Source organism: Opisthocomus hoazin, chromosome 4 (genome assembly GCF_030867145.1).
Source record: "Opisthocomus hoazin isolate bOpiHoa1 chromosome 4, bOpiHoa1.hap1, whole genome shotgun sequence".
In the NCBI taxonomy this organism is placed as follows: domain Eukaryota; kingdom Metazoa; phylum Chordata; class Aves; order Opisthocomiformes; family Opisthocomidae; genus Opisthocomus; species Opisthocomus hoazin.
This window is the reverse complement of record NC_134417.1, coordinates 73,343,160-73,487,338: the sequence shown is the minus strand read 5'-3', so window position 1 is coordinate 73,487,338 and position 144,179 is coordinate 73,343,160. Positions and strand designations below refer to the sequence as shown.

Here is a 144,179-nt window from a genome sequence, read left to right as displayed (position 1 = left end):
GGGAATAAATGAGTCCAGGCTTAGGAGTCTTCAGCCTAGATAAAAGGTGTTTAAGAATTTGCAAAGGTGTTGTGCAAAGGTCTACAAAATAATCATAGAGAGTGTAGTCAGGGAGTGACTGGTCTCCTTGTCTTCTAGTGCAAGAACTAGGAACTAATAAATAAAGCCTGTCAGAAGCACAATCAAACCAAGCAAAAGGAGATGCTTCTGTGTGGAAAGTAGTAAATGATGGATTTTTGTACTAGAAGATGATGTGAGTGTAAAAAGTTTAGCTTAGTTCAAAGACAGGGCAAGCAATGAGAAGAAAAATGCGCTGTGGAATGAGACAAACCAGACTGGGCTCAGGAAATACACCAGACTGAAAACTGTTGGAGTTAGGGAGTGTGTAAGTGAGGGAAGTATCATACACATTTATGCTGTCCATACTGCTTGCTACTAATGCTTCTGGCTATGCTTGGACAAAGAACACTAGGCCAGATGGACCTTTGGTCTGAACCAGTACTACAGACTCTTAAATTCTTTCTTAACAGAGAAGTAGTGCTAAAATATTTTAATAAAAATATAAAATTTAAAACATTTATATAATAGATGGAAAGAAATTGATGCTGAATATAAGTTACTAGCTAAATATGAAGGATATAGAAAAGGAGAGAGTCCATTATAAATGGCTAACAGTTAAAAATAATAAAGCTTTTAAAATAAAGGGTCATTATAAGATGTAGTTTTTAGCTATAACCAAGACAACTTCTGCCAATGTAATCTTACTTCAAGTCAATGGAATGCGGTTTCTAATCTGATCCTTTCCAATTTGTCTTAGTGTTTTGCATGTTGAATTTGTATTTGAAATCAGTAAGCTCTTATTTTGCATTTGGGATTGAGGCTTAAAGCTACAACTAGGAGACATAAAAAGCTACAGTGTTCCTGGAATGAAGCAGAAGGATGTGTCCATCCTACTCTCTCAAGGTATCTGAAGCTGGACCACATGACTGTTTAAAGAGGGTTTGTTGTCTGTGATTAGCTGGGCATATGTTAGATGGCTAACTGGCAGATTTCAAGATGTAGTTGTTGTCAAAGGGGTATCTCAAATGGGATACTTTTAGTAGTTTCCCCAGGTGCTAGTCCTTGGTCAAAGACATGAAGTATTTTTATTGGTACTCTAGGGAGATGAGGTAAATTCTGCAGTTACAAAGTTAAATAATAGCAGAAGTAAAAGGAAACTTGGTGAACTTTCAACAAGTACCTTTATAGAGTGATTTCACGTTCTGGTTTAAATAGTCAAAGTCTGAAAATACTTATTTTTAAAAGTCAGATGTAAAATAATAGGTTTATGAATCTGAAAAGCAAATGATACTTATCACAGGTTGAGAGTTGGATCTGAAAACCAGGAGAATGTGGAATTCATTCTGGTTACTTGCTTCTCTCATTATAGCACTGGGCCAGATGCGCTAATTTCCTTGGAGGTACAGTGAGAACAATGCTGGGTAGAAGGAGGGGAATGTACTCAGCAGAGGTTGTATAGAATCAGGGCTGATACTAGAGTATTGTGTCCCCAGGTGAGGTAGTTTTGGGACCTCTGGGTAGAGTTCAAGGGAGGACAACAGAAATGATCCTAGGGACTGTAAAATCAATGTTAAGCTGTTGGAGTGCCAACTACTCATTCAACTGTAAGAAATGGTTTTAGTACTGCATATACATATTTACACAAGGAAGAGATATCAGAAAAGCTGGGACTTGACAGCAGTCCTGACAAGGATATGACAAGGTCTTGCAGCTGCAGATTTAAATAACCTGTAACTTCCTATAGATAGTTAAATGCAGTCTATGGTTTTATTCAGAGATGACATGGCCTGGATCAATGCTTTTAGATACTACAGAGAACACTGTCTTAAATGCAGTCCTGTTGTGTCTTGCTCAGTTCTTCTTAGCATTGGGCTGATTGGATTTGGGGCCTGGAGGTGTTTTCTCCCACACATATTTGAAAGGACTTTAGGCCTTCTCTCTTCTTCTGCAGCGTGGTTGTATCTTCTCATTCTGTGCCAAACTGCTTACCATCCTCAGACCAAAATTTTTTAATGTGACCCAACAGTTTGAATTCAGTGAAGGGTTTTTGAGTCCAAAATGCATTCTTGTGCTATGCGGAGAGATGGAAGCAAGCCACACACAAGTGTACATCTGTATGAGAAGGAGACACTCTCGACTGCTGAAGGCAAGAGTTTCATCATACTGGTATTCCATCCCATTTCTATGGCTATTTTGTTGATATTTTTGCTGTCTTTCAGGGGATTTGTGTATCATCTCCATGTGCTCACTGTGGCTTGCACTGCATGTAAAGTCAGACTTGCTCCTCTTCTCTTACTATCACTCCTTTTGGAATTAGGAAGGATTGTAATTGTTTTCTTAGAGCATCCCTAACATCCCTAGAGCATCTCATCTTTAAACTGTCTGACTTGCTCTTGCCAGTGCTTAGGCTTTACTTTCATTTGTTTATAATCTTTGATGACTGTAAGGCCAGAGAGAACTAGAGAAATATATGCTATTTATAAGGTCTTTCCTACTTACACTGTTGTTGGGTCTTTCAGCACATAAATAATTGACTTTCTCTTTTGAAATTCTGCTGACTGTGTGTTGTGGTTTTCCCTCAATTTGCAACAAAGAATCACGAAGTTACTCTCTCATTCCTTCCCCCTCCCTAGTGGGATGGGGAGGAGAATCAGAAGGAAAAGGCAAAACTCGTGGGTTGGGATGAGAACAGTTTAACAGAATGGCAAAGTGAGAAGAAAACAACAATCAATAACACTAATAAAAAGCATACACAACATGCAGTGTTCTCACCTCCCAATGCTCAGCTTGCTCCTGAGTAGCAAAAGGCCCCTCCTTCAGCCAGCTCCCCACTTAAATACTGAGCATGACATCACATGGTGTAGAATATCCCATCTGATTGGCTGATTTGGGTCAGCCCAATCAGCTTCTTGTGAAAATTAACCCTATCCCAGCTGAACTGAAGGACACTGTATAGAAGTTAAGCAAGGTATAATGCAGCATGAATGGCTTGCACAGAGATGAACAGCATCTGTGATAACCAGGAAGTACAGTTTCTTGGAGCATCTACAAGGAGCCCAGCAAACTTGGGGCACCCTTAGAGTCTGAAAAGGAACAAAAGTTAAGAAGGGCTGTTCGAAGTTATTGCTGTGCCCAGCCTTACTGTGATTGGTAAGCCTTTATTTTTGCCCTTAGGTCTCTTTCTCTTTTGACTTTGTGATTGACTTGTAACATATTCACAGGCATTGTAAGCGTCCTGACCACTGTAACAGCAGCTGAGCTAGAATTTGATTATGCTTTTTGTTGCAGATGGGGAAATTGTTATTTTATATTAAGCACTAGTTGTGAAATTCCAGTGGATGCATACTGATTATAATATGTTGCTTATGATTTATATTGTGCTGTAAGGAGTGGTAAATATTGCAGAACTTCTTTGACAATATACAAATACCTGAAGTTAATGATTATTTTCTTAGGTCCTGGATAATCTGCTTTTGTCCTGTGATTTGTTCCCTTATTATGTATGGGTAGGATTCCTTAGATCAATGGATATTGCATTCCTTATCATCTTGGCCAAGATAAATTAATCAATAAAGCAAAGAAATGGTGAATAAAGAGATTCCAATCAGCTTGTTATTTCTATGATGTATTTTTATATAGATGTCATTTTATCTTTCTTACATAAACAAAGCAGGCAGATTGTTATGAAATACCACCTTCTTTTCTCATTCACTGTTACCCCTACTTTTGAACACACTTTTTTAGTATTTCAGCATTTAAGTTATTAGAGCTATCCATTTCCCTCAGCAAAGTCAGTTCCTGGAACAAACAAACAAATAGAAAACCTAACAATATGGTGCTTGAATGTGAGTTGGGATGTGGCTACTTTAGTAGGGAAGATACTAAAATGATTTGCAAGATGGGCATCAGCTGCTTATGCAGGGACTGCAAGAGTCCTTTTAGGTATAAACCTGTAGAGGTCATTGTCTCTTTCTATATTAGTATTAATATTCCTCTGTAGAAGCACAGTTTCAGATCTGATGGATGCACTTGAAAAGCCCAGTAAGCTAGAGGAGGTTTAGAGAAATACTAAAGGGTTGATCTAAGACAAGAGTGTAGTCCTTAGAGAGGATAATCCTTTCATTGTTTTTGAATAAAATACTGAGAATATTTAATGATTTTGAAGGATCTCGTGAAGAAAGAGGATATTTGATTGTAGAAAGAAATTCTATGTGTAAAAGAAAATAAAACCAAGATCTAGCATCTGGAAGATGAATCTTAAGTTAGAAATGAAAGTACATGTTTTCAAGAATAAAGATTATTAACCATGGGGTTTGTCAGAAAAAGTTATCATTTGTTATTGCAAAGGCTAAGTCATGCTTATGTTTCTCTGAGCAAAAGCTCATCTTTTTCAGCAGTTTGGGGATTTATGGCAAGCAAACTGGTCAAAATGTTACAGAGCAGGTAGATTGAAGAAGAGTTTGCCTACATTTGCCAGAAGTTAAGGGTGGCAGAGAACAGATTTCACAGAAGTGAAACACTTACTATTCTGCAAGGGTCATTGTGCATGCAGGGCTGATGGTTGACCAGAAGGATGCATTTCAGTCTGTGATGTGACAGTCATCTTGAGCTGATCCAACATTATTTTGGTGTTTAAAGAGGTGCTACTGCTGCCTGCTGTGACAGTGGCAGATACGTTCCCATCCATCTGTGCTGGAAGTAAACACTTGTGACTTGTGTGGCAAGACTGGGAGAGGACAGGATTGCTCTGTTAAGTGATAAAGAAGTTCTGAATTGGTTTAAGAGAATCATGAAACTTCACTCTTATGTTTAATATTAGCTCCAGGAGCTAGGAAGCTAATGGAGGTGGGTAGCGAAAGTACTTCTCATACTGCTGAAAGTGGTTTAAGAGCCCCCATGCAAAAAGTTTAGCTGATTTAATTAAATTAGGTTTTAATTTGCTTTAATACAATTGCTGTGTACCTGAACGTAGTTTCAAGGAAGGCGAGGTTAAGATGATGATCTAGTCCTTGTCTGAAAGACACTGGGAGGCCTAAGAGCCATATCAGACAAATAATTAAAATTTTACAGCCTTTAGTGCTCCTCCACCCTTAATGTTCATTGTTGATTCTTGTGTTGTAAGAAATTGCGCTAGTGCCTTGAGAATTTTGGTTCAAGCTGTGCCAAAGTTGTGGTGCATTATTGTGGGCAGAATTAATGCTGAATGGAGGACATGTGTCTCCTCACGTAGGGTATTCAGCAAATTCTCCTGAAATATCATCTGGTCCTTTTTCATTGGTCTGTACGTAGGCTAAATGTGGATCCTGCTTATAAGGACTGTGAACGCCTAAGAGTTTTCTAGTGGCCTTTCTCCTGCCTTTGTCATGTGGCAAAATTCTGCCCCAGCCTGGAACTGGAGTTGTCTGATACACGTACCGAGAGCACCTTGAAGAAACAGAAAAGTTTCAGTTTTTGAGATTTCTGCAACTTCAAAGGGCTTTATGGCTTCTAAACACCTGCTGCGTAGTGGGGCTGCTCAGTACATCAGTGAAGCTGCTACTTGTGGCTACAGGGGATGTAGAGCTGTACAGCTGTTTGAGGCTGGAGTTCTTCAGGTAATGGAGACTGAGATACGGGAGATTAGGGGTAGGCCACTTAGCAGAAAATTGTCCTCTATAGCAACTTTGTTAATAATTTGAAAGGGCTTTAAAGGTGTGAGTACATTTTCAAAACAATTCCTAGTTTGTTATGTTCAGAAAAAAAATCTCAAATATTTGCTGATTACTCAATGTCCAAGATGACGCTTCAAGTAAAGTTAAGAAGGGTATTTAAATAGTACCTTCATTGTGTTATATCTGTCATTTGTGCCTTTATTTGCTTGTCGTTAATATTGGGTTCTTCCATTCTGTTTGTAGAAAACAATTCCATTTTTCTACCTGAGTTTTTAAAAGAAAAAGGTAAAATTTAGGCAAAAGTGTCCGTCTCCTTTTCCCCTTTTCATGAATGATGAAAATAGGGAGATAAAAGACAACAGAGATAGAGGGAGAGTTTTTTATCCCCCATATCTTTATGTGGTAAAAATGGAAATAAAAGAAAAATGTTTGCCAAAGACTATTTGCAGTTTTTTCTAGTACTTTTTTGGTGCTAGTTATAACAAAGAGTAAAAGTGAGAAGAATTTTAGTGTTTCATTGGTCAGTTCAAAGACAATATGTGAGATAATACTGGAATTATATTAAACTTCTTAAATATAAGTTATGCTGCACTTTCAGTGCATTTTGCTACAGAGAAAAATTGTCCTATTATAATCTGGTTTTATGTAGATAATAGATGAAATTCATTTTGCAGGGACTTCCTGATTTTGTTTTGGTATCCGAAATACCACTTTGTATATGCCTTTTGGCATTTTTCATGCAAATTACCTTTTCATCAAATGGGGTTTTTGTAGTATGAGCTCTGATTTTCAAAACATTAGCATCGGAATAAACGGCTGCATAAGTATTGAATTTATGCAATTAAAATGTTCTCCAAGAAGAGAGAGGAAGTGGTTTAAGAGTGTGCTGAGATGCTTATTGTGCTTGTAACTGTTGATAACAAGAGATACTTGTGTTGACCCTCTGTTACCAATTTAATTGCTCGTAGGGATATGAATTTTCCCTTAGAAAGCAATAAAGACAGTATTTTTATAGAATCAGTGGCGAACATGGAGACATACATTGCATTTTGACCATAATGAAAAACATTCTCTCATAGAGACAAATAAAAATCAATTAAATTCCATGGGGTAGTGGCTGGGGTTATTTGTTTCTTGTGAGCTGGAATCAGAAGTGGGCATCAGGCTTTTATTTTCTGCACAGTCAGAGGATTCCTCTGAAGTCCCTGCTGGTTGGCACTCTGGCTGTTTCATGCATAACTGTTGCAAAATGCAAGTCATTATTTTGTGAATCATGTATAACATACTAGTAGTTTGAGTAAGTAGAATATAGAATCATAGAATGCTTTGGGTTGGAAGGGACCTTTAAAGGTCATTTAGTCCAACCCCACTGCAGTGAGTAGGGTCATCTTCAGCTAGACCAGTTGCTCTGTCCAGCCTGACCCTGAATGTTTCCAGGGATGGAGCCTCCACTGCCACTCTGGGCAACACATTCCAGTGTTTCACCACCCTCGTGGTAAAAAATTTCTTCCTTATATCCAGTCTAAATCTACCCTCCCTTAGTTTAAAACCATTAGTCCTTGTCCTGTCACAACAGACACTACTAAAAAGATTTTCCCCATCTTTCCTATAGGCCCTTTTTAAGTACTGGAAGGTTGCTATAAGGTCTCCCCGCACCCTTCTCTTCTCCAGGCTGAACAACCCCAACTCTCTCAGCCTTTCCTCACAAGAGAGGTGTTCCATCCCTCCGATTGTTTTTGTGGCCCTTCTCTGGCCCTGCTCCAACAGCTCCATGTCTTTCTGTGCTGGGATCTCCGGAGCTGGATGCAGGACTCCAGGTGTGGTTTCACCAGAGCTGAGTAGAGGGGTAGAATCCCCTCCCTCGACCTGCTGGCCACACTTCTTTTGATGCAGCCTAGGATATGGTTGGCCTTCTGGGCTGTGAGCACACATTGTTGACTCATGTCAAGCTTGTAATCCACCAGTACCCCCAAGTCCTTCTTGGCAGGGCTGCTCTCAATCCCTTCATCCCCCAAGCCTGTATTGATATGAGTGTTTTGTTTTTAGAGAGGCTTAAACCAGGTCTGTTTCTATCCATGGAGCAATCTCTCTATTAGTGAAAATTACAGAGACAATTTCTAGTATATACCAATAATAGACATGTATTTTTTTCCTTCAAATTAGATAATTTGCCTTTATTGTTTCCTATTGCATACAGTTTTCATCATGGTGTTAAGAACTGCTGGTGTGAGGGAATTCATATGGGTGGACGATTTTGCCTGTACTGTCAAGTCTCTAGTACCTTGCGTAAAGGCAGATCTTTACCTGTGTGGAACTCATTGCAGGACTGTAGCTGTAAAGACTACGAAAACAGAAGTCTTGTATAATTCCTATGAGAAGAAAATATTTTGCCACCTTCTAAAGCTAAAACAAAGTAGTTACATGCTTTAAGTTACTCTAAAGATTCTTGGGCTGTATTCTGTTCCTGCATACTTGTTGATATGATTACGGTTAAGTAGAAATCCCTATAATTAAAGGTAATTTGATCTCTGCTGTTGCATACATTTCTATATATAAGAATATGTACTTATATTGTGCTCTACTGACAGTGGTGGAAATCCCTAGGCATGTGAAAAATTGTTACTCAGAATTCCAAGCAGAATTAGAGCCGTAAGTTCATTTTCCTCTTTATGAAATATTTTTTTTGCAAGGAAAATACTGGAAAATGAATGGAAATAGATTGAGATTGCTGGAAAATATGAGGTCCATGCCACAAGAAGTATATTTCTCTTGTTCTTCCCCCAAGCAAAAACTCTACTAATTGCAACCGACAGTATGAATATAAATTACTCAGCCCTAGTATTTTGTCTAGCAAAGCCATGGCCCTTGTCACTGTCAGGTCAAAATTTATTAAATGTTAACAAAATAAATGTAGATTAAGGCTTTTCATTTTTAGATGTAGTTACAGAAAAATGCATTTGTTTATTTATGGTATATACTGTGATGCGAGAATTACTGTATGAAATTTTATGAGTTTTCATAGGCCAAAAATTAAGAATAAGTATCACAGTGGTCTCTTGGCTGAAAATTTAAATTTACAGTTAAACAGTTTAACTGTAACTCTGAATATTCTATGTGTATATTTTATTTTGGGATAATTAGAACTACTATTGCTGGGTTTTTTAGCCTGGGGGGAATGTGGACCAGGCACAGCCCTGGCTGTTTGTTGCTTAAGTTGTGGATGGGATATGGGGAAGGCTGGGGTAGGTCCAGAGGTACAGGAATGGCGTGCAAGTCTTTGGAGAACTGACTTCACAGTTGGTACAGATTGCATGTCTGAAGAACAAAAGCCGGTGGGAAATCAGACCTTATCTTTTCTGAGACTGGTGAAAAGAATCAGTTAACTCCTGGGTCACTGAGTGAAACTTTCAGTCATAACTCCAGTTTAACACAGCTTTGCTTGGGAACCTGAGGTTTTTGGTACTATGTTTTCTTCACTTTTAAGGACTTCTAGTATTTTCCTCTCCAGTTAAGTACATTGACAGGGGTTGGAGAAAATGTAACAATGTTGTTTCCATTGCTGGCTGAAGTTTCAATAGTCAGTAGAATAGCCTCCACAGAAATATTTCTTTAGTTTTATTAATGCATGTTTACAATGTCCATTTACTATGCCTATCACCTGAGCCCAAGTTGAAGGCAGTTTCTTTTCTATTGCTCTTATAGAGGTTTTGAAAACTGTTGTGTTTAACAGCACAGTGAAGGAAAAGCAATTACTTTAAGGTGCATCTAACACAAAAAAGAGGAAAGTATGATTTATATTTGCCTTTTCAGTAGTGTTAGTGTTAATGATATTTTTCCAATCTGTTGAACTATGAATTAAGTGGAACACATCTTTTGTAGTATTTGCTCACTTCATTGATCTTTTAGTTGAGTTTGACAGTTTGTGGTCACTTATTCCATGTCATTTTGGCATCAGCTGGCATTTCTATAGACAACAGAATAGGAAATATAGTCATTACCAGTGACTCTCTTCCCTTATTGAGATGCCTAAAGGGGAAAGTAAGCCTGCATTGTAACTTTTAAAAGAAATTACAGTGATTGATATCGATGCAGAGTTCTTGTATCAGCGTGCAATAGTTAGTATTGTATATGGTCCAAATTTGTTTTTCTTGGAGAAAGCTTGAAAACAGGTCCCATTCCTAAGGGGAATGACTTGATTGCATTTTGGGCAATGTGTGTTACTTATGTGTAACCTATTCTGTGGAATATTAATAAAACTGCGTCTCCTACTTGGGTGTTCCAAGACTGCTGATATGATAGTTTCTAAAATTAAACAGCACTTTTGAGACCCACAATTTACAGATCTTCATTCTGAATTTAACTTCTTGACATTTCTCTGTTTGAGTTGGGAGATAGTGTTTTGTTTTTTTTTTTTTATATATATACTTCATGGGGGAAAAAATATGTAGTGTTATACAGAATTATGAAAGAAGGAATTAGTTTCATATGCCACTGCTTGTGTGGAAAAATGTTTCAAGAAATGGAACCCAGTCAGCAGAGACAAGAGATTTATTCTGACGTTAGTATGTTAAGATTATCGTCTTTTTGCCTTGTTTTTTCAAGGACACCAGTAAAATGCTGAGAAGGCAAGACAGTTCACAGTCATTTTGTTCCATCCTTTTTTTTTAAATTTTCTTTCCATAGACTTTATAGAAGTTTAGAAATACAGAAGGAGAGTAAGTGGGAGAAAATTTTTCAAATCCAAAGCAGAGTTAGGACAATAAATTAAAAAAAGATCCCAAACTGGTAGGTAATGGGAGGCATACAGATGGACTTTGTGCTCTTGGATGTTTTGAATACAGCTGTAGCTTTGAATTTCATATACTGTTGGCCAGAAAGAAAACACTGGGAAAGAGGAAGCGCAGTCCTGTGTTCAAAGACTCGGATAGGTTTCCTGGTCTTCCATGGACTTTTCTGTGATCTCGGACAACTCATAATCTTCCTAGGTGAGGAAAAAAATCCCCATCTGATGCAGAAGCTGCCATTCACATCAAAGAGGTGTTGGCATCGTATGATGAGGAATGCTATAGAAATGTAAATGAATTATTACGCTTTCATGTTTATGCTTAGGAGAACCCAAATTGTGCAGTACAATTGTAGAGCACTGAAGATAAACAATGGTGAAGTTCAGGATTTGATAAAGGCTGAAATGTTGTATTTAGAATATAAGCTGTTCATGGGGGAGGGATTTTTGGCAGCTCTTATGACCTAGCACCGTGGAGACATAATTGCAGATCAGGACTACTCAGCAATGTCTCAATAAAATCTGAAAGCATACTTTGCAATTCAGTCAGATAGTGTGATATCAATTAAGAAGAGTATAAACATAATTATAGAAATGGGGGTGCTCAAGTAGGAAAATTAACCGTATCCAGAGATACTGCGGTGATCCGGTGACATTGAAGCATTCTTGATTCATAGCTTTCAGACTTGATTTGTTTTTTAACGGACAGAAAGAAAAAAAGAGAGTAGTTAATGAGAGATTCAGAGAGGAAGCAGGGAGAGAGAGCTGGGGGAAGGCCAAAGCTATTGGGTTAAAGTTAGATTAATGTGGCTGTGGTCTCTTCCTGTCCTAGTGCTGCATTTGTGCATTGTAGTAGGATGTACCCAGGAAGCACTAAATGTGACCAGAAGTACAATCTTAATTTTCTTTGTTTAAATTGAGAACAAGCATGTTGTTAACAAGAGAAGGCACCTTCAGGGGTTCTTTTCGTTTAAAAGTACAGTATGATAAATGAAAAAATCACACTGTTGGTCTTACTTATTGTATTTTAATATACCCAGTGGTGACAGGGTTTACTCTCATCCTCTCCAAGATTTCATGTGATTTACTAAAGCACCTTGAATGAAGTCACAGTACTTGCCAAGATTTTATTTTCATTGGAAATAATAATGGTCAGCCAAAGCAACATATATTACTGTTAATATACTGATCTGGATAGGAATAGACTACAGTCATTGTGTTTGTAACACAGTGAGAATTGAAGACAAATACTAATTTTGTTTGTTTGTTTGTTTGACTGGATGTAAAGTAATAAAATTTGTTAAGTAGTATGTTTGTTCAAAACAATGGTAAACAAGTTCTCTTCTAAAACCAACAATACAGATAAAATCAGTATAGCTCTTCAGTAATGGTGGCTCCATACCTCATCCATGTCAAAAGTGATCGGTAGAAAGTTTGCAATTTCTCGTCTTCAGTCTAGTTTTGCTACAGCTATCTGTTTCCATTGCTGGTGACTATCCCTTCTTTCATTGTGTAGACAGTTTTGAGCTTGGCTTGGGGGCAAATGAGGAACGAGTTGAGAGCTTATGGGTTAGAATTAAGGGACAGGCTCATAAGGGTGACATTACGGTGGGTGTGTACTAGAGGCCACCTGACCAGGAGGAGGAAGTTGATGAGGCCTTCTACAGGCAGCTGCAAGCAGCCTCATAGTCACAGGCCCTGGTTCTCATGGGGGACTTCAACCACCCAGACATCAGCTGGGAGGACCATACAGCTAGGCAGGTGCAATCCAGGAGGTTCCTACAGAGCATTGATGATAACTTTCTAATGCAAGTGGTGGAGGAACCAACAAGGAAAGGCGCTCTGCTGGACCTTGTATTAACAAACAAGGAGGGACTGGTGGAGGATGTGAAGGTTGGAGGTAGACTTGGCTGCAGTGACCATGAAATGGTGGAGTTCAGGATCCTGCGTGGAGGAAGCAGGGCGATAAGCAGGATCAAAACCTTGGACTAACAGGAGGGCTAACTTTTCCCTCTTCAGGGAGCTACTGGGAGGAATCCCGTGGGCCAGGGCTCTCAAAGGCAGGGGGGTCCAAGAGAGCTGGTCGCTGTTTAAACGTCATTTCCTCCATGCTCAGGAGCGGTGCATCCCCCTGAGAAAGAAATTTAGCAAAGGAGGCAGGAGACCTGCATGGTTGAACAAGGAGCTTCTAGCAGAGCTCAGGCAGAAGAGAAGGGTCCATGGAATGTGGAAAGAGGGGCAGGCCACTTGGGAAGAATACAGGAATGTGGTCAGAGCATGCAGGGATGCGACGAGGAAGACCAAAGCCCACCTGGAATTGAAACTGGCAAGGGATGTCAAAAACAACAAGAAGGGCTTCTTCAACTACATCAGCAGCAAAAGGAAGGCTAGGGACAACGTGGGGCCGCTGCTGAATGAGGCGGGTGTCCTGGTGACGGAGGATGCAGAGAAGGCAGAGCTACTGAATGCCTTCTTTGCTTCAGTCTTCAGTGCCAAGGCAGGCCCTCAGGAATCCCAGGCCCCGGAGGTAAGAGAAGAAGCCTACAGAGAGGATGACTTTCCCTTGGTCGAGGAGGACTGTGTGAGGGATCGCTTAAGCGATCTGGATGCACACAAATCCATGGGCCCCAATGGAATGCACCCACGAGTGCTGAGGGAGCTGGCGGATGTCATTGCTGAGCCACTCTCCATCATCTTTGAGAGGTCCTGGAGGACAGGAGAGGTGCCCGAGGACTGGAGAAGGGACAACGTCACTCCAATCTTCAAAAAGGGCAAGAAGGAGGACCCAGGGAACTACAGGCCGGTCAGCCTCACCTCCATCCCGGGAAAGGTGATGGAGCAGCTTATCCTGGAGGCCATCATGAAGCAAGTGGAGGAAAAGAAGGTTATCAGGAGTAGTCAGCATGGATTCACCAAGGGGAAATCATGCCTGACCAATCTGATAGCTTTCTACGATGGCATGACTGGCTGGGTAGATGAGGGGAGAGCCATGGATGATGTCTGCCTCGAATTCATCAAGGCTTTTGACACTGTCTCCCATAACTTCCTCCTAGGGAAGCTGAGGAAGTGTGGGCTGGATGAGTGGTCGGTGAGGTGGATTAAGAACTGGCTGAATGGCACAACTCAGAGGGTTGTCATCAGCGGCGCTGAGTCTACTTGGAGGCCTGTAACTAGTGGTGTCCCCCAGGGCTCAGTATTGGGCCCAGTCTACTTTAACTTCTTTATCAACGATCTGGATGAAGAGTTAGAATGTACCCTCAGCAAGTTTGCTGATGACACCAAACTGGGAGGAGTGGTGGATACACCGGAAGGCTGTGCTGCCATTAAGCATGACCTGGATAGGCTGGAGAGTTGGGCAGAGAGGAACCTGATGAGGTTCAACAAGGGCAAGTGCGGGTCCTGCACCTGGGGAGGAGCAACCCCATGCATCAGTACAGGCTTGGGGCGGACCTGCTGGAGAGCAGCTCTGTGGAGAGGGACCTGGGTGTCCTGGTGGACGACAGGTTAACCATGAGCCAGCAGTGTGCCCTGGCTGCCAAGAAAGCTGACGGGATCCTGGGATGCATTCGGAGGAGTGTGGCCAGCAGGTCGAGGGAGGTTCTCCTTCCCCTCTGCACTGCCCTAGTGAGGCCCCATCTGGAGTACTGTGTCTGCAGCCTGCTGTAGGTGACCTGGCTTCGGCAGGAGGGTTGGACTAGATGACCCACAGAGGTCCCTTCCAACCCCTACCATTCTGTGATTCTGTCCAGTTCTGGGCTCCCCCACTTCAAGAAAGATGAGGAAATACTGGAGAGGGTCCAGCGGAGGGCTACGAGAATGGCGAGGGGACTGGAGCATCTCTCCTACGAGGAGAGGCTGAGGGAGCTGAGCTTGTTCAGCCTGAAGAAGAGAAGGCTGCGAGGGGACCTTATAAATGCTTACAAATATCTGAAGGGTGGTTGTCAGAAGGATGGGGCCTAACTCTTTTCAGTAGTGCCCAGTGACAGGACAAGGGGCAATAGGCACAAACTGAAGCACAGGAAGTTCCGTCTGAACATGAGGAAGAACTTCTTCCCTCTGAGGGTGACGGAGCACTGGAACAGGCTGCCCAGGGAGGTTGTGGAGTCTCCTTCTCTGGGGATATTGAAGACCCGCCTGGACAAGGTCCTGTGCAGCCTGCTGTAGGTGACCCTGGTTTGGCAGGGGGGTTGGACTAGATGACCCACAGAGGTCGCTTCCAACCTTTACTATTCTGTGATTCTGTGATTCTGTTTCTCCACCAAGTGCAGTAGCTTTTCAGCAGTACTGAGCAGGGAGTTCAAAGGTGAACTCTGAGGCACAGGTTTTGCTACTAGACCTTATGGAGCTGTCTGTTGCATTGTTTGTCCAATGCTTTCTGTTCTAAATGCCTACTTTTGTCTAACTTTGCTACTTGGAACTGAAAACCTCTATGTTGGCTGTCATCCTGGAGCAGCTTTTCCAAAGGCTAAGGAAAATATATATTACTTTGCTTTAGTTTTAAAAATTTTTCTGTTTTTTTTTCCTTTGAATAACTTCATTTTATTTTCTGCTGTATTTGTTAGTGTTGTCAAAAAACATGAAATGAGGCAGGAGATGAGGATGGTTTATATGATAGATGAGTGTTTGTCTATTGATCTCTGTCTAATTTCCTTTAGTATTATATCATGGCTAGAATTTGCTGTCTGATGACTATTCAGGATTGCCTCCGCATTTGCTGCTGGACATTGGGCTGCTGCATACTGGACCAAGCTGAAATACCTGAAATATGAATAGGGAATTTCTCCCTTCTGTACTATCAATGCAGTGGCAGTATACAGGCTGCTGGTGATTCCTGTGTGAAGGAGACAGAAAACAAACTTGCAGGAAGATGTAAAGAGGCAGTTGAAGACAGCTGAGAAGGAAAAGCATTGAAATTGGGACTAGCTATTGTTCAGCGGACATACAGGAAAGTAGGACATTCTGGAAATGGAAATTGGGACAAATCAGTTTAGAAAGAACTATTAGTGTTTGGGGAAAGATATAGCAGAAGTGTTAACTTTGCTGGAGAGCTATTTTGAGCCTGGCATGACTGGCAGGCTGAGATGTGTGGCAAAGGACATGACAGCCTGTTCTTAGTTTGTCAGCTCAGGGGACAGAGATCTGTGGGTTTAAATGCTCCACACCAGTAGAGAACACAGAGTGTCAGTACAGTGCTATCTAATGGAATTCCTGCTTTCTCAGTTTTTTTGAAAATAAACTATAAAACTACATACAAAATACTGTGGAAAAGATTACTGTGAATGTAATGTCAAACACTCGTCAGGTTAGGTAGCAAATGACAGATTTCCGTTTGTTTTGGTGTCCTCAGTAAAGACCATATGTATGGTAATGTAATTCTAAATTACTGAAAACAATATTTTTGTGTATAGTCTTTTAATGTTTTTAATAACCTAACTACTGTGTTTCCTGCATTTTCATTGTCAAACACTTGTCTTGCCACCCCATGATTATGTATCCAAGACTGTCTTTCACTTATAAATATGAAACATGAAGTTCATTCCAGCTTCTAACACATCTTGGCTCATCTTGGCACATCAAACTTACCAGTCATAAACTTCCTGCTCTTGGCCAGTAGTTGTCCCTGTGACTCACAGAATCACAGAGTCACAGAATGTTCGGGGTTGGAAGGGACCTCTGTGGGTCATCTAGTCCAACCCTCCTGCCAAAGCAGGGTCACCTACAGCAGGCTGCAGAGGACCTTGTCCTGGTGGGTCTTGAATATCTCCAGAGAAAGAGACTCCACAACCTCCCTGGGCAGCCTGTTCCAGTGCTCCGTCACCCTCAGAGAGAAGAAATTCTTCCTCATGTTCAGATGGAACTTCCTGTGCTTCAGTTTGTGCCCATTGCCCCGCTCCTTACCTGGAAGACTGTTTTTTCTTAAAGCTTATTACTAATTTTGTGTTCTTTCATACAAATTGATTTAAAAGTTGACCTAAACCTTTTAAAGTTCTTCACAATGTGTAAGTTTTCTGGTGAAGCTTGTTTTCTTTTCCCACTGCTTTTGTGAAGGGTTCTTTTTTGTGCTAAAAGTAGAGCTCTAATCTGAGGAGTGACAATGTAAAAGTGACATCCTGAGATTGAACACATCTGCTTTTTGTGTACTCACAATCATCTATTGATTTAATTTGAAAATGAATGTTCACTGCTTTCTTGGTGATGTTGACTGTATTGTATCAGGTAGAAAAATATGAACTCAGCTGAGCTCCATAGATTATGTTTTTCATAAGATAGCCTGCTCTGATTGTGGTGATACATTCTCTGTAGGAATAGTTGTCTTATTATATGCCAGCATCTGCTTGTTAGGGACAGCCTGCGAAAGGTTGTTGACCAGAAAACAGTGGAATTAAACTACCCTAGTCAACTTTGCACTGGAGTATAATTGGTATATAAAGAAATTTTAAAGACTGTAGTCTTTAAACTCTCATGTGCCCAGAGGGACCGTGCTCCTGCTCAGATGTAAGGAGGCTTGGACATGTGGCACGTGTGAAAGGAAGACAGCAGTTGGAGGGGAATGGGGATGATGCGGGAACAGATGAGAGGTTAGCTTGTGGGAGCATTGGAAAGCTAGTTTGCAGTTTTCACTGTGGCTGTCTTTACCTTGGCAGTTTTGTGAGAGCTGACCTTTCATCCCCTTCACCCTCCTCAGCTCCTTGTCACAGAAAACCTGCATTAGTGCAGACCGCATGCTCGCTCCTGACTTTACCAATCCGATGTGTTAGACTAGTTCTGATTGTCACAGCACCATGGGATACACAGTATATTTTCTCTGTAGGTGGTCTCACCAAAATTACCTCTGAAGTGGTGTTTGAAGCTGTGGTAATGTTTTCTGAGAATGGGCTAGTATGGCATAGCCTGTGAGTTATGTTCAGATTAAACGGACTTGGGCAAGGGAAGCATGAAGCTGGTGATTCTTGAGGTTCATTAAGTCTGTCCAGGAGGAACTTAGTGCCCTTTAGGGTATCCAGAGATTAGAGTCAGGATGAGAAGGCTGAGGCAGAGTAAGTGGAACAGTCGCTCTGACATCTTGGGTTGCTTTCATACCATGTCCTGTGCAAAGTTGAGTACGTGGCAGCAGTCTTCAGTGAATAAGATCTGGCTGTAGGATTTAAGTAAAAAACATTTTTAACTGCACCATACAATACAAGAACATGTTATTGAAAGTATCAAACAGTGTCGTATTTTCACAAATGTTCTCAGCTTTAGATTTTGGAAGAAGAATGGATGCTCTGTGCTGCAAGCTTTTCCTTCTGTTTGTTTCTTCCATAAATCCGAAATGATAGTGGGGACTTTGTAGAGCCAAGCACCGCTGGTGAATGGAGGTTGGAAAAAAGAATGAAAAGCCACAGTAGTATGGAGGAAATTGTGTGGCTACAGCTATCTGTAGGAAAAATAAACGTCCTTTTTACCACTTCCCCACAAAAATGTTTTTGTATCTGGAAAAAATATGGAGCTAAGGCAGATAGAATACTGAAAGGAATTAACATCTATACACAAAAGACATTGCCTCATGTAAATACAGCATTTAACAAACCGTTTTACTTGAAAGGAAAAATCTGTCATTAGATGAATTTGAGAATTAAAACAAGTCCATAGAAGGGAATATAACAATATGGCTGAAAATGAAATTTAATTTACATTTCGTCCAGTACTCTGCACAGTCTAAAAAATATTGAAAGTAAAGTGTGGAAGCTAAAAGGAAAAAGAATATGTGAACTTACTGAAACAAAATTGTAAACAGTGTATGGCTGACCTCAGGACTGTCCCTGGTTGTGAAATATTTTATTTTCTAGGTTTTTGTATCTGTGCATTCTTACTCTCTTTTTTTTTCCTTTTTGTGACATATTTTGTTTGTCATCCACACATATCCTTGTCTTAAATGGTCTCTTTTATATTTTTCCAACTGAATTTCAAGAGTAGAAGTGCAGAGACACTTTCAAAATCATGAGGTGGGGCATGGAAGGTGTGTTATTTAAGCTTACCATATGAAAGACTTAATCAGAAGACAAAGATGCGCTTTTAAAATGTGTATTGCTGTGGCTGTTGCCACCTTCTGATTCAGCAGTGACATGAGAGTATGTCTCTCCAAGTGGAGCATTTTTTCCACTAACATAGGATTCTGAATGAGTTTTTGATGAAAGATTGAGCAGGAGTCATTAATATTGACTTGGAACAAAGGAAGAGCTTTACTAATGTCAACTCTCACTCCATTTTTCTCTTTATTCCAAACACCGTCCATCATTCTGAACACTCATTCCACTGGACTGCCCAGGGTAAATGCAAAACAAATTCTTCATGCTGATAAGTTTTGAACAAACATTTAGTTATTTAAAAAGACAAAGCTTTTTATTTATTTATTTGTTTATTAAACGAAACATTAAGACACCTAGTTGTCCTGAAAGGAGATGATGGGAAACTGATAAACCATGTGGAAAACCACAGGGCTATCTAATTAAAACTTGGATATACGCTCTTTTTGGTTCTTCAAACAAGTGATATAGAGGAAGAGATTTCTGCATCTTGATGAGTCTTAAATACTGGCAGACAATATTTGGCATAATTTGACACAAAACCTATATATTCTCTTTCATAATGAGCAAAGACGTGAAAATGTTTTGTCTTTTTCTGCTTAGATTTGAATTAAGACAAATAATGCATATTTCAGCATATAACAAGTGATAGAGGAACATTGTTCCATTCCAAATTATTTTTTCCTGTGAATGGAGAATATATGAATAGACTTTTTCCATACCAATGAGTACATTTACTGTTTTTGGCAGGGTAGAATCTGCAGTTCAGAGTGCAATAAACTAAACCATACTATGGATAACACATCCTGTAAAAGAAGGAAACCTGGATTTTAGTTGTAAACTGAGGTTTACTTAATGATCTCATCTTCTATTTATACCTAATCTAAATTTAGCTAACTTTAGCCTTTCTTCCAAGCTCTCCTCAGCTCCAAGGAAAATGAAAACAAATCTATTTATTGACTCTGGAATACGTATATGGATTACATTGATAATCAATTCATATCAGCTATGTATCTCTCTTTATGACTTGGCTGAGAAGATCTCATGTTAAGGGCTTCTGAGAATAAGAGTTATATTGGTAATGATTTCAGCAGTTTCTTTTCTCAATGCCTTAGGCAAAATTACTAACTTGTGTTAAACAAGTTTCTGAACTCTCATGTTCTTCAGATTATTGTGATCTGAGTATGAGTTGTTTCAAAGCATGCGTGAAGTTAACCTGTTAATAATGAGAATAGTTTTTCATAGATAAGATTATTTTGTAATGAATTATTGAAATAAGTTATCTTCAATTCAGGATAGTCTGTAAAAGAGGTCAGGTAATGTTAAAGTTAGTATAGATATTGAAACGCAGAAAGCAACTAGGCTATTGTTTCTTCAAACTTAATAATGCAGATGCATAGCCAATTACGCTATTTTACATTGATTGGGAATAGTTAGTGAGTGCAGAGTGGCAGTAATATTTTCTACTATTTATGGATTCTGCCATTTTCATACATGAGAATTGTATATGACAGAGAATGCTGCATATATTTAGTCTTAAACATAATTCTGATTTGGCAGGACTGGACCGTTAAGGATGACTTGCATGGTCCTTATTGATGGAAAGACAGCAGCTGTCTATATGGGATGAAAACTGTTGTTGGGGGTTTTTTTTAGAACATAGAGTATATTTATTTTTAAACACTTCTTTATTTCTAGGTAAAATACATGGGATGAGTAGTGAATTAAAGCACATCACTAATCTGAGTTTCCAGCAGAATAAATTATTATTTGTAGTGGTCAGAAAGTCTGTGAGGAGTGTCCATATTCTTGCATTGCATGGAAGTCATTTTGCACCAGAAGAAACAAAGCACAACAGAAATTCTGTACTTTCAAATAAAAGCAAAGCTTTAAAGACTGATAAACTTGAGCAGAAAGTAGACGCAAACCGAATTTTATGTAACAATACTTGATTTTGATTAAATTGGACAAATTACAAATTCATCTAGATTTCTAAATATGGACAAAATTCTCTTATCTGCTTGCATAACTCGTATCTGTATGTCTATTAAGCCATAACTGGGATAAACATGACATTTTTCCAGTTAAAAAGGAGATGGAAGCATCTTTCAAAGAAAAATTTAAGTTTATGAAGTTAAATCTTAATATTTTGTTTCGCTCAAGATGAGACAGAGAATATATCATTCAGGGTCATTAAACCTGAGTGCAGACTTAAAATACTTAGTCATTTTCTCTGGTTTACTTATCTTTATTTTTTTTGTCTTATGTTTTTGTATTTAAGGATTGATTTTAAATTCTGTGAGATTCAGGAGTTCTGTCCTTGAAGTGACCCTATGCTTCTTAAAAGCTGAGTCCCGGAAAATGGCGTGTCACTTCTTTAGACTTGGTCTTGATGAAATGGTAATTATTTATTCTCCATTTTAAGACCGTTAACATTTTCATGTAGGGTGGTTTGTGTTGTCCATTTTGAAAGTGACTGACAACAATATAAAACTTTCATATGGCAAATGATCAGAGGGATGGAACACTTCCCCTATAAGGAAAGGCTGAGAGAGTTGGGGCTCTTCAGCCTGGAGAAGAGAAGGCTCCGGGGACACCTTGTTGCAGCCTTTCAGTACTTAAAGGGGGCTTATGAGAAAGCTGGAGAGGGACTTTTTACAAGGGCACGTAGTGAAAGCAGAAGGGGTAATGACTTTAAACTAAAAGAGGGTATATTTAGATTAGATATAAGAAAGAAATTGTTTACTCTGAGAGTGGTGAGGCACTGGCACAGGTTGCCCAGAGAAGCTGTGGCTGCCCCCTCTCTGGAAGTGTTCAAGCCCAGGTGGGATGGGGCTTTGAGCAATGTGGTCTAGTGAGAGGTGTCCCTGCCCATGGAAGGGGTTTTGGAACTGGATGATCTTTAAAGTCCCTTCCCACCCAAACCGTTCTATGATTCTGTGAGATAACAGTTTTTATTTCTAATTATTTTGTCTAGCAAAGTTCATGGGCACCTAATTTACACTTTTTAAATTTTAGTCTCGTAATTTGACTTTAAATGCTGCTAGTCTGATAAAATGATTCTCCTTCTGCCTCTACGTCTGTTATCCAAATACTGTTCAGAAAAGCCACTGGGGCTGGTCCACCAGTCCATCATTGTCAAAGTTCTGATATTAAAAAGATTATGTCTGCAGTTATGCTGTAAACTAATGCCCTGTAATCTGACTTCTTAATTTAAGAAGATGAAGATCGTGGCATCCACAAAAGGTTTGGATGGTGAGGTGAGACCTTTACAGAATGTCATTTTCAGATCTTTGTCTCACGATGTGTATGAGCAGAGAGCAGAGTCAGGAGATCTGTTACAGCATCGTGCAGGTATGCAGGATCCTCCCTCCAAATGGTCCCTTGTCTGCCCATTGCTCATATTCCATCAGTGGTCCCCCATCCAAAGCCTTTATGTCGAATTCAGAGCTGGGTGTGTAGAGAGGGGAAGGCTTATGACCATTTTTCAGTTAGTTCAGGTGTGATGGAATTCCTCTAGGATGTGATAGGTATTGCTTCCAGCCCAACAGGTGTTTGAGCCTGCAGCTGAGTGGCGTAATCCTGACTGTGATGGAGGTCCTGACAGGCATTTTGCTGAAGTTGCACCGTGGCGTAGACAAGAACAGAAGGTTCACAGGCCAGAGAAGGGTTGCGGGAAGGAGCAGGGCTCTCTGGCTGACTCCTGTGGTTATCACGCAGTAGGGACAGGGTGGCTGGGTTCTGGCTGCTGCTTCAAAGGCTGTTTGCATGTTTAATGATGGTGAAACAATAAGATTAAACTCATTATTTGCCTTACAGCCAACATGAGATTAACATGACTTGTGTTCTGATATTCATTTTTTACCTTAGTTTGATTTTTAGCTGTAGAAATTTCTAACATCTTAAGAAACCCCTGTGGGTAGCATTAGTCAAGTACTGCACTGTACTGGGTGTTAATATCCTAGGACTTATATATAAGCTTGGGGAAGCTGAGTCTGACATATTTTGGATGCCTGCACAGAGCATATTATAGCTACATCTTCATCCTGGGAAGAGAAGGTTTAAAATTGTTAAAAGGAAGTGAAATGTATAGTTACTTCTGGGGCTGTAGAATAGCATCCGTGTATGTAAGATTAGGCACTTCCTGCCCCCAGGGTTTGCAGTTTTGTATTACAGATTATCATTATTGCGTACACTTGCCTGACGAGATTGAGAAATTTCTTTAGCTGTAGTGTAAAGCTGCCAGAACACATTTACCACAGACCTGAAGGTGAATATAATTCTTCCACAGGCAGCCTACAGGCTTTGGAGGTTTTTTGCTGAAAGGCAGGCTCAGACTTCCCATGAGATCATCAGTGAGATAAAAAGACTAAAAGCTCTTCAAAGCTAGGCCTTAGGCCCTAACATAAATTAATTCTCTGGTGATGGTTTATGTATGTAAAAAATGAATAAATATTTACCAAAATGCAATTTAAATAGGACCTTACCCAACTAGACTTGAAGTTAACTTTTTAATATCATCTATTCTTTTTGGATTCAACATAAAAACATCTTAATATAACTTTAATTTAGACTTCAGAAGGCAAGGAAGGAACATGATATTTTCTCTCTCTTTCTATATGCCAGGTTTCAGAGAGGTTATCTTGCTTGTTTCTTGCCAAATAATTACTACCCATAACAGAATCACAGAATCACAGAATCACAGAATAGTAGGGTTTGGAAGGGACCTCTGTGGGTCATCTAGTCCAACCCCCCTGACAAAGCAGGGTCACCTACAGCAGGCTGCACAGGACCTCGTCCAGGCGGGTCTTGAATATCTCCAGAGAAGGAGACTCCACAACCTCCCTGGGCAGCCTGTTCCAGTGCTCCGTCACCCTCAGAGGGAAGAAGTTCTTCCTCATGTTCAGACGGAACTTCCTGTGCCTCAGTTTGTGCCCATTGCCCCTTGTCCTGTCACTGGGCACCACTGAAAAGAGCTTGGCCCCATCCTCCTGACACCCACCCTTCAGATATTTGTAGGCATTTATAAGGTCCCCTCGCAGCCTTCTCTTCTTTAGGCTGAACAAGCCCAGTTCCCTCAACCTCTCCTCGTAGGGGAGATGCTCCAGTCCCCTCACCATCCTTGTAGCCCTCCGCTGGACTCTCTCCAGTAGCTCTTCATCTTTCTTGAACTGGGGAGCCCAGAACTGGACACAGTACTCCAGATGAGGCCTCACCAGGGCAGTGTAGAGGGGAAGGAGAACCTCCCTCGTCCTGCTGGCCACACTCTTCTTGATGCACCCCAGGATGCCATTGGCTTTCTTGGCAGCCAGGGCACACTGCTGGCTCATGGTTAACCTGTCATCCACCAGGACACCCAGGTCCCTCTCCGCAGAGCTGCTCTCCAGCAGGTCCACCCCAAGCCTGTACTGGTGCATGAGGTTGTTCCTCCCCAGGTGCAGGACCCTGCAGTTGCCCTTGTTGAACCTCATCAGGTTCCTCTCTGCCCAGCTTTCCAGCCTATCCAGGTCATGCTGAATGGCAGCACAGCCTTCCGGTGTATCTACCACACCTCCCAGTTTGGTGTCATCAGCAAACTTGCTGAGGGTACATTCTAACTCTTCATCCAGGTCGTTGATGAAGAAGTTAAACAAGACTGGGCCCAGTACTGACCCCTGAGGGACACCACTTGTCACCAGCCTCCAACTAGACTCAGCGCCGCTGGTGACAACCCTCTGAGTTCTGCCATTCAACCAGTTCTCTATCCACTTCACCGACCACTCATCCAGCCCACACTTCCTCAGCTTCCCTAAGAGGACATCATGGGAGACTGTGTCGAAAGCCTTGCTGAAGTCAAGGTGGACAACATCCACGGCTCTCCCTTCGTCTACCCAGCCAGTCATGTCATCGTAGAAAGCTATCAGATTGGTCAGGCATGATTTCCCCTTGGTGAATCCATGCTGACTACTCCTGATAACCTTCTTTTCTTCCACTTGCTTCATGATGGCCTCCAGGATAAGCTGCTCCATCACCTTACCCGGGATGGAGGTGAGGCTGACCGGCCTGTAGTTCCCTGAGTCCTCCTTCTTGCCCTTTTTGAAGATTGGAGTGACATTGGCCTTTCTCCAGTCCTCGGGCACCTCTCCTGTCCTCCAGGACCTCTCAAAGATGATGGAGAGTGGCTCAGCAATGACATCCGCCAGCTCCCTCAGCACTCGTGGGTGCATTCCATCAGGGCCCATGGATTTGTGGACATCCAGATCACTTAAGCGATCCCTCACACAGTCCTCCTCGACCAAGGGACAGTCGTCCTCTTTGTAGGCTTCTTCTCTTACCTCCGGGGCCTGGGATTCCTGAGGGCCAGTCTTAGCACTGAAGACTGAAGCAAAGAAGGCATTCATTAGCTCTGCCTTCTCCGCATCCTCCGTCACCAGGACACCCGCCTCATTCAGCAGCGGCCCCACGTTGTCCCTAGCCTTCCTTTTGCTGCTGATGTAGTTGAAGAAGCCCTTCTTGTTGTTTTTGACATCCCTTGCCAGCTTCAATTCCAGGTGAGCCTTGGCCTTCCTCGTCGCATCCCTGCATGCTCTCACCACGTTTCTGTACTCTTCCCAAGTGGCCTGTCCCTCTTTCCACATTCCATGGACCTTTCTCTTCTGCCTGATGTCCACTAGAAGCTCCTTGTTTAACCATGCAGGTCTCCTGCCTCCTTTGCTAAATTTCTTTCTCAAGGGGATGCATTGCTCCTGTGCATGGAAGAAGTGTTGTTTAAAGAGCGACCAGTACTCATGGACCCCCCTGCCTTCGAGAGCCCTGGCCCACGGGATTCCTCCCAGTAGCTCCTTGAAGAGGGAAAAGTCAGCCCTCCTGAGGTCCAGGGTTTTGATCCTGCTTATCGCCCTGCTTCCTCCACGCAGGATCCTGAACTCGACCATTTCATGGTCACTGCAGCCGAGTCTACCTCCAACCTTCACATCCTCCACCAGTCCCTCCTTGTTTGTTAACACGAGGTCCAGCAGCGCGCCTTTCCTTGTTGGTTCCTCCACCACTTGCATCAGAAAGTTATCATCGATGCTCTGTAGGAACCTCCTGGATTGTGCCTGCCTAGCTGTATGGTCTTCCCAGCTGATGTCTGGGTGGTTGAAGTCCCCCATGAGAACCAGGGCCTGTGACTGTGAGGCTGCTTGCAGCTGCCTGTAGAAGGCCTCATCAACCTCCTCCTCCTGGTCAGGTGGCCTCTAGTATACACCCACCGTAATGTCACCCTTATGAGCCTGTCCCTTAATTCTAACCCACAAGCTCTCAACTCGTTCCTCATTTGCCCCCGGGCCAAGCTCAATGCATTCCAGTTGCTCCCTCACATATAGAGCAACTCCCCCACCTCTCCTTGTTGGTCTGTCTTTCCTAAAGAGTCTGTAGCCATCTATGACAGCATGCCAGTCATGCGAGTTGTCCCACCACATTTCTGTGATGGTGACCAAGTCGTAGCCGTCCTGCTGTATAATGGCTTCCAGCTCCTCCTGTTTATTGCCCATGCTACATGCATTGGTGTAAACACACTTGAGCTGGGCTGTCAATCTCACCCCTGGCCTTGGCACTCCAAGCCTAGGCTCATCCCTAGTGAGCTGGGCAATATCCCCTTCCCCCTTCGAACCTAGTTTAAAGCCCTCTCAATGAGCCCCGCCAGCTCATGGCCAAAAATTCTTTTTCCCCTTTGTGATAGCTGAGTTCCACTTGTTGCCAGCAGGCTCGGTGCTGTGTACACCTCCCCATGATCAAAGAAGCCAAAATTCGACTGATGGCACCAGTCCCTGAGCCACCTGTTAACCAGGTGAGTTTTCCTGCCCCTTTCAGTGCTGTCCCCTGCCACTGATGGGATGGAGGAAAACACCACCTGCGCCCCTGATCCCTCAACCAGTCACCCCAGTTCCCTGAAGTCCCTTTTGATGGCCTTGGGACTTCTTTCTGCTACCTCGTCTCCGCCAACCTGCATTACCAAGAGGGGGTAGTAATCAGAAGGCCGCACCAGACCAAGGAGTTTCTTCGCAACATCCCTAACTCGGGCCCCAGGGAGGCAGCAGACTTCCCTGTGGGATGGGTCCGGTCGGCAGATCGGGCCCTCTGTTCCCCTCAGAAGGGAATCACCTATGACAATGACCCTCCTTTTTTTCTTAGTTGAGGCAGTCGTAATTCTTGGGGCTGTCTGACTCGTTCTAGGCAACCCCCTGGATGGAGCCTCACCTTCACCCACATCCTCTGTGGCCGGTCCCTCACATTCCAGAGCCCCATACCTGTTGCTTAAGGGCAACTGGGCAGGTGAGGGAGGCCGGGGGGAGATTCGCTTGCCACCCCGAGCAGGGACCCGTTTCCATTCCCCCCCATCTCTTAGGCCCCCTCTTTCTGCTCGGTGGCAAGAGGGTTGGGGGTTCTCTGCTTTCTGTGGAGCCGCCTCCTGCTTCCTCTGCCTCAGGGAGGGCAGGGTGCTGCCCCACCAGTCGATCTCCCTCTCACACTCCCGGATGCTCCTCAGCCTCTCCACTTCCTCCTTCAGCTCAACAGACATTGAAATTAATTCAACAGACATTGAAATTAATTTGCATAACAAGTAACTACACTGTTATTCTAACTCTATTCTGCATGTTAACCCACTTGTTTATTAATAATTATTAATAATTTGGTATAGGGTCCTCAATGAAAGACTGCTCTGTGTTCAATTCAATTTTTTCCTTTCTTGTTTTTGAAGTTACATTAACACTAAAATTTGTTTAACAGATAGCAAAATGTTCTAAAAAAAGAATCTTCTTCAATGCTGTAAGTAGAGTATTTAAGTTAAAAGTTAGTTTATGCTGGAAATGACTAAACAGAAATATCGCTGAAAAAGAGCCAGGAAGAATCCTGCTGAGAAGCTCTGGTGATACCAGCATTAGAACTGTAGGGCTGGGAGTCAAGAAATCTTGATTCATCACAGGACTTTCTGACTGTGGAGAAACTGCTTTACTTCATGGCCCCTTGTTCTCCACCTTGTAAAACAGAATTATAGGATGATCGTATATCTTCAGGTATATAGCAGGAGGCAATTCTGTAGAGTAGTAATTTATCCTGGTCTGAATTCTCTTTATAAAATTCCAGATGTTCAAAGGAGACTTAAGACAGCTTGTTCCCCGAATCATGTCTGCCGCACCTCCCCAACCGCTGCCCGTACTGTGATTGTCAAGTAGCCATGAGTCAGCAGTATGAGCAGGTTTTTCTGGTGGGGCTAGAATAGACCCAACCCATGGCCGGTCTTACTTAAGCCTGACTCCAGCCTAGTCCTCAAATGCCTGAGGACAGGGAGAGGACTTGGCTTGCTCTCTGTCAGTATCCTCCATCAAAGACTCTAGCCCTGTATTTATAAAATTCTTTAAAATCTTATCTATGAGAAGCTTTATGAGTGTAAAGTAGTTATTGTGCTTAATTAACAGCAACAAGTGATCATGCCCAAAGGACATATTTCTGGATAATTTTTAGTGTACAAAACATTGCTATATTATTTCTTTTGCCTTCATCCTTTCAGAAGGTACTTACTGCATTATTTCTCGTGGTGCAGGCATTAGCCTTTTTTGATTTGAAGAACTGTAATTCAACGTGCTTTTAATGTGGTAATTTAGATGTACTATTTTATATGAAGAGCAATGTAGGGCTAAATTTGTATTATTAATTTGTGCAAACTATTTTTTCCTATAGTAATTTGTGAGAACTGACATTTTAATAAGTATTCTGATGGTACTTTAATAGATTAAGAAATATGCTCACCTAGAAGCACCATTATCAAGGTAACTACAAGTTTAAATTCCACTGATGTCATTGGAATTGCTTGTGTTTAGGTTTAACCAGGTCCCAGGAATGACTATAAAGTAGCTCGAGGAAGAAATGCCGTTTTGTGTCCACTGCTGTTTTGAGAAAACAATTCAGTCCAGAAGTGGGATGATGCTCTAATGTGAAAGCAAATTATGTAACTGATAAAGCAGAACTGGCTTATCATCATTTTCTCTGAATGATGAAGCAAAATTAATCCAATTTAGAAATAAGGTATTCTTCTGGTAGTATATGCACTGTTTCTTTGGGAAATGCTAGATCAGTTTTTATCTGATCTATGCAAAAGAGATTTCCATGGGGCGAAAAAATTTTTAAGCTGAAATTTGCAGCTAAACTATGGACAACGACTAAAGTAAAAGGTTAAGTTTTGTGTAACTTGATTTAAAAGACTAAAAAAATCAGATCGTGAATCATTTTAATCTGCTTCAAATACTCAAATCCTTTAAAAATGTGAGGTGCGTTTCTTGGAGTATAAGAATACGTCACTAATGCAAGTCGACATTTCTAAATTAGGTGCTTGCCACTTCACTGATATAAGCAGAAATGTATTCTTCAGTGGGAGATGGAAGAAGATGCTTTTATCATCTTGTCACTGTTGTCATGGAAACTTGTGTATATCATTGTTAAACAGAGCATACGTAAGGATCTAACATTCCTGTGACTTAGTATTGCTAGCTATTGTATCTTTAGTGTATTTTCTTCAACGCTGTAGTCAATGCTTAAGAACTTGAAAGTTGCTCTCCTGAATTACAACCGTGAACTCAATTACAGGATTAGGCTGTCCAGAGAGCCCTTCGTATAGGGTTCTTTGCTAGAAGATTCTCTTCAGTACAGGGTTATTAACAGTTTTATTTCCCAGTCCATTGTAGCCTATTATAAGCACTTCAGAAATAATGTTTACTCTATTAAAGCAGACTGTTTTGCCACAGGAGCTTTTTGGAAAGAATGAGCTATCCATCGGTCATTATAAACTCTCTGTCTTGAAAATTACAGATTTTTTCTGAATGTGCATTTTATATATTGAGTGCTTTGTCTTTTAATACATGGTTAAATTCATAGTAAAGCTCTTGTGTATAGTTGTCTTAACTTGTCATGCATGGAGTGGTAGGCTAAGAGGGAAGCTTGATGATGACAATCTAGATTTAAACCCTCCAGGACACAAAGTATGTGTAACTTGTATTCTTGTTTAAATCTTACGATGGGCACAATTCAAAACGTAGAAAAAAAGCTGAATTAGTTTCTCCAAATGAGAGCTATTTAAGAATCAGTAATTTTAAGCACAATAAAGGCGTTGTATGTTTTACATAATTACCGTTTTATTTTTGTCTTTCTGGGTCTGAAGATATTTCAAAATATACCTTCTCCATCAATTATTTATGACTTCAAATTATTTGTCTAGATCAAAAAATGAAGTTACTTGAATAAATTTTTCATCATTGAACAAGTCATTTTGGTTACTTCAGATGTGTTCATTAAATTTCCTTTTTTTTCCTGGCCTGTTTTGTTTGGTCTTTTCTGGGAGTTTTCTGAAGTCTATTCTGAAATTTAAAAGCTATGGTTTTAAATAAGTGTCAATGAAGAACTTATTTTTTGTTTTAGTGTTAGGTGTCTGTAGCAAGTTGATGCAAATTTGACTTACTTGAATCGTAGTAACATGAAATGTTCTAGAAGAGTAAAATTATAAAGTCCTTTTTAAAGGTGTGTTACTTACGGTATTGTTCCATCCAGAGAGAGTATGACTGAAGTTAAAGTATTAGGTCTATCAAAACACAAGAAGTGCAAAAATATGGAGAAGAAAAAAATACATTAAATACCAGTAAAGTAAACCACTGTGGTTTTAGTTTTTAGAAAAATGCATTCATTAAGTAAGTGAAGGTTATAGACTGGTGGATGTAATTACAACTGAAATTAAATTTATAGGAAAGGTTCAGTTTTCTGTTCTGGCTCTGGGAGATTCTGTCAGTTCAGGTAGTTGAATTCAAAGTAATGCCACAGGAAAAATTCCTGGTAAGTACACATGCCTAGTCTATATGTCTAAGAAGATGTATGCAAAAGGCTGTGTATAAGCCAAATATATCTTTCCATTATTTCAGATTACAGTAAGTTGTATATTAATATATAGTCACTGAAAGGAGAAAGGAAGTATCTTTAGCTTTTTAGGATTTATTGAGGCAAAAGAAAACTTGTTTATTACTGACTTCGTACCTTTTACCTACATTCATTGATAATTCTAGTTGTGATTTTATAGCAAGGTAAAATTTCAAAATTCTCATTATATAGTCCTGGCTCTTTCTTCCAAAGGATTTATGTTTGGATAAAATGAAAATTTTGTGAATGGAAAACTTTGTCTGTCATCTAAACTTTTCTCTATTTGAGGAGTTCTAAGAAAAAAGCCATAACTTCTGTCTTGAATCCCTCTTCTGCTGAATGTGGTTTTGTTTTTATGGATATCTCACACAGTAACCCAGGCAGTTGATAATTTAATTTTCTAGCCATCCTCTGTAGAATAGCTGTAGGAAATCTGAGCCGCAAGTTGCAGGGCAGAGGGATAGCTTGGATGTGTACTGCTCTCCACTGGCTACATGGGACTAGTGTACAGGACTAGCATCAGGGCTCAAGTTTGTAGGTAACAGGAGTAAATATCTTGAGTATTCATTGTTGTAATGGCACTAGTAAGAGGTGGGGAGTGCTGAAGAGCCTCAGCTGCTACGCCCTGGAGCTGTTATCTCTGATGGAGATAGTTGGACGCTTGAGTAAGGGGAGAGGGGTTTTATGACATTTAGCAAGAAAGGGAAATGCCACAGCTATGTCAGGAAGAGGAGATTAAACAGTTGCAATGCAGTCAAATGTGGATGATTCTGGTCTCAGCTCCTGGTGCATCAATTTGTGAAGAGAGTGGTGGATCTTTCAGGCTTCTGGTTAAACTGAAACTGTTGGGGGGAGTGGAAAGAGCAAACTCCCCCATTGTTGAAGATTTAATTTCTTGACAAATTAAAAGTTAGAAAGAAGAACAGGTGAAACTGTGCATCCCATTTAGGAAGTACCATCTTTGAGGGTTAAAAACTATTGTGCAAATGTAGTAGGCAATTACAAATATTGTCAGAAAAATGAAGCTGAGGTTTTGGGGTTTTTTAGAATACATTAGTATCTGAAAAAGTTTTATACTGGTTTATTTCAATGTATTGTTGCTGATTGCAGCTAAGGTTACATCTGCATGGCACAATCTTGTGCCTTGATAAATACTCCCATTTCTGAATGGGTTCATTTCTCAGGATAGTTAACTGTGTGGGAAAGAGTTTATTAACTCAGGCAGTGTCATGCTAGCATAGCCACACTGCTTCTGGTAACTAGATTAGATTGGCTATTATTATGTGAAACTAGTTGTACCATATTGACATCTGAAATGCTTTGTCATCAAGATCCAGTTGGGCTAGACAATGTGCCTTTGAGTATGTGTTTGCAAAAAATGGCTGTATTCATGTATTTATTAGGCATTGAAATTTCATTACGTTTTCTGAGATTCACAAATCAGTGTTCTAACATCTCATTAGTATTCATCCTTAAAAATACTATTGCCACACTCTGCTTTACCAAAACCTTAAATAAAACAACTTTCACTGAAGGAAAATCTTAGCTTAGAACCATGAGATGTTTGCAGGTCTTGAAGTGTTGTTGATAAACTCACTGTTAATGATCCGACAGATTCAAGCTTATGGGTAAGCTTTTTTACTAAATAGAACCATCTCTTGAATTTGTTTTGTTAATGTTGATTCAGGGGAGGTTAAAATTAGCAGGCTGGGATCCCTCTCTTTCTTTGTGTTTGTGATTGTGGTGCTGATAGCCTAACTATGAACTTGTGCCGGGCTGCTACTAACTTCCGGTCTGATAGATGAGTATTTCTAGAAATGAGAAGTAATTGAGTCTCAGCGCTTACAAATGCCTTGTGTGCTTTTTGAAAAGAGACCACCAGCTGTGTTGTGTTGAATTAATTGTACTTATTTCAGTGATGTGTGTGTCTTGTCCAGTGAGAACAGAAAATAACATTTTCATTTCAGGGTTTTCTGTGGGCTGATTTTTAACTCACTGGAAGCAGGATAGTTAAAGCACTAAAACTCTACCTCTATTCTTGCTGGGTTTTCAGTCCAGGATTGAAAGGAGTGTATCTGTAATGTGAATATATCTCTCACTATAATGCTGTGCAGATATTCCAGCTGAAATACCTCAGTCTTTAACTTGCAACCTATGTTCAAGTATCCCATGAGGAAGTCTGCTAAATAGGTTTGAGACTGTGACATTCCTGGTACCTTTTCTAGGACAAGCAGAGTTTCTGCTGTTCTATGAAATGGTAAAGAAGTTCTTTCAGCTCGTGTGGATATTGCAGATCTCAGAATGCTTTTGGGATTATGCCAAAATAGTCCGACAGTATTGTTTGTTCAGTGACAGAACTGAGTGCAACTGCTAAATTGTTATGTATATCAGGGCCAAAATGAGATGAAGTCTTTTAACTTTCTGGGCTAGCATCTCCCAAATGTATTCCTTAAAAGAGTGATAAAGGGACAAGGAGATGGCGGGGCTTTGGCCAGATGTGGATACAGCTGTGTGTGATAAAAGCAGGACAGCTGCACATCTGTGCTCCTGAACCGTTCGCATGCAGACCAACTTGTACTCATGGGGACCTGAACTCCTTTATACCCCATGCTTCTTCCCCTTCTGCCTGCTCAGCAGATACGCATTTAGACCAAGTACTACTTAAGTAATGTTCTGTGTCAAAAAATAGTACATTGACACAATCGAATGATGACTGTGTGGGGAGATTCAGCTGTCTCCTTTCATAAGACAAACCACATAGTTTGCTTCTAGAAGTCTTGTCTTCTCTATCAAAAGTTCGTACACAGTGAAGGTTGCATACTGCAAATATTGTGCTTCTATGAACAACCTAGACAACATACAGTTATTTTGATTTTATTGCAGCTTCTTTGACAAAATAGCCTTCTTAAGGCTAAATTTGAACAGAGGTGTGAAACATCCTTGTGGCATGGTGGAAGTGGCAATGTGGAGCTACGCAGCATTCCCTTACAAAATTTGAATGAGTTTATACTGGGTACTTCCCTGAAGAACCCATTTCTCCCCATTGTGTGCATTTTCAGATACCTATAATGCAATAATAAAATCTGTTATTTACCCTGTATGCATGCAAATATTATTGTGTATACATAGCTTAGCAGTCCATTTCAGGGTTTTCTTAAAATTATGTACAGTTGGATTTTGTTTAATGTGTGCTGTTCCATGCCAGAACAAATGACTACAGATTATTCCATTACATACAGTGGAAAATTGTTCAGAAGTGTCAGTTTGGAGGTTTTGGTAAAAATGTAGGTTTTGTAGGTGAGAAGTCATCTTTAATACAACATCCTGCATAATAGTATTGCGGATGTAAGGCTCAGCATTTTAACTAAGTCTTTGTTTAGATTAGATTTTAGTCTTTTTAGAGTACTTTTCAAAATACCTGTAAACATACACACATATTTGCTATGCCAAACATGCCTGCTGATCCTAGATTATTTATTGCCTCTTATCGAAATAACCTAAGCTTGTTCTTGACCTGCAGGCTGCTAATAGAATCGTAATGCACTTTTAAACTGTGCAGCCCTTAAATGGGCATAACTAATTCTTCTCTGAATTATATCTGAATACATTTAATTTTCAGGCTTTCTTTGTTGCACAGTGAATGTTACCTGACAGTATCCAATGTTTTGAGGAGAATGAAAAAATGGGAGGCAGGTTTCTGTGTCATATAGTCTCTTACTGCATCTGTTATGTGAAGAGTGCCATTTTGAATAACTTGTGTGTGGTTAGTTCATGCTGTGGTACTTTTTATTTTGCTCCCTTTGTGCAAAATATTATATTTTTCTTTAATATAATGAGTTATAGCAACTGTCTTGCAATCCCTGTATTATGGAAGTTACATTGGATTTAGCATATTTGGACACTCTGTTATGCCTGATCCAGATTATGCAAAAATGTGAAAAAGTGGTTTCTATCAAACCAGTTGAAGATCATGCTAAAGAGAAAGCAGATCTTTATTATGCAGAAACCATTATAGAAAAATCACAATTAATATATAAATTTTGTTATGTCCAGCTGCTGAAAAACCACCAGGTACAATGTAAGCATGTTAAAAAAGCTGAAGAGTCCCCTCTTCTCCCCCCAAACACGAACAGTTTTGACTTTGGCATTTTGACAATATTTACTTTCTGGTGCAAAAAAGAGCAAAAGATTTCCCCATATTCTGCAAGCTTTGCAGCTACTAATAGCTCATCTCTAGTATCTTAAATATTTTTCAATGTCTCCACTTAAAAAATTTATTGAATGTAGGAGGGAAAGGGAAATTAGCTGCACTGGAAGAATATAGTATTTGCAATATTAGCACAAAAATCCCCAAATGAAGCCTTGGTGCTGCATTTCTGTTTGGCACTTTTGTGAGTACTCTGTCTCCTTAACATGTGGTCCCTTGAAATTGTGCATGAACCTGTTGTTCAGGAATATATTTGCTGTGGCCATAATCTTAAAAAATGACCTGTTACTGTGAACACCTATGTTATAAGACTAAACCATTTGTTTCCACCAGGATGAAACATCCTTAGCTCCAAAAGTAGTCAGGATAAATTACAGGTAATCCTCACCTATACAAACCAGACTCCTAGATTTCAACCTGAAGTTCAGCAATGCCAATCCACATCTGAGGTTTAGGAGCTTATACTTGAAATCGCAGAATGGAAAATCTTGATGCTTTCGACACTATTAACATATGAAGAATTCCGTCTCTTGATAGGTTCAGAGTGAAAGCAGTTTGTGGCTTTGTTCTTAATATTTTTTCAAATTTTCGTACCTTAACTAAATCCAACATTATATTTCTTCTCCTCCTTGAAATGTTTCTGTTTCTAAGCGAATATGTGTTTTTAAATAAGTTCTAAAGACATTGTGTTTGGGCACAAGTACTTAAAATTCTTTGAAGAGTTTTTCTTAAGAGCACACATTCCTTATTATCTTTGCCTGATTGCAAAGCTGTGTAGTGGTGAATCACTTTGCTAGATGAAGTTCAAAATCATGACCTCTACAAACTAAGAAGTATACAAGCCACAGTTTGGAAATAAAAAGAATGTTCAAATGCTGGTTACTCCTACTGGTCCTGTAATACCTCCTTCTTGTTTTACAGACACAAATGCTGTGACACCCGATCCATCAGTGTAAGGATATCTTTCAGTTTTGTTGCAGCTGGAGTGAATGACTTCACGCTGAAAAAGGTTGGTTTTGAACCTACAGACCATGACAGTTTTTAACAGTAAAAGAACATTAATGTTTGTGTAAATACATAGCCATGTATACTTGTCAGTATAGAGATGTGTTTGTATGTATGTATGCACTGGTTTAACCTTCAGCTGACGTAATATGCAAAGCATTTAAGGAATTTTATATACTTTGTGGAAAAGGAATATTTCCTGAGAAATATATACTAGCAGTTACATCTACTGGAAGATGAGAATAGAGTGCTTTTTTAAATCGGAAAGCTCTGTTATTGGACCAACGAAATAAAGTTTCGTGATAACTGGTTTTGGAGTTGGTGATGCCTTGAATTTTAGAACTGGGCAGTCTTCCCATAACCCTAGAGTCAATGTTCCCCTTTTAAGCCTATTAGTTTTACTGAATTACTTATGTTATAAATTAACTGCATCACAGTATTTTAATTAAGTGTGCTCATAGTAATTTTAAAAATAGTTGACTGGAATAGGTCATTTAATTGTATTTTATCTGTAAGAAAGCATTAGCTCTGCTGCGACTGATAGCTAGCAAGGCCATCTGCACTGCCTTTCAGTTCACTCACAGTGAATTGTTCAGATAAAGACTGTCAAGTGCTGCCTAAATAAGGAAGGAGTCTTGGTAGAGTTAAGTGCAGTGGGGGACACAAATGAAGCATTGATTCCAGGCGTGCTGTAGGGTCTGAGCTGTTTCCTGCAGTGCTGAACCTTTTCTGAGTTTTCATTGTTGTTTTCTGCAAAGTATTAAGATGCGAGTATCTGTCATTCAGGATTTCAGGGAATATGAAAATGAGGATGAGGAGGAAGAAGAAAAGGTGAGTTAAACCCCAAGAGCTTTGAAAAGTACTTGTTTCCTGCTATCGTTACCCTCTCAGGACAATAAACCTGGAATGGTTGCCTTTCTCTTACAGGTCTTCCTCAAGCCTGTTATTGAGGACAGAAATATGGAACTGGCCCGGAAATGCAGTGAAATAATAAGTGATGTAAGTGACAGTGACTGTTTGCATCCTTACATTTGCATTTCTTGTTCCAGTAGCTTTATATTTGTGATACACATTTTTTCAGATATGTACAGTGCAGCATATGCCCATTCAAGGCTCAAATATAAAACCACACAAAATAATAGAAAAGCACAGCCTACTCTAATACATTAAATTATCAGCCACAAAAGGATGAGCTTTTCAGAGCACTTGGATGGTGTGAAGCGTAGAGCCTAGGAAAAAGAATGTTCCAAAAAGTGGTTCTCACACAGAGGGTGTCTCCCACGAGAACACCTTGGCTGATTTCATCAGGAAAATGCAGTGTTTTTTCTAGCTGTAGCCTAATCCTATGAAGTTTGATTGTTTAGAACAGAACTGGGTGCCAGCATACATAGCTGTAAGGAGGGAGGATAAAAATAAAACAGACAGACAAATTTTGAGTGTTTTCTGTTGGTCTGTGGTGATAGATGCTCAAAACTACTTAGCATATTATTATTGATTTACACTTACATTTTTAAAAATTATTCAGCTAGCAAATTCTTGACTTAGTTACTTTAGATTTTTAAAACAGTTGATCAGATACAGACATTATATAAACGTCATAGACTGGTTCCAAGACATTTTAAATTGGAGTACATCCAATTGCTTCAATGTAATAGCATCAGATTTACATTGATGGAAATTTATTTCTGTGTCCTTCTGGGAAAGTGTGTCTGAAAAGTAACTTTGTCCCTTCGTGTGAATGGGAGTTAAGAGTGGTATTTCTCCTGCGAGGATGATGGCTGGTGGCAGAGGAGACATTGCTGAGGAGAGAGTGACTTGCTTTAAGAAGTGTTCTGCTAAAGGAACCGAAAAATGACGTCTGACTTGTGTAATCTGGTATTTAGATTTGGGGTGTTACTGTTCAAGGTGAACGAGTATGTTGATTTTTATGAGAATAGAACATACAAAATCCACACTTAAGGGGTAAATTATTAGGGGTTATGTACAAGAAAATAATAGGCGATTCAGAAAAACAGTATCTGGGATGTGTAGATGTTACAGTGCTGGCTTGAAAGTGTAACTTGACAAGGTCAAAGTTACTTCCTTCTCCACACACCGTCTGGTAATACTTTAATTTTCACAGAAAGAGTGCTGAAAATTGGATAGATCTTTTAGGGAAGCTACCAAGATGGCTCCCTTGTAATCTTAAGCTACTTTAGGAAGTAGTAGAGATTATTAGTATTTTTACTGATGGTTATCTACATGCTTTTTTGGGAAAAGGGTGGCAGATGGTACAGTAAGTGCCTGTCAACTCATGTAAAGGCCAAAACGAAAATGGACCTGGAGCACTTATCTGACCAAAATATATTTATTGCTTCCATGCAACTTTTTTCTAAACATGGTTGCTATTCTTAAAGGCAAAAACTCCTTGAAAAATGATGAAGAAATATTTTCTTTAATTGAAAAGAATTTATTACTGTGCTGTGTACGCATTAGGAATAGTGCTGGCTGTGACTGTTAATTAACTGATAAATGGGGTGGCTGTATTTTCTCTGATTTTCTGCAGAGGCTTGGGGGCTAAGGTGAATAGCTAAGTCAAGCCAAGTTTCTGAAGCCTATAATGGTTTAGGGATGTGGGCTTTTGCTGAAAACCTGTGGTGCGTTTAACCTGCAAGTGTGTTAGATTTTCCTTGAGATACATAAAGTATTATGGCAAAGTGTCATTAATGCTTTCAAAGCAGTAGTAATATGTAATGGTCCAGACCAATTTAGTTTCAAAGAGGAGATTCTGCATTTGAAAATCGTGTCCAATTTTGGGGCCTTATTCAGCCTCTGCTGAAATCAGTGGATGTTTCTTCATTGGCTTGAATGGAATACATGTATGTATAGGGGGTGAATTTTGTTTCTCAGAATTTTTGCTGTAATTGGGATTTCTTAAGACCAGTGAAGTCCTTTGTGCTGGGGGGGTAAGTTCTTCACCCTGCACACTTCATTATGGAGGCCAATAAACTGCAAGGAGTTTGCATTCTTGCCTTTGATTTTTGACCTTGGGACAGCAGCCTGTGTCATTGCTGACCACGAGTCTGGGTGATTTTGTTTTTTTGCCGGTGGAGCTGTCAGCACAGCTCCTCCATCACAACGCAGCGCCAGGAGTGCTCATGACTGAGATACCGGCGTTGCCTTACGCTTTGTCCTGCATTCTTTGCAGGCTGACTTGAATTTAGCAATATGGTGTTTAAAAAGTGTTACGATGGCAGCCCTTAGTGCGTGCGGAACTGTCAGCCTTGAACTGTACATAGGAGAAGTTGTAAAGTGTTTACGTGCTCCAGTTCTTGAGGAAATCCCCATTTTCATTTGAGGTTGGCAGATGTTTATTCTGTGGCTGTGATACCCCCTGGATTGTTTCTCTCTAAAGCCATTTCATTTAATCTCCCTCAGTTATGCAGTTTTATTTCACAGATGTTTTCAAAACTGTCATATGTGTTTGATTTATATGAATTACCTTCCTTTCCAGGCCTTTTCCATACTGAAACTGAGCCTGTCCATTTGCTTATATTACTTATATTTTGGTATATTTTCATCTCTTCTTTGTTTTGATTGTCTGGAGTGACATTGTGAATACTGTTATTAAGCAGAGAGGGCAATTATTATACTAAAAATGATCATTGACCTAACTGTCATAATCCTTTTTGGTAGAGAGGCAGACACTCTGCTTCTAAAGATTCTGCTGAATTTTGGTAATGTATGGTACCAGGGCTGCTTTTCCCCTATAGCAAAAAGCGGTACTACTTGTCATTTGACTGTCCCTGTATGGAGTCCAACTTTGCTTTAGCGTGTCTCTTTGTTATAAAGCAAGGGCCAAAGAGACCTAGAGTCAAGGGCAGAAGCAGAGTGCCTTTCCACTCATACCGATAGGGTTGTGGCCACCTGATTCAGGGTGGATCTGTTCCTCTGGGCTCATCATTACTAGTCACAGCCTCTAACTCAGGAGGACTTGGAGCTCCAGATTACTGGAGGCTAGTGAAATACTGTGGGGCAATAATGCCGTACGCTTGCCCTATTCTCATGCTTTTCTCTAGGTTTCTGTGGCCACAGAGAGAGGATTTTGTATTAGATGAATCTGTGGTCTTGACACAGCTCTTAGATTAGAAATTAAGAAATGTAGGGTTGGAAAGCAGTTCCATTTCAGTCTAGCATAAGAACTAGATGAGAAAGTTCAGACCTTTTTGTGGCTTTTCTAAGCTTAAATTGGTCTTTGAGAGATGACAGTTCTATAGTAGATCTTGGCATGATGACTGTCAACATGGTTACATCATTGATGTTAAGACGTAAAGAACAGCTTTTTGAGTATGTTCATATTTAAGTTAGATTAATAGGTGCACCAGAATACAAAGGAATGGTGACTTCTTGGATTAAGGTGTCACTATTGGAGCCTTTCCTTTAGCCCACAGTCTGCTGTGTTTCCCCATGAAAAAGGCTGATGGAACAGGCCATGGGTGGGATGAATTTTCTTGGCAAGTCAGGAAGCTTCAGCCTGAAGGTTGGATGCCCTTGTTTTATAAAGTTCATCTTGCCATATAACATCTGTTAAGTGCAATTTGAAGCTTACTGTTTTGGTGGTTGTCTAGGAATTTTAACCCACTTTTACTGAATAGCTGTGCTGCTGGTCAGAGTAGTTTTATGATGAGTCAGGGAGAAGAAAGGGGTCAGGAGCGAGCTGTTAAAAACTGGGCCTTTTGTGAGCTATTTGACTTCAAAAATATATCAAAAGAGCAGTGGTGGCTCCAGGCCATTGTTTGCAATTTTTTCCTATTATTTGTTTTTTTCTCAAGGGTCACCAGATCTACTCAACCTAAACAGTGTATTTTGTGGTGAAGGGTAAGTCACTTGCAGGCAGAATTTCCTATTCAGTATTTTAGACATCTGAATTTGTAACCCCACACTTTGAAGAGAAGTATTAGCTTCTCTGCCTATTCCTTCCAGCCATTGGTTATGATCAGTCATAGCCAACCTCTTAAGCCTCTTGCTTATGTCATTTACAATAAATATGTTTTTTAAGTTGCAGATGTGATGACTTCATAATACTTGTCCCGTTTCATCTTTCTGATTCCAAGCAATCCAGACACTTCTATGACAGAATGGAGTGTGTTGGATCAGAGTTTGACCACACATTTTGTTATATGTCCTCTCTAAATTTGTCACTTGAGCCTGTGTGCATTTTGTGGCCTCTATGGGTTACTATAATGGATGTGAATAATCAAGGACTAAGGAGGTGGCGTTAGTCCTTTACTGCTTTCAGTTATTTTGAAAGCATTACTTCTACAGCAGAATGAATTTGATTGTTTCTTCTAGTCATGTCATGACACACCCCCACCCCCCACTTAAGAGATACCTTAGGAGGCTTTTATGTTTGATTTTTAAATGTAGTTATCACTCTGTAATTAAAATGGATGTAATTACAGCTGGCTCTCAGTTATCTGTGGGTGATTTATCTAAGCTGTGACCAGCAAGACTCTCCCATCTCCTCTACCAGAGTCTCAGCTTTACAGGAGTTGCTACTGGGAACTCCATCAAACCTCACCAGTAGACAGCTCTTTATACTTCTCACATCACTTCTCAGCTGTGTCACCATGAATGACCATATTTCTATGAAGCTTTTTCTTAAGCTGTTAATGTACACATTCTTCCCCCTCTGCCCCCTTGCAAGTACATGCATATGGGCCAGTATGTGTGTGCAGGTTGACAGTAAGTGCCTGCTCATGTTTATTACAAAACTTCCCTTTTTGTGTATTGCTCTGGGGCTACCTAGGAGTATGATCATACACAGGTTACATAAATCATTGGATTTGTGGGTCCCTAAGTAAAATGATGACACACAGTAATTTTACACCCATTGTTCACCAAACAGTTTTTATTTAGAATACACTGTAATCCATAAAGGCAGATGATATGATTTGGTAATGAGATGTAGATTCCTTCAGTAGTCCAAACGTGGATGAACTCAGTAGTAACAAATATTATTTCCTGTGCAAGTATTATGTAGCCCTCAGTTTGAGATGAATTTGCCATTATCTAACCCCTTTTGCAGTGGACAAAAAGTTTGCATCAGAAAGTACAGGAGCTGATTCTGTGTAAGCTGCCATCCTTCTCATGAATCTTCCAAGTCCCTGTAGAGGAGTATAGACTAGAACTTGTGATATCCATTAAGGAGTCAGAGAAAGAGGAAATTAAGACTGCATATTTCTGTAATGCTCAGATGCAGATCATATTGCTTCTGTCAGTACTTGTCAGCAAGTCTAGAGTGCATAAATGCAAGCTGCTGTTGTGCAGAATGTGAAAATGAGGTTAGAGAAATGGTAGAAGATAATAACCATGAAAGCTTAATACTAAATAATTCAATGTGCATTGAACTAAACTATGCTATGTACAAAGAAAGAAATGTCACTAAAGTCATTTAAGGCTATTCATGTGAAGTATCTATCCTTAAAACTTATTTAGTCCATCTCATCATAATTCACCATCTTTCTTCAGGCAGTTTTTGCACAATAAAGGACCCTACACGTTCAGCATATCCATAGATTGTATTCTCCTTGCAGTCTTGCTAATACAAACAGTAACTCTGACTTATCAACAATTGTTATTATTATGCCTGCCTGTATTGTTTGTCCCATGGTAAGAAAAAGGTTTGTTGTTTAAAAAAAACCCCAAAACAGACTTGTGTTTTGATTTTTTTTTTTTTGCAAAATGTGTCGTGGTGTTTTGCTTCAAAAGTGGTTTCCTTTGTGCATACACATGATTTAAAAAATGCCTCTATTTAAAATTTGTTTGCTCTTAAAGAAATTCTGTTATTGCTTGCATGTTGTGAGTGTTGGAGTGCTTTGTAGGCAGCAATTTGGCAGTGGCCTTCTGAATTTATTCATGTAACTCTTGGAATCATAAAGGGGCATTTGATTATATTATACAGATTCTGTGCTTGCTAGGTCTGTGTTAGAAGTTAGTTTAATAATTTTATCTTTGAGATCAAGGGTCAAGGAGATCAATTATTTGATTCTCCTTTCTTTAAAGATACTAGAACATCTATAACAGTGATGAAAATGTGCAGTAGATGTAGAGGAAGATCGTATATTTTTCATCTTTATTATTAGATAGTTCTGTGACTTACGTAGCCCTGGTACAAGCCATTGTGTGTGAGAACTGGGTGTTTCCCTTTATGGCTTAATTTGATCCAGCCTAAAGCTATTTGCAAGCTGCCCAGCATAGTATCCATAAATAATGATGATAATAATAATAATAATAACAGTAATAATAGTAAAAAGCCAGTTTAATTTTCCTGTTTATTTTTTTTAAGAAAATTAAAATTCTTTTTTCTCCTCTTTGTAGGTACACTATAAAGAAGAGTTTAAAAAATCTAAAGGCAAGTGCATATTTGTATCCGACACCCCGCAGCTAAAACATGTGAAAAGTCTTGGTGCCTTTATTTCTGAGGTAAGACCTAAAAGATTGAAGAATTCTCTTTGCTTCTTATTCTTCCTAAAAACTCTCTCAATTGAATATGGTGATTTTTATCAGGGGAAGGATGGCTGATTTCAATTAACAATTCTGTTTGAAGCTGAAGTGACTTCAAGCACTGCAATTAGTGTATACTGTGTCTGTGAGTAATAATAACTTGGAATTATGTAACACACTTATTTTGGGATTCCAAGATACTTTATCAATGGTTCTGAGGCAGTCCTAGCTATCCCATTTTATGGACGGATAAACTGAGGAATAGGAAAAGGATGTTTTGTTACGTATTATGCAGTGATGAAGTTTGCAAATTATGCCCATGCATAGTTTCCCTGCTGTGGAGAATTCGCAGCCTGATATCAGAAGCAGACGAGGAAATTGTTACCATGTTATCGCCCCTGTCTTCCTTCATCAAGGGGTCTGGGGCAGAGATCAGGTCAAGACCACCTTGTCATAACCTTGTCAGAGTTTTCAGGTCTTCACGTACACACAGACACACACACAACTGTATTGGCAAAGAAAGAATGGCAGCTTCCAAAATGCCAGAGCAGAGTTTACTGCTAGCTCTTCGTGTCCCAGGTAGGAGGTGCTGTAGGATTGCATCTCTGATTTTTTTCCACAGGTGAGAACAGCAGCAGGAGATTTATATGACAGAGAGCTGCTTTTAAGGAACTGCTGGTTCTGAGTGATTTTTCTGTCACTGTGACCCTTGGAAGACTTAAATTTTTGGTGCCTCATTTTTTGTGCTGCCTTTATGATTATGATGAACAACATTCCCATATCCTTGTCTGGACTTATCTAATTTATATACATTCTATGTTCTGTTTATGATATACTTCAGTTTACTGTGTGGCGAGATTCAATATAAATGCATCTGATGAATATTTTTGTTGTATTTATCTTCGTATTTTCTGAGAAAGACTGGCGTGTCCCAAGGGGCATAAAAGTGATCAAATTATACTTTCTAAGAGACAGACTATTGTAGTCTACAAAAGCACAACACAGAGAGAGTATTTGTTATATCCATCTGTCTGATTCCACAGAACAGCAGCTGATTATTAGTCAAAGATTTAGAGATATAAAGATATTTAAAAATTGTAAACCCCGTATATTATTTGCTATCCCACTGTTGAGCACTTTGATTATTGCAGCATTACCTGAAGCCAATGATGAGATGGATGGTTTATCCTGTAAATTACTGACCTCTAGTGTCCCACGACCTGTTTTTGCAAAACTTGAACACTAATGTTCTTAACAGCATGTCTACTGCAGTGAAAAAGAGCCCCCTGTTTTGGGAAACAGCAACAAATGTTACAGCAAATTATTGATATGTGTAATACATATGGGGAACTAGTTGCTGATGAACAGTTGTATACTGAAAGTATACAGACATTAGACAATATAATTTCAGATATCTTTGATATTTATGATTACTTTCACAGCAATACTTGACATTATTATTTTATGAACGACAGGTTGACCATGAGCCAGCAGTGTGCCCTGGCTGCCAAGAAGGCCAATGGCATCCTGGGATGCATTAAGAGGAGTGTGGCCAGCAGGTCGAGGGAGGTTCTCCTTCCCCTCTACACTGCTCTAGTGAGGCCTCATCTGGAGTACTCTGTCCAGTTCTGGGCTCCCCAGTTCAAGAAAGATGAGGAGCTACTGGAGAGAGTCCAGCGGAGGGCTACGAGAATGGTGAGGGGACTGGAGCATCTCTCCTACGAGGAGAGGCTGAGGGAGCTGAGCTTGTTCAGCCTGAAGAAGAGAAGGCTGCGAGGGGACCTAATATATGCTTATAAATATCTAAAGGGTGGGTGTCAGGAGGATGGGGCCAAACTCTTTTCAGTGGTGCCCAGTGACAGGACAAGGGGCAATGGGCACAAACTGAGGCACAGGAAGTTCCGTCTGAACATGAGGAAAAACTTCTTCCCTCTGAGGGTGACGGAGCACTGGAACAGGCTGCCCAAGGAGGTTGTGGAGTCTCCTTCTCTGGAGATATTGAAGACCCACCTGGACAAGGTCCTGTGCAGCCTGCTGTAGGTGACCCTGCTTTGTCAGGGGGGTTGGACTAGATGACCCACAGAGGTCCCTTCCAACCCCTACCATTCTGTGATTCTGTGGATCTGAAACAAAAGCCTCCCAGATTTTGAACTGTTATTCTGGCCTGTCTCATAAAACCCTTTTGTGAGGAATTGCTAGTATTGAACATGGGAGAAAGCACAGGATAAATAAAAAGTATATTAAAGATGAGTCTGTAATATGAAAAGATTAAGTAGAAATGATGACTTCATGCTGACTTCAGTGTCCTTTCAAATAATATTTAATTACTGGTACTCATTAATAGGTAAAATACTTTTTGTTGGCCTCTCGTTCCTGTAGTGCAAAACTCAGGAAAATGGAAAGAAAAAAGATAATTTTGGTTTTTGGAAATGATTTAAAAAAGGATAGAAAAACAACTGTCTTGCTTACCTTATTTTTTACTTCCCCCAAAATTATTGAATTTAATTAGGAGATACTTTGCTCTGTGAATTAGACACATCCACCTGAAGTATTTTAAAGTTACTATTTAAAGATCTGTTGTTCCTTGAAAGTTCATGACAGCATTAGATTTTTCCAGTTCTGATGGTCTATGCCATTTTATTTAATAGAAAAAAGCAGGTAGTACGATTACTGTATCTTAATTTTTGCATGATATATCTCGTTTTTCTCCCCACTAGGTGAAGTATAAAGGAGCTGCTAAGAAAGAACTTTCCAACTCTCTTTATCAGCAGATGCCAGCCACAGTTGACAGTGTGTTTGCAAAAGAATTAACACAACTTCAGAGCAAGGTACAATTTTAGAATCACAAAAATGATTTTAGATAAATTGTGTGACAGAATATGACCAATTTGAACAATATGTTTGAATGGATACTTGATTGCTTGATTTATTTGGGTGAGTTTATCATACAGAGTTTATCACCATAACTCTTAACTTCAAGAGTTACCCACTTTTAAAATGTTGACAAGCTTACTTGTTGTGTTTATTAAATACAAATTGTTCTGGTTTCGGCTGCCGCCGGCAACAAAAGCGCCACGCGGCCGCCCCTCCCCCCGCCGGGGTACGGCGGAGAATGGAAAGAAAACAGGCAGAAACTGGTGGGTCGGGATAAGGGCAGTTTAACAGAACAGCAAACAAAGGGAACAGCAACAACAACGATGCAGAAAAGGGGAATACACAGAACAAACCCGCAGAACAGAGCCCGCAGAACAGAACTGCTCCCTCGGACCGCACCGCTGCGGAGCCCTCCCGAGCCGCGAGTGAGTTCCCGCCGCGCCACCCCCCCCACTGGAACCCATCATGACGGCACATGGTATGGAATACCTGGCTTTGTTTGGCCAGGTTGGGGTTGGGTCAGCCCACCTGGCTGTGCCCCTTCCTGGATTCTGGTGAAAATTAACCCTGTCCTGGCTGAACCCAGGACATTATCCACCCCTTATTCCATATCATCTACGTCGTGCCCAGGTCCCCGATAGTCCAGTTGATCACCACCACTTCTCCTGTCTCCAGATATCATTCCCTTAGTCTATGGATCATCACTCTAAAGTGTCCGTTGAGTTCATTTAATCCATGACTTTGGGCTCCATCTGTCGTAATGGTCTTCTGTGGCAGGAGAGGTGATGTGTGGTGATGGGCAGTCACTTGCTGCATCCGGAGCTCACGGCTGATGTATCTGGTGCGGCCCATGCCCACAGTCTGCAGGTTGGAGACGTCGATCTTGATGAAGTTGCTGGGTGCCAGTTGTTGAAAACCAGGTCCAGTCCCATCATCGCTGTGCTCTGCTAGGTTTTCATCAAAAAGTCCATCCTTCTTTAATCTGGATGATTCTTACTACGATACTACTGGTACAACACATAACAATCATAACAGTGATAACAGAGAGTGACAGGGTTATTTAACAATTAACTTTATACAATTTATTTATGGACTATTCTCACCCAAAATCAAATCCCCATGAGGTACACATCGGACTTCCCCATCCTTCCGCATTACCCACCAGGTACATCCAGGTCCTTGAGCAAAAGCAATCCCACGGACGGGCTTGCCTTTGCCTGAGGCAGGACTAACCCAAACCGTCTTCCCTAACATGTTCCGCATGTGCACTACAGGGACTTTATCCCCTTCTACAGGGCGCTGAGGTTTTGACTGGGCAGGACCAGCCCGGTTGGTGGATCCTCTGGTGTTCACCAACCAGGTGGCCTTTGCTAAATGAGTATCCGATTTTTTGAGGGTCCCACCCCCCATTGCTCTCAGAGTGGTTTTTAGCAGCCCATTGTAATGTTCGATCTTTCCAGAGGCTGGTGCATGGAAGGGGATGTGATACACCCACTCCATACTGTGTTCTTTGGCCCAGGGGTCTATGAGGCTGTTGTGAAAGTGAGTCCCGTTGTCCGACTCAATTCTTTCAGGAGTGCCATGTCGCCACAGGACTTGTTTTTCCAGGCCCAGGATGGTATTCCGGGCGGTGGCATGGGGCACAGGGCAGGTTTCCAGCCATCCGGTGGTGGCCTCCACCATTGTTAGCACATAGCGCTTGCCTTGGAGGGTTTGTGGCAGTGTGATGTAGTCAATCTGCCAAGCCTTCCCATATTTATATTTTAGCCATCGTCCTCCATGCCACTGAGGCTTTACCTGCTTGGCTTGCTTGATTGCAGCGCATGTTTCACATTCATGGATAACCTGTGCGATGGTGCCCATGGTCAAGTCCACCCCTCGGTCACGAGCCCATCTGTATGTCGCGTGTCTTCCTTGGTGGCCCGAGGTGTCATGGGCCCACCAAGCTATAAAGAGTTCACACTTATGTTGCTAGTCCAGATACACCTAAGCCACTTCAATCTTGGCAGCCTGATCCACATCGTGGTGGTTTTGCTGTTCTTCAGTGGCCCGACTCTTAGGGACGTGGGCATCCACGTGACGGACTTTTACAACCAACTGCTCTAGCTGGGCAGCAATATCTTGCCACAATGGGGCAGCCCAGATAGGTTTGCCTCTGCGCTGCCAGTTGTTCTTCTTCCATTGCTGCAGCCACCCCCACAAGGCATTGGCCACCATCCAAGAGTCGGTGTAAAGATAAAGCACTGGCCACTTCTCTCGGCTGGCAATGTCTAAAGCCAGCTGGATAGCTTTCACCTCTGCAAACTGGCTTGACTCACCTTCTCCCTCGGCAGTTTCCGCGACTTGTCGTGTAGGGCTCCATACAGCAGCCTTCCATCTCCGCTGCTTCCCCACAATGCAACAGGACCCATCCGTGAACAGGGCATACTGTTTCTTATCTTCTGGCAGCTGGTTATACAGTGGGGCCTCTTCAGCACGTGTCACCTCCTCCTCTGCTGATGCCCCAAAATCTTTGCCTTCTGGCCAGTACATGATTACCTCCAGAATTCCTGGGCAACTGGGGTTTCCCATTCGGGCGCGCTGGGTGATCAGCGCGACCCACTTACTCCACGTAGCATCGGTGGCATGATGCGTAGAGGGGACCCTCTCTTTGAACATCCAGCCCAGGACTGGCAATCGTGGTGCTAGGAGGAGCTGTGCTTCAGTGCCAACCACTTCTGAAGCAGCTCGAACGCCTTCATATGCTGCCAGAATCTTTTTTTCAGTGGGAGTATAGCGGGCCTCGGATCCTATGTATCCCCGGCTCCAGAACCCCAGGGGTCGACCTCGAGTCTCCCCTGATGCTTTCTGCCAGAGACTCCAGGTTGGACCATTCTCCCCTGCTGCGATGTAGAGCACGTTTTTAACATCTTGCCCTGACCGGACTGGACCAAGGGCTACGGCATGAACTATCTCCCGTTTAATCTGTTCAAATGCCTGTCGTTGCTCAGGGCCCCATTCAAAATCATTCTTCTTCCGGGTCACGTGGTACAGAGGACTTACAATCTGGCTGTAATTTGGGATGTGCATCCTCCAAAAACCCACAACACCGAGGAAGGCATGTGCTTCCTTTTTGCTGGTTGGTGGAGACATAGCTGCTATTTTGTTGATGACATCCATTGGGATTTGACGGCGCCCATCCTGCCATTTTATCCCCAAAAACTGGATCTCTTGCGCAGGTCCCTTGACTTTACTTCGCTTAATGGCGAAACCGGCTTTCAGAAGGATCTGAACTATTTTCTCCCCTTTCTCAAAAACTTCCTCTGCTGTGTCACCCCATACAATGATGTCATTGATGTACTGCAGATGTTCTGGAGCTTCACTCTTTTCCAGTGCAGTCTGGATTAGTCCATGGCAGATGGTGGGATTGTGTTTCCACCCCTGGGGCAGTCGATTCCAGGTGTATTGGATGCCCCTCCAGGTGAAAGCAAACTGTGGCCTGCACTCTGCTGCCAAAGGGATGGAGAAGAATGCATTAGCGATGTCAATTGTAGTGTACCACTTGGCTGCCTTTGACTCCAGCTGATATTGAAGTTCTAGCATGTCTGGCACAGCAGCACTCAGTGGTGGTGTGACTTCATTCAGGCCACGGTAGTCTATTGTCAGTCTCCACTCTCCAGTAGTTTTTCTCACTGGCCATACGGGACTATTAAAGGGTGAGCGAGTTTTGCTGATCACTCCTTGACTCTCCAGCTAGTGGATCAGCTGATGAATGGGGAGAAGGGAGTCTTGGTTGGTACAGTATTGTCGCCGGTGCACCGTTGTGGTTGCGGTTGGCACCTGTTGTTCTTCAACCCTCAGCAGCCCTGCAACGGAGGGATCCTCAGAGAGACCAGGCAAAATGGACAGCTGTTTAATTTCTTCCGTCTCCAAAGCAGCTATGCCAAAAGCCCACCGATACCCCTTTGGGTCCTTGAAATAGCCTCTCCTAAGATAGTCTATATCAAGGATGCACGGCGCCTCGGGCCAGTTACAATGGGGTGCTTCTGCCACTCCTGACCAGTGAGGCTCACTTCAGCCTCCAGTACACTCAGCTCTTGGGACCCCCCTGTCACTCCTAAAATACAAATGGACTCTGACCCTTTGAAATCTGATGGCATTAACGTACACTGTGCACCAGTGTCCGCTAGGGCTTTATAGTCTTGTGGATCTGACGTGCCAGGCCACCGAATCCACACCGTCCAATAAACGTGGTTGTACCTTTCCTCCACCTGGCTGGAGGCAGGGCCCCTCTAATCCTGGTCAGAGAATTTGCTGCTCACTTGCTGTAAGAATGACTTGGAGGTCCCCTCCAGAGGATCGGAATCAAGATCAAACTGCCTACCTGGTCTGGAGGGCTGGCTGCTGGAAACTGGAGCTGCATTTTTCCTAACAGAAATTAGTGATTATTTTACCTCGCAACTCACGCACTCGTGCCTCTAGACTTGAGGTGGGTTTTCCATCCCACTTCCTCATGTCCTCTCCGTGGTCACGTAGGTAAAATCACAGGGTGCCCCGTGGTGTATAGCCTCTGTACTCTCTCTCCTGAGCAGAGGAACGCTTGTCCCTAATAGCTGAGATGCTGGCCCGTACAGGTGGGGAGTAGGAAATACTCTGTTCGAGTCGCTGGACCTTCTGGGACAATTTCTCCATGGCCAAAATGAGGGAGGAAGAGAGGCTTTCTTCATATTGCCGGAGTTGGACAGCCACCTCATCCACTGTTGGTGCCTCCTTATCTTTCCAGTTTACAACTGCCAGTGAGTTGGCGTATGAGGATGGTGCACTGTGCACTGGACTTCATCTGGGTCTGTGGGTAACTGCTCATCGTCTGGTTCACAGTAAACCAGCTCTCGCACAGCTAATTCCCTCAAGTACTGAATACCCCTCTCCATATTGGTCCACTTGCCAGGATAACACACAAAATCGTCACTGAAGGGGTACCTCTCCCTCACGCCTGACAGAAGTCTCCTCCAGAGGCTGAGGACTTGGTCCTTCTTCCCAATGGCCTTGTCAATGCCCCCATCCCTGGCCAGGGATCCCAGCTGCTTGGCTTCCTTGCCCTCTAACTCCAAGCTACTGGTCCCGTTATCCCAGCACCGCAGCAGCCAGGTGACAATGTGCTCGCCTGGGTGGCAGCTGATATCTTTCTGCATGTCTCGCAGCTCACTCAGGGACAGGGACCGGGTGATGATCTCTGTCTCTGTCTCCCGCGATGACCCTGGCTCATCGTCATCCCTCCCAGAGCGATCTGCTCTCTTTGCATCTTTCTTTAGTTTTACAGGGGCAACCGCTACCGGCACAGGTTGGTCATTGGGCTCAGCTGCGATGCCTGCTGCTGGAGCTGGGGCTGGAGCCACTGCAGTGCCTGCCGGGCAAACCGGGGCAGACCCTGCAGCTGTGGCTGCAGCAGCCGTGGTGCCGGATGGGTGGGCTGTGACCGCCTGCTGGGCTGGAGCGGCTGCAGGGCCGGCTGGGAGGGCAGCGCCAGCCGCAGTGCCTGCCGCTTCGCTTCCCCTCCCTTCCCCTTTAAGGCACTGAACAGTGTTGAACAGGGCAGCTCGGTAGGCGTGGGCCAGACCCCAGCACGTTGAGGTGATCTGTGTCTCTCTGGAGTGCCCAGGGTGGCAGCACACTCTTTGCAGATATTTTACTACTTTGTCCGGATTCTGTACTTGTTCAGGGGTGAGTTTAAAACACACTGGGGGTGCCCTCTGCTCTAGACACCTGCCCATGCTGTCCCACACACCCAGCCACTCACAGCTATCCAGCCCCGGGGCAGGTCTCTCCATGATGTTCTTAACTACTTGTTTAGCCCTAAACAAAAGCTGAAACCCATTCAGGAGGCATAACAAAAGGAGAGTGCTGGCCTGAGCATCCCACCGGTACTCGAAATTCTCAAAAGCTGTTAGGACCAGCCTCAAGGAGAGAGGGGGGGCGAAAGAGTGGGGGAAGGCATCCCCTCCGGTTTTCCCCACAGGCTGGATTCGATTATTAACAAATTCTAAGACATAGGATCCAAGGTATGGAAATGACTGCAGTGCTGCATGCAAATACAAGCCTAATTTCATGCACAGTGATGCTATCATGTCATAAGTTGACATCATACAGTACAGTAAAATCATAATCCTGATCCTTTTCCCTGAGGTAATGAACATCACCACAGGGAACAAGTACAGCAAGTACGGATTCAAAAACCACAACCATCTGATCAAAAACAGAAACATTTTTATCGGCGACTATTTAACTAACACAGTAAATGCATACAACAAATTATAACAAAATCTAAGAAAGCTGTTTTAACACCCTCCACAGTCCTGCCGTTATCCCCACCCCACATTGGGCGCCAAATTAATGTTCTGGTTTCGGCTGCAGCCGGCAACAAAAGCGCCACGCGGCCACCCCTCCCCCTGCTGGGGTATGGAGGAGAATGGAAAGAAAGAACCAGAAACTGGTGGGTCGGGATAAGGGCAGTTTAACAGAACAGCAAACAAAGGGAACAGTAACAACAACGGTACAGATAAAGGGATTACACAGAACAAACCCGCAGAACAGCACCGCTCCCTCGGACCGCACCGCTGCTGAGCCTTCCGGAGCCGTGAGTGAGTTCCCGCCGCGCCACCCCCCCCACTGGAACCCGTCATGATGGCACATGGTATGGAATACCTGGCTTTGTTTGGCCAGGTTGGGGTTGGGTCAGCCCACCCGGCTGTGCCCCTTCCTGGATTCTGGTGAAAATTAACCCTGTCCTGGCCGAACCCAGGACACAAATTTAACAACTGCTAGTGCATTCATTAATCCAATGAAATCCATTAGAATTCCATGAATGCAATAAGGAATTATTGAATTCAGTGACATTGCACTGAGTTTAGAGAATAGACAAATCTTATATAACAACCATTTCGATTTGGGTGTTGGGTTAGCTTTATAAAATGTTTGATGCTGAAGGGAAAAAAAATAAATACTTCAATGACTTGCAAGGCACTTACTGGTTGCAGTAAACGTATTTCTGATGGTCTACATTCTACCACTCATAACAAATTTTATAGAATTAAAAAATATGAAGTCAAGTATATTGAACATAGTGTAAAACATCCAAACAACCAGTGAAATAGTAAATTCCACTTCAGTTGCCTCTAGGTGCTTACAAAGGTAGTACCCTCGAGGTAGGCAGGTGACCCTTCACTTCCGTTGACCTCAGTGGAATTGTGAGTATAAAGTATGTGTAATATGAATGAAGTTATAATTTTCATTGTTACTTATGAGAATTACAACTGACAGATGCTCATGGCTTTCTGTCCACCGAAAAATTGCCCATTTTTCTTGTTTTGCCTTTCTCATCTCTTAAAAATGTTAACTACACATAATTTAATATAGCCGGTCTGTGAGGTGAACATGCTTCTAAATCCATACTATTCGTTGCATCTCGATACGCATTCTTCTAAGGCAGAGATATTTTTTTTTTTTTTCCAAAGGAAAATAGTCATAGCAAAAGAAAGCACAGAAATCTCAGAACAGCTTGTGGAGAAATGTTTTCATTTAAAACAATGTGTTAATCAAGGCTATATTAAGCAAATATAATAACATGAAATATATTTTAGATTTCATAGTTTGAAATGGAACATATATACACTCAAGTTAAAGTAGCACGGTAGCTGAAATGACATTAATGTGACGTTTTATTTTAAAGTGAATGATTAGAAGAATTACAGTAGAAATAAACTGGGAATTAAACTTGTATAACATTTTTAAACTGTTAACTTGATTTATAAAACGTTAGTTAACTAGTTTGCCACAGATTTACTCCTGGATTTGTTCCAAATGAGTACATTCTACATTAGTTTACGCAAATGAGGTTAGTTAACATTGGTGATATGGCAGAAAAGATAAATAACTGAGACTAAAAATGAAACCATTTGATTCATCAAAAAAACCCTTTTAAGGAAAAGACTGACATTTTCGTTTGATATTTTTTGAAAATTTTCTTCAATTATCCAACAGTCATAGAGAAACAAATATGCATATAGAATGAGTTATATTTAAGCAGAAGATTTTCCTGTAAAATTCATACCATCTCCTTAGGAATAGATGTGTTATAAATCGTAATCTACCATAAAGCTTAAAGATATGCTGACACATTTTTCCAACTTGTGGGTACTGTTGCAGTGGACCTGAATTTAATGCTACTTTGAGGGAGATTCTAGGGGATTTTCTAGTGGAAAATCTTCTCTACAGTGTTCAAATGTAATCCAAATTGTGCTTATCGCTGTGGTACCTAAGTAATAGCTAATACAAGCATTTCAGATTTCAGCTGGGTCAGGGTATGGCAGAAAGGATTTCTGCTGCATCTTTCTAGCTGGGATTGTGAATTTACACGTCATCGCTTCAGCAAGAGGAGACCATGGGTATGCCACAGGAAGGAGAGAGAAGAGCGCTGGCTGGCCGTTGTGCCAACTCTCCTGCAAAAAGGCTGTTGCAAGCACAGAACTACAGTCTGTTTCTCAGTTATAGTAAGCTGATTTTAAATAGGTGCTGATTTCCTGAGAGGTGGAAAATATGAGCACATGTCCTCCTCCCTATCCATATTACAACAAATTTATACCTTTGACTCCCTTTTTATGTTTCGTGGATGCAAGGCTGGGGCTGAACGCTTTTGTAGCCTGATCAAGCAGGTGCTTTCTCACTCTGTTATGCCATGTTCGTGGCAGGATCCATAGCCGCATCTGCCAAGCAGGTGTGTCGGGACTAGGGGATCATGGTGTGGAAGGAAAAGAGCCGCTGTCTCTCCCCGCTGCTGTCTGCTGGCACAGGACTGCCGAGGCTGGTGTGTCTCTGCTGAGGCTGGTCTCCTTACACAGGTGTGTCCTTGGCAAGTGCTTTCTCCTATGATTTGATGTTTGATCCTGAAAAGGTGCTGCAGCCGTGCTGCTGCCCAGCAGCTCTGTTTTCAGCCTACTACATCTAGTCCAATTTGTTATACGCTGGTTCAGATTACACTCATGAGTTAGAATCATGGAGGCAGCTGGGGGAAATTTCCTTTTTCTCACAAGAAATTATTCCCTGCATACAGCTGTCCTTTACTGTCCTCTTCGGAGCAAGGAGGCTGCCGTAGCCCCATCTATCACTTTTGCATGCTCTAACTGATATGGCAATAGTCATTGACTTCTACAGAGCCAGGGCTTTGTTCTGCAGAGTTCCAGCCATAAAATGTCAGCACTGACGGGTTCTTGCCACAGTGGAGAGTACAATGCCTTGGCCTTTGTGGTTCTCCTCCTGTGGAGCTTTTTCCTCATATTGGCTGTATTGATCCATGCTCAATTGCCTCTTCAAGATACACAGGAAAGACGAAACCAAGACCGCCTCTGCTGGCTTTTGCATAAAGCCCACATTTGCTCTTTTGTCTTTTATACAGAACTGACACCAAGATGGAAATAAACACCAGTAGAGAAGGAAATTCATCTGAAATTTTGACAAAAAATCATGACACTGTTTATGGAAAAGTTGTTTCAGGAGAATGAAAGAGAGGTTTCATAGCCCCTCATACTTGGTTGGCTTTTATAAATTTCAATTTTTTTCCTCTACAGAGAAAATTTGACTGTCACCCTCTAAACAGCTTTCTTGAGGGTAGGAAACCAGACTTTCCTCTCTCACTCTCTTTTGCCATAGCTGTCCCCAGATTAAGCTAGAGAGAGCAGGAGAAGTCCCCGTCCCACCATGTAACTTCACCCTCCTTGCCAGCCTACAAAGCTCCCCCCCGTTTCCCTGTTCTCTGCAATGAGAAAATAAGGTTGATGAAAGCAGCATAGGTGGAGAGACAACACTTGGATTCTCCTAAAAGGAAAAGGACATTTTCTGGAAAAAATGCAATTTTCCTTTGGAAAATATTTCTGAAGGAAGATTTCTGATCATTGCTGGCTTGTGCCAAGCCTTTTTCTTGTCTGAAAACCAGGATACTGAGTTCTTCCTTACGCAGAACGTTGTTTTTTTAATAAGGTGTCACAAACAATGATAAAGGTATTTAAAATTGCTTGAGGGGGAAAGAGTGTTGAAAAAAAAGTATGTTTCATCACTTTCTTCATCACTTTATTTCTGCCGTAAGAAGAGATTACACTGTTTTTCTTCCTATCTGAAAGGAATAATCTAAAGCAAACTGAAGGCAGCTTAGTTTTCTCCTTTGCACAGGGCAATATTTCAAATAGTAACTATATGTCAATGCTCAACAATATTTTCTGTTTATTTTTAAAGATGATGAGACAAGTGAATCTTAAGCAATATTTTCAACTTCCAGAGAAAGTTTCAGAGTTTTTCTTACTTGTGGGCAGAATCCTCCTTTTACTTTCACCTTTTTGTTTCTTTTCTATGATAAAGTTATTTTTATGGTTTACTGCATCATTTACAATCATATTACACATTATCAGACTGTTTTATTGAATTCTTTGTGGTTTCTTATGGTACCAAATCTCATGTTTGAGATTTCTTCTTTTTTATGGTAGCAGGTATTAGTCTCCTTGAGTTCTCTAGTTTTGTTTTACAATAATACATCAGATAATCTAATTCTCTATCTGGAGATTAGAATGGCATTTTCTGTGTTCTTGAACATTTCCTCCTACAAAATCCTACACTGTGGATTTTGAGTTCAGAGCTCAGTTTACTGACTATAAAGGGAAATACAAAATAATAATTTAATAGTGTTTAGGGTATTCCAAAACAGAAGGTCAGTCAGAGTTAAGTTAAAAGAGCACAAAGACTTCCTTAATGCAGCTTTCTATTGACACAGTGGTGGACACGAAACATAAGAAAAATAAAAAATGAGTACTTACAAATTAGTTCAATTTGAAGCCATACCTACTTAAATAATTGCCTTGTGTTTATGGAGTTAACAAATGGTGCCACTACAAAGTAGAGGTTGCATCAGTGACCTGTAATACTTGATCTCTCTGTAGAGTAGTTTTAATACGTAGATTTGATAGAGAAAATTTGGTTTAGCTAAAACTTGAAAATTAACATGACATGAGAGATAAATGTCCACATGCTAGCATGTAAAATAATGGTTCTAAGAACATTGGTGAAATAATAATTATTTTCATGCTTCCTTGGAACTCTTTTACAGATCTGGAAATAGTTCTCCACTAAACTGTCCAAAACTAAACTAGACAGCTATTGAACTCCTCCTAGCTTGTGATCGCTTGAAGGTTACTGAAGTCAGTTAATAAGAATAATGTGAAAAGATGGGAAGAACACAGCTGTCAAATAGCAAGTCAAATATTCCTGCATTAATCTAAAGAAGCAGTCATCTTTTCCCAAGATAGTGGACACTCAATTGTAATTTCTGTTAGTTTTCTCATGTTGGGAGTTGATGTACTTTTGGTTTTTGATGTCTGGGTTACATAGCCCATTTGCCAAGAGAAAAACATACATATTGAAACAGCAAAGTGGCAAAATAATAAAATACCTGTAAATTAATAGATTTTGGAAGTAACTCTACAGGACTGCTTCTTAGAGTGGTATGAAGCAGGGAACATCTTAAAACTGACAATGTGAAGCAGGAGAAGTAGCAAAAGAGTTTTTGTGGCATGTGTTTCTACAGCAATTGCACTTTTGCAGGGGATCATTTGTTAGTGATGCTTCGGTCTGGTTAGAGATTATTTGCTTTGCCAGTTGCAAGATGTAATCAGTATAGGGATCTTATAGATATTTTTTTGTTTCAAGTTGTGTCTTTTCCCCAGAGGCTTGATCATGTTCAATTTACGCTGTTTAAGGCGATGGCACATTTTAAATTTCCTAATTTGATACTTTATTTAATTCATATAGTAGCAGCACAACACCCCTTCCTCCCCGCCTTTTGTTGTAATCTCTCAGCCTATATATCATTTTGTAATCTGAGATAGTCAGGGCAGATACTAATATATTGCCTTGGGCACCCTGATCTGTGACTGAGATGCAATCTTGCTGCCTTAAACAGAGAGACAACATTTTCTCACAGTTCTAGTATCCTGTCCTAAAAGAGTTTGAATCACCATAGTCAATAGTTCCCATCTCAAAACTTCCACAGTATTCTTTTATTGCTATCGAGGGTTTTAGTTTCAAATCCTTCTCCTCCTGACCAGCTTTCAATCTTATTTAGTATTTGCTGTTTTCTTGGGGATTATTTTAATGCTTACTTGTGAAAGCTATTAGAAAATGACTTTTCTTGATGCTTGCTGCTTCTTCAGGCATCAAAACCTGGTGAATTTTTTAATGTAAGTCTAAAAGCTTCTGACAAGGATAAGTGCAAGATCAGCTTTTCAGGCAGTTTTAGTATGTAAGTGTGTGTATATGTGAGTATAACACAATACAGTGAAAGCTGGATGAATGCCGAACATTGAGCTCAGTTTCTATTATAAAAATAATTTTGTTTATAAATTCACAATCCAATTCCATTTTCCTTTACCATGATGACAACTGAAAGTAAATATTTTTATTTGTGAACCTCGGGGCTAGTAAAAAATGTGGATCGGGCTAGTAATTTTCTAACATTGGAAGAAATAAATGTTTGGACCATGAGTATTTCATGTACACCTGTTTATTTGGAGGAATTATGAGGAATGCACAAAATATTTTCTTTTTTTCTGAAGACAGGAAAAAACCCATGAAACCTAAGGAAATATTTACTTAGCTGATAGATTCAAGTGTGTTTTGAGCAAAAGAAGCTTTCCCTCATGCTTTTCCCTGAGCTGTGTTCTCACCTTGTTAAGGTTAATTTTCAGTTTCTATATATTTCTTTTTCTTCCTCTTGCTGCAGTAACAGACTCAGAGAAATCTCTCTGCTGACTGTGCCTCATATGTCTGTTTTGGATAGAGGCTGCTCTCATTTCAGGGTTCTGGTTCCATTAAGCAGCTTAATTATTTATTTATTACATTTCTTCTTGAATACAGACACACTAAGATGCTCACTTTAACCCAGCTTGTATTATTATACCTGATAAAGTCACAGAAATATACTGCTGTTTACAGGTTCTCTATAAACAAAAGCATGATGCTGAGAAAGGAACATCAGATTATGCACATATGAAGGACCCTCCAGATATTAAGCATGCCATGGAAGTCAATAAATACCAGAGTGATGTAAGTACTCCCCCATCTGAAATTAGTTCACTTGTTTTGGTTAGATACATCTATTATAGCTAACTGAAATGAATTGGGCATGGAATATTTTCATATTTCATTAGTTCGTATTTTTTTACATTATCTGCTCTGAAGTAATTTAGGACATGATGTGTGTTTAAAATATACTATGGGTAATGGTATATGAGTTTTATTCTAAACTGCTTTGGAAAGTGGTTGTTATTGTTTATTAGTAGTAATTCTTATGAAGTGCTATCAGTTTGAAATAAAATTAAAAGACAGGGTCTCTGAATTCATGTGTACCTACTTGTACTTTAAAAGTGTATAAAGCTCTTTGTTAACATGGCCTCCAACATGGTTTCAGTGTCTTACACTGTCAACATTTGGGTACTTCTTCAAGGGTTCTGTTTAGAGGAGAGAAGGGGGCTGTTTTTGCCCTGCTCTTGCATGCTTTTGTGTGTATAAATAACTTTGTTCCCATCTCGTAAGTATGTATCAAATGAGTTCCAAAGAACAATTTATGATTTGTTTTACAGAATCTGAGCAATAGAGTTCAATTTGGTGCCTGGCACTAGTTTATGCCGTTGACCAAAGTATTAGCTCTTGTACTTCTAGTTAAATAATTTGCAAAGAAATTAGAGTATTAGAAATATTTTTGAAGTTGGTTGTGGTTGCTGTTGTTGTTTTTTGTTTTTATTTTTTTACAGCTGCTTGTTACCTTCTTGAAGTTCTTCACGTTTTCACAGTACAAAAGCCTAATAATAGTATTTACATTTTTTTATTAGTTTCAAGTCGGGTTTGATTTCGTGGTTGAGCTAGCTTATACTAGCTCAGTGCACCATTGCTAGGGGAGGAAATGCTACCAGCATTAGTGTCTTGAATTATACAAATACAACTTTGAAATGTCTTAGGTTTTGTAAAAGCTTACTTACGAGAAAAGTAAATTTTAGGAGAAGATTGGCTAAAATAGTGAGGTCATTTTAAAGGGTACACAAAACCAGTAAGGGCACCTGACATGTAAATACCTTTAAAGTTATGATCCATTTCCACTCTTCTTAGGTAAGCAAGTCAAGTCAGGTAGGTCTATGATTTTGTAATGCTCGTTTCTCAGATAAATGCGATATTTGTTTGCTACTAAAAATACAGAAAATGAAGCTGGGGTGTTCATTTTGAATTAACTTAAATTTGCCCTGTCTTCACTACTGACAGTGTAACAAACACTTTTAGGTTATGTAGGCTGAAAGCTAAATGTCAATGTTAGATATATGCTTGTGTGTGCAGAATCTTGACAGCTGGCCGCTGATTAAAAGGCTGCTGGAAAACTTCAGGGAAGCATTATGTTTGAAGAATAACTTTTTCTTCTGCTGGGAGATACCTGCGCTGGAATTCCCAGCAGTAATTTGCAACCTGCCTTGATTACAGAATTCCAGCTTCTTGTCAAACTCAGTCCATCTCTGCTGTTGGAAGCATCAGGATGTCAGACTGATGGAGGGTAGGAGCTGGGAACATGAACTTCTCTCCCTATAAGCAAGAGGTTTTTTTACCTAGCAGTGGGAATGATGGCGAACTACTAGGGAAGGAAATAATGTTGGGAAGAGAGATGGGAATCCCTCTCAGAGAAGGTAGTGGGACCAGGAGGAATATGAGATGAGCTTTTGAATCAAATTCATCATGGCCTGAGGATTCGTATGCTAGCGCAAAACCCATTCCCCTTCTACAGCTCTACATCACCTGCTAACAGGATTAAGGAGAGCAGGATACAGATGTGAGAACAAATGAAATGCAGTTGTTTCATCTTTCACCCGTAAAACAAGCAAAAAAAAGGGAAATGAAGGTAAACACGGGAGGGAGGAATGTTTTGATAAATGATAACTTTTAACAGCATGTTAAAAATAATGAAAAAATATGAAGGAAATTATTTTCAGCCTGAGCAAACTTCAGAAATATCAGACAAACCCTCCGTATCCAACATAAAAATCTAACCAGTTAGTTTCATCTATTTAAGATCAGATTCTTTCAGGTTGCTCATGGGGAGCATGTTATCTTTATGACACATGAAGGACCAAGTTATGTAAGTCCAGTTATTGTTCAGCAGAGTTACACAGCTCCTGCGGGTAATTGTTTGGGCGCCATGGTGAATAGCTGTGGATTTCTCGTTTTGTAAGTCCAGGTTTAATTAAGACCCGCATGAGTTTTCATCTTTGAGTCAGACTGTGGAATACTGAGCATTCCAAACGTGAAGCATTTGTCTTCCCGAACTATTTCAGGCTATTTGTAGAATCACGGCTTTGAAAGTGCAGGGAAAAAAGGAGGGAAACTACTGGGGGAATAGAAGGACAAAGCTCTTTTATCCACCATTCAGTACAATATACCTATGGGAGCAGAGTGCGTGTTTACCTACAATGCTCTGCCAACTCTATTCAACCTTTACATACAGAGTTTGCATCTAATAGGATTAGGATGTGTTTAAGACTATTTACTCAGCCTTAAAATAAGGCTGACATTTATACTCAACTCTGTGAAATGTGCAATTTCCTTTAAAAATTAAGACTGTATTCAACTTACAATACATTTGTGCTGACATTTTGAAACTGTCATGTGCTGTAGGCCTTCACACCACTTTGAATATCATTAACACGCTATATGAGCGTGGGCTGAAGCTGCATAATAGGGAAACACTGTAAAATCTCCTGAACAATGTGATCATGTATAACAAACCTGTTTTTCTCTTCTTCATATGTAGACTGAAGAAAATTACTCTCAGAAGATCAAAAGTCACTTTTTTAATGACAGGGAATTTACTTGAAAAATAATTTAAATACTACATAATGCTTGAATGAATGTACGTTTATACAAACCAGAGTACTTTTCACTATAAATTGTGTTTGTGTTTTGTGAAGTGTGTGTTGATGATGCAAGTTTGTCATGCAAAGGCATTTGGAGAAAAGTGAAGTGGGGATCATCAGCCTACTTTATGCCTGTGCTTAGCTGATGTCCTTTAGCTCATTTGGAAGCTTCCAAACTTGGGACCAAAATTAGGTGGTGGCCGTTAGAAAACTGTCAGGTCACAAAATAGTGGTTCACCTTATGTGTAGCTGAGGGTCAAATGAATGGAAGAAAGTAACTGAACAGTGAGCTGACAAGTTTCTAAAGCAAAGAAAACACTTGCCGCATTCTTCCAGGGTAGAAGCTGTACATAGCATTTGATGAAGGTACTCAAAGCTGTGGATCACAGTTGTGTCTGTTCCATGACTCGTTACATCACTGAACATTATGAATAGCAAAGCAATGTTAAGTATTTGTACAGCAATTTATACATTCTGCTTGGTTGAGATTATTGATTCTCCTCACAGCGTTACAATGTAAGAAATAAGTGGGTTCTGATTTTATAAATAAGAAAACTGCCACAGACTCATCTGTGGACATTTAAAAGGCAGTTTGTAGATCTGAGGTTGGAGCCCTGTTATCTTTTCTCTTATGCTTATGTACGAAAGAGTGCTGCTTTTAAAGTATTAGTTGACAGTAGGGCAAACTGTTGATGTATATGTATTCTCTTTGCAGTCCATATGATGTCAGTAGAGGTAATTTATAATGTTTCACTGACCATCTAAATTCGAATATTTAAGAAGAAGTCTGTATTGTCTTAGGAGTAAGCTTTTTTTCATGTTCAGGATATTGTGCAGTCACAATCCACACACAGAAAAATTACATTCTTTCTGATAAGAGCAAATAAGCATATCTTAAACTTGATGTACTTAAACACCATCAATAACATACCAACATGTCAATGTTTGTTTTGATGCAGATCATGTTAAAGTCAAGCTCCTCCTGCCTCTCTGTTCAGCATCTGCGTTAGAAAAATCACCTTTCACTGACTAACTTTCTGCTGACAGTGGTTGTCAACAGCAGGTCCCCCTGGACCACTTCCAACTGGTGCTGAAAACGATGTGTTTACTCCTGATGTAATTGGGACCAATCAATTTTCAAGCCCATTACTGGAAGGGATGACTGCTTCAATCTGTAATGGGCCAGAAATGTATTTGTCTCTTCTACAAGAGCTGGGAAACAGTTTTCAACACCATCTGAGTGGGGATCGGAAGAGCTGTTGCCAGTGATGATTGTCACCAGCTAGTCATTTTCTTAGTGTTGATGGACCCCAAAGTGCAGACGAGAGAAAAGGGGGCAGAGACACAGCTGTCAGGGCGTTAGTTAGTGGACTTGCAGCTCTTAGAAAGTACTAAGCAGGGACAAACAGTAAAGAGCCAAATTCTCTTGCAGATAGGTGTGCCCTGCTCCATGCTGACTTCTGTGTGTGCATCTCAAGAGGGCAAAATGTATTCATAGCTGCTTGTGCATATTTTCATAATTTATTACCTATAGCTTGGAATAGTTTTGGAATTGGAATAGGGGAAAAGACAAAGACTGCAGGAAGTGTCTGAGTCCTTTAAACCTAGGTGTGCTTGGGTCACCATGTAGCAGAAGTTTCCGTTTGTTGATTGACAACCTGAGATGTTTCGAAACCTTGTTAGAAATCTGTTTACTTTGAAGCATTGGAGTGCAGTCCAGTGCACTGGCACCATCACGAAAGGTGAAGCACTTTCAGGACCCTCAGCTGGAGTAAATACACTGGCATGTTTATCCTACACTGGACCTTATAACTTTTTATAAGAGCTGGAGATTTGGTGCTATTACAATTAGTCTACTAATTATGAGCATGCCCTGAATATTTTCTATGCTTTGAAAAAACTACTGGTAATTCAGAGTATCTAATCACATTTGGGATTGAAGATGGGAAATGGCTTTTGTTCAGATTACCATTGTTTTTTAAAAATATGCAACAATGCAACCACTTTTTATTGTTATTTCAAACTGGGGTAGAGAAACACTTTAAATTTAGTTAGTATTTGTAATTTACTTGTTGTAATTTGTAATTTACTGTATGTTGTAATTTACTGTAATTTTGTAAATTGTAATTTACTACTTGCAACTTCAAAGCTAGAGATGGTACAATTTTTGTCCCAGCTTCTTTCTCACTTGTGTTTCCCACTGGTCTGCTGTAACTCTCCATTTAGATCTTTCACTGCTGCTCTTAAGTTGTCAGTATTTTGGTTACTTTTTCCTATGCAAAGGCCAGTTTGTGCAGATGGTTCGTAGAGACCTGTGGTCCTCATAAAAAGGAGTGTGATGATGTTTTTTGGTAAAGCCCAAGCAGTCCTTTGAAGTGAAGATTGAATAAGGGTGTCGTGTAATGCCTGAAGGTTCCAGGCAGGATTTGAGCCTCTTGGCAAGGGGCTGAACCAACTCAGGAGAAAAGATGTCTCCTTCCCTGGGTGCTTCTGCTGCTTCCTTTCTTTTGTTGCTGATTGACCAGGCTTCGTTTTTTCTTCTGCCCTCTCATAGGCATCTCCACTTTCCATCCCATGGGTGCACACACCAAACTGGTTGCTTTGCCCTGTCTACATCTGTTCCCCCGCTCTCTCGGAATAGCTCTGGTTTTACTGTTCTAACATAGTACTATTAAAAAAAAAAAATCACTAGATGGAACAGAATAGCAGCTGTGTAATAGAGGCCAGCACACTGTCCCAATGGGAAAGGGTCAGCATCCAGGGATTGAGGTTATTCAGGAAATGGGAAACATATTTTTTCTTTCTTTGGCCTACCTCTGACAAACTACTGTTCTGCTGCATAACATTTTTATTCTCACTGGAGTATGACAAGCTGCAGAATGGAGCAAATATATATTGCAGACATTTGTAAAATGCTAGATGACTTTCCCTCAGACGTAAGTAATAGGTATACTGGTTTAGGTGCAGGAAGAATAATAATTCACTCTGGGAAAGCTATAGCAATTGGCCTTGCATCTAATATAATTGAAAATGGTGAAATATAAAGGACTGTCACTGTCCTATTCCTCCCCCCTTCCCCCTGAAATTAACCACAATCCATTATTTCATGTACTGTATGATCATGTCATTTGGGAGCAATAAGTGACCACATTTCCTCAACTTTATCACCACTATTCTTGATTCTCTGTTGTTAAATTCACTCCATTCCTAATTTCTATTTTGAGCACATATGCTGGCCTTTAATTTGCAATTTACATGGATGATAGGGTGCTATTCAGAAACCTGTTTCTGCTGCCTTTGTGGTTTTCACCTCACCTCGTGTGGTCATTAGGATGAACAGCATATAATTAACTAAATTCATGTAAAGCCCCGAATTGCAGTTGCTTGTCTGTACATCTACTTTCTTAAAACAAGACAGGAAATCTAAACCTAACCAAAACAGAACTTCCAGTGGTTTTAACAAGCTGTAAGAAACAGTTTCTGTTTTCTCTGTAGGTGATACTTCGGGCTGTATTCATCCAACCTATTTATTTATTTTATCAATGATTACACTTGTGTGTCATGTGTAGGTTAAAAATTATAAGATCTATTTGTGGGCAAGTGGCCAACAGTGAAGCCTATTTGGCTTGTCTACTTAGCTGAAGCCATATGGATGCAAAATTACTTTCCTGTTGCCTGTAAAATATTTGCCAAAAAGTAAGATTTTTTTTCCTTTTCTATCTCTACATCCTTTTCTACATCTATAATTTCTACAAATTATATTTGTTGTTGAGTGGTGCAGTTTATGAGTTTGTTGCCTTGTACCCAGAGTAAAATTTACATTGGAAATAGGAGCTAGATGCAGAGGTTATAAATGAAACTTCAAGCTGAGGACTTTCTTAATGGTGAAATACAGTCCTGAGAGGTTGATTAACATTGTTAAACAACAGAAGAAAATCTAAAATACTGTCCAGTACAGCAGGAATTATTCTGATGTTTTCTATTTCCTGTAGACTTTGTTTTATATTTTCTAACTTTTGCCTGAAACTTAAATCTGTCAGACACTTTTGAATACTAGGGATGATTTTCTTAATCATTTAGAGTAATTCAGTAAGACAGCTCTTGGAAATTGGCTTAGATTGTCACATGTGCTACAGCAAGGGAGAGGAAAAAGTCTACAGACCCTGAAGAGGGAGAAGAATAACTTGTGGTCTTGGAGTTCTGTAACATCCCTGAGGTCTATGCTGTTCCTGTGATTGCTTTGCTAAATGGAGAATGTTTGGGCTCTTCTACCTGTGGTTTAGCTTTCTGGCCAAAGTTTTCTGAGCCCATTCATTATAGCTGTGGCTTTTGCACAAACGGGAAGATTCAGTCTTGTACTGCACATGCTGGAATACTCAGCCTCTTGTTTTCTCATGATTGTGTAAAGGAGAAGATAAGTGGAGTTGTGGGGAGTGGGGGATGCTGGGGCAGAGTTGTGTCATTGAATTACGTACCAGCTACATGGCTGCCCATTACTGAGAAAGACGTGGTAGAATTACAGTCTCTGTTCAGCGTAGCTGCAATCTGCTAGGCTGCAGTATCATAGGGGGTTTAGTTTATATTAAAAAAGGGTTCAGCATAGAAAAATTGCTGTAGTCTTTGAAGTCCTCTGAAATTTAATGATAAAACCTAATATTTGGATCTTTGCAGTGCTTTCATTTTTTACTATGCTTCTAAGCAAAACTATTTTTCATTTTAATATTGTATTTTATTCTCTGAATTTCTTCCTTATCCTGTTAACCTGTGTGTGGGTCTTACTAAATAATCCCTGTCAAACAGGACTGTGTTGGAATAAATTAGGCAGAATTCTATTGAATTTGATGGCTAAGCTGATAGGTTGTTCAAAGATTATTTATAAACTTTAAAAGTTTTTTTTTTTTTTTTTTTTTCCGTTTTAAACAAAACTGGTTTTTCTTTGACAGGTATCCTATAAGAAGGATGTGCAGGATACTCATAGATACACTGAAGTGCTGAACAGGCCAGACATAAAGATAGCAACTGAGATAACAAAGATAATAAGTGATGTATGTTCTCCTGTTACTCTATTTGTATTTTTAGACATGTTATTTTATTTATTCCAATTTTGGCCAGATTGTTTAGAATGCTGCTGAAATTCTCAGACGTCACGAGCAGAAAACCCAAATCTGATATGGAGGTTTGATTAAAAAAAAAAAAAATCCAACAAAAAAAAACCCCTTGCCCTGGTATCTTACAAAGTTATGGGTTTCTTCTGTTTTGAAGTGACAGTGTGACTTTTGCAATTATCGGTCAAAGATCTAAAGACAACGTTAAGCTTACTAAAGTTGGTTTTGTTTCAGCTTTATTCATGATAACCATTCTCAAAATAAGTCTTATGCTTGTATGCTATACTGCACTTCGGACAACTCACCAAGCTTTTTTTCACCTCAATACAAGAGAAGCTCACATGCCAGGACTCCCCTTCCTCCTCCCATCTTGGCCGGCAGCAACAGGGAGATACAATTCCCTGCTGTCCTTCTGAGAGCTGTGCAAACACGCCGCTGCTTGCATGGGGGTTCTCCTCCTCCAACTCCTCTCTCAAATTCTTTTCCCTCCCACTGTGACATCTGCTAATGGATAGGTCAAGGAGCAGTTTGAGAAGCAGCAACGTGTGATGCAGTTTTATTGTAAACAATTCAATATACATATTAGAAGCACTGAGCCAATATTTTAAGTAACTGCTAATAGTTTTATGTGAGACTGACTAGGCACCTGTGGAGAGACAATTTTAAGAGACTTGAGATTCACTTTTTGAATACTCAGGATTTTCTGAAAAACAAGAACTTCTACTGAGTCTTATGTTCAACACCCAAATTTACTAATTGCTGTTCAAGCCCTCTTTGAGTTAGAGTGGCTTTGGGACTTTTATTTCTCCGTCTGTTGTTATGACGTGTCCTTGCTGATTCACAGTGCCTGAGTAATGCAAAAAGCCTATTTTAGGCAACGGGTAATTTAGTTTGTGATATCATGAAGAACCTATTGTCAGTTCATCTGTGCTGTTTTCTAATCCATTGTGGAAAAAAATTGCAGCAATTTGCATGTGAGGCAGTTCAGCTGGAAAGATCAGTAACACCAGCCCTGCGGGACTAATTCTGCTCTGTTACACCAGTGCAGCCTCACTGACAGCCAGCAAGATTGCAGTGGTGAAACTGAGAGTGGAATTTGACCTTACATTTTAAAAAATCTGCCCTTCAGCCTAGTTTTGTTTCAAAACTATTTTCAGCTGCTACAATCTTGTGTAAACTGCAGATCCTGTTGTAAGAATTGCTGAGCCACTGTAAGTCATTCTGCCTTGATTGGGAGAACAGTATTCCTCAGGCTTAAGCTGTGCATTTCGTTAAAGCTGAATTTTGTGAATGCTGTACATTGTGTTTTACAATAAATAAATATTACATTGTTAAGGAGCTGAAACCTGAGAAGGGCTTTTCTTCAGAGCTGATTAGAATAGCTCTGAAAGTAGTGTCAATGCAGATCACCAAATGAGACTTTTTCTACTAGCTTTAATGCTTACAATTTCTTTGATAAAGCAAAAGCAAACATTTTAATAGTGATTCATATTCTTTTTTTTTTTAAGGCTGAGTACAGGAAAGCAAGGGGAGAGATGAATAAGGAGCCTACTGTACTTGGAAGACCAGATTTTGAACATGCTAAAGGAGTTTCAAAACTGTTAAGCCAAGTAAGTTTCTCTGTCATTTTACAATGACTTCATTCAGATGTCTTGTTCCTAGTAAAGCAAGAAAATATTTAGATTTTTAGATGATTATCTCTAATTGCATGAAGATTATGTTCTCAAACTCTTTTCATATAGTATTGCAAAGACTGGTAAATTCAAGGTTCTTAGAAGAAAGAATATATATATTTATGCAAAAATACAATGAACTTTGTTACAACTCATCTTTTGTGGAGATGGTGTATATTTATACACAGTATCTAAGATTTCTGAAATATTAACTGTATGTAATTTAGAGGCAAATTTTGCTACTCATTCAGTTTGAGAAGAACCTTATCCTGTGATGAATCCCACTGAAGTAACTAGGGTCTTTTGTGTAACTGCTTGCTAATGTGAGTAATGGGATCTGAATTTGGCCCGACATGTAAGCCATCCGCCTTCCCTCCTCCTGAAACTGAACCTTTTATGTACTACTTTCTGTTATATATTAGCCTCAATAATTAAAAAAGAAAAAAAGAAAAAAAAAAAGAAGAAAAATGGAAGGGTCACTTTAGTCCATAACTAAAAAGAAATCTGAAAACACAAATATTCCCTCTTTTCGTCTTGTGAGTCTTCTACTCAGAAGATCTACTCAGAAGAGTCTACTACAGATCAGCTTGACACCGTGAGAAGAGATTTTTGACTGCTGACCTGTTTCCCCCCCCCCTTTTTTTTTTCTTTTTTTCCAGAATAGTTCTTTAACAGTGCCTTACATAATCCTCGCTAGTAATCCTGTCAGGCTATGCTTAGAGCTTTTGTAAACCCAGGAACAAATTCTGCCCTCCTGTAGGAGGAGGATAACGCCCTTTGATTGGAGAAGGCAGCGTCAGTCTTCCCAGACCTAGGAAAAAACCCCAAGCGTAGTAGTGTATAAACTAGAACAGTCTGAAAATCAGTGTTGTGTAACGAACACGTGATTTGGCTAGATGGTAAACGCCTTCCGTAGAACTAGGATAAAATGAGAATAATGTTTCATAGCGAACAAGCTGCAAAACAGTGCAGTGTCTGCTTGCAAGAGGTTGAACGCCTTTTGCTGACACCAAACGTCCTTAGATATCTGCTACATGATTTCCTGTTTCACGCTGGACCATCACTAACTTTGAAGCATTAATACTGCACAAACAGAAAAAGATTAAATACATGAGTTTTTTTATTGCTTTGTTAGTGATGTGTTCAGAATCAAAATTGACTTGTGTTTTTCAAATAGAAAATGGGCAAGTCTGGCAAGAGATTCTTGGTCTTTTGCGTTTAGTGTCATGCAGGCTTGGAAGTCAACCTGTGCTTTCCCAGGAAGAGCCAGTGCTATGCTACTTAGACCTGGGTGTCACTTACAGGAAAGGGAGCTGTCTGTCGTTTAGCAAACACCATTAGTGGTTTTTAAAAGGGTTCAAATCTAAATCCAGTGTGTGGCACCCTTTATTTCTACTCAGTGGCTGTCTACATGCTCCTTTCCTTGCAGCTGCCTGTCGTCACAAATGGGGCCACAGCAGATCCCTATCCGATAGCCTTCTCCATCTCACTAAGCTTCGTACCCTTGAGGCTGTGGCCAACAATCACAACAGTCAAAAAATAGCAGCTGGATTACAGGGTCCTGCAGGCTGGTGCTGAGCCAGCTGCGTCATAGGCTTCATCAATGCATTTTTTATCTCATTTTTATTAGATGTGCTTTTCCTCTTGGACAATGCATGTGGCATCTGCAAAAGCTTTGTAATAGAGTCTCTTCACTGTCAGCGACTGGGATGGCAGCCGTTCCGGTTGAGATCCTTCCGCAGAAGAGAGCATTTGGTGTGCAATTTTAACTTCTTTAGAAAGCCCAAATAGTGCAGAAGGTGTGGCAGGAAGAGAGGAGCGGTTGACCAAATGTGGCTTGCTTACAGTTTATTTGTAAAGAAGATTCTTACTAAACCTTGGTGGTCCAAACTCTGCAGCCACTGGACCCGGACCCAAGTTTTGAGATCCTTTCTTCCCTTGTCCTCTACTCAGTCTACACTGTTGTGGCTGCTTGCAGCGTGTGTGATGGGCTTTTAGATCCCAGGACTTTTAGAAAGGGAGGCAGTGCTTTAGCCTGGCACTCCGCTGCCAGCCAGCTGCAAACAGCAGCGTGGAATCTGTAAGTACCAGCCTGCTTTCAGCAGTGGGGAGGTGCACTCAGCAGTTCCCCACCTCCTCTGAAGGAAAGGCAGTGGCTGTGAGTTGTCTAATGTTTTTATATATTATTTGAATCATTATAACATGCAGACACGCTGATCGTAAATCAAGAGCACAGAGAAATGAAGATGACCCCTGTGTCCAAAGAGCAGGGTGGTGGGGCAGGGTGAGGAATGCACCTGTGCTGTAGCAGAAGAAGAGCCCTAAATGTGGGTCAGTCGTGTCAGTCCTCTTCATGCAAGGATCATGAAGCAGGTGTGTAACAATTACAAGGTTTGAAAAATAGTAAAGTTAGTGATCTCTTTATTGTCTCCAGAATTTCTGGCTTTTTGAGTTTCCATTTGTTTCTCAGCAAATGGGAGCATTATAAACTTTTTGTGCTGAAAGTTGAGAATCTCCGTTAATAACATGAATCTATAAGCTGCGACAGGCAGAGAAATATTAGTTACTTGACCCTCACAGTAAATTTGCAAAGTTGACAAATCTGATGGATGTAATGGGAAGAGAAGATGATAACATGTTTTAATGTGGTGCATATGGGTAGGTAATTTAGGGAGTATAGAGAACAGGAGCAAGAAGAGGTCAGGCAGTGTGGGTGTAACGAAGGGAGAAAGCAATCAAAGCAAGCAGGAAGGCAAACAAAGTGAAGAAAATAGTGTTAATGTTTGACTGGCACTCAAGGCTCTACAAAATCAGTGTAGCCCCTCGCTCTTTTTCTTTTGTTTCTTTCTTTTTTTAAAAATTTTTATTTAACAAAGCTTTTGACAACAGCAGCAGCAAAAATAATAGCTGCCAGGACTAGTATATTTACCCACAGCACATGGTAACCCCTTTCTGTTGATTTTAAACCAAATTTAAAACAGAAACTGTATTAGCCCTTGTGAAAACATAAGCTTGTCAATTTGCTGAAGGTACATTGTATAATTCAGGTTATTTTTTGTATGTCTTATAAAAACAAGCTCTTGTTTATGTCTTCTTTATGTCTTCTAATGCAGTTTATTAGCTTTTCCAAAGAGCTGCTGTTATGAAGTATTCCCCTTATAGTATTCAGTAACTTTTTATGATGAATAATTTTGGACATTTGTATTTTTTGTTGGATCTGGTTCTTATTGTTTCAGGGATAAAACTGTTAGAATGTTTTTCAAAATGTACCTTCTCTGAAATTATCAGTAACAACACAAAGAGCCTAGGATTTTCTCGGTTTTTCTTTGCTTTAAACTCTGCTAGTGCTTTTAGCAACAAATATTTTAATTTAGCTCTTTGTTTATGTTACATTTCCTTCAATATCTATGTGCACTTACAGTTTTTTTTTTTTTTTAAATATATTTTCATATGGTCATGAGGAAATGCTTAAGCTGCAAGTGTCTGCTTCATCCTGGGATCCCAGTGGTTGAATGATTCAATTTTTGTAGTTTCTTTGTAAATCTGAACGGTGGGTGATGTCATCCACTTCTGAAACTGAACACTCCCTGTGTGAACGGCTTTGAACTACAGATTTGATTTAGGAATGTTGCTCCAAAGCTTCAAAAGACACTGCTCTGTTCCGCTGCAATTCTGACTTTTATAGGTTTTGTGCAAGGCCGATGAGAAGTTTGTTTACCCAGGCCTTATTTAATTCCAGTTTAGTTTTTCAGGGATGTTGTTGTGTTAAAAGCCTGCAAAGTCTGCTCTTTCTTCAGCAACAATTAGAGAGCAGCCTACGCTCATTTCTTTTGAATTAACCCCCAATACCTACTCTCTGAAAAAATAAACAAGCTTAAGACGTTAATTAAGATAGTAAATAAGTAGCCATCCTTTTAAAACCTCATTAAGGTAAAGCTTTTGGTTAAGAAGGTAATTTGTAGATAAGCTTCCACTAACAACTGTCATTTCAACTCCCACTTTTTCTTTGCTCTTCCATCATGTTATAGTGTTACTAAGACCTCCCCCCTTCAGATGTTTTAGAAAACACTGATGAAGTATTTTTCTTTCTTGTTTTTAATCAGAACCCTTTCTCTCAGGCGTATTTTTCCTCTTTAAACTGCATTCATAACTTTCTCCTGTTCAAAAGAAGGATAAATATCATGAGTGACTCATCCATGGGCTTGCTCTTCTCTCTTCTCCCTCTCCCACCCCACGCTTGCTTTCAAAAGGGAGGAGGAAACAGGCAAATACCGATAAAAGAGAAAGTGAATGCGTGTGTAGCTTTCAATGAGATGAATCCCCTGTGACAAGTCAGAGTTAAATTACTGCTGGAAGTGCTCTGGAGATATTGCCAGGGTCATCTGATATTATTGTGGGGCCTCCGTTTTGCCCCAGAGCGACATGTGTGTTGGCACTGGAAAGGAGAGCGGAGACAAGAAGCACAGCAGCCAGATGAGGCAGCAGGCCCTAGAGCTACCGAGACATCCCCCACTGAAACGGCAATGGCTACAGTTGCGTTGGTGGGCAGTCTCCTGAAATTTGGGCCTTAAATTTGGCACATCGGCATCAGGACACACAGCCCTGTGAAGACTGGGTGCACTGGGGCCCCCTTTTTCCTTCAGTAGCAGTGGTGCAATCTGAAGTGGCACTAAAGAGGATTTCTTACTGAAATCTCTAGATTGAAATGTATTGTTAAAAAAAATATTTTTAAAAATGGCATGAAATGGCTGCAGCTGGAAGATGGCAAGCTGATTATGAAGAGAGATCCCTTTGGCACTGACGTTTTCACACTTAAGAATATCAAGGACCATGTTGTGCCTTTGGTCCACGAGGCCACTTGTTGGCTGGGCAGAAGAAGCCTGCAGTAGTTGAATATTTAAACTTGTGTGCACGATGTTGTTATGATGTGAGCTGATGTCCAAGGAGTAAAAGGCAATTTTGCTCACCATGCTGACTTGATCGCTGGTTTCAGAGGCTTTTTAAATCACATAATCCCGCTCTGCCTGATTTTTATTAGAAGGCAGGTTTTGGATACACCTTTTAAAAGAGAAAAGCCCTATGATTTATTCCTTCACTGCTCAGACAGAATGTGGATTTGCCTTTGACAAAGGCAGTGTCTTTGTATTCAGATACGTGCCTTTGCACTTGATCCAAAGCCAAGGTAAATATCAAACAATATAAACCAGATGAATCTACCAGAAGGCAATAGATATTCTTTTCTGGAGTTAGTGTGAAAGATTATGAAGTTCATTGCGTGTTCAGATAAAGTTTCTCTTTAAAAGTGACAATGTTTTAGAATTTCCTTACTTTGAAAAATTAGTGTACGTGCTGGAGTCGTAATGTAGTTCTTGATCATACACGGTTATTTTCTGTTTGGGTGGCTTAGTTTTGGCTTCTTGTTATCCTCATTAATGAATGATTGGGCATTGTGGCTAAACAGAATGAGGTTATGTAAGCTAAAGCATGTTGAGAGCCTTTTGAGGCAAGGAAAAACTAAAAAGGAAAAAGAAAATTCTTCCCACAACTAAAGCTGAGAAAAAATAATTTTTGAAGGAGATTGTTTGAGGTGGTTTAGCCACTTTATCAGACATTCATGTGGGAATAGAGAAAAAAGGAGTAAGGAAAAGGCCATGTATTTATTTAATGCAGAGCATGGTAAATTATAATGGATGTTGCATAGGCGCAGATATCAAGTGTCTGACTAACATTCATGAAAGCAGCATAATTCAGACTGAACTTTATTCTCTTCCATTATGCCCAGCTGTTGGAAAGAAGCAAGGCATGTATGCAGAGTCTCCAGATGCTTGATGATCATACACAACAAGGAGGGAAAAGGAGGGCGATTTACTATTTGTTTGATTTCATTTTTTCAGGTTCTGAATTCAGTTCTTCAGCATGTTTTATGGAATTTTTGTGATTTATTTACTTTCAATGCCATTGCCTCAGCATTTATATGTTGCTCATTTCCTTTTACATGTCTTGTCATTCCCATTTTTTCTTTTGAACAAGAAGAAAAGAGAGTGAAAGTGGTGGCAGACAGTCATTTAATTATGATTTCTAACACTGTAATGAGGTGGATATTGTCCCCAAAAAGGGACTGTACTACAGAGGGATTCCTGGGGGTCTCTTGGGAAATTTCTGGCAGAATTAATAGACCTGGGAGCTCTGGTGACAGCCTAGTACAGCATGGTGACACTTGGACCTGGAGGTGGGAACACAGCCAAGTGGGAAGTTTGGTTCTGACTTCCCGCTTTCAAGTGGTTGAAAAATTTGCAAGTGATTTAATTTACAAGTTTTACAATTCATTTATCTTATAAATTGTTTTTTCATTAAAAACACGTTTTCGATGTTAATTATGAATTGAATGATTCACAGTGAGTGGATTATTATTGCTAGTCAAACTGTTCTGGTTTATTTGATTACTCAGGTGAGTCATGTTTTTGTTTCCGTTTCCTTTTTATAAATCCTTCAGCACCAGTAATAGCATAAGACAATCTTAAAATTATTTTTTTATTTTAGTAAAATTCAGATACATAAAAATTACTCTAAAACCAGCACAAGACGGTCACGGGTGTGGCTAAATTTAGCTTCTTAAAACAGCTTCATTGTTTAAAGATTTATGGATAAGGTAATTGCCTTTAATAAGCTCCTTTGTATTCTGAATTCTCTGTGCCTTCTTTAAGTGCTACATGTTAATATTAGATATGTCTCTTCTGGTGGAAGGTGAAATACAAAGAGCAGTTCAATAAGGAAATGAAGAGCCACCAATACAATCCTCTTGACAATGCTTCATTCAAGCAAGCACAGATTGCATCCACCTTGGCAAGTGATGTAAGTGAATTTGCTTTATATTTCACATGCATTTACATCCTGAAAAACCTAACATTTGTTCTCAAGCAGAATTTCTTTTTCCATCTTACGAATTACTCTGAGCAGCGGTCTCTGCTATACAGTGTGTCCGTATAGCAGGTATAGCACGTTATCCATTTCTTCCTCTGCTTCTGACAAAGCCTTTCTCCAAGGGACTGCAGAGTTTTTCATAACCATTTTTGATGAGATTCATCTCGCTGAACTTTGTGTGTCAGAAGGTGTGACTGCTTTTGTTGAGCTAACTGCCTTGTACTCAGACCCTTTGTATTTGGGAAAGAAATAAGTCTCGAGGGCAATCCTTCTGACCTGTTGTAGATGCTTGCCTTGGAGAAGCCAAGTGCTGGCATCACTCCAGTGTTTGTAGGAGGAGGTTGCATGAGCAGCTCAGATTTGGATGTCTATCTTTTAGACTCCATCCTGCTGGTTGATCTTCTGAATGGTATTACTAAGTACAGCAGTCACTAAATTCAGCAATGGGTGCCTGCTGATGGGCCCAGATTAGAAAAAACTTCTGTATTGAGTGATAATACTGTTGGGATGATACATTTAACAGTGTGTCTAACGCTAAAAACATGAGCTCTGCTTTGAGGCTGTGATCCCAGATAGTCAAGACACAAGCCATCATTCTGTAGTCCTACATTTCCAAAGTGTGAGGCACCACCCAACAGGAACAGGAGAGGCCAGCTCTGGGAAGGGTCCAGCAGAATATGTAATTGTTTCCAATATCTAAATGTTTAGTGAAAAATTCATTTAAGTAATCAATATTATAAGAGATTATTGCAAATTGAGTATTGTTGATTTGAAGTCTGCCTATATCAGTGAAGAACATGATACATATGTGGAGGTGACCAAAATTATTGGTTTAAAAGATTTGTCATCTGAGCTAGGTAAGGTGGCTAGTTTTCTTCCTGTAAGGATGGGCATCTGTCTGTCAGAAGTATGGAAAATCCTACTATAGGCTGATAGAAAGTTATCTTCTGCTATTTCATGAAGTGATTGTCTTTTGCCATAGGTGACTATATTGCTTATCTTGCTGAAAGGAATCTGTATTTAATGAAATATCCAGGAGAACTTCCCTTTAACTGTTTCATGTATAATTTTTTTATTTGGACAGTTAGCATAATTCCTGAATCAAGAAAAAGAACAAGAATCAAGACTCTTTAAAAGGAGTGAACTCAAAGTATTGAAGAAGATACTTTTGATTCAAGTTTTCGGGGGAGGGGGAATAAAAAGGAAAAATAATAATTCCTTTCTACTCTGAAAAGTCATACAAGGTTGTATTATGTTTTGTTCTAAGTATCCCTTGAGTAGTTCCCAAATACTTGCTCATTAGAATGAATCCTTTGTTTTCCTTTTCCTCCAAATAGTAGTAAATGACCACCATCTAGTGGCTGGTAGAAATTGTTCAGGCAAGCACTTAATGCTTTCTGTCTCCGGGTGGCTACACTGTAATATGAAGCTGTGAATTATTTTGTTAATCTTTATTTTAAGTAAATTGAATTCTCCTTCCAGGTGAATTACAAGAAAGATTTGGAAAGCCTACATGATCCAGCCTCTGATCTACCAAACCTGCTATATTTAAACCATGCTTTGAATATCAGCAAAATGCATAGCAATGTAAGTTGCCTTTGTAAGAATAATCTGAAAAATATATGTAGTAAGGAATGTAGTATGTATAGTCAATGTAGAATACATAAATTTTTGTTACTTGCTTCATGGTCTCATACATAGTGTTGTAATCATAGTAATTTGGGGAAGTAGTTAAAATGACTTTTAGGTAGAGATATTTCAGTTATTAGAACAACTAATATACTGGGTAAGAACCACATGGACTTCTGGTACTTGAGCATTTCTTCTTGTATGTCTGAAACCTTATTTGTTTTTTCTAAATTTTTTTCTTTTTTTTTCTTTTTTTTCTTTTTTTTTTCCTCTTTCTATTTGTTGATCTAACATACTTCTTTCCTTGCAAATCTCATTTTGCGTAAGATCTTACTTATTGCTTTCACCTGCAGGTCTCTGTACGAAAGTGATCATTATGCTAGTTTAATATTTGGAATTCTGCCATAAACAGCCTCTCGAGCACTAGCTGCCCTTAGAGCTTCTCTGTCTAAGCCTTTTTTCCTCTCGTAAGTGTCTGAGGCTTCCTACACTGGATCAGGTAATAGGCACATACCCCATTCTGCTGTGTAACAAGGCATGGCCCTTGGTGAGGCTGGTGCTCTGACACAGGAGAGTGAGGGGTTGAAATGGAGATGAAGAGGTAGGAAACCTGGAAACCCCTGCCTTCTGTGCAGAGCTGAAGCTTCTCTCCCGCTCGAAGACCACTGATGCTACATGTGCAGTGCTTGTAGGCTCTTTAGCTGCATGTGTCTTCTTTAGTCCAGAAACCACAGAAGGGCTGCAGCGCTGCTGTGGAAAGGCATGAGTGGGTGGTGTTGGGAAGGAAGATTGCTCACGGTCAGCAGGAGGTGAGCGCTTCACATGCGAAAGGTTAGCCCCAATGACTAGTAGCATATTGGGTCATCTTCTGAGTCAGTGCCTATGTATGGAAGCTTATGTCTAATATAACTAAAATAATCCAGCCTTCCCATCTGTACTTGATTTTTGTGTTGCTCTTTGGTGATCCGAAGCTTGCCTTTTGTCTCCCTCCTTCTGATATGTGAAGTTAACACTGACTATCCCCTTTTGTATGGGTAATAAATGAGCCGATAGCTTTCACTTCCTGCATTCTTTTTGTGCATTTTGACCTAATTCTGGTTTCCTTCAGCATAAGGGAAGATTGGCATTCTTGTTGCTGGTTAAATGAACACCCTCAGAGTGAACTTTATCAATTTGTCATCGTATCTCTAGTGAGGTAGAAAACTGGACTTTTCCTTAGGGCTCCCCACTTCTTGCAAAATTTATTTCTTTCTATTGCCTAGGAAGGGTTGATTCATATTGTCTATGCCCTCTTCTGAGGACTCCATGAATACTAAGTCTCTGATTTTTGCATTGTCCAGTTGCTGGTGGATGTTTTTTCTTACTGTGAGCAGGAAGAATGCTTTGTCAGTCCCTAAGGTCTACGCTAACCATTTGTCTTCTACAGAAATCCCATGTTGAAAATCCTTCTCAGATTTGACCTCCTCATATCATCTCCTTGATTTTAACGTGGCTTACTCTCCTCCCTTTCTATATGCTTTTCCAGTACCTTCTTTGTGTTCTCCTCCCTGCCTTTCCACAGCACCAAATCTTTCTCAAAGTCTGCTTCCACTGTATGAAGCAGTCTTCCTGACTGTGCCGTTAACTGATTTCCATGTCTGATTGCATGGTCTGTTTTTTTCCTCTGAAACGCAAATCTTCTTGCTAATTGCCCAGTTTTGCTGTTTCCCAGTAGTATACCTTTCTCCCTTGAACTTTATGCTTCTCTTCATCTTTTGCATAAAGTAGCTACAACTGCCTCAGTGTGATACATTGTAACTTGTATGGTTAATTAAACTCATAAAATAATATGGTTGATTTCATTGGTTTGCTGATTAACCTAGAGTGTGGAAGTGTGTGCAACTTAAAGAAACACATATACTATAATACCAATGCAAAGCTGTCATACAAGTCAGCTTCCATGGGAATAAATTCCAGCAGTTAAGAGGAAAGCTTGATGGGCATATTTGGACTCTGTAAATAGACGATTTTGACAGGTCAAACTCATCCTATTTTCATTATTTTGATGAGGAAGAGAGTTCGCAAGGTGGAAATTTCCTCTCTTATGGTATACATGTCATTCTCTTTGGCATGAACTATGGAGACATAAAATTTAAAACTTTGATGTACGTATAAAAGCTATTTTATTGTTTTGCACATTTTAAATACAAAAAAAAAGAAGCTTAGATGTGTTTCATTTTATGGAACAGGGTGAATAAATACGGCTTAAGAGAATGAATGTTGTGCCTGTAGTTTATTATAGCAAAAGGTTATGCGATTTACCTAACTTGATTTCACAGAATTATTTTTTTTAAATTTTGTTCCGTTAGTTAAGGAACAAAGTATGAAGTCAGTATCTGTAGATGGAGATAATTTTCATTTGTTTCCACTACAGAAGTGATTTTGTTGGGTGACATTTGTAATTATTTCCACTAGGAGGCAAACCCAGACTGTCATATGTGTTCCTTTGCACTTCAAATGGAAATAATAATGTTTATTTTCTAGTGAACATAAACTTTTGACTTTTGGATAAGCAGGACAAGCATTTTCTCTACAAAAGTTATTTTTTATCATATCACTTTTTTTCTTTTCATCACAATTTTAAAAATTCAAATTTAGCAGTTTAACTCCTGAGTTGGGAGGCCTACAATATAGTTCTGTTTATGCTGTTTCTCCCGTAGGTATTTTAAATGGTATGTGAATTGCAAAACCTTCTGGATTTTGTTTGTGAAAACATTTTTGGATAATTTTGGTTTCAGTATGAATATAAGAAATCATTTAAGCAAAGCAAGGGCTTCTGTCATTTCACCCTGGATACAGCTGAACAAATCCATCACAAAGAAAATGCAGTGCTTCAAAGTCGGGTATACACAATTATAAATACATTTACAAAGACAAAAATGCAGCATTCTAACAGTGATTAAATCAGGCACAAAACTGCATAACAGATGTACAGTGCATATTCAATCAGAAGCTCCCCATGAGGAGAAAGGAGAGTGTTTTTGCCGGACCTGAACCAAGTGCAGAAACCTGTCAGGGAAATAGATTCTTAACACTTTTCTTAAGTTCAGACATCACTATTTTTGAAGAGAAAAATAAATTAAAATGACGTTACTCATTCTGAATATCATATTTTGATTTGTAGCTATTTGCTTTCCTTTATGTCTTGTGTAGAATATTCCATTTTGCCCCTCACTGATGGATTGAGACAAGTAATGCGTTTGCCCATCTTAATTGAAAGAGTGTGAATGAATGAGTTCAGAGGGCTGCTCCAGGTTTCTGAACAAAGCATATTTGCTATGTGAGTTAACATAAAGTTCTATGTTGCTGTCTTAACCCTGTGCCCCTCAATGTGATTTTGCTGCTAGCTTCAAGGTCATGGTCATTGGTAGCTGTGAGGGGAATGCTGGTGCAAGACCGGACCCTACTGAGACAGTAGTTTTCCTTCCGTTTTCCGTCCTACAGGCACAAACAAAAGTGCATTTCAGAATGGTACTCCTGAGCCTGAAAGGGAGACCTGTGGGGCCTGGCTTTGAAACAGAGTTTGTTGGTGTTGCAGTAAATGTGTTGTTTAATGGAAACATGACAGGGGATCCTACTAAAAAGCTGCCAGCTGTTCAGACATAGGTCATTCAACCAAAATTATGCAATTAGTTTAAGGATTGTGATTGATGCTCCTCACTCCTGCTGTCTTCAAAGTACACCATTTTTAGATCTGACATTTTGAAGCAAAGGAATAAAGGACTCCAGAAAAATTTTCATTGTCTAGCTGCCCTATTTCTCCAACAGGTTAAATTTGGGAGGAGTCTTCCAAGTCAAAACCTCTAAGGAGTATGGCTAAGACAGGATTTGTCTGTCACCATGGCAAGTGATCAGATCTCACATTTTCTCAGCTGTTAACAGCCTTTATTTTAATTTTCCTAGGTCAAGTACAAAGAGAATTACGAAAAATCTAAAGGCAGATCAATGCTGGAGTTTGTGGATACACCAATGTATCAAGTTTCAAAGGAGGCTCAAAAGATGCAAAGTGAGGTTAGTAAAAATGTGTGCTTGAACTAGAAAAATTTACATCAACAGAGAAGCTAACAGACATCTCGTACTCGGGTTATGAAAATGGATGAAGCAGATCATAAATGTTTTATAAATTGAGGCTATGGCAGAACTAATAGTGAGTAGTTCTCTTTGCTATTCTGTAGCTCAGTTTTTCCTTCAAATTTGTTTTTTCTAAAAAGGCCATTGGTGCTAACACTGGACAGAGATTGCATGTAGCATCATTTAATTGAGAAGAAGCTCAAGAGGTCATCTAGATCAGAGATTACTAACTTTTTTGCTTTTTGCCTTCAATTCCATCTTTAATGAGGGAGGGTTCTCAGGTGGAAGTGAGTGAAGCCACAAAGCCCAGTCCTACCCTGTGCCTTAACTGAAAAGTGCTCCTGCCCTTTCAGCCTGGGGAGCTCAGCAATTGGGAAGGACTGTCTCCAGGCTCCATAACAGCACTGGCTATCATGTCAGGCCATATTTTTCTAACTTTTTATTAAAAACGTCCAATGGTGGAGGTTTTGTGACCTCCCAGGCAATCTAGTCCAGTGCTTTACCATCCATGCTGAGAGAGTATTTCCCTGTGTCTCTCTTGCTTCAGTTTGATTGCGTTGTTTTTGCTGTGTGTCATGGAAAATAGATGATTTCAAACTCTTGGTAGAAACTTTTATGTATTTAAAACCATTGTCCTTGTGTGCCATTTGTCTTCTCTTTTCTCTACAAAGTAAACTGTTTCTTTCATAGATCAGGTTAAACATTCTCTTTGGAAATATCATACATATGTATTTTTGTCTAAATTGTGTGTGTCTCGTCAAGATAATCTAGGCAATGAAATGAGTAATAAAGTTGCTTGTTAATGTGATAACTAATTTATGACATGGTTCATTTCTGGGTCTGTTTACAGTATTATTTCTGAAATATGCCTGGAAATGCATATGCATATACTACTAATTGTAGTTTTTGCTTCAACAGAAAATGTATCGCAAAGATTTTGAAGAAGGGATCAAGGGAAGACCCTCAATGGATTTAGACAAGACCCCAGAGTTCTTGCATATAAAAGAAGTCACTAACCTTCTGAAAGAGGTAGAGAATTTTTGTTTCTTTCTTTTTTGTGAAGTTGTAAATGAGCAATAAGGAGCATCACTACAAGCTACTGAGTGCAGAACAACTTACAGTTAACTTTGTAGCTAAATGCAAATGTGTCTTCATGAGTAAAAATTGTGACGTGTCATTTTATATTCTGAATGGTCCTGTAGTGAGAATGGATACTTTCTGAAGCTTCCTTGAAACGTGAGGAAATGATAAAGCTCAGCACACCTGAAACAGAAAAATAGAGTAAAATGAACAAATCAGATAACTCCACAGGAAATGGATTGTTGGCAGGACTTTCCTCTGAGGGCCTCAGTTCTGGAATTTGTTCCTCCCTTGGGCTTAAATAGCCGAAATTGGGTGACCTTCCAGGCATGTTATGAGAGACATCTGTTTGAGAGGGTTTTGGAGAGGGCCTGGAGTTTTCTTTCCAGGTAGATCAAGGGGTGGAAAGGAAGTTTTCTGTTGGTGTCCAGATGGCAGTTTTTCCTTTTGAGTAATTATTTCAGGTTTATGATAGTGTGTTGTGGTTATATGGATGCTTTTGAGCTGTGTGTAGCCACTTTTAACTAATTTAATTGAAATAATTATCTATAATATATGTTATGGATGAAAATAAAGACCACCAAAATTCCATAATATAACTGGGATAATACATAATCTGCTTTAAGCAAATTATGTTGGAAGGTGCAGGTTTTCCATATGCCCACTGTTTCTTTAAGATTTGTCCAATGTTCTTCAGTTGTATGTGGCATATAATTGAAATCCCTTTTTTTCCATAACTGAGAATCCTTCTATCTTTAGTAATTTTATATTGTTACTTAGAATTGTTTTCATGTTATGAGTATTGGTTGGTTCTATAGATTAAGGCTTACTATTTGACTAATTTAGAAGTAAAGGTATCAGCAAAATTCATAGTTAAAAATAGCAGAGCTGCTAGATATCCTGCATTTGAATTTGGGAGACAATAGTACTTTGTTTATGTTTTTTGTACTAAGAATTGATGTTTTTGCTGTGGCCCAAATGAAAGAATCAAGGATGCTAGAATTAAAAACCCTTGAACATTGTTCCTTTCTTTGTTCTTTAAACAACATATCCCTGTCTGTGCGAGAATTCATATGGGTGAAAAAAAGTTTTTCTTTTCACGTATTTCTTTCTTATTCATCCTCTAATAAATAATTTATTGCAATTAGATTGGCTGTCAGGTAGACAAGTCTCAAGCTAGATGTAGTTTGTGCAGTACCATTCTGTGTGTACATGCCTCATGTATGCCTACTGACTAAGGAAAAATGCAAATACTTGCATTTCGTTGAGTTAATCTTGCTGCGTGCTGATTGTCCACAGAATTGGTTAGTGCATGCGTAATTGCAGATGTGCTGTAAATGTTCATCTTTGAAAATTTTGATGTAACTTCCTTCCATAGTGCTACATGCATTAAGGCGTTCCCTAATTCTTACATCCCCAAGATTTATGACTCATTACTTAAGGAGTAAACCATGCTTGTAAGCCAGAGGGAAAGAGTATGAGAAAATGGAAATGGTATTTTAATGCATAGCTGCATGAATTTAATATGATTTTATATCCACACTCAAGGAACAGATTCAAAAACCAAAGATTACATAGCTCAAATTACTTATTATCTTTCAAGATTCAGCAAAATGATGTATTTCTTCATAGTCAAGGATGTAGCTCAGTGTTTTTGTGTGAAGGTTTGTATTAAATTTTAGGTAGATACTGCACGAAACAAGGAGAACCTAGAGTTATGAAGAAATGAAATATTTGTTCAATTACTTGTTTTTAAAGTGTCAGCTGTGTTCCAGCTTATTCTGTTGCCTTCCCACTGTAGAGAATTCTGCAAATACTTCACATTTTGTAACAATAAGAACTTTCTTCTCTGGAACGACATTCACAGCTCCTTCAGAAGAGGTAGCTGAATTTAATAATTCTAAATTAATAGAAGTTGTTTCCTGCTTCTTGTAGGACATGCCTCTGATGATAAAGAGAAGCTTCTTTAAAAATACCTGGGGTTTTTTTGTTTAAATAAAGGGCTTATACAAAGTTGCTCACTAGTGCTTATGAAATTTAATATGTGATTAGGAGTATTAATTAATGTCTATATAAATCTTTCTGAAAAACATTTTCTTCAACTCTTTTCTAGTTTCTTTCCTTAAAAAAGCCTAACCCAAACCTGGAGATGGGAAGTGCAATTAAAAATCCTTACAAAACGTAACCATCTGTAACTACCAAAGCAGGCTTACATCAGCTCTCTAGGAACTGGGAAGGGTAAAAAGAACCAAATGTCCACAAGCAGGGTCTAGTGTGCTTTTAATTTTATGCTGAATGTTTGAGTACTCTGGAGGCTGCAGTTGCTAAATGTTGATAGATTGTATTAGTGCAGTGTCTGAAGGGGGACAGAAGTGATATGGCAGGAATGCTGCTTCTACATTACAATTTATCAGGCAGTCATTTTAACAGGCCCTAGTATAATGCTCAGGGCATCCATCCTGATTGTGATCCCATCAGTGGAACAGAGGTAAAAACTGCAGCATAGCATATATTGGTCTGTAAAAGCAAATGCTTCTGCACTTAAAATGTCTGTAGAGAGGCAGCTGAGGCCCCTAAACAATCTGGTAGCGCTGTATAGGAAAGGACTATTTTTCAAGAGCACAACAGGAAAATACATGATTGCATTAAAACCTTTTCACTTTTTCAGCATTATACCTTTTGATTTCATAATTTCCAATTCTATTTTAACTCTGAAACCTGTATTTCAGCTAATTCATATTTTATAGAAATTTCAAAGAGACCCTTCAGACATTTAATAAGTGGCATTTCTTTTCAAGATCTTGCACACAATATTAAGTGGAGAAATCTCTCTCTCTTTTTTAATCCTTAGAAAGAGTATAGAAAAGATTTGGAAGAAGGGATGAAAGGAAAAGGAATGACAGTGTTTGAAGATACACCAGATTTGATTAGAGTGAAAAATGCAGCTCAGATACTAAATGAGGTATGTTATGCTAGTCAAGGTTATTGATGTCACAGAAAGTTCACTCTTTATGTTATACGCGACTGAAAATATTCCAAATTTTTTTACATGATCTACAATGAAATACATTAGTATTGAAACTAAGACTATTTCTGTTTTGCTTTAAGAATACAGAAAAGCTCTGGAAAAAAACCCCACAACAACTTATTACAAATATTTCAAATTTTCAGGCAATTAAAAGATCAATGTAACTTATTAGTGGGGACAGTAGATACAGCCTTTAAAACTGGGTTCATTTTTCCATCTCTCTATTTCTTCAGCTAGTATAATTACTATTGTAATGGAAAAAGAGTTGACTTTTAATGAACTTGTAAAGAAAAGTTAATGAAATAATTGTGAGTTTTTTGGAATCATGTACCTGCTGTCTGAAAAGAAATATTGGTAATGACTGCTAGGCATCTTGGGAAGATCTTTTATTCAAACAAACTATTCTACTTGTGAAAACCTTTTTCCAAAAGTAGAGTTGCTGCTGAAGAAATGGATTTTCTTGAGCTTGCTTCTCATCCAATGCAAATACACAGGTGGAGGCTCCTTCCAGAGTTTATTGTTAGAACTGAACTTTGGTATTAACTGTGTTGGTCTAAGTTGCTCTGGGAGTTTACCTGGAAGCACGTAAGTGTGTGATCTCCCCCATTGTGAAGGGTTGAGGGTGGAAGTGGAAGACTCCTTGATCTGTGTCCTGTCTGTTGAAGACGACCCTGAGGAACTCACGTGATTGGTAAGCCTGTGTGCTCAGCAGAGCTGCGAGCTCCAAAGCTGGCACGGCTGCAGCTCCTGTGGGTGAGCTTGCACAGACTGCCTGGGGAGCAGCAGGTGTGGGAAGGGAAGAGGGAAGGCAAAGCTCGTGCCAGACTTCATGCCTTTGAGGAGTCATTCTTTCAGGATATATATCTATCTATTTTATATATTTATATATTCTATATTCATGTAATATGTGTCTATATATATATATGTATGTTTATATGCACACATATACTTACGTAGTCATAAGAACCAGAAGGAATGCCATGCATAGGGCCAATTTGGCCCCTCTAAAGAAGTGCAGGAATACACCGCTGTAACTCCTAGGCTTCCCAGCAAGACGGTTGAGTCACCATCCCTGGAGGTGTTCAAAAACCATGTAGATGTGGCACTTCGGGATATGGTTTAGTAGACATGGTGGTGTTGGGTTGACGGTTGGACTTGATGATCTTAGAGGTCTTTTCCAACCTATGATTCTATGATCTTTTCCTTGGTGTTTTACACAATATGAAGTTGGGAGGAAACATCTGACATTCCACCTTTAGCAGAGATGAAGTGAGGGATGATGTCTTCTCACAGGTTAACTTATAGTTTTTGCAAAAAAATATGGTTTGCAAAGTGGAGAGTTGTTTTATCTTGTTCATTTCCACATCAGAGCGAGACAGAGTTGGAAACCTGAAAATGTTTTTGCTCTTGTTCTTGTAAGTGATTGGAGCACTGCACTGAGTAGAAAGACATTTTCCTTCTTTTTTCTAACTAATGTATAATCTAAAAAATAATGAACAAACAAGAAAAGTAAGAAGAAATATTGTAATTATGTGTATTTACATAGAAAAAACCCCTGTTTCTTCAGGCAGAGATAAACTAGAGTAGAAGAAGAGCGATTACTACTCTAGGAGCAGAAATAGCACTGCCTGATAGTATTTTATTTTTTTATTAAAAAACCCCCCACCAACTATTGTATACAATATTTGAGTATTGCATTTTAATATCATTTTCTGATGAACAAGAAATATTTCCTTGCTTGGATAAGCTGAAGATGAAATATTCATTTTGTTTCCTGGTTAGTGGTTATTCATAATTTATGTTGTGAGGAAAAAGCAGCAATCATGGATGAGTACTACCAGTTGCCTAATGGCTGTGGTTCAGGAAGGACCTATTAAATGAATAAATTACAACTTCCTGCTCTGAAAGTTCACTGGAAACAATTCTGTATGGTATTAGATTTCTAACATGTACTCTTTTCATAAATAAAATATTTTCTTAAAAGTGAAATGTGTTTCAATTAGACTGGCATGAAGTACCACCTTATTACACTATGTTCTGCAGAGCTAAACTTCCCCTTTACTTTAGAGGATAATTGTAGCAAGCTGTATGGACTGATTTTCTCTCACTCTCTGCCGAATTAAAAATTCAGTAATAGAGTTTTCTACATTCAATGAATAGCTCCTCAAGTTTTCCTCCTGTAGTTCATTATGTATTTTCCTGACAAAAGCTTCCCAAGTATCTTGAGCGTTGTGACGCTTAACATGGGATTTTTGATTGACTCTAAATCTTAAATTGGATCTCTTGTGCAAAAATCTGCCTGTAACTCTCTGTCTATTGTGAATATAATGCATGAAGTTTTATCTTCACAGAAACAATACAAGAAAGACCTGGAAACTGAAATTAAAGGAAAGGGCATGCAAGTTGGTCCAGATACTCCTGACATAAGACGAGCCAAGAAAGCTTCTGAAATTGCAAGCATGGTCAGTACCGTACCTGGTGCAAGCTTTCCATTTGACAGAATGCAACATATTATTGTCACTGAGAATTCTAGGGGGTGACCAATCTAGGCAGTAGCAATACCACAGATTTCTCCAAATAGCTAATCCGTTGGCTGCATAGAGTCTGAAAGTTGTGTAATCAGCGTACGGGGGAAAGTTAAGACTTCCCAGAACTTTGACCTTTCCATCATCTTTTGCAGGTGGTGCTTGTTCCTCATGAACCGCACGTGGACTGGGCTGTGTTCAGCAGATGCTGGCCCTACTGCTTTTAGGTCTAAATAGCTGCTTGTTTAGTTAGAGCCTAATGATCAACAGAGTTAGAGAGAGGTTAAATCCTTATGACCCCAGTCTTGCAAAGCACGACTGTGGGAGAAAGTCTTGTCTACACGTGCCTGTGGTAGTGGATGCCAAAGCTGCAGAGACAGGTGGATGTGAAAGGTTACATCAGATTTGAAGTAAGCAGTCTGTTAAAAGAATTTTTTAACCGGTCAGCAGCTACAGCATAGGGGTGTCATTCATAGATCCTGCAAAGCTAATGCTGTTGAATCAAAAGTTATTTGGTGTTTTAAGAATGCTCTTCAGTGGGATCACAGATGTAAGTAGGAACAGTTTAATTTGGCTGTCAGACATGTGGGTATTTCCAATGCTATTCTTTTCAGAAAGAATACAAGAAAGACTTGGAGAATGAAATTAAAGGAAAGGGAGTAGGAGTGGGCATGGATACCCCTGATATACAACGAGCCAAAAAAGCTTCTGAAATTGTAAGCCAGGTGAGTATAGAATGAATCTCTTAAGATTACTTTGGAAGTAGACGCAATGAGACGTTAAAAACATAAAATCTTCTGGAACATACTTGGGCTAAAAGGAATAAGCAGTGCACAATAAAAAATCCTAAATTAAAGAAAATGAATAATTTATTTTAAAGTCTGACCGGTGCTGTCAGAATAACTTTGAATACAGCATGGACAAATCACTATAAAATTAGTTATGGAGTTTTTTCCTTATTTTTTCTTCAGAAAGAATATAAAAAGGATCTGGAGACTGAAATTATAGGAAAAGGGATGCAAGTTGGCCCATATACTCCTGAAATAAAACGAGTCAAAAGGGCTTCAGAAATAGCAAGCCAGGTAGGCATAATTCAAAGGCTGAATGTTTTAGTTCTGTGTAACAATGAGTGCTTGACATATATTGCTCAAAATACTTGTTCTCTAGCTCTGTAGAGGCTTTCATACCCATATTAAATTAATTTACATGTAGTAAAAAATCTTACTGCATGATTTTTATTTGTATTAAGGCCTGTCATGCTAGGTAAATTGAATTTAATTGTTTACATCTACTTGCAGGTCTTTTTACATTACCTAGTGAGAAGGATATATATATACCTTGAAAGTGAAGGGAAAGTATATAATATATATGATTATATTATATATGTATGTTACATATTTTCAGTATGGCACACAGTGTCACATGTCCCACACAATAATAAAAATATCATGGAGGAGAGAGGTTGAAATAAATGCTCTACGAGGATGTTGAGGTTCATCAGCAATAAGCGTCTTTTGTTGTAGTTTGGATATTCTGAGCCCATGAAAGCAGGAAATAGACATTTTAAAACTATTTTTCAGAAAATGTACAAAGATGAAGCAGAGAAGATGCTCTGTAACTACTCTGCTGTCCCAGACACTCCAGAGATGGAGAGGGTAAAAAGTACTCAGAAAAACATCAGTTCAGTGAGTAATACTGCTTCTCTCTTCGCTTGCAACTTTTCAGATATTTTTCAGTTTAAATAGGCTCTTTTGTGCCACAGCATGAAATAGGGAACTTATGAGTAAACATTCTTTGAACCATTTGCATAATTTTCCTGGCAAAAGCTGTATCACTCACTTCTTTCAGTAAAAAAAAATACCCAGCTTTTCTAGGTGAGACACTGTTATTTTGAATTGCTAAACCATTTATACCACCTTGCCAAGCCACAGCTATTTTTAAATGAAGATTTTTTTTTCTTTTTCTATCAAGCCCCAGGATGTACTTTATTTAAAAGAACAAAAAAAATCTAAGGCTTATTACTGTACATACAAGATTTTTCATCTGTTTCCTATTGTATGTACAGAACATCAAGATTTGAGTATAAAATTAGAACGGATCAGGTTTCATAAATATATATGTCGAATGATTTTGTTATACTGGCTATATTTTTTATTTTTATGCTAGATTTAAGTTTCAGTTTATCTCTAAATATAAATTATGAGCTTAGATTTCTAAAGTTGCTTAGTTTGTGATGCATTCTGTTCCATTTCCTTTTTGGGCCCATCAATTCTGCTGTTTGTAACTCTAGCTTTGCTTGTAATATAACAGAGAAGAGATGAGGAGGAGTAAATATAGCCTCGGGAACCAAAGGCTATCCAGTTAGTGTCTGTTTTTTATGGCTATGGCAGACTAAGTAATACCAATAAAGCCAATGATTTGAGAGAAAGGAATATAAGTTACTTAAATATTTTAGTATTATCTGACACAGATGTGGTTCTTTTGCTTAGAGATATTCTCAGCTTCTCCAACTCTGCATGAGTACAAGGCCAATTAGTTTTCCTCAGCAGTGTTTACCTGCAGCTATCCCATATCACTGTGGCTTCACTAGGGGAGTAAGAGCCTGCGGGAAGAGGAGAGGAGAAAACTCTCTGAGGCTGCTCGAGGCAGTGGTCTCTCCTGTAACATCTTCCAGCCATTACCTGCTCCTTTTCTTCCTTCAGAAGCTGAAAGCTACATCTTTCTAATAGGAACTGTTGACAGGCCCACTGGCCCCAATTTTGTTACTTGTAATCTTCTGGTTTTGGATGGTGCTGTGCAGCACGGTGTGACGGTGATTAGCACCATATCTCATGTCACTGGCATCCTAATGTGCTACGCTGAAACTCCATGCAACAGAGGGGATCCAAGCTAACCTCTGCTGGTCTGCTTTCCTCCCTGCTCCAGTCTTTGCTAGCTTTTGATGAAGTCCTGAAACAGGTCAGTGGGTCTGGCAGTGTGGACTCTCTCACAGTTAGATACCAGGCACATAATACCTTCCACTAATTAATTAGGCCTTGACAAGCCTCTGATGCATCTGTACCCCTTGCAGCCCTGTAGGCCAGTGTGAGCGTTCAGTGCCAAGGCTGACAATTATCCTCTTTGTTAATGTGCTAGATAATATGAAATAAATATATTTTATCTTTGAGGTGATTTGTGTTTGCTCTATTTTGTGATCATCCTTTTTCTGTTTCTGAGCTGGACCCTCCAAATGTAGGAAAGCAGTTTATAGCTGTGATTGAATTACCATTTTTTTTTCTTTCTCTACATTTTAATCTTTCAGCATTCTGTGCAAGTTAGATTATAAAGTTAAGTTAGTTTTTACCAGGTTTAGATATCACTGGGAGCAGCCCCAACATAAAAAAATTAATGACCCCTAATAGGCTTCTGATTTTTGGATTTTGTATTGAGTTCTTTCCTGCCATAAGGGACAAAAAAAGTGGCTAGCTCTGCAGATAAGATCAGTGCTGCTTTTAGCTCATTTGGCAGATGATTTACAATAGGATATTTATTGCACAGTCATCTCTTTCATAGAAAAATTCCCAGCCCCAACATTTTTTACCACAGCCTCCTTGGTAGAGGAGAAAAATATATGTAGATCAGGCTACTGTGTAAATCTTTCTACCTTGTACTGACATGTAGGTGCTAAAGAATTTTCAGGTTCTTGCTTATAAATTGTCTCTGTTCTTGAGAGTTAAAAAAAAATTCTGAACGGTTAAAGGTTTTCTGAATATTTAAAATGAGTTGTAGACGTAAATATTTCATTCTCCTCTAGAATATTTGGCATCAAGAATGATGTTTTATTGTTTAAGGTTTATTGATAGGAAAAAAAAAGTTGAATAAATCTTGGCTTAAGAAAGGCAGAAATACTAAATGGTGAAGATTTATTTTATGAACTGCAGGATCAGACTTGTTTTTACACTACCAGCCTGGAAATACTTACTGGAATGGCAACAGCTGTGACACAAATACTGAAATTCATATAAAACTTCTTTAGGAGTTTTCCAGTGTGAACTAGTGCTTTATGGCTATTTAAATTATACCCACATTTGGAATTTGTGGAGCTCTTATTGACTGTCGCTTTCAGTAACTTTGAATGACTGATTCTACTGATGCGCTTTGTGTTTTGTCCTTTAGTGAAACAATTGATAGAGAGGAGAATTATATAAACAGCATGTGTATCTTTCCAGAAGTGAGCTTTGTTTTAGATGCAGTCCTCAGCTTTCTGGCTTGAACCCAGAAATCAAAAAATTGCATGACTTGGATTGTAGGTCTGGTTGTTCTGGTTATTTAGTCATGAATATGTCAATTTTTTGGTTTGTTAAATTAGAAGTAATAGTATCTGTTCACTACTCAGAGTATTCTAAGATCTAAAGATTAAAAAAAAAATTCAAATCTTGCATGTACATGCACGTTCAATTACACTGAAATGAGTGAGATTACTCAAGCATGAAGTTGCATTTGTAAACGTTTATAGATTATGATCTAAATTTTAGTATTATTTCCAAAGTTAAAACTATCATTACAAACACTTACAAATGTTTGAGGTCAGTCTAGAGGATGATAATAGATTATCTGGGTTGCAGCTGAAAACAAACAGAATGTTATTATAGTTATTGATAATTGGTCTGATTTAAGAAAAATTGAAGTATTTGCTTTCTTAGCAAGATTTATAGTCAGATCAATTTGGAACTTGGAAGATTGCCCAGCCATTTTATGAGAACTTGTACTTGCATTGCTAACAGTCTCATAATGAGTTTTTCTTTTGGGGAAATGAAGGTGTTGTATAAGAAGGAAGTAGGAGCTGGCACAGCTGTAAAAGAGACTCCAGAGATTGAAAGAGTAAAGAAAAATCAACAGAATATTAGTTCGGTAAGTGTTATTAACATTAATTATTCTCATGTGAGTAAACGGTGGTCAAATTTTTTTTCCATCTTTACTAATAATTCTACATTTTCATATCACACATCTCATTCAAATACTGCTCTACTGGATTTTGGATATAGAATTTCATTCTAGTAGAGTTAGAGCTCCACTCTAGTGTAGTTCTGTGTCCAATGGTAGAGTTTCAAATTGGAGCATCATGAAAAATAGGAAAAATTTTAAACACTTGAGGAAAGAGTTTTGTCTTTCTAGAGTGAGAAACACGAAATGTATGTCCTGATATGACAGACTGAACAGCAGTTGTAATTTGCAATTTAGAGTACTATCATATTACAAAAAAGAAAATCTGTAATGTTCCTGCAGAGTCTATGTGTATTACATAGGGGTTGGTACACTTCGCACTTCAAGAAGAGGAAAATGGATGTGCAGACTCGACCTACCTGAAAAGGTGGAGGGTTTGTGCTGCTTTACATGCTGATGGCAAGTTGATCTGTGGATCTCATGAGGCTGGTTCCAAACTGATGTTGTTTATCTGTGGATGCCCAATGACTTTGGCACTTCAATGGGCAACTAAAAATAAAATATCAAAATGAGAGTTTTCTACAAGTAGAACAAACTCTTCTGATAAATATGTGACAAAGCTTGGAAAAAAGTGGAAAAGTGACTGTCAAGCAAGAAAACAATTGTAGCTGCATTGGTCATTTGTTTGGAATTTCTGCTGCGGAGTCCTCTGGAGTTGTTTTTGTGTTTGTGACATGAATTTTCTGATGATAGATGCTTTTTTAAAAATGAAGTTGGAAAGTAACACATAGACATGACACTAGATTGTGTTTAACTATTAGCTGAAATCCAAATTAGGGACACTGGATGCCTATTCTACTACAATTTCCATGTTTACCAAGTATTGTTAAATAGTGCATTTCCCATCGAGGTAAGGTCAGGTAGGGAATTTCCATAAAATTTTGAAAAATACATCTTTTTCTTGGAATTTTTGTCTGTTCCATTCATCACATTTCATCTTGTCATTTTGAGTCACAGTGCGATTTGGAGATTCAGTGCAAGCTATCATGTGTCGTAAGTCCTGAAACACCATTTCTGATTGGGAAGCTGTAGGTTTTCTTGATTTGAGGGTGGTTTTGTTTGTTTTGATTGTTTTTTGTTTTTTTGGTAGTTGGTTGTTTAGTTTATCCCCCCTCCTATGCTTTAGGGTTTTTTTAGCGGTTCTACAAACAAAAACCTAACCTCCTGTTACCTATTTGAATTCCATTTACCATGGACATTTATTTTGAGGATAGTCACACACAGGGGCTTGTTAGGAGTAGTCTTACTCTAATGCTTTTTCTCAATACCTTTCAAAGTGAAATGGAAAAATAGTGTGCAGTGGTCTTGCTGTTTTAGAAATCCTAAACAGTGATGAAGAGGGGAAAATCAAAGGTGGATCAGTATGCTAGTAAACACACTTGGAAAAAAGCATATCAAGAGAAACACAAAATGTGTTAGTGGTTTAGTGGTATGATGTAAGCAGCAGGACCTTTACCTTGCTAGTCTGTGTGTAGAGTTACTATTTTACAAAAGATATTTTATTATATCTAGTGTAGTTGACATTACTTGCCTTGCATAATATTTATTTAAAGTGCGGAATACCAAATCTAAAAGCAATGTGCAAGAAAGTTTTATATGTCAGTAAGATGGAAATTATATTGTGCAATTTACAGGAGTCCCAAAGGAAGGGTAAATTACACCAATTTTGACTCCATTAGATTTGAACATTTTACAGATATCTTTGAATTTAGCCAGAAGGACTTAGGACAGCTTTAAAACTATTTGCTGAGCTAAGTGAAACTATGGAATGTGAAGCACATCTGCAGTGCAAAATCACCCAGAACATCAAATGAAAGTTAACACTTGCTGTACAACCAAACCATGCAAAAACATCCATTGCATCATGTTCTGAAAGTGATCAAATTCTTCTGGATGACATATGTTGGAGACAAAGCTCAGAAAGGTCTGTATTCAAATCCTAAAAAACAAGGTGGTGACAGCCAAAGTGGCTGAGCTCACCTCACCTGTTGTGGTGAGTGGTTTGGAAGAAGCAGCCTCCTAAATAGTTGGAGTCAAGGTCTCACAGAACTTTGAAAGCAAACATCAGACCCACAGACTGTAACTGAATGTGAACTGAGAAGCTACAAATAATGAAGAGGATTTTTTAAAAACTTGTTTATACTGAGGGACAGACAGGGCTGGACACAGCACGAGGAAGAAGGCTGTTGGGAGAAGATTGTAATTGTGGTTTTGTTTGTGTGAAATCCATGAGGCAACCCCTGTGATATGTCAGTCAACACCACGAAGCTGGGGCCTGATTAAAGCTCAACCAACGGACATTTTGAAGCATTTTAAGGACTAGTAGCACTGCCAATTCTTAAGCTTACCTAATAGTCTCTATTAAAAGACCCTTTTTCCAGTGGTTTAATACTTCTGCCAATCCTAAACTGTCTGGACTGAAATTTTCCATTCCTGGTGTGTGCTTTGGGTTGGATTGGTTTTATTTTATTTATTTATAAATTTCAGCCAAAGCAGCTTCCAAATATGAGCATAGAGAAAAACAAGTTGTTTTGCCTGTGCTAAAAGATTTGGCATTCACCAGAAGTACCATGACTTGAAGAAGAGTGTTTAAAATTATCTACTAAATGATATTTGGTACAGTGGATTTGGGAAAAAAAGAGGCTAGGGATGAGGAACTGAAAGTGTAAGAGAACTTGGTCATGGACAAAATGGAAAGGCCAAATATGGGGAAAGACAGGCAGAGTGATGTGCTTCTGTGCATGGGTGCCTCCTTCCAGGAGTGCTGAAACAGAACCCAAGGTCATTTAGACTCATCATTCCCTCACTATCAGCATGTATCTGAGGTATCCTTAGTCAAACATTTTCCCCTTCTTTGATGATAGTGTCCACAGATGTAACAAACTATGATGGTTCTCATGGGTTTGTGCAGTCAATCTAAACAAACCACAAGGAGCTTAAGATGAAGGCACATGAAGGAATGTACATTTGTAGTTTTTAACTCATGAGAAGTTGCCACTCCAAGAGGTACTTTTAGGGAGTATTACTAAGGCCACTAAGTCAATACGCAAAAGCAAGAACCTGATTTCAAGTCCCTGTGTCTAGATCTGATGATCGAATGCCAAAGTATATGATTTTATACTTTGTTGTGAGACAGACCTGCTCTGGTTTTTCGTTTTGCAAAGTACAGTTCAATGGGAGTTTTCATTTGAATGCAGGTGCCGTATAACCCTATGTTTTTTAAAATTCTGTAGCCAGATTAGCTGTTGCTTGTCTCTGCTCTCTAGTAAAAATAGTACTTTTCATTGTCACAATTCCCTTTTATTTCCTTTTACCACAAAATTAGTGAATTAAAGCATGTGGAAAACTCAGATGCTTTAGTGAGGAGCAACATAGAAAAGCTCCTGAAGAAATCAGTAATTCTGTCATCAAAGCAGGACCTTAAAGCAGTTAAAGAAAAAAACAAATGAACAGTCATGGTCTGCATGCAAGCTACTCACTAAGTAGGGGTCATTGATTGTGTGTAATGAATGAGGTAGAATTCTCCTGAGAGAAACAGCTTTTGGTAATAGAGAAACAAGATTATACAGCACTTAAAGAGGAAAAGAACGAAGTAGCACAAGATATAATAAAAACTGTATATGGAGAAGATTTGTACAAGCGGCAGAACTAAGGTTACATTTAAGTTGAGTCATTTTCCGATATCGGAGTCCTTGATTTTGCAGCCTTCAAATGTATTTAACAGAAGTTTTGTGTGTAATATGAAACAGTACAAATTTATTCATTACGGTGTTCCCTTGTTCTTAAAGTACTTTTCCTTCCTTGACTCTTGGTAATGGAAAATGTTTCCAACTATTACGTTATACCGCACACACAATTTTGAATGTTTTTGTGAATTTCACTGTTTTATTACCATTATAAAAAAGAAGATAGCATGCCATATTACTGTAAAGGATGGCATGGTCTACAAGTATTATTTATTTTATAGTGGCATAAGAGATTTGAAGCTCAATTTGCTAAGTACTGGAGGTATTTAGTAAAGGACAGTAAGAAAAAAAAATGCACAGACTTGTCAAAGATGGCCACTTTGGATAGTGTATGGAAAACCAGAAAATATGATGCCTTTCCTTTTAGTGTACCACATTCACTTAACCTTACAATTCTTTCTCATTAAGTTGAATTACAGTTTTGGTACATATGGTGTATAACTGAAGAAATTTGAGTTCTGTGCATCTTTCAAATTATGGAGCCTACTGTATTCAAACATACTACTGTTTAGAGGAGATTAAAAGTGGCAAAAGCAACAGCATCTTCAAAGGCATCATCCATCCAAACATCTGCATTCTCTCTGATGTGTCTGTGTGTTTTTAGAAAACTGGAATGAGACTGTGAAGTCATTTGCCCTATTAAGAACACATCTGTGAAATGTTAAGTTTCTGAAATGGGCTGGTAGACTCCATAGCAAGATGACAGCAAGACCAAGTCATTGTCAGAGTGATGCAGATCTCCAGGTAGCATATGCAGCATCCCAATTCTCATCGAATAATAGAATCATTTAGGTTGGAAAAGACCTTTAATATAATTGAGACCAACCATATAGCCACAATCCCATGTGATATATATGTTGTAAGAGTTTTGGAGTGCTAGACTTGTTATATACACTCTCTGCTACAAGATGCATCGGAGACCCTAGCAGCCTGTTTCAGAAATTAAATGTAACTGGTTTTTTTCAGGTCAATAGTGTTGATAGGTGTGATCTAGCTGTGCACTATGTGTAAGGGAAAGATTAAAAAATGTTTGTTGCAGTTTAGTGCTTGTCTGTATCTTCTATAGATTGCTAATATTTTGTAATATTTATTGTGCAGATTAAATACAAAGAAGAAATTCACCATGCAACACCTATTTCTGATCCACCCGAACTAAGGAGAGTTAAGGAAAACCAGAAGAATATTAGCAATGTGTGCCCCATTTTCATTGCTTGCACACTTCTCTCTGCTGTATTAAATGTGTTTGTGCCTCAGTGAATATGTCTGTGGTGTTTGTGCTAGCTCCTGTTTGTCCACAAAGACTAATTTAATCCATTAATGGTAAAATAACTCCTTAGCCTTGCACTTTGATTAACATCAATGAGAGTGAATTATTCCTGTTGAAGTATCAATTGTCTGTGTCTGAAACAGAACTGCAGGAAGGTAAGTACTAAGTATCATGTGGAAAGATGTGGGTGTTTATTAAGGAACGATATTTTCCATCCAAATGCAGTGTGCCCTTTAATTATGTCTAACACACTGTTGTATTTCTGTTACTCGGAAGTCTCTGTAATATCTTTTGCCATGTTTTCTAGGTTCAGTACAAAGAGCAGCTCTGCAAAGCTACGCCAGTGAGTGTCACCCCTGAGATTGAAAGAGTCAAGAGGAATCAGGAGAATGTCAGCATGGGAAGTTGCTCTTATTTAATCCTTTGTATAATTTTTGGGTGCAGAGGATGAGTATGAAGTTCGGCCTCCAGAAACTATGCCTTTTCTTCAGTGAGGTGCGGGGTCAGTAATGGAATTACTTGAAAACTCTCTTTTAGGAAGCAATTGTGAAAAGACGTTGCTTGGTTTGGGAGATGACACGTGAAGCATCACATATTCAATTAAAGAAATGGCTGCAACATTTTGAAAAGGTTACTCTTTGTCTTGGATATCTGCAGGAAATCTTGACAGATTTTTTTTTTTTTACAGAATATCCTTTACCATCTTTTTTTTTTTTTTTTTAGTTTGCTTTGTAAAAATTTGGCTACAGTTGTACCCAAACTCCAGCTCTCTTACCTGTCTCTTTCTGGTTCCTCATTAACCTTCCTATCAAGAGTTTAGTGTTTAATGGCTGACATAACCGTTAGAAAGTCATATTGTTTGCAGGAGCACAGGGAAGAAGGTAAGGGCTTTTGGAGCATGTTGCTGCTTTCCTGCACTGCTGAAGTTGTACCTTGTTAATGAGCCTTTGCGAGACCAGCCGTTCCACTCACTGGAAACAGCCATCAGCTGCTGCATTTCATGGGGCTACAAATAGCTACAGGGTTTCCCTGGGGTGTTTTCTGCCATGTTCCCCAACTTGGTTTAGAGTTACAATTTTCAAGAATACTGTCCCTCGAACTTAAGTCTATGCTATTTATTCCTGGACTTATGTTGATTATCTAGCTCTCCTAAAGTGCATGTGGTTCAAACAAAGCTGTTCTCCCAAGTGATTCAAGACAGTCTGTGTAGTTGTTCTGCTCACAGCATTGTTTACCTTTCACCAATTTTTGTGTTGTGCAAATTTCATTGGAACGATTCAGTTATCTTTCAGGTCACTGGAATAGCCTTGGGCAAAGATTCTTTAACTTCAGGCGTTTCTAGAAACATTAAGTCTTGAATAATCATTTTATCTTTAGAAATGTCAGTTTGCAAGTTTAATCCATTTGATATCTTACAATTGTTTGTATAAGATGTTAATTTTTCAATTGGAATATGTTGATGTGGACAGACCAAAACTGTGTTGTGTGGGAAGACAATTGCTTGAACAATGTGTATGTCAACGCCACAGTGCATTGCAGAATTATGAGCGTAATATAGCAGCACAGTTATCCTTATCACACAAACCCAAGAGCTTATTAAAACAAAAAAAAGTTTTGTATTGGAATGTTTGTTTTACATAATACTATATGGATTGGCATAATCGTGTAAGAATCTCTAATAATTTACACAGTGTGTTCCATACCTTCCCAGTGTTTGGGGCCAGGTTTAACATTAGAATGATTGGTCTGTCAATGCCACATCCTATCCTTCATCCCCTTTAGATACTGATACTGCCTTGAGTCTGCATTTGGTTAATGCATCACTGCTGCAAGTGTATTTTGTTAAAAAGTGACAGAGGGGACATTCCTACAGTACATTTAAATAAACACGTGGTGAAATTTAGGCAGTTGGATTCATCTGCAGCATTGCATCCTCTGTGTTTAACCACCTTTGAATATATAAAGCGTACAAGTTAGAACATGGATGGTATCCTTATAGAATCGCTATGTCTGGACAAATATACATTTACAGCAGGCAGTGCTGAAGTTCTGTTTTTTTCATTTTCTCTGCTTGACTTTACTGCATTATTTGTGACTTACCCCATTCCAAGTATAAGATATTTCTCTATACTGCCAAAGACCAGTGTGGTAAATGTGAAGATGTTGTGTGCATATGTGTGTATATATCCACACAAACGCATTAATAAGAAGACTATACAGAAAGAATTCAAGGTTATACTTCAAAAATGAAGTTTTATGAGCTTTAATAAATTTCAAATGCATTTTAGCTTTTCATTTGTTTCCTGGATGACCTTTTAAATCATACATTTTAATGTAATGCAATGTGATATTGCTTTAGTTCAAAGAGTAGGTACCATTTTATTCTTTTAAATGATAGGTTCACTACAGAGAGCAGCCTGGCAAAGCTACTGCTGTGAGCGTCACTCCTGAGATAGAGAGAGTCAAGAAGAATCAAGACAATATCAGCTCGGCAAGTTGTCTGAATCTTTTTGTCATTTAGATTTTAAGTCATTGTGGGAATATAACAAGGATATGATTTTCCATTTAGATTTGATGTATCAAATGAGTCCAACTGCATCCACTGAATGGATATTTTTTTTTACCCTTTGGGTACATGCACTGCACATATGGCAACTAAAATATTCAGACTTTTCTGATTATTCTTGCAAAAAAAATGAGTGATTGTGTTGGCACCAGTATTTTTAAAGGAGAGAGTCAGTAGAGGTCAGTCATTCGTTCAAGAATCTTTGTCTCTTATTACCAATTTTTAGTTGCTAGATTGCAGGAGTAAATTACAGTATAGAACAAAGGCAATGAGAATTGAACTTCAGTGCAAATTTCATTTTTTTATGATTCAAAGCATGGAAGCATGTAATCATCCATTCCACTCTGCGACATGCCACCCATGTTAGAGCAGAGTAGTCCTGAACAGATTCTATTACTAAACACCACAGAGTAAAATACTGTATTTTTCTTGGCTTTTATGATAATAATTACTTTTTTCTTTTTTTCTTAATCGCCACTACGGTGGTGTAAGAAGCAACAGACAATTCTAATAAGAAGTAAGGCTTCTTCCTTCAAAACAACATGGTTAAGTAAAGGACCAGAATAGTTACATTACAGTCTGTCCCCTCGACACTGAAACAACAACAGTGACAAAGCCCTTGCAGATGGTAAATAGGACAGATTTCATGCAGAGCTGCTGTCTCAAGGTGGCAGAAGAGAATTAATAGTAGTGAATGCTTTAGAACTGAGAGGGGAAAAGTAAAGTAGGTTGGATTTGTCAGAGGATTTGTCTAAGGACAAAGGAACAGAATCTGACCTTGTAACTACATATGTCTTAAGTATGTTCTTAAAATGCTCATGCATATTTACCAAAGTCAATTAGTTTTGAGATGCATAGTTAAAAATGAGGGAAACTAGCTAATATGTAATTTTAAGGAGGGTTAGACAATTTCGATACTCTGTTTCTCTCATCGCAAACGCATGTTGAAACAGATTTGCACAACTAATTTGAGAGGTAATGCTTTGAGTGTGAATGTGTAGGTAAATGTAAAATATTTACTAACACTCAGTACACAGGTTACAATGCAATGTAGAAACTAAGAGAGTCCGTTATTAGAAGAATTCAACCAGCCAGAAGAAACTGTAAGAGTACTCATTCAAGAACCAACAAGTAGGACAAACTACTTTTACTGTTTTAGAATTTTGAGTGTGGGGTTTTTTTGCCTTTTCTTTTTTTTTAACAAATAATTAACCTTGCATCTTTACAAGTCTGTAAAAATGCCACAAAAGAAGCTAATTAGAAGAAATATGACATAGGAGGTTCTGTACTTACTGATGCACAAAACACAGAGCCCAAAAGTTGTCTTTGAAAACAGCATATTCAGATTTGTCCCAGACATGTTGCTTTTGTGCTGCTAGCAAGGAGTAGCTACCAAACAGGAGTGAGAAGGCTGCCAGAGGTCTGGTCCTTTCGTGAGCTGAATTCCCTGGGGACCCACGGGTTTTCACGTTAATTGCAACCTGGAAGGAGACTGAGGACAGAATCTAGGTCTGTCTGGATAAGAAGAAGGTAGTTTATCATCAGCCATACAAATATATTTTAAAGATGTCCAAGTCACAGTGGTGGTTTTTTTTGTAACAGGCTGCCCAGGGAGGTTGTGGAGTCTCCTTCTCTGGAGATATTCAAGACCCACCTGGACGCAGTCCTCTGCAGCCTGCTATAGGTGACCCTGCTTCGGCAGGAGGGTTGGACTAGATGACCCACAGAGGTTCCTTCCAACCCCTAGCATTCTGTGATTCTGTTTTCTTAATATTTATCTTATTTTTCAGTCGATAATTATTTCACATATGTCATTTTAACAGTCAAGAGTTTCAGCTTTCAGGTAAATACTATTTTTTTTCAGTAAGTGATTGATGGTATAAATGTGCCCTTTGGCATTACCAATATACTAGCTCATCTGTATCTTTCCTCTGAAGTAAGTCACTAGAATATGAGTATAAAGAAAGAAACAAGAAGAATGTTGAGTATTGTGATTTGGAAAGGATACTGTTGCATGGTGTGATTCTCACCATCCTTTCCACTGTAAACAAAAACTTCATGTGTGCTTTCATTGCTGTTTTGCAGGTCAAGTACAGCAGTGATCAGAGGCAGATGAAAGGTAGACGTAGTGTGCTTCTAGACACACCTGTGCTAAGGCATGTCAAAGAAACACAAAACAACATCTCAATGGTAGGGTATTTTCTTCTTATGACTAGAATATTCTAAGGAATGGCACTTGACTTCCACTGGATTTTGCCTTCCATTAATATAGGTAGCTAATGAAACTCTCTGCTCAAGTATAGAAGGAATATTTTCTTTTTATGCCTGTTAAGGGAATGTTTGCTAACTGCATATGACTGTAATGAACTTTTTCAAAATACTAATAAACAGTTTTCTAACAGTTAAATGTCTGTTCTTTGTTGTTTGTTTTCTTCGTTTTCTTCAAAAAGTACACCCCTCATTGGAGCATCACACAGTTTGGCTGGATTAGGTGACACACTTCACCTTGTGCCTGTGCACGTTCCTGGTTTCTGTGTGACTTTTGTTCTTGGAATGAGTTGTTTTGAGTGCATTTGCTGTGTGAGAATGTTTGTCAGTTTAATTCTGTGGTGATAAGACTATTTAAAAAGAAAATGTGCATAATCAGGGATACTGCTTTGTAACTCTTACTAATACTGGTTTTGTTCCAACACTTAGTTATATAACACTTTCTACCCTAATGTCCTTGTTTAGAATTTTTTTTTTTAAAAGCAGGCTGCTTAGAATAACTGCAATTCTTTCTAAAAACCTATGTTTTAAGCCAACTGGCATATGATAAAACAAAAGAGCAAAAGAGTGCCTTTTGTATGAAACGTATGTATAATCAAAATTCTCAGTGAACAAAAATACTAGAGTTCTTTAGAACTACTATTGCTGGAACGTTTTTTACTGACAGATGTAGTTGTCTACATCGGTGGAGAGCTATCCTATCTTAGAGAAGAAGGGAATGGACCAGATGACCTCCTGAGGGCTTTTCCTTCCTGTGTGACTGTAAGATGATGCTTTGCTGCTTGAGTTAATGCCTAATTCAGTGGCAATGGAAAACAAATGCAAAACTGATAATAAAATCAGGAAATCAAGTTAGGGAGATGGAAAAGACTTGGCTGGCCATCCAGCCTATCTTATGTGTGTAACAATTCTATTACGGTGCAAAACCCAAAGCATAAAAGTGCCTCATAAAACAAACACATATGCATTCTTGCATAGAATAACTATTTGCTGTCAAGTGCAGCTTTGGGGAAAAAATGTAATTCTTCTTATTTTCGTAGGTAAAATACCATGAAGATTTTGAGAAGACAAAGGGCAGAGGCTTCACCCCAGTGGTAGATGATCCTGTAACAGAGCGCGTGCGGAAAAACACCCAAATTGTAAGTGATGCTGCATATAAAGGCGTGCATCCACATATCGTTGAAATGGATAGAAGACCTGGAATAATTGTTGGTAAGTTGTTAAGTACTGTTGCTATTGAAAACACTGTGGGGAAGATCAAAGCCTCTGCTTGTGTTCTCCATTGTAACGAAGAAAAAGTACTCCCAGACTTCATTTTCACTCTTTTATCTGTATGAAACTTGTGTTGAACTACTGGTTCAATGCCAACTTCTAGTGAAGTAATAATGGGAATGAATGGAAGATATATTGTCATTTGCTCTGTTATTTTTTCTCAGATAAGGATAGTCATTGCTATCACTTTAAAGTTGAATTTTCACTCCTGAAGAAATGCTAAAATTTCTGCAATAATCTTCATTTTGCACAAGAGATGATTAAAGCTGTGATTCTCCATGATTTCGATGTTTAAATGTTGCAGACCAGTTGGATATTTCCCCTTCTGTCAGTCAGCAATTTGTACAGAGCTGCACAGGCTTCATTTACCTATTGTTTTAGAATTTCATACAGCTTTCAAAATATCTCAAGCTTTAATTCATCAATAACTCAGTAGATCTGTGGTAAGCCAAACGCCAGTGTTCAGAAGTGGTGTTCTAAAAGATGGTCCAAGGTACGACCAGGTGTTCAGGGGATAGAACACAGACTGGTTTTATATGTAGAGACAGAGTATTGCATTAAGATGTCATTTGGGGTGTTCATAACAAACACTAGTTAAAAATCAAAATGGATATTTGAAATCTCTTATAAGTTAGCAAGTCTGCTATGGCAAAGCAAATGGTAACCTCACTTTTTTTTTTTTCTCCTTTCTTTTTCTTTTAGTGTGTCCTTTTTCTGTTTTTCTGTGCTTTATAACAGGGTAGACCGCAGAAGGTCTACATACAGAAAAACATGCTGAGATAACACTCTAAAATCCTTCATACATAGTAATAATAGTGAGGGTTGACTTTCAGTCTACCTCTCAATTTGCAGGTCAAATGGACTAATTGGTGGGTCGTATAGCCCATCCTCCTGCCTAAAGCAAGGTTAACTGTATCTACATCATTCCTTGCAGATACTTCTTCAGCCTTTTCCATAAAGTCTCCAAATGAGTGTCTACCACATAAAGAAGTATATTTCTTTCCTTTTTGTATAGCCACCTTTTACATGTCTGTAGCTACAGCCTTGTGTCAGAAGGGATTTCTCAAAAGGGAATGTTTAAAGAGCTCTACCTGGGGAAGGTACTGATGCTTTTAAGACCGTGCAAGTCTCAGAAGGTCACACATTCTGGATCTAGGGCAACAACTTGTTCAGAAATTCGTTGTCTGTAGAGACCCAAGCACTTGAACTTGCTTCCATAGCTAGAGGTGGTGCAGCCAAAGAGAGAGAGAAAAGCCCCTGCAAAATTGGAGGTCAATGTACAGTTTGCAATGTGCCATTTAGTGCTCACTTCAAATCTCCTACTCTACTGCATTGCATGTGTGCTGTAGCCCTATGTCAGAATCATGAGTGCAATCCTCTGTCCAGTAACTGAAGGCTTTCTAGCACAAACAAATTAGGATTAAGAACATCACTGAGATAAAATCTTGAGCTGTAATAACTGGGGTGCATTAAGAAGAGTGTGGCCAGCAGGTCAAGGGAGGTTGTTCTTCCCCTCTACTCTGCCCTAGTGAGGCCCCATCTGGAGTACTCTGTCCAGTTCTGGGCTCCCCAGTTCAAGAAAGATGAGGAGCTACTGGAGAGAGTCCAGAGGAAGGCTATGAAGATGATTAGGGGACTGGAGCACCTCTCCTGCGAGGAAAGACTGAAGGAGCTGGGCTTGTTTAGCCTGAAGAAGAGAAGGCTGAGAGTGGATCTAAATGCTTATAAATATCTCAAGGGTGGGTGTCAGGAGGATGGGGCCAAGCTCTTTTCAGTGGTGCCCAGCGACAGGACAAGGGGCAATGGGCACAAACTGAAGCACAGGAAGTTCCAGCTGAACATGAGGAAGAACTTCTTCCCTTCGAGGGTGACAGAGCACTGGAACAGGTTGCCCAGGGAGGTTGTGGATTCTGCTTCTCTGGAGATATTGAAGACCCGCCTGGACAAGGTCCTCTGCGGCCTGCTGTAGGTGACCCTGCTTCGGTGGGAGGGTTGGACTAGATGACCCACAGAGGTCCCTTCCAACCCCAAACATTCTGTGAAATATTAGTACTGTTTATCACCTTAAAATACTCCAGTATCAAAACACACAGGAATTCTTAACTCCCCATGCCCGCCAAACAGAAAAAATAGTGCAGCTGTTCAAAAGAAATAGACTAGGACAAACCTGTTAGCCTAATATCCAGTGATATATCAGCTAATGCTTTTTCAGGGTGAACTGCAATTATAATATCTGCTTGTTTAAAAAGAAGCAGTGAGCTCTCTGCTCATGGAATGTCCTTGGCAGCTAGAAAAAAAAATTGCAGACTGAAAAAAACAACTATGACTCTTGAGTTTTTTCCTAGCTGATAATTTTTCAGCCAGTTAGGAAAAGTATCTCTGTGTTAGAGTCTATATGGTTGGTTTTTAAAGTATAATTGGTGAAGCTGTGACAACTTTTTCAAATGCCTGATTGCTACAATTAATGCTTCTGCTTTGGTAAATAGGCACTAATTTTAACCATGCTAAACCCATTCTAAACCCATCAAGATAATTTAATGTAACTGAACTTTGGGTCTGTGACTAAAGAGGCTCCATGATTCTCACGTGAGTATAAGGGTATTTTAAATCGCAAAAGTTACTGGGAAATGAAAATTGATAGGTGCTATAAATTTCTAAGATTTTGATTCTATGTATGTTATTTCAGATACAGAGATGGATAAAATCAATACAAGTGATGTATTTGTACTGTGCTGATTCACTGATGCTGCCATGAAGCCATACTTAGAATCATAGAATAGTTTGGGTTGGAATGGCCCCTTAAAGGTCAGCTAGCCCAACCACCCTGCAATAAGCAGGGACATCTTCAACTAGACCAGGTTGCTCAGAGCCCCGTCCAACCTGGTCTTGAATGTTTCCAGGGATGGGGCATCTACCACCTCTCTGGGCAACCTGTTCCAGGGCCTCACCACTCCCATAGTAAAGAATTTCTTCCTTATATCCAGTCTAAATCTACCCTCCCTTAGTTTAAAACCATTACCTCTTGTCCTGTTGCAACAGGCCCTGCTAAATTTGTCCCCATTTTTCCTATAGGCCCCCTTCAGGTACTGAAAGGCCACAATAATGGAGAGAGTCCAGCGGAGGGCTACGAGGATGGTGAGGGGACTGGAACTCCCTACGAGGAGAGGCTGAGGGAGCTGGACTTGTTTAGCCTGAAGAAGAGAAGGCTGCGAGGGGACGTTATAAATGCCTACAAATATCTGAAGGGTGGGTGTCAGGAGGGTGGGGCCAAGCTCTTTTCAGTGGTGCCCAGCGACAGGACAAGGGGCAATGGGCACAAACTGAAGCACAGGAAGTTCGGTCTGAACATGAGGAAGAACTTCTTCCTTCTGAGGGTGATGGAGCCCTGGAACAGGCTGCCCAGGGAGGTTGTGGAGTCTCCTTCTCTGGAGATATTCAAGACCCGTCTGGACAAGGTCCTTTGCGGCCTGCTGTAGGTGACCCTGCTTTGTCAGGAGGGTTGGACTAGGTGACCCACAGAGGTCCCTTCCAACCCCTACTATTCTGTGATTCTGTGATTCTGTAATAAGGTCTCCATGGAGCCTTCTCTTCTCTAGGCTGAAAAACCCCAACTCTCTTAGCCTTTCCTCATAGGAGAGGTGTTCCATCCCTCTGATCGTTTTTGTGGCCCTCCTCTGGACCCACTCCAACAGGTCCGTGTCTTTCCTGTGCTGGGGGTTCCAGAAGTGGATGCAGGACTCCAGGTGGGGTCTCATCAGAGCAGAGTAGAGGGGCAGAATTCCCTCCTTTGACCAGCTGGCCATGCTGCTGGGGGTTCAGCCCAGGATATGGTTGGCCTTCTGGGCTGCAAGCGCACATTGGTGGCTCATGTCTGGCTTTTCATCTACCAGTACCCCTCAGTCCTTCTCCGCAGGGCTTACTATGTTTTTGCTTACTAAGGCATGATCACATAGGAAAAGTTGGGCATTCACCAGTTCTTCCACCCCTCTCATCCCTGTCAGTGCTTTATATAGTTACATAATTTATCACTCTTAGGACTAGTACATAGTTTTTCAAAAGATTTTGTGTTGGCTTTTTTTGATCTTGTCAAGAGAGAGTTAGCACTATGCATCTTATGGGAGCTGCAGTAGATAACACATAATGTACATACGTTTAATGTATTCTAAAGCCATGGGTTTTATTTTATTAGCTCTGTCTGTTCTTTCCATTGCCTCTAGGCTATTAATCCTTTGAAACATAACATATTTGGGGTCCCCCCAGTCCTACTTTACCTACCAACCCATTATTTATCTTGGTACCACTCAAAGCAGCAGAAGGACCAGGTTGGGAAGACAGTTATTTTTCCCACTTCCAATGCATTGAGTAAATCTTGTAGACAGGTCGGCCCAAGAAGCAAACCACTAGTAGAAAGGTGTGATCTGGTAGATTTGTCCGTTAACTGATTGTACTTTACATCAAGGTTTTATTTTAAACTTGTTTGGAGAGATTAAATGATTATTATATTTTTAGACATAGCAGATATGAATCGTATATATTAGATTGATGATGTGAATGGATCAAGAATTTCCACTGTAGCTGCTTCTGCATTTGTTATAAGCCTACTCTTAACTGGTACAACACTGTAATTATTTGTTAAAAGTTTATTAAAAACATGGTTGAATCTGTATGCACTTTTCTGCTGTGATTGTAACTTAAACTAGGATATGAAATTAATTATTTCTTAAGGACTTGTGTATTCAAGAAATATTAATAACTTTCTTGTAGGAATTACAGCTGAAAAGCTTAGGATTGCTACTGTTACTGAATCCATATATTGAATTCCCAAAATGCTTTTTGATAGTGGGGTAGTGGATCAACAGTAAGTCTGTGTCCTGGGAAACTTAGATATTTGGAAGACAAATGGAATTACTAGTTAAGATCAAGAGTGGGCTTCATTTTACCCAACTGTAGATGGCTACAGTGTAGATTTCTACAGCTGAGTTGGTAGCACCCTAGACCATTTTTTGTATTAATTAAGAAAGATGGTTGCTTTTGAGTTTATATGAATTGAGCAACTTGTAGAAATTTATGTTGGGTAAGATGAACTATGCCCCTGTTTCTGCTTATTAAGCTGACTTGATCTCTCCTGTACGCAAAGGAGGGCCTGCAGTGCCTCCGTCAGCTGCAGAGATGCATACTGCCAACTGTCAGCTATGGGGTTATATACTGCAGCATCTCCATGGAGTAAGGATGCTGTTGGTGGTCTGGGGAAATAATCTTGTAGCTCTGATAATTTTGTTTCTGTTAGTGGAAGAGAGCTCTTGTATATGATATTTTACTTATTTCCATTTATTTAGACTGAATAAAATACTGTGGTCATGTTTAGAAAAGGAAAACAGAAATTGGGATAAAAGTCTCCTTAAAATAATGTCAACACTTAAAATGAGTGCACTGAGTTCTTTTAAACAGGAAATTAATGATTTCCAGTCATTTCAGGTGAATATCTAGATCTTTTGGTGAATTTCTAGATGAAGGAAATTGGTTACTGATTGTTAAAACTCATTCCTTTCATGCTTTTACTTCCTTTGTTGTTTGTCTGTCTTACTATTTCTGTGCTTTGGGAAAAGATCTTAAGGTTTGGCGCACAGATCCTGGCTCCATCTTCGACATTGATCCTCTGGAGGACAATATTCAGTCTAGGAGTCTGCATATGCTTTCTGGTATTCCTTATATCCTGACTTTTCCCAGATCAGCTTTTTATGTTTATGAAACTAAGTTTATACAGTAAATTTTCAGGTCAATGTGCCAACCTTATGTTTTATAAGTATGTTTTCATGTATACATACATATATGTGTAGTATTTTAAAAGCAGTGTTTTATAGGAACTTCAGCTGTAATCACATGTGCAGATAAGAAATGTTTAAAGAAATCTTATCCTAAACAACAGTTATTCATATCACTTACAATTAGTCACTTAAAAGGCATTGGCTTACTTTGTCCTCACTATAAGTAGGATTTTCAAATAGTTGGGCCTTACTAAAATATCAGGGATAAACAAGGTGGTCTATTTATAAAATTGATTTCTTTCCTATGCACGTTTTGCTTACAAGGCACATGATATTATGCCTTGTGCTATTGTTTGCAACTCGAAGACGTTCATAATTTGGGTGCAGATGGAAAAGGAGAGAACAGAATGTAATAATAGGCAGCAATATTTTGGCTCTACAAGGTTTTGATCCCCCCCCCCCCCCCCCCCCCCCCCGAAGTGTTTATTTTGAATGTTTAATTTTGCACATGTACTTTCTTTGCTACTAATAGTAGAACTTTAAATATTGTTTAGAATGTCATACAGCTGTATTTCCGCATGTGCTTGTATGCATGCTGGGATAAAGGAACATTTTGATTTTCCGCTGGAAATTTTCATATACTTCATCCCATTTTTTTCTCAGGTGTCTCAATCCTACCTTCCATTTCTGCTATTCGTTTAAAGCAGAGAACAAGCTTAGTTGTATCTGATTTTGAAGCAACCTTTTGAACTAATGGTGTTCAAAATGAATACAGAATTGTGAACAATTCACTCCTCTCTGATTTTAATGCCATCAGTGTATGAATATCAATGTTAGCAGTGTTGGGGTTTTTGTTGTTGCTCTTCTTTGCACTTCTGTCATCTGTTTACTGTGATATTCTTTCTTTCTACCTTTGTAGAAAGAGCAAGCCGTTACAGTAAGCAGTATTTACATTCTACCAGTTTGGGAGACTATAAATCAGATGGCTCTGACACGAACCCTACCTTTTCTTACTGCAGTGAAATAACAAGGCCATCTGATGAAGGAGGTACCCCTTATTCCCACCTTTTTCACTAATGACACTATCACAGTGCGTTGAGACCTCACAGGCCTGTATTAACTCCATATCCTTGTGTAGTCACGAGTCATTAGAAATTATGTAAGCTATTGCCTGATTGATTAAGCAAGCAAAGCAAAATCTCCAGACTGCACAGTTTCTTGCATGCCATATTGCTTTCACGTGTATTCTTTTTCGCCATTTTGGTAACGCTGTCAGCCCCAAAGCCCTGCTAACTTCAGTTTACAGTGCTTAAAAGAAGATGTGTTGTGTTTTTGCAAAACATACGTGAATGTTTTTTTTTTTTCCCCTCTTGAAAGACACAATGTAACTGAAAAAAATACACCTCTGAACTGAAAAAAAAAATTTTCTTGTGCTTTTCAGAGGTCAGATCAAACATATATAGTATTTTAGTGACTGAAGTAAAACCCACTTTGCATCTGTTTGATGCCATAGATTAGAATAAAATTTAGGACAGTGATGAATAAGGGTCTAGTAATCCTAGTGGCATTACAATGTGTACTAGACTTCACTGATGAATTGTAAATATTCAGAAAAATTGCATTCTAAATATATATTTTAAAAAAATAGTGATGTCTACTTGTCAGTTGTGAAAGAAGGTGCATTGAAAAGGTTCTCCAAAGGGTTACTAATTTTTTTTTTTTAAGAAGATGTTAGAGTAAAGATACTGCTACCATTTAGTTGCCTGGTGTCCTTGAATTACCCATGGTTTTAGAAGATTTTAAGGCTGGTAAACTGTAGACAGTGCCTTTTTATGTTCTCCCATTCACCAGAGTAAGAAGTTATTATAGTGGCTAGTATTTAGGGAGTCTACCTTGTTTTAGGTGCTGTAGAAATACATACAGCCAGCTCTGATTAAGAATGGGTGAAAAGAAAGTGTTCGAACTGAAGAACTAACTCTGAACAAAGAAACACAAGTTTTTGTCAGAACTCTAATCCCTTCTATCATGTCTGTCAATCTTTACTTGATATTTTAACTATGTTCCCAACTCTATTAGTAGATGATAGCACTAGTGAACATCATGCTGGCTTTTATGTCTCTTCCTGTGATGATGTGAAGTGGGCTTCGTGGTCCAGTGCACATTGCCTCTCTATATCTGTTGTGATCTTTTTTGGCTCTATTCCAAGCTATTTTAACATTGCTTTGTCAGCTTGATTTGATTGCTAATAGATATTTTTTATTACTTTCCATACTGAAAATAGGAAATGGGCTTTATTTTCCTGGTTGTTTTGGCACTAGTAAGCTTGCTTTTTGTATCTCTATTTAAATCTGTTGTTGTGGTGACGTGTTGAATAGATTCTTGCCAAGATTAACATATTTTAGCAAGATACTGTTTCTGCTTTTGACCCAGCTGGCTAGCCAGGGTTTGAGCACTTGCAGACGGTTCCCATTGCAGGGGAGAAATAAATGCCAGAGCTAAGTGATTCGACATAATCCTAATGATTTACAAGAAAATGCCATTTCTGTGAACACTCTTAGAAAAAACAGTGGAAGATAGCATCTTTGTTCAAAAATACCAACCTTTTTCATTGCAGCATCGCATCCAAAATGTCCTGTAGCACATAGTCACAAGATGAGTTTGCTCTTGACCTTTATGCAATATCTCTTATGGCATACCACAGTAAATGGGAACGAAATCCATTTTGCTGAGGTTTCATGGCTGTTTCTCATGGGTTTTGTACTTTTATATATAGCAGTGTTTCTCATTGGCAACTGTTCAATCTGATGGCATGGCAACACGAAGGACAGTTGGGAGACCTGTGACCAATTTTACAGCCTCTAAGTGTCTTTGGCGTTGTCTCATCATCTTTCAGATACTTCTGCTTTGCTCAGTTGCTAATTTATTCTAGATATCTCTACTGATATTTGACCCACAATTCAAGTCTTCCACCGCCACTGCTGCTGGAATTGTTCCTTAATCATGTCTCCCAGCCCTTAGCTGGGTCCCTGGCTTTGTATGAAATGTTAAAGGCTTATTCAGATCCTAAATAACTCTCTCTCTCTCTCTTGTCTTTGGGGAATTCCAGTAACAACATCACAGGGAGGCTACTAATGTTCACTAGAATTACTTCTTCCTATTTGATTCCCTGACTATTATTTTAGATGGCGAGATTGGACTGAGTCAAGTGTGCCTCCCAGGGAGCTTTCATTACCAAATCAGTAGATTTTTGCAAGACATAAGTTCAGGAAAATCTCTGTTCTCTATTTTAGACTACTGCAGGTAAAACTGGATAGGAAACAATTGTTAATGCTTTTCAGTAAGCCTGATGCAGGTGGTGAACTTTCATTTTGATATTCTTTTCAAAATTACTTTTCATCTTTGTCTGTCCTTTTTGCAGCTGATCTCTGTTAGTGTTTTTCGAGGTTGATTGTTACTTCATGGTATCATTGAATTTTTTTGCCATACTGGACAGAAGGTGTTGCACTAGAGCTTCTCAGTCTGCCTAAATGCTTTGTAATTAATTACTGCCCTAACAAAGATTTCCTTTTTACCTGCAAGCCATTCTGTAGTACTTCCCAGAAACAGTTGGGTGCCACATTAGTTCTTGCAAAATTCTCAGCTGTTTTTCAAGTAGTTATTTTCAGCTTGGCTAAAGAGGAACAGAAGCTAATGATTTCTCTCTTTCAATCCTGCTTTTAACACTGGTGTTGCAACTTCTCAGACATGGAGCTGTTCGTTCATTTTTGGGAAGGTTTTTCAGATTATTTTCATCAGAGAAGTTGAGATATATGGATGTCAGATTTATTTTTGTTTATAAAGACAGACCAGACAGTTCCTTCTTCACAGAACATCGTAGAAAAAAAAGCAACAAGAGATAGTTTCATTGCTTTCAATTCAGGTCTTTCTAGACAGCATTGTGTCTGACAAATTTCTCAACTGTCCTTTTTTTTGGAGTTTCTTTTTAAAGTCTTTTATGTCTGTCCTGATTTTCTGTGCAGTCTTACACAATTTTTTTCTCCCATTTCTTTTCACAGTCACTCTCTTCCTCCCCTTCCTCTACGAGTAAGGCCCCATCCTGTTACTTTGCATTCAGGCAGCAGGAGAGATCTGGTTCATACGGGTAAACAGCTATTCCAGTCTTGCATTATTTTGGGCAGTTGTATTTGTATTTTAACCATCTACTCCACGAAGGAGATGAATGGCTTTCACATGTAACTCCTATTTGCATATAATTATGGAGTTTTCAGTGTCTGATGACAGGAAGGAACACAGGTAACACCTAATTTGACTTCTTGTATTCACAGTCTCTATGGTGTTTCTCAGAACTAATGCATGCTAAAGCATGTATTTTTAGAAAGATACCTGCTCCTATTTTAAGGTCTCCGTATAAGATTAACCTACTGTCTTTTGCCAATAACTTACTTCAGTAAGTGAAAATGGCATTTAGCTCACACCCTCATGGCTTGAGACTGTTTTGTTTAGTTCCATTACCCCAAAGGCAAGAGTAAAAATGCTTGAAAGTAGCACAATTTCACAATATTGGAGACTTTTTTTAAAAGTTTGTTATTTCAGAACATGTTCTGTATATATTCTTCTCAGTAATTCAGTCTCTGGAGATTGAGGCAGGGAAAGGACTTTTTAACACTAGAGTGTTAATATGTGGTGTGATGTAAGATATAGAAATGAATTTGTGGTGTATGATGCAGTGCGAATCACAGAAACCAAGCTCAGTTGCTCAAAGCTGTGTGTGTGCAGGTATAGACAAAGAGTGGCAAGATAAAGTGAAGGCTGCAAGTAAACCTTGAAGGTTAATTAATATTTTTCTTCAGGCCCATTGTAGTAAGCAAAGAAAGAAAATACTGCAGCCAGAGGAAATTCTGGTTTGGGATTAAAATGTCAAACAATTTAAGTCTTTGAGAGCACAGAAACTTGTCCTTAGGGGTGTTGACCTAGTGTCTACAGGGGTCACTCAACTGCTACTGGAACAAATTCCAGGCTTTGTCGTGATTCTACTAGAGCAAAGCATCCTGATGACTGGCCAGATGGTAGGAGATGAGCCGTGGTACTGCTACTAGGGCTGCCATTTCTGTCACTTCTGTTTTGCATTGGTCTTTGACTCCTTTTGGGGTGAAGAATCCCTCTTAGTGTCTTTGGAATGAGAAGACCCATCTGCACTAAACAGTATTACTGTTATTCTCATTTCACTGTTATTTATTCATTCTCTCTTTCTCTCTCTCTGTCTTTTATTATGCAACAATTTGTGTGCACATTTTGTTTTCATTAAACTTCAGTGACAGTTTTTTCCTTAGGATTCCTCCTTCTGTTTTAGTTATCAAAGTCCTTTTATGCTGCTTTCCTTCAATCCTGTTTCACTGCAAAATGTTTTAATTTCACTTTCTAATATTCTTTCTTCTCTTAGTTTTTACTTTAATTATCTTTCAATTTATTGTATCTCTGTGGGGCTTTCTGTTTAGCTCTCTCCTGTTTTTCTTTGATTTAAATCAGCAGCATTTTATTTGCTATTACCACGTTTGGCTTTCAGTCTGAAGTTTTTGACTTTAAAATGATCTTAATGAACATCCTGCAAGAGATAAGTGTAACTTTTTTTGTCCCTGATATATCCTTTTTTTCTTTTTAGTTGAAACATTTTAGGTTGGTTTTCTCCCCTTTAGCTTTTGACCTTCCCCTTTTTTGTCTTCTGTTTCCTCTTAATTTCTAGTTTAATTGGTGTGCATCAGCATATAGACATGATACATACATTTATCCTTACTATATGTTCAGAATTTTTCAGTGTATTAAAATGTCCCTTTATTCTTATTTTAAATTGCCTATAGTCTGTAGATTGAGAAAAGTCAGAGGTGAGTGTCAGTTCCTTTCAGTCATGGATATATTTTTACTCTGCTGGGAAAAAACTTGATTTTTTGGTTATTTTCTAAGCCATCATCATATTATCTTGAAAGCTATATAGAAGTCAGTCTGCAGGAGAAGGAAATCAGGTTTGCTGTACTCCCAAAAGCTCATGATATATAGGAAACCTTAGTGGATATTAAGACAGAATTTTCAAGTGCCTTTTGTTGCATTTTAAAATTGAGTGCTAAAATTTCATGTATTTGATTGGAGCCAGTGTGTTACTGGTTTGCTGCATGCTCACTATTTATGGTTGTCTCCTTCAGCCTAAGTTCTTTAGATTCCGTTCACCTGCTGCCATGAGACAAGCAGTGAGAATTAACATAAAGAGGACTTGATCTGAGGTTGAAGGTCTTCCTTTCTTTATTCTGATGAAAAGGGTCTGCCTCTAACACTCAGCTCTCTCACTTTGCCTGGGAAGCTACCTTCTACTCACAGTGGCAATACAAGTATACAAATTTCAGCAATGAAATTCCACTTATTTCTTGATAGCCTCTTAATTTTTGATATCAACCTTAAAAGTAACCTGTAGGTTACTATGAGAAAACTGGAAATTTGTATTAGGTGTTTCACTGATACTACATAACAGTTGGTCAGATCTGCAAAAGATTAGTGCAGACAACCTTTGAGGAACAAATACGGCAAAAGGGCATGCTGGCAATTTGACTCCAAAGTCTATGAAGACTGAGGAACACACAGAACCGCAGTAGCTTCCTGTGGGATACGGGTACTTACAGTCTGTATATAGCTTGGAGTAGAAGTTAAGTCAATGAGAAACAGTGAGTCCTTTCATCTCTCTCCCTAGTGGCATGTCCTCCTTGTGTGATATGAGCATTCTGAAGAAGAAAGGCTCCAGAGGAGCTGGGCCTGCTCCCCTCCCTTTCTCCATACTCCGGGGGTTATCTTTCTCCTTTGCTCACTGAGGCAGAAAAGTTTTGTAGGCCACTAGAATTACTGTTGTTTGAACTGCAGTGTGAACACAGCCCTGCAAAGACTAAATGTAGTCTTCATCTATTATTGCGTATCACTGGCCAAAGTCTCGCACTGTGTACCAGCTCATGGAGGGGGCTTTTGTTCCTCAGCCTGACACTGACATTTTAAACACTGATTTCAGGGATGTCTCCTTCTCTCCCCCTAGTACACACCAGTATCTGTGGCTCTGTATGTGAAATGTTTATTTATAGGATTTGCCTGAGGCTTTGACACCCACCCATACATGCCACGGAAAATCCTAGATCAAGGAACGGTGCTGCTGCTTCTGCTCCTGGTTAGTCTGGTCAGAAGACAAACTACTCAGATGAAATAGAGAAAAATCCTCTTTATTTCACATGCTGAAATTGCAGAGATGCTCTCTGGTATGTGGGTCAAGGAGTCTGCTTGTGTTGGGACAGTGGTAATACTGTTCTCTTGTGCCAATACATGAAAGAAGAAGAGGAAAGGAAACAGGATTTGGTCCCCTTCCTTGCTCTGTCCTCCCCATCATTTTTTATAAAAAACTCTCTGGTTTTGAGGATGGGAAAAATCACCATTAGTAAAAGACACGTCAAAGAAAAAAAGAAGGATTGATACCTGACTGCACTTTATATTGTAACCTAGAAATCTGTCTTCTATCTCCAGGTGCAGCTGGCGGGAAGACAGGGCAGAAATCCTTCACCCCTCTTCGTATTCATATTCAGTGGCTAAGCTCTGTCATTTTAAGGAGGTCAAGCAGAATGATGCAGCAGTTACATTTTCTTCTCTGGCAGACAAGGAAGAATAGTTCTTTTATGCTAGGTAGCTGAACTTTGTTTCTGTAATGTTCCCTAGAGTCCGATAATCAAACATGGCATTTGGAGGGAGAGGAACTGTAGATTTCACAGGAAGAACTATAGGCTTTTCTGGGTTTCTTGTTGCCTTTCAAGTGTATCAGCAGGCTGCACTGCCACAGAAGGCTGAGCACATCAAAACAACGCTCTGTGTACTCCCTCTTGGCAAGGGTCATAGCCACACTTCTCTTATCCACTGGACTCTTACATCTGTTTCTGACTTCTGTTTTATTTCGGACTAGATGGTGCTTTGGTTTTGCTGCTTTTACATGCAAGCCCCCAGCAGGTTTGCCAACCTGAAAGCTAATGTGTGGGGAAAAAACAGTCGTCTTCCACTCAACAGCATCATGGTAAAACTATGCTTTTCCATCCTGGTAATCAGATTATTTTCTGTTCTTAAGTGTATAATGTAGTACAAATGCTTGCAGTCAAGTAATACGTCACCCATAAACCTCTTGTGAAATTTTTGAACTTGGCTAAATACTTCTCTGTGTATGTAATATGGGCACAAGAGCATGCATGTTTGGTACCCGTCTGGTACCACAAATGAGTTAGCATGAACAGCTTTCATTGTTAGAGAACTTACACTCCTTCAAAATTGGTGATTCCTGATCTTCCATTTCCAAATAGATTTTTTAGAAATGATATAGTTTCCTCTGTAAAGGTTTGCTGTAACCACCCTGTACCCCAAAAGGACCATGCTTGTTCAGGCAGCAAGACAAAGCTCTCTCCTTTCTGAAACTGCGCCTTTCATTTGACAGAGGTGTATTGGGCTCTTTCAGCTTCTGCCTCCTGTTTTGCAGTGATTCCTGATGTTCAAAATGGCATAATTTTTCTTTTTCTAATTAATAATAATCCCATTACAGATAGAGGAATTTTTTAAAACAGTGGGAGGTTTCCCGGTGTTAGAAAGGTGATACCTTTTCACCTCTAGATTTGAGGTAAGAAGGAAAATTAGAAGCAAGGTTAGTTGTGAGAGTTCAGATTTCACTTAGAAACAGCGTGGGTGTTTTCCTTACACATGTGCTTATTTCTGTATAGGTTTCTGTGAAAAGAAGATTTCTGACCGCTTAATATATCTTTTGGTGTCCTTCTAATAATCTGTTTCAGCCTTTTAACCCATGTAAGTCTTGGAATCCAGAATAGCAATGGGACCACGTTTATGCACTAGCTTGAGCATTATCGAATCTATTTGTCCTAGTGTGGACTATCAGACTTCTAGCATCCTCTGCTGAGTGCTTTGTTAATGCAGAACATGAGAGAAATTGGTCCAGAAAATAAGATTTCATTCCCTTCCACTACAAAGAGGTATGAAGTATCTGTAAAACCTTGTTTATTAATGTAAAACTTGAAACTTCATTTAGCACTCCAAGTGACAGCTAAGTAAAGTTTTGATTAAGGTTTGATTTAGGGCTCTGGGAATAAAACTAAATATCCCACATTGGTTGTAATACATTAAGATATAAATTGTGATTCATCTGAATGCACATTTTCATTCAGTGTGTGTTCTGAGGATGAGTTAATGTTCCAGGGAGAGCTTTATGTTCCACACTTCCAAAATATTTTTGCTTAGATTCCATCTGCCTATCTTTGATTCCTGTGCTTCTCTCCCACACCCTTGACAGCTGGCAGCATCAAAAGGCAGTTCCCACACATCCAGGTGGAGGAGAATCCAGAAGAGATCTGGTTTTCAGTTTGTGTAGCATGGCAACAGTTTAGGGGATCCTTCTGCTTGCCTTGCCAGCTGTCTGAGTTTGATGTTCGCTTTTCCTTTAAACAGTTAGTGAGCAGAAAGTGGAAGGGAAATTTCCAAGTGACTCAACAGCTGGAAGTGTTAATGGCTCCCTTGGCAAGCAGCTTTTTCAGTTGTGCAGTGTGGTCCCCTAGAGTAGCTTTTGATACACTTCAGAGGGTTTTATATCCAGCAGACAATAAATATAATTAGTAAAATTATGTGCAGTCACGTAGTTGATCGTGGTTGATGCTGTCCTTCCACCATTGCTCAGACTGGTTACACTCACTATACAGATAAGTAGCTGCACAGAAATCAAAGCACAGCTTCCGTGAGAAGAACTTGCGGGCTTCTCTCTTTAACGCAAATAAGCAACAGCTGATATTCAGTAAATGTAAGTGAGTTCAAATAGTAATTGAAGGCATGTGGGTAATGTAACATGTTAACATGACCTTCATTTTACTAACTCTTTCCATTTGTGAGGAAGCCTAGAGCAAAAGCCTGCCTATTCACAACTGAAGAAGGAGTTGCAGCTGCCTGTGGTGCGCTGTGGCCCCCACCAGCACCAAGGATGCCTCGGGCTGGCTTTCAGACATTTTGTGCCTTCATAAATAAAAGAATGTGGTGAGGTGTGCGAGGAAAGGAAAGGCATATTGTACTGTTTTCTCAGCTGAGACATGCTGCGGCTTAGGTGGAATATCAGCCACAAAAGTCAGCTGGCAATAGTGTGTGTTTGTCAGTGACACCAAATCCTGACTGCAATTTGTATTCAGAACTCCAGAGCAAGATGTCCTGTGGTTTGGTTATGTCCCAGTTACAATACCAGTAGGAGAAATGGGAATATGTGGAAGTATTATAATGCACCAGATTCTAATAGATACATAGGCTAAGCTCTTTGGACTGCACAGTTGCCACTGAAGACTAATTCCAAAACAATATGCGTAACAGTTTTTGCTATAATCCATATAAAATGAATGGGGGCACTCCTTGTATATTCGAACTGCCAGAACAGTTTCTAAGACATGACATAATGTAGAACATATCTGTGGAAATACATGCATTAGAAGTTGTAGACCTCATCTTTTAGGAACTATAGGAAGAAAAATCCTTTTTGCAACCCAGATGGGTCTGCCAAAGCAAAACCAAGCAGCCAAGTCCCTCCCTACTCCTATAGCATCTGTATAAACTGTGCTCCAGATACACAATCCCTGCTCCTCTAGTCCCAGTTAGTAATTTTTTTGTCCTTAGGTTGTGATAGAGTATTGAATGTATTAAATCTGCTTTTGTGAGGACAATGAGTGAACTAAACATCTAGAAAAGATTTGTAGTGGAATGTTTAAAACACAATTTTTTTTGTCAGGTGCACCACATTTAACTGGTTTAGAATATTCTGTGTTTTATCATCATAACTCTAAAGTGACATTCTAGGATTCAAAACTGGGGACAAATAGGACTCTAGTTTTAGGGTTAGAAGACAAATAGTTGAGATAGTTTTATTTTTACAGTGTTGTAGTAAGAACTGGTCAGGGGGATCTGGAAGAGAGATAAATGGTTTGTATTTTAAGTGAATTAAATTGTAAGTGAAGTAGATTGTTGTAACTGCCCATGCAATTCTAAATGTCAGATACAGAATTCATACCATTTTTAAAATCCCAGAAACAACTGTTCATAGAAGTTGGATGAAGGCAATAATTGTTGTCATTTGTTATAAATTGTAATTTTATGCTGCGTTCACGTTTGTTTTATCCTGTTTTTTTTTTTTAGCAAAACCAACAAAAACGTGTCAGTATGACCGAATGCTACAAACAGCCTCTTCCTAGATTTTTAAAGGCTGGTAACCTTCTGAAACATTTTAGTTATTGAATTTTCTGGGAGATCATTTACCACCCTATTTTATAACAAATACCTTTCGCTTTTGTGTGAAAAACCTTATGTTTTAAGGGGCTGCTATACGATTACGTTTATCAAACCTGTTCTTCTGAGTGCTTATGGTCTTACAGTCTTAAATGGCCTTTCCAAAGGCAGTCTGGGGAAGCTGATGGCATTTTCTGTTCATCAAAATTGTCTGCTCTGCCAGGACAGGACTATCCCCTGCTCTTTGCAGGCTGTGAGGCTGCCACTCACCACCTCACTGCTCCACAGCCAGGCACAGTCACAGGCAGAAACTCTGTGGGTTCTTTGGGATCCGGGTTCTGCTGCTCTCCTGTTGACAGACCACAATATTACACATATTTAATACCTTACAACTGTGATGCTTTATAACTGCAATAATGTGTTAATGATCACAAAGGCTTTTGAGCTGTGACTCGGTATCCTCCACCCCTCTTTCCTCAGTAGAAATGGTGCTCTAAGAGTATCCACAAGCATGTCTTGGCAAAAATCTTCCCTGTATTGTGCTCTTTTGGTGAAGAAGATTGATGTTCAGGTGTTCGTCCTCTTCCTTTGAACATTGACAGTAGGAAACAGGACATCCTTGGTTTCTTTAATTTTCTCTTTAGACTCTGATATTTAATACCTGCTTGCAGAAATTACTTCTGGAGACTGTGCTAGCCTGGGCTTTCCCTGAATATAGCCTTTTAGTGCAGTTCTTCTGAAGGGGGGTGAAAGCTGTACTACTATTATTTAAAGGAAATTTGTCCGTGAGAGACTGTTTTTTTCAGTAAAGAGATTTAGGCTCATCAGAGAGGCGAGAATGAACCTCAAGAAGTAGATTGCCCTGAAAAAGAATGTAATGGAATTGGCTGATCCACTGTTTCTCAGAATATGAAGAATTAAGGAAAAGGCCTGAATGACCAGACACATAAACTATGATGTACTAGAGAGGCAGATTTCCAACCATTCTTCTGCTGGATTGGCTAGTACTTCCCAAATTCCCACTCCATCTACTATTAGATGTATGATGGACTTATAAAACAAAGACCAGTGTAACCGGTATTAATATTATCGACTGTTCATACAAATCATGAATTTTGCAGCAGGTGAAATTTTTATGAGTATGTTTGCTCCCTGGAGTAACTGAAATATGAGATAGTCCCCCTCTAAAAGGAAACCAAATTACAAATAAAATACAGGATTTCATGTGGCCTGAAAACATTAGATATTCTTTTTGTCATTCCTTTTGAAATGTCTTTGTTTTCTTTGACATATGCTAAACAGCTATGTGTGATCTTCTGTTGTAAATTCGTTCAAAATCAAATTTTAATTTCTTATAATGAAACTACTGTTAAGAATTATAATTGTATGATTCTGCATTTCCCACAATAATCTACTTCAGTTTACATAGTGGCTGCATGTATTTAGGCTTAATTATTGCTAGCTGATAAAGTGATATTATAAAATAATGATGCTTAAAAATGTCTATTAGTCTAATCATAACGCTAATGAAGTTTAGTTTAAAACTTTATCCATTGTAAGTAGTCTTGTAAGTGGTGACATTTTGATTTTTTTGCCTCATGAATAATTGATGTTAGATATTTTAATACAAAATAAATAATTTTATTGATTCCCTCCCCCCCTCAATATTTTTCAAGGATTTGAAGGTTACATGGTTTATTTCTTATCTCTTTATAATTTAGGTTATGGAAACTTCCTAAGCTTCTAATGTTCTGAATTTGCCACTGACACCAAGTAGTTCAGAGCTTCAATTCTAGTGAGGTCAGTGAGCATGGCAGATATTTATTAGCACCCCATGTGAATTAGGCCATACTTTCAGGTTGTTATTTCAGCAACCTAATTACCTCTGGGCTTGATATTCCAATTTACTAACTAATACTGACTCCTGTAATGGATAGTATGCAGACAAACTGCTGCTTCTGACAGCACCACTGAGAGCAACTGGCCCACTGAGAGCAACCAGCCTGGTAGCTCAGACATCCATGAAAGCAGCCTAACTGACGAGTAAAGGGCAAGCAAAAGAGGAGAGGAAAAAAAAAAAGGAAAGAAAAGATATGAAGGGAAAATTACTGTTACAAGAAAATATGCCAAGATGCTTTACCGTGTTGTTCTCTACTGTTCTAAAAACAGCACTGTTCTGTATCAGGACTCGCCATCTGCAATCTTCAGGTTAGTGCTTTTTGTATGCTTATGCGGTCTAACCTATTCCCAGTAAATCTGACTGTGCTGTGCTACTATTTCTGACTAGAAAATAATAAAACTCTATAATAGATAAGAGTTATAATCAGTTTAGAGTACGTGCTTCCGTTTTCTAGCTTATTTGAAAAGTTATTTTTGAGCAATTTAACTTCAGAGATGGCTGGGAATTTTTCAATATTGTTCATCAGAAGATAGCAGTTTAATGTCAAACTTCTTTATAGGAATGGATCACTTGTGATTAATGTCTTAATGCCACCCCCGCCATTTCATTCAGTTATAAGGCTGTTGAGGTTATAGCTTGACATTTTTGAAACCAAGAATCCAGCTTTATGTTGAAATATGTTTAATTTTGAAGAGTCACATAAATAGTAATAAACATTGAAAATCATCAAAATTAAACCTAGATATTTTGAAATGGTTGGCATAAAATTATTTCTTTACCTGATTTTTAAAATTTCTTTTTTGCATGAACCTTTGAGATTTTTTTTCTTCTAATCCCAGTTTGGGACAGAAGCATTCATGACAATAAGTTCCACACTAGAAAATTATTTCTGAGGTATTCCTAATGTTAGCTGTATCTAACATCTCTGTACTGTTCTGGTTGTTCTCTATATTCCTGTGACTGCTTTTTTATCATGTCCTTTAGAGACTATCCCCTTGCTCTGTACCATGGGAATGCTGCAGTTGTGTGCCTCATCTCAACCTCTTCATCCTCTCTGTATCTCTGGGTGGTCCTTGCATACTCACCAAAGTCTTAAAGTTTTCTGATACCTGTTTTTAATGTCAAGTAAACAGCTCTTGCTGCCTGCATTAGGCTTAATCTTCTCTAAACTTCTACTATAACGTTTTGCAGATACTGTGGAGGCCCAGTATACAAGTAGTTGAACAGTGGATACCACATGCTAGCACACAGGAGCATTCTGCATTACATGGGATGCATTGTTGGAGCTGGGTACTGGGACATCTGGAGGGAAGCATCTGGGAGAGGCTCAGCTCTTTTGTGGTTTGAACTCAGAGGGAGCTTGTGCAGAAGCGAGGTGCTTGGGGGGGAATACCTTGGGACAGCTGAGCTGATCTAGCAGTTTGCTGCCTTCTGAGGCCTGTGGCCTTAGGTACCTGGTCCTGCCTCCTTTTTTGCACTGCATCTGTGGCTGGTCTGATCCCTTGCTGAGCTGACTTAGCTCACCAACCCACCAGAGAAGTGACCCAGCTGAGAGGAGGAGAAAGGGTGGCAGGAGTGTTAGATTGCCTCACCCAACTCATGGAGCATCAGCCTCAGATACGCAGTGGGAATCAGGGATGGACTGCCTGTAGCCTGTTTGAGAGGTACCACCTCATAACTCCTGCTAAATTCTTTCAACACTCTTAACTTTAGTGGAGAATGATGTTTAGCACATTATCTTTAAAAGCCTGCTGAAACCTTATCCGTTATAGCAGTCAGGCTACTTTTCTTCTCTTTTCATGCCTTTCATAGCCTATCCTTATCATACCTATCCTGCCTTACTTGCTGCCAAAGTATCAAGATTCTTGTTTCTGATTAGCCTGTGATATGGGACTTCTTTAAAACTCTCATTAAATTCTTGGTTGACCACAGCTGTGTTCCATTTATCCTGCTGTTCGTGCTTGGGCAGGATGTAAACTTCTGTAGAATTAATGCATTAGCCTTCTTCAAATATCTCCTTAGAACTGTTTCTCAAGATACTTGTGTGGTTAACACAATGCTGAGCTGAGCTCATCTCAAGAACTTGTACAGGAATATACACAGCACAGGAAACAAACAGGAGGAATTAGAGGGTGTGTGGTTGCCTAAAGTGGTGTAGTGAAATCTCCATGCCGAGCTCAAAATTGACCAGACAAAGCCTTAAGCAACCTAACCTAACTTCAAATCTGGCCCTGATTTTAGGAGAGGAACAGACTATATTACATCTAGACATCTCTGCCAATCTTACTTGTTCGGTCATGAATCACAGAATGGTAGGGGTTGGAATGACTTTTTTTTTGTGCATGTGTTCTTTTGTACTGTTGTCTCTTGGTTTTCACTTTGTTTTATTTCTTTGGCTTCAAGCTCTTTGAAATTGTGTCTGTGTTACATATAATATTTTTATGTGTTTTATATAAAAATATATTTAAAATATAACTTTAAGTAAATGTATAAATAAATGTTCTTTTTCATGTAGTCTACTTTCCCCCCCTCCCCCCATCAATGCCCCAGTTTGGCATTAATTTTTCCTGTCCTTACTGAGGTTGATTAGTACCTTGTCATCAAAAGTCTTGCTGCAGATTTTGATAGGACAACTTTTGGAGGGGAAGTACTAGTTTAGCACACAAGGGCAGCTGAATCAGCATCTGAGGGATGTCAGGTGCATTACTATGTGTTACTGGTTTGCATGGCAAGGTTTTGGTAGCGGGGGCTATAGGGATGATTTTTGTGAGAAGCTGCGAGAAGCTTCCCCCATGTCTGATAAAGCCAGTGCCAGCTGGCTCTAATACGGACCTGCTGCTGGCCAAGGCCAAGCCAATCCACAACAGTGGCAGAGCCTCTGTGATAACATATTTAAGAGGGGGAAAAAAACTGCAGTGAAAACAACAGTCGAGAGAGAGGAGTGAAACGATGTGAGACAAACAACTCTGCAGACACCAAGGTCAGTGAAGAAGGAGGGGGAGAAGGTGCTCAAGATGCCTGAGCAGACAGTTTTCCCTTGCAGCTTGTGGTGAAGACCATGGTGAGGCAGGTTGTCCTCCTGCAGCCCATGGAGGTCCACGGTGCAGCAGATATCCACCTGTAGCCCATGGAAGGGACCCCACACCAGAGCAGGTGGATGCCTGAAGTAAGCTGTGACCCCGTGGAAGGGACCCTGCCAGGTCCAGCAGACCCCTGGAGAGAGGAGCCCACACCAGAGCAGGTTTGCTGGCAGGGCTTGTGACCCCGTGGAAGGGACCCACACTGGAGCAGCCTGTTCCTGAAGGACTGCACCCCGTGGAAGGGACCCATGCTGGGGCAGTTCGTGAAGAGCTGCAGCCTGTGGGAAGGACTCACATTAGAGAAGTTTGTGGAGAACTGTCTCCTGTGGGAGGGACGTCATGCAGGAGCAGGGGAGAGAGTGTGAGGAGTCCTCCTCCTGAGGAGGAAGGAGCAACAGAGGCAACGTGTGATGAACTGACCGCAACCCCCATTCCTCATCCCTCTGCGCCGCTCAGGGGGAAGAGGGAGAGAAACAGGAGTGAAGTTGAGCCTGGGAAGAAGGGAGAGGTGGGGGCAAGGTGTTTTAAGATTTAGTTTTATTTCTCACTATCCTCCTCTGATTTGACTGGTGATGAATTAAACTCCCTTTTCTCCCCAAGTTCAGTCTGTTTTGTCCATGACAGCAATTGGTGAGTGATCTCTCCCTGTCTTTATCTCAACCCTCGAGCCTTTCATCATATTTCCTCTCCCCTGTCCAGCTGAGGAGGGGGAGTGATAGAGCAGTTTTGGTGGGCACCTGGCATTTATCTAGGCCAAACCAAAACACTGTGGAAGTAATTTTGTTATTAGAAACACTGAATTCAATTAGATTCAGGAAAAAGGTGAAAACTGTTAATAGTATTCAAATATGCCAATCTTAGTAAGTGATGATAATGTGCTGCTTTGTTCAAGGATGTCATTAGTAATACAAATTGTAACCCAAAACACTTAAAATATTTTAATGTTGGGGAGCAGCAGCCAACGTCTGGGGAAAGTGATAGAAAAGATAAGACAAGACCAAAGTATTGAGACAGAGTTTGTAACCAAAGTTACCTTTGTGACACTTTCTTGAGAAGGCTTTAAAAAGGTATCAGTTGTTATTTTCCACCAGCTTCAGTGCAGCAACAACAGTTTACCCTAAGGCTGTATTTCCTTGATTATGTCTACTTGTAACTTGGACTGGGAAGTGGTCAAGGGGGTTGTGCAGTTCCGGCAGCGACCCATTCCCATGAACAACACGTGGGGTGTACTTGAGCACCCCAGAAGTGTGCTCTAGACCTACACTTCCCCACATGTGAGTGCGTCACTACTTTTACAATGTTTTCTGCTGCACAGCACATAGCTGAGTAATTTCTAAGGAAAGGACAAAAGAAAGAAGGAACTGAAAGCTATGGGAGAGGCTTTCTAAAGCAACACCATGAGGGCTGCTCTCTAAATGTTGCAACCTGTGGAAAATAAGGCAGCAGCAAGGCAAAACAGGGGAAGGACTTCAATATATGTGGAGCAACATGGTTCCCACAAGCAGCTTCATCTATTTTGGGGGAGCTAATCATAATGTCAGTAACACAAAAACATATGATGATGTTGTATTCTGGCTCTATTACAGTTTTTGTGCTCCTCAGAAAAACTGCATCTTGATTTCTGTTGTTCTACAGACACTAGAATTAAGCACATTATAATCACCATCTTTCTTTTTACTTCCTGCTGTCTGGTGGTGGTGGCCTTTTTATTTCACAATGTTGCAATATTCTTTATGAGTTCTCGGAAGTCTTACTAGTGAAACCATGAATTGAGAGAGCATCAAAATATGAAGTGAAATAAATGCTTAAAACTGCATGATGTCTGTAAGAGTAAATGAAGTGATCGTTATTTTGCATCTGGTCCAGTAAATGGCTTGTATTGCAGTAAATGGCAGAAGTGCAGTAGTTAGCAGTGGGCATACATGGTTTTACTGTGGATTATTGAGGTTCTGCTGTACAAAAGAAAGAAAAAGAGTTTAAGTATGGTTTTGATAAAATGTATCTTGGAACCTGCCCTTAAAATGATTTTCCTTTCAGCATAAACTTTTTTTTTTTTACCTTGTAGTGATACAACACTCTCTTAATTATTCCTTTCGTGTTTCCAGAATCTGACATTTTTCTTTCCCAGTCCTTCTCAAAGCATGTCCTGATCTCTGCAGACCCCATGTCTGCTGCAGCAAGTTGATACTCGCTATCATTCTTCCAACTTCTTTTTCTTGGAGGCTTTATTTCTGTTTGTCTTTCCTCATGTTCATTCATTTTTCTCTCTTTTCTCTGGGGAAGCTTTTAAAGATACAGCAAGAGAAATAAGATAAATTCCTTCAAGTAGATAATTTAAAATGAATATCTGGCTTGCTTGGTAAGTGGGACAAGAATAAAAGTAAGTTTTAATACATCACAATGCATCTGGTAAAGTCTTAATGCAACAAGAAAAAACATCCACCTGTACTTCTGGGAGCAATGGTCAGCCCTCAGCTTCCTCACCAATAAATCTGGCTTCAGCTAAATGAATTTCATGTTCCACCACTGTGTTTTATTGTTCCCTTAGGTTAACTAAAACCATTGCTTTTGCTGCTGCTATAGTCAATGATGTTATAGAACTTTATACTTTGGTCTGAGCCAGAAGATTGCAGTTAGCTATGGGTGATGATGATGAAGAACAGTCAAACTCTTTCTCTGCATCATTTAATCTCACCTTGAGTTATCTGTATGTCACCAGGAACACAACTCAGATCTGTTGTCTCTTCACTGCTCTGCTTATTTATGCCATTCTTAAATTATCTTTCAAATAGACAACCATCTGGAGAGTTCTTAAGTATTTTTGTAAAAAAAAATGTTAAAAACTATTGATTTTTTTCAGCCCTACCACAGTATTATTTTAATGGAACAAAAAGGTGGAATTATTCAATCAAGTGTCTTCAACACTGACATGTGCTGATATATATGCTCATGTATATGATACCTAAATAAAGGACTGGAAGATAATTAGCAAGGCTAATCCTAGAAATACCTTCTTTTAATTTGTATAGAATATTTTTGTAATACTTCAGCTACTGATGCTCCCCAAAATTTCTCCTGTTTTGGAAGAAATGCATTATTTCCCTGGGCTTACGGTTTCCATCATTGCAGGTAAATTAGCAAACAGGTTCTCTGAGACGGTTTGACAGAATTCTCTCAGCTTGCGAGAAGCTGATTGCAAAAGAGGAAAGCATGTCTTGGACCTGCTGCTGACAGTTGTCGCAGGTGCAGGGGGTATGGGTTATCCTCCCCAAAATAAGCCTGTGGATTTGGAGGCTGTAATGAAGCTGACCATCAGTAGGCTTGCTGCCTTACACTTACAAGGGATCATTGGTAGGAATTGAGAAAGATCTGTTTTGGGGAGAAGGAATCAAGAGTAAACAGTTTCTACCAGCGTCTTCACTTCTCTTAGGAGGAAGAAAGGGTGTCTGCCCCTGCCAAGGACGAGGGAGAATCTACCAGCCCTTTGTCACTGCAGAGCAGGCAGGGTGCTGGCTGATCAGCAGGCAGCATTGGCTTAAGACACTACTTTCTGTTAAGTTAAAAAGTTCAAGCTGTGCTCAGTTTTCAACCCACATAACCAATTTGCTACTGGTATGAGGAGATGAGACTCTGTTGGCTTCTCTGAACTGACCTGAGTTTATGCTGGTGGTAAATTAGGCAAAATATATTCATTCCGGCTTGATCACAGAACCTTTGATTAAATTATGTTTTTCTGTATTTTCGCGTGAAGGGCTACATCTGGTCACATAGAAATAGCTTGTAACAACACTGAAACATAAATTATTTGATGAACTCTTTAGGACTATTCACTTAATGCATGATAATCCTGTGAACATGTTAACAAGCAGTAATTCTCTGATGATTAAACTGCTTTAAAAATGTCTTTGTACTCATATGTCATTAGAATGAACTTGGCACTTCCGAAACATCCATTATTCATCATGTTCCAATATTGCATCTGACTGTGTATTGCTTTAATTTCACTCACTTAACAAAGCAATCTATTCATTACAATAGTTTGAAACATGTTTTCTAAATCAGAAAGACCTTAGTTAAATATACAGCATTACTTATCTTTACAAGTATAGTAAACCAAAAAACAACACCGCAAATTGTAATTACATATTTAGTGCATTTGAATATGCTAACTAAAGCTAAATGGGTGTTTTAACAAAAAACTTTGTTGAAATCAATTATATTGTTATATGGGGAAGCAGGATAGGTAAAACTCCATCCTAAAAGCACAAGGTTGACCTTTCTTTCCGAAATAGTTCAGCAAACATTTTCTCAGTATTCCTTTTTGACATGCATTTATTGTCCTGATCACTCAAGAAGCAGAAAAGGACAGAGTATTATTACTGCAAATATGAGTACTAATTATATATACGTATATATTTTTTTGTGTGTATGGTTGTTTCCTGCTTCTTCTGTGTCTTTTCATTTTACAAGTCCTAGGTCCTTCCATACATCCTGAACCCCATTAAATCCTACATTATTAGCTTTGCTCTTTTTGGAATCTGTGTGTGATGGCTGCCCCAGAAGTGGTTCTTCACTTCCTAGCAAGCCCAAGCCCATGAGATATATCTCAGAAAGTATCGAACTGCTGAATGACATCATGTTTGAAGATTTTTGACTCATGTGCTGCATGGGCTCCATCACTTGTAAGCAAAAGACGGCTTTTGTCAGAGGATTTAGACAGAATACTGGCTAAATGGACCACCTGAAGAAGTATCAACAGAAATACATTTTCTTTTCAGTGTAGCTAAATGAATTTTCAGTTGAACTGGTAAAATTCTGGTAAATATCAGTGGGAGATGTGCTAATAACCTCCATATAGGCCAGAAATCATTATATTCTCAGAGTGCACGAGAGTCTTGCAAAACATGCACAGATACGTGGTGACTAAACTTTTAATCCTTAGATTTTGAAAAGCACTTCAGTCTCTTAATTTTACTTTCAAAATGCTCTTGGGCTGTCTGGGAAAATAGTGGGTAGTCACCTATGCTGTGCTATTTCTCACAGATTTTTGATCAAATGTATTTTTAGCACATTCTGATTCAGTCTGTTGCTGAAATAGGATGTTTGCACAGATATGGAAGGTTTACAAAGAAGGTTTACTTCTAAGAAGTAAAGAAGAGGTACTCTAAGCAATAGAGGTAGGGAGTCTGTTGATTATATTAACTCTTTCAACACCTCTTGGTGCAAAAAAGTCAACATATTAACGATTAGCCGATGGAATTGTTAATGTAATTGTTAAAATAATATGAATAAATTATGTGTGGAATAGATGGAGCAATTGCGTGGTAAGAGGAAGATACTGAAAGAGGTGGACTCGGAAAGATTTCATTAACCTTTGATCCCTCTGTGTTTGGCTAAGGGTGTTGATGGAATCAGAATAAACTAAGAAACCCAACCGTGGTCTCACTTTTTTACATTTCTGTCTCTTCCTGTGAATCACAATCCTTTTTTATTTAGAGCCCAATAAATAAGAGTTAGTTTGCAATCAATTAGGAAGTAATCACAGAGAATTTCTACTGAAACATTTCAAAACTGTATTAACATATAGCTTTTTTCATCAATCTTTCCTTATAAAATGTCAGTTTATGGAACAGGATATTTCGTGCATCATCTATGGCAGTATCAAAATGGGGTTAGTGGTGTCTCAAGTTTTTGTATGCCATTTTATGGTCAGACTTCTACATTAAGCTTTTCCTTCCAACTAACCTTGATAGTGTTTGTGTATAAGTTGCTACAGCTTTAGTTACATTTATGTGTGATTTAACGTATGGAAACCCTTAAGTTATACATGGAAATCATTCTGAACTGTTTCATAATGTGGAATTGTTATTTACAACGCAAATAATCTACAGTTTCTACAAGATGCTAGATAAGGAGTTTTTTTTAAACTTACAATAATATGCCTGTATTTCTTTAACATGCAGCCCCTGTTCTCCCTGGGGCATATCAACAAAGCCAGTCCCAAGGATATGGATACATGCACCAGACCAGTATGTCATCCATGAGGTCCATGCATTCACAGCCTCATTCAGCAGGTCTGGTGAGTATTGGATTTAAAGAATGATTTTGTTTGGTAAACAACATCATCAGCTGTTGTGAAATCTCTAAAATGTGAGTGAATTGGTCCCCTTGTATGATTAGACTATTTGACTGTCCTGGTCCTAAATGTAAGTAATAGTCCTCATGTAGAAATAAGATTAAGTGACTGAGGACAGTGGCAAGAACTTCTGTGTCAGAATGCATTAAAAAAAATGGTTTATGATCTCCAGAAGGCAGAGAAATAACTGAATCTTCTACCTGCTAAAGTAAATAGTAAACTCTTGACCAGTATTTCACAGGCCGAGCTTTGATGTTATGCTTCGTGATGAATTCAGGCTCAGTGCTGGGTGAAAACTACCTGTCTCTTAAGATGACTCTGTTGGTTTCAATTTGTTTAAAATTTTTTGACTTACTGATTTTGTACTAGCAGGCTTTGTGTTTACCCAGATTACTCATCTCTGCTTGTGTAAAGCTAGCTCAGACTCCATACTGGTGTGTCCTTTCTAATTTAACAGAACAGTCATGCACCCACTTGTGCCTGATCCAAATCGAGTTATACTGCTGGGTGACTGAGAAGAAGCTTTATCCTGAAACCATGGCCACAGTCATGAAGTTTGTAGTTGTCGCGGATTGGAATATAAAGCTGGAGTGAATATTTCGTTTTAGAAGTAACTGGTCATGGAAGGAGAGCTGAATGGGTATTCAGCTGGGATTTTTAGGAAATTGAGCTTCTTTTTTCTTTTTGAACTCTTTATATATAAACGTTAAGTTTTAATGGTGGTTATATTTTTTTTTTTGGTGTTATATCCCACCTAGAGATTTCATAGTTCAGATCCAGTCACCTTTTACCTTAAAAACCCTGACTTGTAATTTTGAATTTAGAAGTATATTAAATGGATGTATATTTATTATCTCTGTCACCTTTGTTAGAGATGAGCAAGTATTTAATTATGAACCAAACTTAAGAGCTTGCTGAGCTGAAAAAAAATGTTTTCAAGATTAGTTGAAACTTGTATTTTTCTTGAAGACTGAAACTCCACGGCATTTTACATTGTAAACATCATGGTATTCTGGAAGGTTTGGGTACTTTCAGTCTTGCCAGTTTCTCAGCTGCTTGGGGGCTGAGGGGGCTAACTTGCTGGGAATTCTGGGATCCAGATACCTGCAGCTTTGGGTGACCCAACAACCTGGGAAACTCTTTGGACACCTGCATGGCAGCTGTGAGGCAGCTGATACTGGAATCAGCCACTAACTTCCAAGGATATTGCAAGGCACTTGCGGAGATGGCTGCTTTCCAAAGGGCCAGAGTCCAAAAAGTGGGAGACCTAGAAGCATGGGCTTTGCCAGCAGATTTGCTAGTCAGTGGGGAGTGAAGTGAGAGCCTTCAAATCCAGCATATAGAGAACAGAGATGCCCACAAATCTGGAAATACACTTAGCAGCCTTTGCAGCTGTCTGGACAGGTAGATGGCTACTCTTTCCCTAATATCTCTAGCTCCCACTGACTTACCTGATGGGCTGCCTGTTGAATCAACATAATTTCAGTCACCTTAAGAAACATCATTTGTCTTCCCTTCCAGAAATGGGAATGGAAAGGTAATAGGAAAAGGAAGGGAGTGAAATTAAACATTTAAAAAATAAAGGTTTGACTGAGTGTCTCCTTTCAATAGGATTTCTTATCCCTTGCATGAAATTGTTGTCATTTGACATTATTTTAAATGATAATAGCTGTTTATCAGGGGAAAAAAGGAAACATCAAATGTCATAGTTTGAACAGATGTTGTTGTTAGAAACTGAGTGAGTTTCCTTGAATACAATAAAACTCAAACATTTCCAGAGGGAGAAAATCAAGGACTGCTGGCCTGGTGCTGAGTGCTAACTTGCCAGTCCAGTGAGGAAGACGGAACTTCATCTTATCACTCTCCAGGGTGATGATTCTGCTTGAAAAGAGACATCTCAGATGGAGCTAGAAACCTGGCATGCTCCTTTGTATTTCTACCTTCACATCAAAAGACTATCTTTTCTTTAGCCTGTGCAGCTTATCCAGGTGTGCTGGGCGTGTTACACTCAGCTATTGGGATGGTACAAAATGTGTGCTGGGGGAAATGCCTGCTTGGGGATGTGTTGAAGTGTAGTGATTTGCACGGACTGAAGATGGAAGGCAGCCTTGGAATGCTTCTAAAATGTGGTGTGGACATGCTGTAGGAGATCTGACAAACTTACACAGTGTTAGATTCATTGCTTTCAGCTGCCTGTTTGGTTCTGGGCTTGGTATTGCCAGAGATGCAGTGTTGTCTGGCTAAGCTAGGTAAAGGCAGAGGGAAGAGAGAAGTAAGAGAAGAAATTAAGAGGGGGAGGGGACTGGAGAAATGAAATCCCAGCCTGAATACTGATCTCAAAGCACAAGCGATTTTTGAGACTTAACTAAAAGCAATGAAGTTGACAAGTCACCCATCAGTGCCTGAGTTTGGCCAGAACATCTCTAGGGTGAGAGTGATGAAGATCCCGTGGGTTATATCAGGATGGAGATGGTTGGAGGGTTAGCTGCTGTAGTAAAACCTCCTCAGCCTTTCAGCCAGTTTGTTGCATTGTTATCAATTCAGGGTCCCTAAAAGACACAAGGTCATTTTATAATCACGTCCACCAATTTCCTATGTTGGGAAATAAAAATTTTCTAATTTCTTGATTTTCAAATTTTGATGTATTTAATTTTGTACTGTGTTTTGTATCGGGCATGATCCTAACACGGTCTTTGGGTAGATTTTTTTTTTTTTTCTAGATAAATTGCATTAATTTCTGATTCTTAACTTTAGCTCACTTTCTGCATAATGGAATGAATGAAATTGTTGCTCAGGGTACAGAAAGTTTTATAACAGATCCCTGAAGGCTGTTTGCCTCTTTGGAAAATAACAGAGGGTGTTCTCATGCCTTTAGATAATTAAAAGTGGTAGGAGAAGAAAACTTAGGTTGCAAATTGGCTTTCCTTGATAGCTGTTCTATGTGAAGGATGCTGCAACAGATACTGTTCCTTCCAAGGACCAATCCATAGAATAAGTATAAACTGGTGAATGAAGTGGAAATATGCATCTGTCAGCTCACATCTGGCTGGGGAGCTGGGAGTATGAGAGCTAGGCTTCAGTTCTTTGTACGCACCAGACTTACTGTTCTGTCTAAGTAGCTGCAAGTTAGACTTTGGAGGAGGTGGAAGATAAGTGAGTATTTGACTGTGTTACAAAGCCCCAACCTTTTCTTATACCCTCTTGTGCTCTCAGTACCTGCTAAACTCACTACTGACAGAGGAATAATTCACTAAAATGCATTTTAAAAATCCGTGCTTTGAGTCTTTTAAGCATTGTAATTCTCAATTATATTGCCCAGACTACACTCTGAAGTGATAATTAGACATTAAAAGCTAACAGGATTATTATGGAGATTTCTCCTGACAGCCATTTAGCACCTAATTAGGTGTTAAGGCCATAAATTTAGGTTTCTCAGCAGCATTTAGGGCCCTAATAAATTTTTTTAAAGTTTGAAATTACCAGCTTGTCTTCACAACTGTGCCACCACAGTGATGTAGTCAAGCTGCCTTAAAAGGAGACAGCAGTAGTATGTCCTATACCATGATGTTCTAAGGACGGGTAAGCGTCCCTCTGAGTGAGCAAAGACTTCTCTGTTTTTTTCCAATTATGTGTTAGTTTAATGAAACATTTGATCTTTTTCTTCCAGTCTTTGCCCATTTAAGGGAGATATATAAGCAAGGCTCAGAGGAAAATCCATTCTCTGCCTCTTGCCAGATATGGACTTACTACCACTTTTCTTAAATGAACCTTTTTTGAAATAGTTTTTTTGAAGAACTAACTGCTGCTGAGCTTGTTGTAATAGCGTATTTTTCACTGTTTTTTTGGTGTTAGTTTCAAGGCTCAGTGGAGAGATTGTTTGAATTAGTTGGAAAAAGTAAGATTCTCAGAGGCAGAGACCATTCCTTAGGGTCTCCCAATGACTAGTTTTCTAGTTTGTGAATCTTTAAGGAATTTTCAGAGACGATAGAACCTTCCCAACTAGTTTATTTGATTTAGTGGATAAACAATGATGCTTTTTTTTCATCACCTTCCATGAATCCTTGGGAGTCATTAAAGAACCACCGAGAAATCACATACCTCTGGTTGAAGGTCCCTCTTGGTCACAGTCCATAGGACAGCAACATTATGAGGCACAGCAGAGAACGGTTATACAGAGCAAGATCCAAATACAGTTTGGAGTGGGCTTGTCAGGAAAGGTAGTGGAATCCAGTGTTTAACCAGGAGTTGATTTCTCTGTAGTCTTTAATCTGCTATGCCAATGATAAAGGCAGAATTGAGACTAAAAGTGTGTTTCTAGCATGGGAACAATAATAATGAGTTGCCCTGTAGTGTCTGGATTAGAGGATCCCACATTTCCAACATGTGACAAATGGCCTACTTGCTGTGTGTGGAGAAATCTCCATCTTTTCTGAAAATAATTTCATTCTTCATCAACGACCTGGATGAAGAGTTAGAATGTACCCTCAGCAAGTTTGCTGACGACACCAAACTGGGAGGTGTGGTAGATACACCAGAAGGCTGTGCTGCCATTCAGCGTGACCTGGATAGGCTGGAAAGTTGGGCAGAGAGGAACCTGATGAGGTTCAACAAGGGCAAGTGCAGGGTCCTGCACCTGGGGAGGAACAACCTCATGCACCAGTACAGGCTTGGGGTGGACCTGCTGGAGAGCCGCTCTGCGGAGAGGGACCTGGGTGTCCTGGTGGATGACAGGTTAACCATGAGCCAGCAGTGTGTCCTGGCTGCCAAGAAAGCCAATGGGATCCTGGGGTGCATCAAGAAGAGTGTGGCCAGCAGGACAAGGGAGGTTCTCTTTCCCCTCTACACTGCCCTGGTGAGGCCTCATCTGGAGTACTGTGTCCAGTTCTGGGCTCCCCAGTTCAAGAAGGATGAAGAGCTACTGGAGAGAGTCCAGCGGAGGGCTACAAGGATGGTGAGGGGACTGGAGCATCTCCACTACGAGGAGAGGTTGAGGGAACTGGGCTTGTTCAGCCTGAAGAAGAGAAGGCTGCGAGGGGACCTTATAAATGCCTACAAATATCTGAAGGGTGGGTGTCAGGAGGATGGGGCCAAGCTCTTTTCAGTGGTGCCCAGTGACAGGACAAGGGGCAATGGGCACAAACTGAGGCACAGGAAGTTCCGTCTGAACATGAGGAGGAACTTCTTCTCTCTGAGGGTGACGGAGCACTGGAACAGGCTGCCCAGGGAGGTTGTAGAGTCTCCTTCTCTGGAGATATTCAAGACCCGCCTGGACAAGATCCTGTGCAGCCTACTGTAGGTGACCCTGCTTTGTCAGGGGGGTTGGACTAGATGACCCACAGAGGTCCCTTCCAACCCCTACTATTCTGTGATTCTGTAAAAACCCTCAAAAAAACATACATGAAATGGACTAAAACTAATCCAGAGTTGGTTTCCTCAGCTGGGAAGCAGAACAAAATTTACTCTGTCTTAAAAGGTTCAGACAATAGTACAAGGCATTAACTCAAACATTGACTGTTTTTACCTTTTTTCTCTTTAAATCATCGTACCAGAAAAATTCAGCTAGATAGGGTGACATATCAAAAATTTCTGGTAGGAAAATTGAATATTATCAGTAATGCATGAACTGCTCTTGACTTCTGTCAAAAGACATGGTAAGGAAAAGAAAGTACTCCTGGGAATTTTAAAATTAGGTCATTTTGTTCTGCTGTTAAGATACAAGAAAAGACTGTTCCCTCAGAGTTTGAAAATCCACTTTGAATTCCAGTAAATGGTAGCATTTTATTGGTTATGAGTGGAAGTAAATACTCTATTTAGAAAGAAAATCGAAATCTTGGTTTACAATGGACAGAGGTGTAGAGAAATTTGGCTTAGCTAATGGTAAGACTTTGTGCTCTGTTTATATCAATCCTTTATCTGAATATGCAAAAATGGCTATTCATTAAAGCTATTTTTGCAGACATTTTGAAATCTTGTTTGTCTTTTTTTTCAGTAGATAATAATATATTCCTAATTCTTAATTTGGGGTAAAATCCTAACGAAATGAAGGACATGCAGTGAGATGGCAAAGTTAATGACCTGGATGAAGACTGTGTTTCTTTTCTGTAGTGAAGACACAGGAGAAGCTATTTGGGAATCATGCAAATAGGGAGCAGAAGCACAGTTAGTCATGGCTGGATGTAATGAACTGTTACTAGTGAATATACGAAACAACAGTTGGAGTATTTCAAGAAGCAGTGAGTGGCTTGAAATCTGTTTGTATGAGGACTTTGGACAATGTAGCTTCATAAAAATAATTATTTTGGTTCTCAGAAAAAGAAGCTGTATTCATTGTATATTTGACAGGGTGGACAGGGTGGAAGGTGAACTGCTTCTTTTCAACAGGTATATTCAGCTTGTGATTTTTCTGTCAGCCTTGCTCCCTCTGTTCTCTTTCATGCTCTTTTCATTGTGCAAAGAAAAGAAGGAATCTATCTCTAGGTTTGGGACTTTACAGCCTTGTTTTCTTTCCTTCAACAGAGAACATACAGAGCTATGTATGACTACAGTGCTCAAGATGAAGATGAAGTTTCCTTCAGGGATGGTGATTATATCGTCAACGTGCAACCGATTGATGATGGATGGATGTATGGTACTGTTCAGAGAACTGGGAAAACAGGAATGCTTCCAGCAAATTATATTGAGTTTGTTAACTGATTTTTCTCTCTAGTCCTTTAAGCTTTATTATGATTTACTCAAAATCTAACCTTTTAGAACAAGTCAGAGGAATCTTTTAAGAGTACATGTTCATTACTTTATCACTGCTATAATGGTCTGCATTCTCACTCAGAATCCAATTTAAAGTCCCTTATAGTAAAGACAAATAATCAACAAGAAGCTCAGAGCTTTGAAAACAGCATTGCTTATAATAGTGCTCCCTCAAAATGATATAAACGTATACACAAGCCTGATGCTGCCAATCCTGTAAAGATTTCAGTCGATTAGCTCTAAAGGGGAAATACCTTTTCCCTATGCCTGAAAGACAGTACTTCTCTTTATAAAAACAACCATAAAATCGATTCACTTCTTACGGCACTCTGAAGTCACAGGAGGTTAACACACTGACTTTGAACACATCTTCAAATTATTAGGGAGATGTTTAATGTTTGAGCAGTTAGCACCCTAATAAAAATGTGGAGTGGATAATTCAATCATTTGAAATAATGACAAGTAGTATGCTAGTAAAATAAAACCAAAAAAAACCCCCTACTGCCCAGCAGCCTTAGAGTAAACAGGTCTATTTTGACAGCAAAAATTTCCTGACTCTTGCATACCCACATTTATTCCTGTATTACCCATTTTCTCTTATTTCCAATAGTGACCTTTTCTATCAGCTTTGCTTTCATCCCAGTCCATAAGTTAGATCCATGCCTGGATTCATGGTTCTTCAGTACCGTTTCCGCAGCAAATTCCTTGCAAAGACTATCTAGAGTGTAAAACTTGTCAACTCTTCTGTTTCCTTCTAATAATATTTAGCATTTAAATAGACACTTCCATTAGGGCAGTGTACAACCAATACTTCATGTTAGTTCCTTTACCGTTGCCTGTACTGCTGTAAATAAATAGCCTGTGTGAGGCCCCGGTGCGATGCGGTACCACAAAGCCTACAGTCACATTGCTCCTTCATATCACTGGTAACTCGCTTAATGGCTGCTTTGCTGATGAGCTAATGTACCTACCCCTGCTGCAGAAATACTTGCAACTCCATTGAGCGGTGGAGAAAAGCTCTGGTTACTGTAGTGCATTTCAGCTCAATGGCCTATTGCTTCGGTTTCCTCCAAAAATCTTGGTGATCCAACAGTGGGTTGTATGCTTACCAAATGATTAATGATGGTGAAATATTATCTTTTCTTTTACTGATTTCATCTTTCTAATAACTGATACCGAAGGGAAAACTGACCAAACGAGTCCAGCATACTCTATGCCATCATGCTTCAGTTTAGCCACCTGTAGAAAACAGTAAAAATATTTTGCTGACAAATATTCACCTACACTATTTGGTGTCCATTAACTTATGCTCAGAATTGAAGGATGTAGGTCTCAGTCTGTGAGGCTGAGGAGAGGATCAAATAACTGGTGACGAAAAGGACCTGTAAGAGGGACTGGGTCAGCAGGCTTGAGTCACAGGGAAGTTGCTTTTCTTTGACTGGGTGCCAGGAGGGTGGCGCGTTCCCTCCCAGGGAGAAACTCTGGAAGGAAGGACAGAAGAGTTAAAGATTTGTGTGGGAACTTACTCATGAGAGTGCACACATGTGTAAGGAAGAAAATGTTTTTGCTGATAGTAGCATTTGTGGTGGTCAGCCATGTGTTAGAGGAGTTAATTTTGGAGTAGCACTCATAATATTGAACCTGCACTGGCTTGCTTCCATTTCTGACATTTTAAAAGTAGATTGAAATATAGAATCTATAGACAATTTTGTATTTCTAATTTCACAAAGTAAGGAAGTCTGTAATATCTATTTAAAGAATAAAGAAGGAAGGCAGTATGAATTTGTTATGTCAGCAGAAAGGTGTCAATGCAAATACCTGCTAGTTCTATTTTTGCATAAAATTAGGAATTAGAAAGCTTATGCAATTCTTTTTAGGTGGTGTTAGCATGGGGCTGATCCTGGCTGCCAAACAGACCGTGGAGTCACTGCATCAAAAAAATAAAAATGTCCATGACTGGAATTTCCCATGCTTTTTTGTCAGCTGCCTAATTTCAAGGCTAAAGCCAACTAGGAGCATCTAACTTCAAAAAATGTGGTTTAAAACCAGGGACATGATACTGTAAATATGCACTCTGTATGGGTGACACTGCTGTCATTTAAAATTCTTGAAAGTTTTCATATAGAGCTGCTGCTGCAACAGACTCTTATGCGTTGCTGGTGAGTTCCACATTAAATTAGCAAGTTTTGCAAGTCATAGCTTTTTCAAAAGACTGATGTGGTAAGCTGAGTTAGAAGCTCTGAAACAAGCAGGCTGCTTCTGTGTTGGTTTTCATCACCAGCCATCAACAGCAAGGAGAGGAATCCCGTCTTATGACGTCTGGCAAATTTTTCTGATGATGCCTGAGGCAGAATTGGCTATTACTTGCTGCTGTGCTGCTCTATTAGCTATGTAATGCTGACAACGATAAAAAAAATTCTGTGTGTTAACCAAATCTGAATAAAAAGAAATATAGGAAATAGATATATTGCATCAATTTGCAATTTTTAGTGACTGATAGAAAAGAAAGACTCCACCTATTAATACACCAGCATTCTTCCTAAGTGAGGAGACGGCTTGCAGTATTAGAACACTGTGTGTATAGTGAAAAGTAAATCAGAAAATGAGCATCTGATGACACCAGAGGACTATGTTATGCTAAACAATGGAAATAAAATTTCCTTTATGAATTTTGAATATTCATTAGCCTGGCAAAGCAGCTAAAGCAATTTGCAAAATAAAAAAGTTCAAGAAAACAAAACAGTATGTCAATTGTACTTCTCTTGAGAGTGGTGTGTCAGCAGAATTATTAAGATCTGTTTTAAGTTACTCCTTCACGTAGTCAAGTTTTTATATTGTGTATGCTTAGCAGTTCATGTTCATGTGGAATGGTTCCTGCTTTGTGATATAAAACAAACTTTAGTCTCATTATGCAGCTTTGTTCTAAGCAATGCTATCAAAGGCCCAAAATTATCAGAGTGTAATTATAAAAATGTTTTTTGAGATCTGAAATTTGTGAGGTAGGGAAAGTAAGTCAGCAACTAAATTGTGCCAGCACAGGTTTTACAAGGCATATCTTGGAGCCTGTTATATGCTGTGGGGTATAAGGGTGAATATATGTTATATGCTGTCTTGTCACCTTTAAAGTATATATTCCATTTTAACACGGCATGTTCTCCTCACTATACTTTCTTCCAGTAGACAACATTTTTCTGGGGAAAGGAAAAGATTTTTAATGAGTCAAATTTCCCAAGGTGTTCCAAAGTTCAGGCTGGAAGTTCACACATTCCCATTTTAAGCATTTTAGAAATAAAGAAGAAACAATGTGCTGTAATTCTTGCTAACATGAGTATAAATACAGAAAACAACATAGAGCATATTCATACATATGTACAAGAACAAATGGGTGCCTTGCTTTTCATTACTCTTTCTTGCCTGGCTAATCTTCATTTTCTAAACAAAGCTACTTACAGATACTGCAGTTGTAATTTTTCATTATGGAACATTAGCATTTAATCTTGATGAAACAGGGTTTTCTTGATTACATTTGACATACCATAAACCACTTCAGCAGACTGGGATTTGACAGAGAATCACCTCCCATGGATTATATTTTTGACAGATGTGTCCCTGCTGAGTGTTCCTTGGGGATATGGAAGGTCTCCAATACTTGGGAAAGGTAATAATTCTAGTTTTTATTGTACAGTGACTGCATGTCATCTTGTACCAGGAAAAAGAAATGACAAATACAGAAGTCTTTGGCAGAAAGTGGTACAGGGTATAAAATGTTAGATTTTTAATTATGTTGATTAATACTCCATTTGAAATACAGAATACTCTTTAGTTAGTAAATGTTTAAATAATATACTGAAACAGACAGAAGATGCTGTTGAAAGAAGATCTCCAAAATGATGTGCTGGCAAATGCAAAGTGTTGGTGAGCTGTAGAAGAATAAAAAAGTTTGCAATGCTTTAGTGATTTTCTCCAGCTTTATGCCATAGGAACCCCATCTCTCCTTTTGAAAGAAAACCTGAAAGCTATATTTCCTAAACTGCCTGCACTACAACAGTATATTCAAAGGAATTTCATATGCTTCTTGTGTCTGATAAATAGAATTTGCATATTGTACTTAAGTTGTAATCCAGTTGTTGTTGGCATTTGTTTAATTATTATTTTAGGGGGGAAAATAAGCTATACTGTAGCATTTCAATCATGTGTATTTAACATTACTATTAGAAATTGCTGGACCATTGGAAGACAGCAATGACTGTATTGACATTGATTCGCATGATGTGGAAACTCTCTCAGCTGTTGGTTTTTGCAGTGTGATATAAAAAGCAAAAATGAACCGCTGTGCAGTTTGGCTTATGTTTGCTTTAAAGTGTGTAAAGTTTTAGTTAATTTGCAAAACTGTACTGTATTTGGGAGTATACGGTTATGAAGGTAACAATTGTTTTTCAAAGGACGGATATACTTACTCTTGAATCATATGATGTATCATCTTAATTTGGCTTTTGTTATGCAGAAAGTTAACACCAGCTATTAAAAGATATTTTAGTAGAAATGCTTTAATTCCTGTTTCTTCCTCTACACTGTGAATATTTAAGCCTTGGTGGACTAGAACAACATCATGCTGCCCAAAGTACTAACCTATGCAAACTAGTTCACATTTTAGTTGATGTCACAGTGGATGTAACATAACAATTTATTTTGCATAACATTAAACGTCATTCAAATAAACTATTAAACCCAGCACTATGTATGTATTATATTAATAAGCAATACTCTGCAAAGCTACCATACCCATTAATATAAGCTATCAAAGATATATATTGTTTTGACTTGGAGTTGAGGATGCTTTGAGTTTTCAAACTTAAGTAGAATATTTGGCACTATTATTTTTCAGACTTGATCTGAGAAAGTACTTTCCTAAACCACCATTTTATTTCAGAAGTGCCCTCTCCTCAGAGGGTTAATTTGCTTTTTCGGTCTGTATTTGTAACCCTTCAATAGAACAGTGACATATCATGTCCTCTAGTTTGTTTAAATAAGAAAAGGTAGTAAG

At 39.4% G+C, this 144,179-nt stretch overlaps 1 protein-coding gene across 1 annotated transcript; it reads left to right on the top strand.

The window, feature by feature from the left end:
- Positions 1-35,561: 35,561 nt before the first annotated feature.
- On the top strand, positions 35,562-143,854 carry NEBL (nebulette). The gene is given in 28 exon segments (XM_075419495.1): positions 35,562-35,595; positions 35,598-35,698; positions 36,481-36,525; positions 36,622-36,693; positions 43,054-43,158; positions 45,897-46,007; positions 59,062-59,172; positions 66,962-67,063; positions 68,632-68,733; positions 75,541-75,648; positions 77,200-77,304; positions 81,289-81,396; positions 82,375-82,485; positions 85,388-85,498; positions 87,916-88,026; positions 88,704-88,814; positions 89,061-89,171; positions 89,670-89,774; positions 92,887-92,979; positions 97,917-98,009; positions 98,393-98,484; positions 100,483-100,576; positions 102,737-102,841; positions 103,960-104,131; positions 109,798-109,890; positions 110,876-111,004; positions 132,219-132,334; positions 138,908-143,854. Coding segments are annotated over 28 exon segments (2,928 nt in total). The 3' UTR covers positions 139,085-143,854.
- Positions 143,855-144,179: the final 325 nt, after the last annotated feature.